Source organism: Melospiza melodia, chromosome 9 (assembly GCF_035770615.1).
Source record: "Melospiza melodia melodia isolate bMelMel2 chromosome 9, bMelMel2.pri, whole genome shotgun sequence".
Classification (NCBI taxonomy): Eukaryota; Metazoa; Chordata; class Aves; order Passeriformes; family Passerellidae; genus Melospiza; species Melospiza melodia.
The window spans coordinates 21,406,081-21,522,985 of record NC_086202.1 but is presented as its reverse complement, the minus strand read 5'-3'; the positions used below and the strand labels follow the sequence as shown (position 1 = coordinate 21,522,985).

Genomic DNA, 116,905 nt, shown 5'->3' with positions numbered 1-116,905 from the left:
AGCTCTTTGTGCCTGTAACCCTGCCCTCAGGTACCAGCAGCTGCTGCGCAGCTCAGCCCATGGGCCAAGGCAGGCCTGTACCCATTCCCACCCAAGGAAGCACAGCCTCACTCTGCAGTGTGGCCACCACGTGCCCCAGACCCACCAGACCAGGCACATGTGACACTCCATGATTTTGATTCAGGAAATCCCAGACAGACACATGAGGGCAATCTCATTTCATCAACAAGAAGCACAATCAGCTTAACACAGCAGGTTTGTAGGGCAGTAGGCTCGTGCTCTCTGGAGCCCTGCTCTCTCTGCTCACCAGTGAATTATGCTTTGCCAGACCAGAGAGGGGCCCAGCACAAGCACCTCACACGCGCTCCTCTGGCACCGGGGTGTGTTGTGAGCTCGGAGGGGCTGTGCCCACGAGAAGCTGCTGCTAATGACTGTGCTGGGACTCCACGTACACCTCTGCCACAGCTGCCCACACACAAAAGGAAGGGTTAGGAAATGGGATTCTCAGCCAGATTGTTTTGAGAAAGAGAAGGTGTTTTAGTTAGGTTGTGCTGTTTTGGCAGACAGGCTATCAAAACTGCTACATCAGTGCTCACCCATGAACTCACCTTATCATGGGCATGTTGAAACTAAACCAAGGGAGTTTCAAGCTATTTAAGTTAACTGCAAACAATTTCAACACAAGCTCACAAACTCTAAATGCAGAGAGGACTTGTGCTACAAAGCATTAAAACTCACCCAAAAGCCTACCAGTCTTGCACCAGGACTGAATGCTGCAGCAGATTTCCTAAGGTACTTCAAAAGACTAACACAAAAGTAAAATATTTTCTCAAACACAGTGGAAGAAGATCAGACTTCTAAGACAGCAATATTAGCCCACATCAACAGTAAATTAGCACATGAAGACTATTTGTGAATTGCAGTTCTCTTAAAAACATTTCATAAAACATTGATTCCTGAAACAGACACACGCACTTACCTAGTGCCGTCTCACTCAGGGCAACTTCTGCAGCTGACAGCATAGAAGGCTTGCCACATCCAGGGAATGTCTGTCAAAGCTGGTTTGTTCAGCCCAACAAATGAACATCTCAGGTATGATGACAGCAAGAGCTGCTACATACTCCATCACAATGGGCAGGATTCTGTCAGGGCTAAGAGACACACAGTGCACCCCACCACCAAGAGAAAGCAAAAAAACTTCCCTGCCCTACTCCCCAGAGCACATGCTGACAATTAGAGAAATGAAAACACCTGTCAATTTGGCCTGGGGCCAGGCTCAGCCCCAGGGCAGCTGGCAATACACCCATTTCTCTGACTCCCCAGGAGCTGAGTGGTTCAACACAACTGGCTAAGAGATGTTTGTGTGCTCTGCTTGGAAGGGAAACAAAGCCCCAAAGACCAACAAGGGTCCCCAAAGAGAACAAGGTGAGGCATCAGCCAGGAAGAGGCTGTGGGAAGCCTGGGGCAGCATCACGGATACACTAGTCTTCTGGTTTTATCCAGGAAAGACAAATTTTGTATGTTCATTAACAAAACAGCCCAAACAAAAATTGTGTCTGCTCCCCATCCTCATCTGAAACATTTTGCACAGCAGCTTTCTAACAGCCTCTCTGTGTGAAGGGGATGGTGGCACTGTCACTCCTCACAGCAGTGCTAACCACTTCTGCCCCATGGCACCAGCAGCTCAAACAGCAGACTGCTGTTTCACCACAGCATCACAGAATCACCAAATCAACTAGGCTGGAAAAGATATCTGAGATCGTTGAATCCAACCTGTGACCAAACACCCCTATGTCAACAAGACCACAGCACCGAGTGCCATGTCCAGTCTTTTCATAAACATCTCCTAGGACAGACCCTCCCTGAGCAGTCCATTCCAATATTTAATCATCTTTTCTGTAAAGAAATTCCCCCTAATGTCTTAGCTAAACCTTCCATAGTGCAGCTTGAGGCTATGTTGTCTCATTCTGTCACCAGTTGCCTGGGAGAAGAGGCTGACCCCAGCCTGGCTACACCCTCCTTTCAGGTGGTTGTAGATAGTGATAGGGTCACCTCTGAGCCTCCTTTTCTCCAGGCTAAACAACCCCAGCTCCGTCAGCTGCTCCTCATAGGACTTACCCTGTAGCCCTTTCACCAGCTCTGCTGCCCTTCCCTGGATGTGCTGCAGCACCTCACTGTTCCTCCTGAGCTGAGGGGCCCAGAACCAGACGCAGTGCTCAAGGTGTGGCCTCACCAGTGCCCAGAGGGACAATCACTTCCCTAATTCTTCTGATCATATCATTTCTCATACAAGCCAGGATGCCACTGGCATTCTTGGCCACCTGGGCACAATGCTGGCCACGTCCACATGGGACAGGCCCTTAGCAGACTTGCTGGGCTCTCTTCCCTGTCCCCATGCTCCAGTGGGTTGATTGACACTTGAATTGCAATTAAATAAATTGCAATTAATAAATTACAATTAATTGTGATGGGGGAAGAGTTTGTGAGTAACGCACACTGTAGCAGTGTGAGGTCCCTGGGCTGTGGCCATGAGCCTGCACTTCTAACATGTCCTGTGGCCACCACAGCATTGGTCCAGCCCCACCACACTGCCTGATGCCACCAGCCATGGGAATATCACCGGTCAGCAATGTTTTGAATCTTTCCCCTTTGCCTGCTGGGTTTTGGCAGCTGGTGTGCCCTGTCCTCCTGCCAGCAAGTGTTTCTTATAGGCAAGGGTGGCCAGAACATCTCTTTGCAAGTCAAGGTATCTTAAGCCATTTGGGGATTTCTTCTAGAAAAGTACAGTCACGTCAGGGGCTGAGCAGCAATCGGGAAGACAACTTGTTGCGTTAATGAATTGCGTTTAGACGGGAGTGGAGGCTCCCAGGAGCCAGCAGGCCGTGAGAACAGCACTGGCTGCTCCCTCAGAGCCCAGGGGCGCTGCCCAGCTCTCAGCCGCAGGGATAGAGCATCCCGAGTGCCGGCGTAGGCGGGGCCTTTCCTCCTCTAATTCTGTTTCTTCGTCTCAGGATGACCGGGCTCGCTGCCATCACCATTTCCCACTGCCTCGCTCGGTCGGTGGGCCGGGGACGGCGCCCGCAGGAGCGGCTCCTGCTGAGGGCGCAGCGGCGGCGTCAGGGGGCACCGGCGGCCGCCAGGTGGCGCCCGCAGCCCGCGGCGGACTCGGGGGGCGGCAGCGGCCCGGGCGGCTCGGGGCGATCGCCCCCATCCGTCACCGCCGGAGCCGCGGCACGGACTGCCGGATCGCGGGGAGCAGCGAGTGGCAACAAAGCTCGCTCGGGAGCTGCCGGGAAAATATCCCGGACGGTGCAGGAGAGCTCAAACACATCCCTCCCCACACCGCAGCCAAGCCCCCAACCACAGCATAGCGAAATTTGGCATTTCTTAAACGAAGGAGGCGCGTGTGCGTACTAAAGAGTCATTGAAAACCGTATTTTCAACAATGCCACCACAGACCGCTAAGAATCCGAGGGCAAAGCTGACTGGTTCCTTGTGGGCCCCCACCCCAGCTCTCCCCTCCGTGCCGGCTCGCAGGCGGAGCTCGGTAACTCGGGCTGAAGCACAGCCCGAATGGACATTTCTGTAATGGCCATTTAGTGGTTTCATGCTCATAGGAACACAAGCAAAGTAAACAAAAGTGAGTGTTAAGAATGCCAAACCCTTAAACAGCATCATTGCTTCAGCATTAGGATCTTCTCCCATGGATCCAGGACAAAGAATATCCCACAAAAAACCCACAAAACATTTCTGGTATGTGCACTACTGTTAACCAGCAAGCGTACTGCAAGTTCTGCTGCGGTATTCGGCTCAGCAGAAAATCCTCATTTAAAAAGATCTGAAGCAAAGGTCAAATATTTGGAGCTGAAACAGTCCAGGCTTGCCATCTTCAAATGTCTGTCAGCACTTTTCCCAGCATCAGCAGATACATGAGGGTAGATATGAACCAAATCTCAGTATGTAACACCTCACATTCTAATAGCATTTTCATAAGTTTTAATTAATATTCTCAGAAATTGCTTTGCAAAAAAAAGTTTTCCTCTATTTACATAAGCATTTGTATCAAATTGCAGCTGAAGTAAAAGACGCTGCACGTTATGCTCAGAAAAATCCACTTGTTTATTGCTTCCCATTTGATCCAGCAGCATGTGGAAAGAAGGACCCAAAGCACAACTAAAAGGCAGGCCGAGAAACAATAATGAGAAACAAAATATCACTGAATTCAATGAATGCACACTACACTAATGGATATAATCTATGCTTTTATTACTATTCCAGATTGGGAACAGAAACATTCCACTGCAAGTGGAAACTGACAAACACAACAAACCCAGTTACAATAAACCTAGCCTTTTCATGCTATGTAACCCAACCCGCCTTTTCTCTGGCTTTCCCTTCCTGTCAGCTGGTTCCCAGGAAGCATTTCTACCTGCCACTAAGACCCTACTACTACAGGTGTGAGCCACTTTTATTACTGCCTCGCCTTGCATAGAATTGCTTCTGTCTTTGCTCACTGGTTTGATAACGAAACAAGAACCTTTGGTAGAAGTAGGGCTGAATCATCCGCACATAAGCTGGCTCGTTTGCCCGGTTCTACTTCCCCTAGAAGAGCAGCCACCAGGAGTTAACTGTGTATTCGTGCCCGGCTGACGGCCTGCTGCAGCAATGAGCTCAACACCAGAACAGGACATTAGAGGGCAGCAAGCACCCTTACTGCTGCCTCGCTTTATCCAGCGCCAAAGGAAAGGTAAAAACCCGTCACAACGCTTGGGGGCAAAATGTTTCCCTGCCCATTCCAAAATAGTTCAAAATTTCCTGATTTTGAACAACTGCAGTGTGCAAGAGGCAGATTTAGGAATATACCACACCCAGTTGAACCACGTGAAGAGTGCAAGGTTAAATGAACCAACCTGGAGAATTTCTACAGCACAAGAAGAGCATAAACATTCAGGACATTCAGACAGTAACTCGTGAAATCCAGGGCATCACAATCTCACATGAAAGGATTTTTATTTATGAAAGCGTAATTAAGTCTCCTTGCAATGTACACAGACACCCCCTACCCCAGCTGTACCAGGCAGGAATGCAACGCTACAATTTACACAAACAAGATGCAGAACGATGCTCTGGTCATTGGTGATCTCAAGTTGTGGGGGGTTTTATTCAGAACACCTGAGGAAAGGCTGTCTGGCACTGAAAGTTATCGTTAAGGCTTTTACATATTTTAATAAAATGGAGCTATATAAACTACCAACATTCCTTACCACAGAACTCCAATTACATCACAAGTTTCTGTAACAGTTGAAAAGTTATTTTGAAAGCCATTTTCAATAAGCCTTACTTGAGAGATATTAAGAATAAGACACTGAACTTCATTTTAATGTTAAAAGTAGTGATTTATGACAGAGTATTTTAGAAAAACTCACATTTTCACAGTTCTTTAAACTACTGCAGAGCCCTTTTACTTCTCTGGCTGCCTATCAGCACTGTAACAACTACAACTACCTAAAGTTTAAAGGCTGAGGGCTAGTTAAGTCATGCACATTTACAAAGAGTAAAATGAATAGGTTCAAGTTTTCCATTACTAATTTTAAAGAGTCGAAGGGAAACTCAGCAAGATGTGCTTTTATATCACTTACCCATTTTGTGACCTCAGGAAAAAAATATCTAGATGAGTAGATAGTGAAGAAAAAGGTTATAATGTTTGCTTCTAAAATAAAAAAAAATCCCAAAACCACTACCACCAAAAACAAAAGTCAATTACAGCCCCCTCAAAAGATGATAGAAACAAGACATCATTCATAACCAAAATAAACAATCCATTATTTGTCTGGGTGCTGCAGCTGGACAATGTATAGAGGCACACAACATTTCGGGAAGATTTTTTGGTTTTGGTAGGTTGTTTTGGTTTATTTTGGGAATGTTTTGGTGGTTTAGTTTGGTTTTTTTAAGCCTTTTTTTTTGGTGATTTTTGAAGAAGCCCAGTCTTTGTGAGGCACCAAAGATGGTTATACTGAAAAGAAAACACATACAAAAATTCACTGTCTGTCAGCATGGTTTCTAGCTTTTAAGTGGTCTAGCACATAAAACCACCTCAAAATAAAAATATGCACAACATGCAATAACAGCAACATATTGCACCTTACATGCTTCTTCCACCCTAAATAGTGGAAATGCAACTCAGACAAGGGCATTTAGTGACAACAGCAGTAAAGGTACCCCACAACACAAATGCTTTATTATCACGTAAGAAAACTAGTCAAACACACCAGCAAGCCCGCTCAAGAGCCTGAGCTGGAGGCTTAAGCTCTACTCTGTCTTCTGCAAAGAAGGTGGCTCAGCTACTCCACAGCTAAAGCCTAAACACAGGCAGCTTACAACAGAGCGCTGCATGGGAGAATTTCAGTCTGAGGGCAACAACACAGGATGGAACAAGACCTCCAGCAAACCACTGATACTTCTGTAGACACGAATTTTAATCCAGTATCAACTGGTAACACTTTCAAACCAGAGAGAGCTTCCTCATCATGAGCCAGCCACCTGCACTACAAAGGGAGCTGCTGTGAACCACTGACTGCAAGACTAAGTATCAAGGGACTCTTCGCAGCTATGAGAGTATCTTGAGTAGGTTCCAGGCATTCCCCCAGCTCAGTAAATTCCAACTCTTAAATGTAAGCAGCGCAACTACACGTATTTAATATACTACACATTAAAAGCATTCACAGCTAGTTCAACCTTCAGGGATGTCAGGTCTGCAGACTAAATATCCCTCATGCTTATATTCTCTTTATTACTATTCTAGAAAAATGTTAAAGTTTTCCCATTATTCTTCAAGTTTCTGGACTTAAAATGGGTATCTGCCAAGATTTATTAAAGGGAAAGCAAGATCAGATGCATTTTCCTCTGTGTCCATTTAAAATTGTCTTTATTTCAGTCATTTTAAGCAGAAACCTCTCACAGCAGTTGGGATAAGCAGGCTGTTATACCATTACACTGTTACATTCAATTGCAGAGATACATCTCACTTCATACAAATATAAGCAAAAGGTGTGTTTGTGGTGAGGTTTTTCAAGGAACATTTCTTAAATGTCTCAGTGTGCCAAGTACACCGATCTGCGCTTCTTGCATCAGAAGCCCAACTAGGAACACAGCACATCTCGCTCGTGGATCACAGGGGGAATAAACCATTGTGTCATGACAAACCTTACCTGACAGAAAAGCACATTCAATTTGCTTGAGGAATCCAACTGTTCACCTGTATTCAGTATTGTCATGGATGGGGGTCCTTAATTGCACGAAGGTACAGAGCACTACTTCTTGGATTACTTAAAGTTAAAACTTAACTGAGCACTACCCTCGCATCTTCACTCTTAAAATATCTGAGGCACAAGTATGTGTGTGTACTTGTTTTATTCATAATTTGTCTTGGGATACCAAATGTATTTCTAGTTCAGGTCATTCAACAAAATTATTGACCTCATTTCAAAACATCCAGTGATCCATTTTTCATTCAATGGCAATATCGAATGTTAAAAGGAACATAAAAACAAACATGCACACAATTGTACAGTTTTCATAAATGTCTATTTCATTATTTGTGGGTAGCGCATTAAACAGTTAAATACATTTAAATAATGTTTAAGTGACTGCACTAATGCAGAATTTTAACTAGATGGGTAACCAATTTAACTAGAAACCAGCTAACAAGTAACTGTCTAAATACTTCAAATACAGCTCTTGTTCTAGGTCATCCTTCCTGGGAAAAAGCCTGCTGGTCACATTGGAAATACATTTTAAGGCCAAATTCTTCTGATATCCCTTCTCTGCAGCAGTTTCTTCACCTTTTTAAGCCTCCAGTTCCAGGCCAAGACCAAGTTTATGGCCACCAGCATTGATGCTCTTTCCATCTATCAGGGCAGACAGTGTAAGCTTCACACCTGTAAGATTTTTAAGAAGCATGTTTACAACACAGAAGCTTTCATGCAACTTAACCTCTGTCATCGCAAGTCCCAGCTGTAGCTCTCTTTTTATACAACTACTTTCCTCTATTTTTAGAGAATACATCCATGAAATCTACTGAAAATTAGTCCCATGATTTTTGTAAAGTTATAACGTCAATATACGAAGTCTCTAATTGCTAAATACGCAAGAGCTCTCCTTTCCTGCATTAAGACATGCAAAGGAGGAAGAAATCTGTGCACAGACACTCCTACTATAGACAGATGGAATGAAACTAGATTTTTTCAAATAAGGAACTAACCAATGGCAACACAGCCTTAACTGTTGCTTTCATACCTAAGTGGAACAAGTTAAGGTCTGGAGGGGTTGTTTACTAAATATGAAGAGTATGAAGTGTGAAGTTTTGACAATTACTCATAATTTGAAGACCTGCTATCATTCAACACAGTATGATTGGACAAAGCAGTGCCAAAAAAGAAGACATGCTTTGTCTAGCCTAAAGCTAAGCTGTCAAACATAATACAGTCCACTCCTGCACAGATCAGTGAGGAATGTATTAATACCATTAGATAAAATAGTTTGTCTTGCTTAGATAATGGTTTGATGTATGACTGAAGCTACTGTAAAATATCTACTTGGCGTTCAAAGGAAAAAATATTCTGAAGGAAAAAAAATGCATATAAATGCAGAGACCTCTATTTTTTTTAGGATGCACAGAAGATATACATATGACATAATTCACATGACAGCTCTTACCTGGCCTCAGGGTCTGGGTATAACCCACTCCAATTAGACTAGAATTATTCACCTTCGCCTAAAAAAAAAAAAAAGGCAACTGAAATGCTGAAACTGATTAGTTATTTGTTACCATTTAGAATAACTATGGCAACACTGACTGCTGTTATCAGTTTAACCAAATGTTATCTGTTCTTTCAGTTCACCTGTGTTTCCTGAATTCTCTCCTTCCAGCTATGCCCTCATCCTTCAACTTACAGCTGAAGCAGTAACATAATTTGAAGCAATAACATATTTAAGAGCAGAAGGAATGTAAGGGCAGGAAGAACTGTTACTGAAACATAGTTTCATAGGTGAACTTCACCACTTCCCCTTTTTCAGAAGGCCAGAGACATTTATCACCAGTCTCCTAAAAAATGCCACATCAGAGGACTCCTCCATGTCCATATTACACAGGAATTAGTATCTTGTCAGTCACACAGCAAACATTGGGTAGTATAATCATAAACAATATATACAAAATTATTTATCTCACTTTGCATCACTTCCCCTACAAAATGATTCCAACTTTGTAACATAAAGGAAACCTTGCTGCTTATCAACTTTTAACCAGTATTGCCAGAGTTTTTACAGAATGTGACAGAGCTCCCCAAAAACTGGTTTAAAAAAATTGTGTAAACTTACAGAACCAGACACAAACATTTTTTTTTTAATTGTGTTCTTCTAAACTGTGTTTTTCATTTTATAAATACATTAGGATCTCCAACATAAGCACATGTGACAGTCAGATTCTATGAAACTTTGCTGTAAGCAACATGACAGAATTTAAATACTGCTGGTTTAATTATAATTGCCTGGACTGTAAGAGTAATTCCTACAAGACCTCCCAGCCTATTCTGTACTAATAACACGGGGATTCACAGCAACTGAAAATACACTGTACTATGCACAACCCTTCAGGTTACAGCTGTACTTACTGAAAGAGAAGCAGTGGGATCCAACTTGTACTTAGCTGCAAAGCCAAAGCGAGTGCTGTTGCTACCTGCTGTCCAAGCCAGGTTTATAGCAGTTTCAAGAGACTCACTCACTTTTTGGTAAATTGACCCACCAAATTCGGAACCATCATTGCTGCATAAATGAAGAGAAAAGTTAGTTTTCCATTTGCATAATCCACTCCAGAAGTAGTAAAAAAAAAAAGAGATTTACAAAAAAGATTTTTATTCAAATAAGAATTTGAAAATTTGAGTTATTTCAGATTTTTTGAAAAGAGAAGGGGAGATGAACAAAGGCTTCAGGGCAAAATTAAACTACAGTAATTCATGGAAATAAAAAGGTATTTTAGAGTGCTACAGCTAATTCTCATGTTAATTGCCAAGCAAAGTCCTTGAACAAAATTCTAGATCAAATCCTTACAAACTGACCAATATGTGTTAATGGTTACAAAATGGGCCTTCTGCACTTACGATTATTGAATATGTGAAGCTCCTAGAGAACTGAATGACCTTTCAAAACCCTGTCACAACGTTTTACATTAGCAAACTGAAATGGAATTCTTACAGCTCAGACTCTAAAGTATTTTATAGTTTTCTGCTATACTCCTCAATTTCCCTGAATTCAGAGAGACACAATAATCCCCGTGCTTTCCCAAAAGCAAAACTTCTAACTAACTAAACACACTAGAACTCCACCAATTTTATTTACTTGGATTGAAAACATCCTGTTTTTCAGTAAGTCTTGATCAGATTGCTCTGGAGTAAGATCTAAAGGCAGCAAGTCTGAAGAAAGATGTCTTACACTTGTTTACACTGTTTCATGTAAGATGAACCTCCACAAGCAAGATGAACCTCCACAAAAAGCCAGAAGCAATGCTCTAGTCTTGCTCTAAAACTACTACAGCATTAATGCAACATTAATTACTACCTCTAACAAATGTACTGCCCTTAAATTGTAAACTGATACTATTCAATATAATGGGATAGCCAGAAAAAGCACTATGATCAGTTCTGCATAACTGAAGCACTGCACTTCCATTCTGCATATACTCAAGTATCTGTACCACATATGCTGCAAGTGCTGACCAGTCCCTTGGGTTTCATTTTGAAAGAGAGATACAAAATATCATTTACATTAATTTTGAGTTTCCTATTGAAGAATGCACTCCATTAATGGCCTTGTAAGCACCTCTTGATATTTCAAGCATTTGTATTTTGACTAGAAGTTAAAGAAAGCCTGCTTCTGGGAAGCTGGAGAAGTTTTCAGTACTTACACATTAGTGTGCAGTTGGAAGTCTCCAGTCTTGTAACCCACAGAGAAATTATTTCTTGTCAATTTTGATTTGGCAGTATCAAAAGTCATCTGATAACCAGCAAGCCAGCCTTCATAACCAAAGACAGCTGAACCATGGACTGCAGGCCCAGCAAAATCAAAGTCAACATCACAGCCAAGGTTTATGCATTCACGTTTATATGCTGACTTAATTTTACCACTTTTCTTTCTGAAACAGAGAGAAGAGTTATGTTAAGCATACGTGATCTTCCTCAATGATCAGTAAGATTCATGCCCTATGACTCTACACAACCTATCTACAAGTCTTGCACATGCATCCCCTGGACTAGGCAAAAGTAGAGCCAGCCAATTCAGACCTGCCAGGGCTATGGCAAGCAGGCATTTTCTGATGAGTGCAGCAACAGTTTCATGTTTCCTGCAATCTTCCAGTATTTCTATCCCACATAATAAGCAAAGTTATGAAATGTGCAATACTAACCCCACAGTGATGTCATGGTAAAGAGCAGAAGCCTTTAGCATTGTGATTTGCTATGCTGGATCAATAGCAAACCATACAAAAAGCTCTGTCAACACCACAGACCAGATCAATGGACCATGGGTGCTGCAAGTAAGGTAAAAATGTTAACAATTCTTACCCCGTATTTGGTGAGAAAGTTGTATCAAATGTCACCTTCAAGCCTTTGGCAAGCTAATTGAAGGGGGAAGAAGATAAGATAAAGCTATAAATTCAGTTCTTACACAGAGGTAAAACCAATAAATATTTTCCTAATCTATTACCTGATCTTCAATTGCAATTTCTGTTCCCAGAGTGTTATCTGTGTTCCATTTTTCTGTAAAAGTCAGACCATACTCAGCCCACTTGTATTTGGTCTCCAAGCTTCCATTCACTTTTCCAGTGTCTGTGTTCGATGAACCAGATGTTGTGAATTCCTAAAAAGCACAGAAGATACTATGTAATGCTTTCAGGATCACATGTGTTTCCTTCAGCAAGCACCAAGATCTTATTACATGGAAAAAATTTAAAATCACTAGACAACTTGCAGGGGAGAAGGGAGACTAGCACAGCCAAGAAGAATTAATGACTCATGCCCACATGGAGGACTCTCCACAATCCCCATCTCAACTGCAGTGTTCCTGCCACTATTACAAAATGTACAGGTGGCAAATTAACTCCAAAGCAAGACAGTTGCCACCACAAGGACTCTCCTCTAAAGCAGCAACAAGTTCTTGAAATGTAAGGTTCAGTCTGATACTCCCAGTGAGCAACTTAAAAATCAAACCAAGAGCCAAGAACATATTAGGCACGTATTACAACTCCAGTAAAATTCTTTAAGATAACATAAGTATTTTTTGATTTTGACATACACATATGTATTTTGTGATTTAGTGTATTTTTTACATTTTACAGTGTGCAACTGTAAAAGGTCACAGAATGGCATCATTTTTCAAACTGGGGGTGGGATGGGTGGTTTGGTTTTTTGTTTGGGTTGGGGTTTTAACTGTTTTTTAAAGAGTTCTTAGTCTGCCCAATGCACCAGCCTTTCACACTAGCCATAGGCACAGCTACTCTTTTCTCTGTTTCTACTACACCTATAAAATTCCTATTGCCCTGGCACCTTGGTTCAATGACACACAGAAATAATGTTTCAAGCGGGAGCTTAGCAAACAGGCTGGGTTTATAGTATGGTATGATCTGACCTGAAATTCTTCAAACTAACTTAGAAATCAACAGTATCACTCACATTTCTTTATTAAAGGAAGTAAACGCTGATGTCTCTCACTATTTGGATTCTCACAAAGAACAGAATGAATAGTTTCTGTGTACCACTATCCAAAATCTGAAGGTAATTAGAAGTGAAAGCCAGGTTCGCAAATATCTTTTAAAGAGTTCTTTCCAGTGAAGTATTATTGCCCTTATGATTTAAGAAGTCAATTATTTCAACTTTTTAAAACATATAAATAAACATTTTTATCTCTGTCTTCCTCCATACACTATTTTCAAACAAACTTTCACACTCACCTTCCCCAGAAGGAAACAGATTTGAAATTGCAAGTCCTTAGGCACTCTTAGTAAAAGCTCCAGGAGCACAAAACAGACATGACTGAGACTGTTCATTAATGGTGGCTGATCAAATCTGATCATGTCCAAGACATTTATCTGTATGATGTTAGTGACACCATACACAGTTGCATAATTCTAGCAGGTCTGTTTCTTGGCAAGGGATGGGAACTACACAAATACCTTCAGCTTTAACTTCTTGCTTTGTGCTATTCCTACTGCACAGGGTCTATGTGGCTGTAACCATTGGGGCAATAGCTTCAGGAGAAACCAATGATTATATTATCTTCTTATCTCTGCTTTAAAACATCTGTAGTACATATATGGCAGCAGTTTCTCCTCCTGGGAAGGATGGCTTGTAACTGATATGGGATTCACTTTAGGGCTTGGATTTTTCAGAGAGTTTTTTTACCAGCATAAATGGTAGTCCTCCAAAGAAACAAGCTACAGTAAGAACAACAACCTCTGTAATAGTAAGGGCTCTTGCAAACTGTGTTTCGGTTGGCATACAGACTTCTAGAAAAAACAGAGCATACAACCCCATGAACCTTGTTTCTAACAGTAAGTTACAGTACTCAGGCTCCAGTTATGGAGAGAAAAAAAGAACTACCATTGTATTTTGCAAAGTCTGCTATAGAAATAGATAAAAGTCACAGGGAGCACTGCTTGCATGGTAAGACATCTTGCATGGAACACTACTGCAGCGCTTAAGTACCTAGAAGAGCCAAAGATTCAACATTCTTATTCAATGCCAACTACTTCATACAAAAACCAAGATGCCAGAATTTTCCACCAAACAGTACCAAAGGTACTTCAGAAAAAATCTGTATACTATAACTGGTATATTAAAATCCTTTATTTGTTTACCTTCACATGTAAGACCAGGGATAATTAATAAGTCCTTTTATTATAAGATTACTAAACAAGGTAATATTCCTGATACATTCAGAACTTTAAGGGCTTCTGATATTATTTAACACCAGATATTTATCATTCATATAGCCTATAAAATACTTAACAGTATCTGAAATGTGCCCCTTTTAACTAAGTATCAGAACATAGCTAGAAAAATATATAATGAATAAAAGTTACTTAAACTCACCACTCCACTTGCAGATTTTGTTTTCACATCCAGTTTCACCAACCCAAAGCCTTAATAAACAGAAGTCAAAGTTACATGATTAACTAAGGCCCTGCACATTTTTGAACAAGCTGGTCTTTCAGGCTCAGCAGTGTCCTACATAAATATGTATAAACAGCTATAGACTGACTTCAGCATACAGATGCCACAGCAGGTAAAGGAGGCCTCTCCAAAATAAGGCAGGGAAGTGCCTCTCAGTTCTGCATGAGTATATTTATCTACCAAATGATGCTTCTAAAAGGAAATACATTTTCTGTCCCTGGAATGGAACAGTTTTTATATAATAGTCAATGCCTTTTAAAGAGCTATCCCAACCCATAAACCACCTCTTTCTGCACAAAGACAAAATATGTCAAAGTAAAAAACTGTAAAGCAAAGTCACTGGGAAATACACAACCAATGGAATATAAGCAGGTTTTGTGAGAGTGTCAATTCACATTGCTATCCAGAGAGGCAAGCAACAGTCTTAGTAAAAAACCCCCACATTTCCAAAGACCAGAAAGAAAGAGCACTGTAACAAAGAATGATTTAACTATGCAGCTATCTGGTATTAAAGCATTTTAAGATGTGGAAGGATTCTTTATCCCAATAGCCATTCCTCTTTCTAGTCCAAAAAAGGCTACATTAGACTGGTATATAACCCTTTCTATATCAACAAATGTTGTGGCACAGACAGAGCAGTAAACAAAGTGCTGCTAAGTTAAACTACACTTGCTGCTGGCATTCTTGCATACTTGTACACCTCTGACATTTATGTGGCTCAAGCAGTGAGACTTAACAGCCTTCACATCAAAACAAGCCACAAAAAGCCTTCAACGATCAGTTTGTTGGTGGTAAAGATAAAAAACACAGCACACCTTCCTCCTCCCCAAGAACACTGGCATTTGATCATTAATTTTTCCATACAGACTTAAAAAGGCAATTCACTGTTGCACTTCAAACACCACTTATAAAAGGTATTATTCTTACCATATCCTTTATTGAAGATATCTCTGGCAGGTTTGCCAAGGTCTACATATGCTGGAGGAATCGCCATTGGAGCTGAAAGGTAAAGGGTTAATTAATAATGAACCTTCTGCCATTGCACACATGAAAAAATGCTACCACAATTCTTTCAAGACAATCTTTAAGGCAGATTCTGCTACATAAAAACAATTAATAATTACATATTTAAAATTAATAGATACAATACTACAGTATTCTGTGAAATGCAGGTTTTCACTGAAGGTCACTGTGAACACGAGATGTTTTCTCGGCTTATGCAGAGAAGAGGCACGGCAGAGAAAAGACATTACAAGACCGTCCAGCTCTTAACTTTTCAGGTAGATTTATCCATACATCTTTCATTACCAGGAATTAATTAATAACTCACATTTCCAGAGTTGGCATCGCCACTGCCAAAAACATGGACACTAGAAATCTAAAAACCTGTAATGCACAGTTATTCCCTGAAGTTCCACAAAGTAAAAGTTGACACATGCTTATGAAAACTACCTCAAAGTACTCACAAGGTTTTAGTTTTGAAAATGTAAAGAGAGATCTCTTTATCTGCTCTCCAACATCATTTTTGCCCCATATTTTACATAAAAGACATACAATTTTAAAAGAAAGATCTAATACCATTAACCAGCAATCAACCTAATAACATACAAGAGTTTAAGCTTGGGAAGTTGTCCTGTTAGTTTAAAACATCCAAGTAGGAGAAGTGTGGGGTCTGGGAGAAGACATCTCCTTACAAGCGCCTTTCTCAGACAGGGAGCCTCTGGCAGCGCTGCTGTTGAAGAACCTGCCAGTGCAGATGAGTTGTGGCCCCACGGACAGACAGCAGGCTAAGGTCCCGGGGAGGCCCCTATCGCTCTTCTCCCTGGGAACACGCACTCTTATCTGCCCTTCCTTCAAACACTGTTCTCCCATGATTTCAATAGCAAGAGGCTGCTGTTAAAGAGGCCCTGTATTTTAAAGTTGTGAAATATAGCAAACAGAGTATATTAATAACTCCCCCCAAACTGTGGAAGAGGGGAAAATGAAACTAACTAGACAAGGCCATGAAAAGGCTAAACAAATGCAAACAAAAAAATCTTATCCTCTCAAACTGATTGGTCACATTGGTTTAGCTGAGAGACTCAGATTAACATAATTGACTTTTTATCTTCCTTTAGTGTGGTGGATTGATTTTTTTTCTTTTTAAGTAAATGAAAAAACTATCTTTAGAACTTGAAAAATAACAACTGCAGTGTTCTCACATGTTAACTTCCAAACCCTAATTACATCTACCATATGCGGCCAAATTGTATAAAAAAAAACCAAAACCAAAAAAAAACAAAAACAAACAAACAAAAAAAACCACCCAAAAAAAAAAAAAACAAACACCAAAAAAAAAAAAAAAAAAACCAAAAAAAAAAACAAAAAACAAAAAACCCAACAAACTACTTTAGCAATCAACGGGAAGGCAGCAGAAGACTGTTCCTTATTTTTCTACAATTCATAATGCAGATTTCCAGACTACCCTACTTCAGCTCCCTATTGCCCTAAGGGGATAATTTCAGCTTCCTCTAAGAAACAATATTTACACTCAGTTTCACACACATACACACAAATTCAGAAAAACTTCTTTAGCAAAGATGTCTAAACTCTACAACCAAGTCACTGTATCAAGACATCTATCACTTGCTCAAGAACAAGTCTGGTTTCCACGGAGTTAAACTAAACATTTTTTTAAAGAGACATGAAAATGGCTTAAAGCATCTGACGCATAAAGAAGCTTAGCCCAAGTTCAAGTTTATAGAAGAACAGACCCTGATCCCAGTGACAAGCCACTGAATGGTTCCTATTATTTATTCCACAGAAAGCAGCAGCTGATAGACCAATTACAAGGGAGTGTGACAACTCTGGCCTGCAGAGTTCTGCTGTACAGCACCCCAACAATTCAGCAGTTGAACATCTTACACAGAAGGTTTAGCTACACATTTCCTCTAATGAGTGCATATCACCTCTAACTAGCATTGCCAGAAAAATAATGATTTCTAGTTTTGGAGTTTTATATTAGCCTTTACCACAGGCATGCTTTTACAGTATAAATAAACGAGCTTTTCCCTTTTGTTTTCATTGTTTCCAAGCTGACTAGACAACCAGTACAGATAAGAGATTTATGCTAAGCAGAAATGTCCTGAGAAGGTAACAAACTTGTATCTGCATCAAAATTTAGAGGATTATTACAGTAAAAAGGATGCTACTGTTTTATCTGGCCTAGTTAAGCATCCTTACCACTTCAGGGAAACCAACTAGTATTTGTCAGACATTCCAGTCTACAGATACAAGCTGTGTGATAAAATGTTGAAAAGGAGTACAACTGTCACTCTGCTGTTCTAATAATATACTGTAATACTGACAGGGATGGATGAGGACAAAACAGGAAACCAAGAGTTAATTTTGGATATACTAAATGCCTGATAAACCAGTGGCACCGTCAGAACACTCATTAAATGATAACAGGGCCATAAAAAAATCAGTCCTGTGTCCTTCAATGTTAGACAGGTTCGCAAATTCTTAAAATGACAAATAATTTTTTCCAACCCTATTTTGAAGCATCTTTCACTTAAAAACTACTAATTAGAAGTCACTAAACAATTAGCATCATTTAGCAACTACAGGTTTGCTTTACAAACTGTAAAATAATAGACCTGAAGTACAGAATATACTTGAGCCAAGTGAGAGCTCCACCCTAATCTTTGTTTCATGCCACCATGATGAAAAAATTTTAATTAATCTGTTACTCGGGAGACACAACCATGCTTTCTTCTGCGATAAAAAGAAAAAATAAGTCACCCCAAGAACAGAAAAATGCATTAACGTTATTGGAATTACTACATCAGAGTTCTCCTCGGAGGCAGTATTTCAAAACTCTCACAGTCGTCAATTAAAAAATGCCACAGGCCTCTATTAGGATTTCTAACACTTTTAAGATCTCAAGATATTCAAGATCAAACTAGAAATCATATCAGCCTATAATAGATTTTTTTAAAAATCTGTGCTCACGTAATTTAGAAAAGCAACAACTACGCCAAAATTATCCCAGTATCTCAATAAACAGCAGCAGAAAAATTAAGGTTACTTAAAAATTAATTTGTTAAAATATACCGGACACACGGTGACCTTCAGGCTTACACTGATAGTGCAGAGAGCTTTAAAAAAAGCCACCTCCTTACCCTTGTATTAACCGTCTCTCTATTCACAGACCGGAGGTGGACACGCAAGTCTAATATCGGCCAGGCCAATGCAGAAACTTAAAGGACAAGATGTGGAAATGGACTACGGGCTCAGGAAGCGAGGCGGAGGGAGTAAGGCAGCGCCTCCCGGAGGGGAATGGCAGCGAGGGGCGAGCGGGATGCGGCCGCAGCGCGGGCCGGGCCGAGCGGCGGCCCCAGGCCGGGCGCCAGGCGCGCCGCCCGCCCCGCCGCAAGGTGAACCGACCCGCTCGGCGCGGCCATCTTGGGCATCCCGGCCTGACCCGCCCGCCCCGCCGCGCCTCGCGCAACCGAGCCCGGCCGCGGGGACAGCGGCCACGGAGAGCCCCCCGCCCGCCCCGCGAACCCGGGAGCGCTGGGACGAGCCCTCGGCCCCGCAACCCCCGGCCTACGAGGCCCCGGACCCGCTCGCCGCCAGGCGAGCCCCGCCCGCCCCTCCCCCCTCCCCCGTTGCCCCGCGGGGCCGGTAGCGGCCGGGGCCGGCACCTGCTTGTGCTGGTTGTGGCCGGTCGTCGGGGCAGGTGGGCTCGGGCCGGTCACGGGGGGGTGCAGTGGTGCGGCAGACCGCGCTGCTGCAGCTTTGGGCACTGGAGGGCGAAGTGAAGGAGACACCAGTCCGCCCGCCCGCCGCTGGCGTCCCGCAGGACCCCGGGCTGCCCGGGCCGCCCATCCTGCCGCCTGTCCCGCCCGCCGCGCCACACTACCACCGGCCCCGCGGCAGCCGCCGCCGCCCGCGGCCTAGAGCTCGGGGGGCCGCGGGCGGCGCCGCAGCCCCGAACCTAAAGCCGGACCGCGGCGCCGCGGCCCGGCAGGCGCTCGGCCGGGCAGCCCCGGCGGCGGCAGGGGCCTGCGGGAAGGCGGGCCGTGCGAAGGGGCGAGGCCGGGCGGGGCCGGTGCGCTCGGGCGGGCGGAGCGGCTGGAGCCGCCCGCGGGGCAGGAGGAGCTCCGCAGCGGCCGCAGCGGCCGCGCCCGGGATCCTTCCGCCCCGGGGCCTGCTGGGCAACGTTCTTCTCTCCTTGGAGACGGGCGGCCGCCGGCCGTACAAACAACAGCAGCCGCGCGCCGCTGCCCTTCCTGAGAGGCTACCGGTCACCCTCTCGGGGCCCACCCGCCTCCCGGCCTGGCACACGGACTGCAGCCGCCCTTCAGCCGCGGAGAGCCGGGGCCTTTGCGCTGGTGGCGCTTGCCGGGCACAGCCCCTGCTCCTCGTTACACTCCCCAGGAGCCCTTTCCTGCTCCAGGGAACAGCGGCCGCGGAGCTCGGGGCTATGACGCAGTGCCCGGCATCGCTCCGTAGGGCTGCTGGCCTATGCTGCCCCACTGAGCACAGCACAGCTCACACGCTCCGCTGCTGCCCCTAGGCCGCAGACACACAGGGACATCTGCAGGATGGCTGTCCCATTGCTGCTCTGGCAGTTCTAGCCCATCTAATCAGGTTTCGTGCCTCCTGCAGACAAGTTACCACAGACTTTCCAAATGCCTAAGCTCCGTTTTTACCTCTTCCAGTGACCACCCACAGACGCCCCCCCCCCTCCATAAGAGCACAGCATGTCTCAGGCCAAGAGAAGCAATGACCCTCAAAGCTTTCCTAGGTAGTGCTGTCTGACCATAAATCATAGCTGGAAACCACAGGCACACGACTATTGTGCAGCAGCTACTGCAGAGCTCTGCAGGAGGAATCACCGAGTCACCAATGCAGACCATTGCAAGGCCAAGGAACCGCACAACAGCCATTTCTAAAATTCATATTCTTCTCTCCTTGCTTGGATTATGACATGATCTCAAATTCCTCAAGAAAGTGAAATTCATTTACAAATAAAAAATATATATTTGTGTGATATGAAAAATACATAATAACACAATTCATTTCCCAGAACACATGGTACAACAGTAATTATCCAGGATATTAAGAGCAGATTAGCAGCAAGGCCCAACATAATGCCAGTCAGCACCTTCTTGCTATAGCAAAAGATAAGCAGCAGATTTTCTTTGTGTGTGTGCAAGTCCATTGCTTTCACACCAAAAGACCCAAGAGATGTTTCATTCTGACAGTTTTAAGTAACACAGTTTGGCATTGCACTGATAAATTCGTGTTGATGAATCAAGAAGGAAAACCACATACCAAGAAATAACAGTAGGAAAAGAAACCCAGTGTGTCTTACTGTACATGGAAACATACATTAGGAATAAACAGAGATCTAATTAAGTAAAAATAGATTGTGGAATAGGTTGCTCATTATTTAAAGACATGCATTTATTATTCATACCAGTACTATAAATCCATTCTGGATAAAAGTTCAGTTGCTTATAGGACACATCAGCATTCTGCTTCCCCCCCCCCCCCCCCAATTTAAAGATTAATATTTTAGTAATGGTTTGGCTTTATTTTTAGCAATCTAGGAAAGCAATTACTGCCCTGCCCTGAGAAAAAAATCAATGAATCACTTGCTTTGTGAGACAAGGCAAAAGCAATAATCTGAGACAGACAACAGCACACAAACTCCTCTGCATTCCGGGGTTCTGTAGCAACAGCCTCTGCCTGCCAGTGTTTGTTACTCACTCTTGCCCTGCCCCTGCCTTGTACAACCATGCCTTATTCTTCTCAGCATATCTGCTAAAGCTCAGAGCACCAAAAAGGCACAGCTTCAGGCCTGCAATAGCAAGCCTTCTGAATTACTCTGGACCTTCCTTCTTAGGAATCCCCTCATACCATTTAGTGCACACACTCCTATGTAGGTGCACTTCCTGTGAATGGGCTGGTTTTCTGTTGAAATTCAGCAGCTCTCAGGTTTAGGGGCCAGTTGCAGTTGAACTGTTACCATTTTGTGTGAATACAGCCATATTTGTGTATAACTGACACCAGATCACCTGTTTTACTGGCACCACTTGGAGAAAAACAACCCACAGGTCACTGCAAGTTTACTGCCATTTGAACACAAACTCTGCTTCTCTCTCCACAGTTTATAATCACAATTACCACAGTAGTGTGTGTGAGCAACAAAAAGAGAACAAGTGCCTACAGTACATCCCAGTGTCCAGCACACAGTTCAGATAACTTACATTCACTTCTGACAGGAGCCTGAAGTCATTGTTTGCTCTCCCCTCCGGATGCAGATCTCCAGTTGATGATTCAGTGGAGAAGCCTTAATAAAGGTCTAGCAATGAACAGCTGCCTCATTCTGAAACAAGCTTCTTTAGGGCATATAGCATACAGTTTCATATTATGAAACTGTAACCAGCAGGGAAAGGGTGGAAAACAGTTGAAGCTACCAAGAAACAAATTCAGAACAAACAAAGCCAAGGGTTTTTTCTACGATGGGAGGGGATTGACTGGATGCCTTAATATTGGGCTGAAATTCTTTTTGTAAAACTATGGTGAAGGTGTATTTGATATATCAAACTCTGTTTTTTTTCCCTGTAGTTCACAGAATGCATTGGGTAGATGCAGTGTTCTGACTACAGCCATGAGCAGAACCATCAGTGTTGAAATAAGCAGATGTTGCAGTAGCTGTGATCCAATGAAAAGTTTAAACAGAGAGAAATGAGAAACCTTTCCCTAGGAACAGAGGAAGAAAATCTCTGTTCCCAGAGATGGATTAAAAGAACTTTTGTTTTTATGCTAGAACAGCTCATCCTTAAAAATAGCACCCCAATAAGCTGACATGGCCCATGAATGCAGCTGTGGGAAGGCTGCAAAAAAGATGGGAGGGGCTTCAGGATTGCAGATTTCCCGGCGGCTGCTATTCATGGAAATTAAAAGCCAGGAGAGAACTGTTTACTGTGGAGGAGTCTCCATAGCATTGCAAGAGAGACTCCCCTCTCTAAGAGAACTGAAGACTATTTTAGAGGTTATAAACTGACTGAAAGTCCCAGGTTTTTTCTCTTCATGTTGCCAGCAGGAAAGAAAAGAGGGTGTGGAGGGAGGGGAATTGTTCTGAAGGTTTATTCTGATTTTCTTATAATTTTTCTTTTCATTTTGTTAATAAATTTTTCTTTATACCCTTTAAAGTTTTGAGCCTGTTTTGCCCTCCTCCTCCTAATACATATCTCAGAGCAGGAAATGAGTAAATAATTTCTAGTGCATGGGCATTTAGCCAGAATTAGACCCATTACAGAAAGTAAACAGAAACCAAATTTGAGAAAGTCAACAAGGGAGCCCGCTTGTTTGCAATACCTACTAAGACTAATGGAGACACAGAGCACCTTACAACTACATAACTAATGAAAGGTGATTGTCCAGAGCTCTACAAGCTAAGCAAACTAAAAATCCAATCCTACCTGTGGTGACACTGTGGCCTTTGGAGATTCTGCACACTCTTCTAGTACATGTTCAATACTAAAGCATCTTATTCCCAAATAAATAATAAGAAGGATGTGGAAAAGGTTCTGTTGAAGAGCAAGAAGAAACTGAAATATAAAACAACCCCATGCAGAAGAGCCTGTACTTACTCATTCTTCTGAATTTTGATTGATAATAATATTTTCCTTAAATTTTCTTTTTCTTGCCGTTTTCATTGCCTTCTTGTTTTTGGGGCTTTTTTATCTTCAAGGAATAAGACATTTTTGATATTCCTGATAGATTTACAAACCATCAGGTGTCCTGACACCCAGAAATAAGTTAATTAATAGGCTTACATTCCTTGCAGGAGATAAATTCAAGAAAGGGTGGGGCAATCACACAATTAGATGCTGAGCTCTAAGCAAAACACAACAATTAATGCAAAGCACATTGAGAAGCTCAAAGAGATATGCCCAGATATGATGGCATAAGCGTTCCAAATCACTTATGCTAAACAATAGGTTGGAGAGATTGGTGCAACAGTTCTCACCTGAAATAAATATGAGACCAGTTACCCAGCTACTGTGTTGTTGACATTCCTGCTCATGGTGAAGGCTGTAGCAGTTACTGTGTCAAATGGATGCATGGCACTTAGTTTTAGAGGTTACAAATTTTTCTGTTGTAAGAAATTGACTGAGGATTATTACAGGTCTTAGAAAACCCAGGACACTTTACACCAAAGGAATTAACGCTGCAGAGCAAAGGGCCTCCAAGACTGTATTTGCCTTGCTGAAAAGAATTAGGTTGCCTCCAGGACACTGCTTTTCTCCTTGTATAGCTTGACCCAGTGAGGGACACAGGTGCACAAGATGTTGAGCAATGTTTTTATGGCCTTGTCTCTCACTGAAGCCACTCCAGGGTTAAACCTAAATGTTGTAAATAACAACTTGGTGGAAACAAAGCAAAGCTGAGCCATGGAGGAGGAACATGCACGGGACTGTGCGCAAGAGTTTTGTTCTGTGTTCAGAAGGGGGCTTGGAGAGGGGGAGTAGAGAACAGGCAAATCCTTCTCCAAAGAAAAAAAGTGCAATCCTGGCTTCACAACCTTTCACATTATTTACAGGGTGTCCTTATTGTGCTCAGAATATTCTGATGATGGTTATTATTGTAAACTGCTCTGATGTACAGCTCTAAACCTGAGAATATCTCTACAGTAACAGCACGTCGGCCATTTGCTTTGGAAGGACTAAGTTTCCCTCTTTAAAAAACTAACAATGCTAAAATCCTAATAATATTTGCTGTCATACCAATCTGCACTTCAATCAATTTCTCCATGCAAGCAGGTCTTTCTTAAGGTCACCTCTCTTTCTAAGGTGCCTGTTTGTGGCAGGCTTTACAAGCACAGCAGGTGACGGCAGGCCATGTGCAACAGCCAGGCTGGGGGGCTCAGGCTGCTGGAACCTGAGCTCCTGCCCCAGATGGGCTCCAGGGACTTCGAGGAAGCTCCAGCCGGGCCAGGCTGCCTGAGCTGAGACACGGATCGTGCCTTGGCTCCGGAGGCCGAAAGGCTCCATCGCCTCTGGCTGGGGGCAGGAAGATCCATGGGTCAGAGGGGAAAGCAGGAGGTTCTTGGAAGCAGATGTGCTGTGGGAAGGATGCTGGTGCTGTGGGACAGGACGAGGCTGAGCCGGCCGGCGGGTCCCGCAGCTGCGGCGGCTGTCGCGCTCGGCTTTGGGTGCGGTGCCCGGGACCGGCCGTGAGCCGATCCACGGCCTTAAGGAGCGCGGCGTGGCCCCGGTTTTATCCTGCGGGAATGCAGGGTGAAGGGCCGGCCGAACGCCGCCGCTCTGTGCTGCAGCCCCGGCAGGGCCGGCGCTTCTCCGAGTGCTTCATTGCCCGTCACTCCCTGACATTCCCCGTCATTGCCCGGGCGCTGCCTTGCGGGAGCGCGGCAGCAGCAGCGGAGCGCAGGCGTTCCCGGCCGGCTGCGCCACCGAGACGGTGCTGGGGGTGCCGAGAGCCAGCCTGGGCTCTGGAAGGGGAGACAGCGACACGGCGGCAGCTCGGGCTCACGGCACCGCCCTTCTAAAGCGGACTGACGGGCCGCAGCACACCGAGTGTTCTGGCAATCCCGGACAGCGCCCGCGGGGCTGACGGAAAACCCATTGGTCTGGGATCGGCTGCGCTTTGCCCGGAGCAAGCTGACATGCTGCTTACCTGCGAGGGGAGGCTTGTCGTGATAGGACAAACCTACAAGAAGTCATTTATCTACAGCTGTATTCTGACAGCAGTAATGCAAAGAAATATAAAAGTAGCGAATTTATTACTTTTTCTGCCTGCATGATTTTCTTGAAAAACTGTGTAGTCCACACCCTTCCACGGCATGTGGAACGTAAGCAAACTTTGCCAGCAATTGTGATTCATCCAGTCCTTTAATGGTTGCATTTTCATTTGAATATGAGATAATAGAACACACACCCTCACACACACACACACATACACACACACACACACACACACACACACACACACACATACACACACACACACATAAAAAAAAAAGGACCTGTGGCAGATTTTTCCTCTTTCACAGAAATTTGAGTGTATATGTACAGTCATGTTCTAGTTAGTGTCCAGGTGCTCAGTGCTGGACTCAACGCAGCACAGCCCATGACAGTGGTTCTTATAATTAGATCCACCTAATCACCACCAGTAAATGTCTTATTTTAGTAATACCTTATTTCATTGATTCATTTTTATTTAATCACATTAGAGATTCTAGTCCAGAAATTTGTGTAAGTCAGAACATATTTTCTGAAGTTTTAATTAAACTGTTCAGTGCTTTATAAGGAAAAATGCTGTTTGCCCAATTGAAATAGTTCTTAAAATGATTTGAGACAGCTCTGTGTATTTCATGTTGAGGTGGGTATTTCAGATATCACATGAAAAAATTGCCCTTTTGCTGTCTAGTAAAATTCACCCACTCAACCTATAAACTTGAGGAGGATCTCCCCTGGTACAGTCTGGCAATTGATTTCTGTTGAGGGTGTACTGATGGAGGCACACACTTAATCTCTGCTCTTAATGTAATTGGTCTCAGCCATCTCCCCAGAGCACCTGTGCACAGTGCATCCCACAGCTGAAACAGTGAAATGAGATTTCTCATTTAACCCTGCATTGTAAATTTGGCTGTGGTGCTGAGCAGAAAGGACAGTCCCTACATGTAACTACTCAGGAGCATAAGAACTCTAAATGCCTTCTCTGTTCAGGAGGAAAAAGAAAAGGGGTCAAAATCCAAAGGCAGAAGCATGAGTAAGTACAAATACAAGGGAATTATGAACTGTGACAGGACTAAGGGCAAAGGTGTCTGCTGACAAGAATGAAGAAATCAGGGCTTTACTACAGGTTTACCTCAAGCAATTAATTTCACTTCTCTTTAAGAATCTTTGTCCTTCTGCAAAAAGGGAGTAATGGCATTGACCTCTTTTGTACAGCCCAGCACAAAGTGAACATTGAAAAAATTGTCCTGCTTTCCAACCCTTACATAACTGCAACTTTTATTTTTTAAGGTCACATTGAAAAACTTGCCTACCCAGGTGTAAGACTATCACAGCATGTAATAGAAAGACAGATAAGATATTGCTTAAAAATATACACACACTAAATTCCTCCACATTCAAAGGAAACAAGAGAGGTACAACAATATGACATATCACAGTCTAAAGAGGCCATATTATTTGTATACAGCCAAACCACCAGGAGAAATCATGTACCATTCTAAAATAAAACTAAACCACTTCCTAGTGTCCCTTTCCTGTTTGGAAGGAAGACATGTCTAGGCAGACCTATTTCACACCCTCAGAACACATTCACCACATTTTTACAATTCAGACTTTTCAAAAATTTCTCCTACACTATGGTTTGGAGAGACATTTGTCTGATGCTGCTGCCTACCAGTAGAAGTAGCTATTGCTAAAAATTGCTGCCTTTCAGATACAATATGCTGCAGGGACTTGAAAAGCCTGTGCTGTGGAAAATGGATAGTGTGATGTTACAGATGGGCTCACAGGTGCAAGCTGTGGAAAATTTCAGTGTCACTCACTTCATCTGTGTCACTTACAATCAGAACCCAGGACAGATCTTTAGGACAAAGCTCTACAAGCAATGATCCACAAAATACATATTTCTCAAAAATGTCACTGAGGGCTGTCAACCAAACAGGACATGGGCCAATGATTCAATTAACCCAGCAACAGATTAAGGAAGTAATAAACATTAAGAGGCTAGCCAGGACATATATAGAGAAATAGCACGTGGTTCGTTGATCATAAGGAGTGATCATAAGGAAGGAATCCTTTCAGAGAGAGAAGTGAGCCTTTGCTCTGTTTTTGTCATGTAGAGATAAAGTCTTCTGGTAGGATGTTTTCAGATCCAGGATGAAAGTTTCCACGCAACTCACACAATTCAAACAGAAAATATAACCTTAAGAAATAGAATATAGCAAAGAACTACAATTCAATTGAATAAATTATTATATACATTTTAACTTCACATTTCCAGCTGCATTTTGATTGAAACTTAGGTACACACTGCGTGTTAAGTTCACGAATGTAGTAAAAATATATATTTTGAAACAAGTTGAACATTTTTTTCTGAAATAGCTTCCAACATTTTAGAAAATTACCAAACATATTGTAAACCCTGCTGTTCTGCAGTGGTTGTCTACAAATGTATTTTCCATGTGAACATCAATAGCTTGGTTGTGCTTCCTAAGTGACACTGACATTGGAATATTACAGTCATCCAGCACATCCAAGGGTCTCCTTGTGTGAATCCATGCATTTTTGTTTGACAGGGCCCATGAAACTGAGAAATAGAAATGGTTTTGGTATGCTTCAGTAAATGGATATTTGACTTCGTGCATTTCAGGAGTTGAGAAACTTAGAAACTTTTCTCTCTATTGTCTTATTTGCACTAAATACTAAATGTCTTATTTGCACTAAAGACCTGACTTCTCAGGTCTTCAGTCCCATGTGCCAAACTGATTTAAGCTATCCCACCTCAGGTATCTTTGTGAAAAAAAAAAAAAAAAATTACTTCAATACTTCTATTCTTCTTGCAGACAGGCTTGGAGATTCAACCAACCCACAGAAATTGTAATTCTGAGTCAGGCTTCAGGTGTTGGGCTTTCTTGATAATACAGCTTCTCCCTATTTCTCCTGGCAAGAGGGACAAAATTTGTAACTTTTTATGACTGTAATAGAAAGCTACTAATTAGAAAAACCTAGATAGATTAATTATTTCAGAGAAAAAAAAAGGAAAAAAAGATCTTGCTGTACCAAGGTTCCAAGTAATAGAAGAAATAGAAATTCAGCTATGCAGGGAGTCTCATGGTTGGTGTTGGCAATTCTGTATTTCCAGTATCATTAAATCAGCAGCTACCCAAAAGTCATCCTTCAATGTGTTAGATCCATCCACCAAGATTAGACATTCATAGGAGAAGACTGTAATGAGATCAGAAGATAATAATATAAGATTTATTATACAGAATACTAAAATAGAAGCTAGAGAATGACAAAGATAAAGCTTGTGAAATGCTTTACATGGAGATCTTGGTTCTGTTTAGACACAGGAAACAGCTCTGTCAAGCAGCAGCCAAACATGCCTCAGCTTAGTGGCATCATCATCCAGAGTCCTGCCATCACTGAAAATTCACCCAGCAGCAGTAAATGAAATATCTACACTTTGCAAGTGTAAATAAAGAGGGTTTTTTCAAACACTTTCAAGCCAGTAAGGGCCGAAGAATCTACCCTTTGAAAATCAAACCCTGTGATATACAATATTTCTGACAATTTCTCAGGTTATGAAAAAGAAGCAACAAAAACAAAACCAAAAATCCTAAAATAAAGATGGCTTTTGCATTAATCAAATGCAGTTCCAGGCTGTATATCCACAAGCCCAGCCCAGGATGACTGATTCAGATACAGTGAACTTCTGCACTTTGTGCCATTATATAGCTGCAAACATTTGCTCAGCACTATAGCATAAGATTAGCTGCACTAAGTGCCAAATATAACATGAGTCATGTTGTGTAGGACTTCATCCTGGGGTGTCTCAGCTGAGCTGGGGTCATGCCCAGGAGGGGCACATTCTGTTCCAGGCTTTCAGCCTCCAGCACCATTTTCAATGTAGTTGGCAGCTTTCTTCTGACACAAGTTGCAGTTACAGTGGTGTGAAGTGTTGCTGTGGATGCTTTCTGATACATCTGCCTTCCTGTGCAGCATCCAACCTGCCAACCAATGCACAGCCTTGTCTTCTCCATGCCTCTGCAGCTGGCACTGCCTGCAGCTCCCATCCCATCAGGCTCTGTCAGCTGGCTTAGACTGCCCCGTGCATGGGGCCAAGAACAATTGCACAAACATTGTTTTTCTCTCTCTCTTAGTTTTTTGGGTTTGATTTTTTTGGAGGAGTAGAGGGGGAGGAGGCTGGGTTTTGTTTTGGGGTTTTTTGTTTGTGATTTTTTTTTAGTTTTACTCAGCTCCTCATTCCAGGCAGCTTTATTAGAAATGTGTTTATTTTCTTTTGTTGTAGTCCTGATTTCTTACAGCTCAGGGAATTTATGTATAGGAGATTTATTTGAAGATATTCTCACTCTTTTAAATAAGCTCTCTGAGAAGCCAGGGCAGTATAATGGGCTTGTCTGATTAAGCCCACTGCAATATTTGGCATGCCTGGGACCTGCTGTGCTTTCATTTTCCACGAGGATGAATCTCAGATGTGCTTTGAAATCCTCAGAGCAGGATACAGAATCTCAGATGTGCTTTGAAATCCTCAGAGCAGGATACAGATGTTCAAGTGACAAAAGCCAGTGCTCAGAAATCCTACTGCACAAGGATACTTCTTTTGGCAGGATCCTGGCACTCAAGCTGTTATTCTGACCTGCTGGCCGTCTGCTTTCCATTAATCACTTCTGGCAGAAGAAAAGGCCTTCCAAAAATCTTTCACCTTTGGCCTATACTGAGGCAGCAAACAGGATGCAGCAGCACACAAGGTTTGTGCCAGACAGATCCTCAGCCTGAGAGCACAGTTCTGAGGTTTTGCCATGAGATTCCCCACAGGTCTGTCCTGGAAGACTCAGCAATCTTATCAGCCACACCCCATCTTAGGTTTCTTTATCTAAATAGGGTGGTAGTCCTCAGTTACCCTGCCTGTGTTTGTAGCAAGCTGACAAGTTAGTTCATGCCTAGCACAGATCCTGCAGGACAACGTCCCAGGGAAGATGATTAGAAGATGGATAATGCCATACAAGCTTTTTCTTAAGGCTTTTGTGACTGAGGGAAGAAAAGGAGGGAAGGGAATCAAGAAAATATGGATCTGAATCCCAGTCAACTTCAGCCTTTTCTTTTCTGCACTTGGGAACATTAATATACAAAAATCTTTAGAGAAAACGGAACTCTTCTTAGTGATCTAAAACAGAAAAATCCTTTCAAGAACACCACATATTACTAACCATTAAGATAAAATATTTAAGAAAGTCAGCACTCTTGATTAAAGACCCCAAAATACCTTTATTTTACTCCTGATAAATGTCTTCAGAAGCACTGAATGAATTGATATATCTGTCACTCCACCCTCAGTTAAGCTCCCTCATTTCTTACAAAGGGAAGTAAGAATTCCTCCTTTCTAAGCCAGCAACTTTTTTACCTGTCTGAGAATGAATTCTCACAGTTCTACAGTGGTCAGACTGGCGTTTGAGATACCGAGGACCTGCATCCCAAGCACCTACTGCCCCCAGGATTCCAATGGGTTTATACTCCCACATCTTGCACAGCTGGGTCTGGTGACCAGTGCATCTTAAGAGCTGAAACAAGAATAACAATGATAATGGTATGTGCATTTAGCCTTATGTGGGGGATTTCTTCCGATTAACTCAAAGAGCAGAGACAGGTCCTTAATCTTTGTGCAGCTCTAGGTGTAAATTCTTCCTACATCTGACATGGCAGCATTGGATTAGCTGGAACTGAACTTTGAACATCTGGGCAGAATGTGAATAAAGGTAATCTCAGGCTATGGTCTTCCTCTGGATGACATGCTCACCACACCATGCGCTGCTGTGGCTTCCCGTGGTGCTGCAGTGTCTGTTCTGTCATTTAGTGCCAGCTCTCCCATGCCATAAGAAAAGCAGAGCAGGGACTTGTATTTATAAATAGTATATGGAACACCAAGGGCAAATCAACAGCCATCAGATGATAAAGTCCACATCCCCCTGGAAAGCAAAAGTGAAAATGACACAGGCTGTGAACTATCTGTGAGCCACCCTAGCCAGGGCAGGTGCATTTGCATGTGGTAGAGATAATGCCTGAGGAGGAGCCTGCCTGTGGATTTGGCTGTTACTGTCCTGTAGGAGGCTGTTCCTGGAAGATGATAAAAGAATTCTGGGATATAAACCCCATTGCTGGTCAATGTGCACACATCAGTACAGCCCTGACTCAGTCATGCCCTCACACCAGCCTGTCCCTGCAGCCTGAATCCCAGCCCAAATCATCAACACAGCATTTCTGCAGTGCTGGGATGAGATAGCACCTGAGTGGTGGTATTCCAGGTTCCAGCTTGGCAGAAGCACACACCAGCCTTTAACTAAAGCTCTGGTTTTCAGTTGTGGCAACCCACAGCTTGGGGAAACAGCCTGATTAAGAGAAAACCAGAACAACCAAACAGAAGGGCACCTTTGGGTAGGAGTCATCTCCAGAGCAGAGAGACCCTCAGCAAGGGCCACCTTCAGCAGAGCCTGCTGCAAACCTCCCTCCTTTCTCCTCTGCTTTCTCCTCATGATCATCCCATAGAGCCTGCAGGAGAGCAGGTGCTTTTCTAGGAATTTCCAGCCTCCTGACTGACAGCCTGCACCTGTGCCATGCAGGGCTGTTACATTCCCTGGCATTAGCCAGGGGGCTATTTTTAATTGGCAGGACAGAAACAAGAGGTAGAGCCTTTGGCCAAGTGTTGCAACCCTGTTACTCACAGATTGAATCACTTTTTGGCACCCTCATTAAAGCACTTGCTAACACACTTTGCTGTCTTTTGAGGAGCACTGGTACTGAGCAGTGCCCCACAGCACCCTGTAGTGCTGTTTGCTGGTGTGGGAGCGGCACAGCTTCAAATCACTCAGCAGGACACTGAGCTAAGGCACCATCCTCCACAGCCTGGTCAGTGTCTCACAAAAGAAGGCAGAGCTTGCCAAGATACACTGGGACTCACTGGGAAGCAAAATAAGGACTGCAAGAACCCAGGCCCAGTCTGGGCACTGACTACAGCTTGGCTGGAGCCTGAAGCAAAAGAACGTTTGGGGTTTTACAGAAATGAAGTTTGTGCTTTATGTTTTTATTGCTGCCTTCTCTCTCCATAACTTGGGCTCATTTGTAGGTCAAACTGCCACTTGGAGCAAACGAAATTCAGGTGTGCCTCTGAAAGGCCCTTTGGAGCCCAGTGCTGCCACAATCCTGCTCCTCCAGCACAGCAGGATGTGCTCCCTTTACCTTCTGCCATAACACGAAATGCAGCTTGGGTCCTAGCTTGGAGCACGAGAGGATGGACTCAACATCACTCATTGTACTTCTGGCAGAATCATGCACAGAAGTTCTTATGATGTGTCACAGGACAGCCTGTAAACAACAGTCACATCAGGTTATTGTTCTGTACTGATTCAGTATTACAAACTTCCCTGCAGTACTAAAAAAACCACTAAGGAACCTTTTTTGAAGTGCCATTAGGATACAGAAGTCTTATCTACTTAACTTTGCCAAAAATACCCCACAAACCCCTAACATCACAAAATAATTTGAATCCAAAAACTCTGGAAGGGGCCTTTGTGATGAGACTTTTAATGAAGTTGTAAATACCGCAAAATTGCAGGGTCATGTTATCAGCCCCTTTCTGGAGCTTCTATTCACACATCAGAGATCCCTTAGTGGACAGCACCTCTTGAATATTTTTTGTACCCCACACGAGCTTCATTGTCCACTCTCCTTCACAATATTCATGAATTGTTATTTCCTACATTGCCTAAAGACCCTTCTTCAGTGTTACCCTAAGAAAAGCAAACTTGCTGCCTGCTGTTTTCTCTTCTTCCTTCCTTCTGCCTCTTTCTTTTTAGGGCTGTTAACCTCCAATTAGAGTACTTGAGAATCTGTCAGTGATCAAGAGACAGACTCATATAGCAGAGTGAGGGGATAAAAAAGTGATTTTTAAAAAATATTTAAATTGAATGATGAATCTTTGTTTGAAAAGCATTGCCTCTTTCAAATTGATCTTGCATTCTGTGGCATTAGAACTTGAAAAGAGCCTTTTGATAAACTAATGACACTATTAGAAAAAAAAACAGAACTGTTACCAAATTGGCTGTCAATATTTTGCCCACATCAAATAATTTCTATGAACAGTCCAGTGAGTACCTATCCTATCCTAGTATCAGACTTCAGTACAATTTTGACAGCAACAGGAATTTAGTATTTGGCAGCTGTTTCCCTGTTCCAGGAAAAACCTGCAATTTTACCAGAATCTCTCACAGATCAGTGCCAAAAGAAAAAGCAAACCCCTTACAGGTAGCTGAAAACTTAAGACCACAGCTGCAAACCTACAATCTCTGCATCACCCAGAACAGTTACTTCTCCAGTAATGATTTGAAGTATATACACATACTTATAACAAATTCCCACAGCATGTGCCAATTATATTTTGTCAGCATGACTTACTTCCATACTGAAGCAAAACCTGATAACACCACCACACCTGTGCTCAGGAATACTTTCACAGTCACAGTGCTAACAATGAGCCATCATTTTGCATATAAAATACATCAAGCATTTGTCATCTTTCAAATATTTTATTTTAGTATTTTTAAATATGTTTAACACAACAAAGATATAAAACAATATATTAATTCAATCTGAGTTTAGAATCAAAACAATATTTACTTATTTACAGTATTCTACACTTCACTGGCATACCTTCTAGCCATTAGATAACACTATTTTCTCAGTCAGGACAAAACTGAAGTAACAGATCCATGTGAAAAGCCAGGCTTCTACAGCCTTATTAAGTACCATGTAGAATGCAGTTTGTGGTTTCTCAAATTTGACAAAATTTCTTCTTTTTTGACAAAAGTGAATTGAAAGAGCAAAACTAAGTTACAGTTAGTCTTTCTAACTACACAGGGCCAATAAGTCAGGTTACTGTCCTCCACATTTATCACCTTAAGTTCTCACACACTTATTACAAACTGGCTTTTAAAATGTGCATGTCACTGAATTATGTACATAATACTCACTGCAAATTTGTTAGGACATGAATGGTAAGTCTGCAGGATACTGCTATATGGAAGATTCAGTGTTCAATAGGTTCAATACTGTAGTTTTTGAGGAGTTGTAAGGGTTTTTTTGTGGTTTTCTTCATATAATGAACAAGACATCAGTATGTTCACTCCATAGAACTTTTTTCCCCCAGGAATATGGTTTCAATTAGAACAGTGACAAGGTCAAAGATAAATCAGAAATATTTTGTATTTTATAACTTTATAAACCAGTGGTCTATCAATTAACCCTTATTGTTGAAGTCTAATGCACAAAATAATTCAGAGGGTAAGCTGTCTCACTGCTAGGACTTCTGTCAAATATACTTCTCTCTTGGAAAGACTATGCTGGTATCTGCAGTCACAGGCCAGATTTCTAAAAAGGTTATAAAAAAGAATCTGTACTGTCTGTAGATCACTGCACATCCTCCCTAACTCTTCAGTAGGAACTACATGGACAGGATGTAAAACTACCACAGTTGGTTTACATTCCTTTTGTAACACTCTAGGTCCATAAAATCTACTGTTTAGGTTTTTTGTTGTTGGTTTGTTTTTGGTTTTTTTTCCCATGACTGATGTTTAAAAACCAAAAGGGCTTTCATACATCAGAAAACTAGCTAAACAGCAATGGACAAGTCTAGCACTAAGCATGCAGGCAATGGTTAAAAAGCAAGGAGGTATTAACTGCTGCAAAACACTTTTACTGGTGTCTGAGCCCAACTCCTTCCTCTTTACTCTCTTTTTGGCACTACACAAGATACAGCTGTACAGAAAAGATTATAGGAACCTGTGCTTTTATCCTCCTTAGAGGGTTTCAGTAATTCTAAATGACATTATTTAACATGCTTGTATCAAAAATAACTTTTTGCCCCCAAATAATTTAACTGACCATTACTACTTAAAGCAGTTAATTATCAAGGTTTTATTCATTCTTTTGGTTTTTGACAGTTTCTTCTTTCAGAACCCAGTTATGTAGAAATTTCTTTGAAATTGGAATGTTTTCTTCTCCAGTAGATAGGAGGGGAGACATCAGAGAAAATCAAAAAGAAAGTGACATTACCTATTCCCATTACTGTAGGAGGATACCACACAGTATGCACTGGGCCTTATCCAAAAAATGTTTAAACTAAAATGGTAACACTCACTGAAGTCAAGAGTATTTAGTAATTTGCTTGAAGTTAAGCATACAAGTCAAGCAGTGCACTTATGGGATCCAATTGTTGCTAGTCTTGGACATTTAAATACTTCAGGCCTATCTACATTTCTGTAGTGACATTTTGTGTGTTACCACGTTTGCCACTGGACATGCAGATAAATTGCATATATGGAAGCTTTCTATAGCATTGTTCAAGATCAGCTGGAGAACCTTGCTTAAAGATCCTTTCATAAGTTTTTGTCAGTGTAATCAGAATTTGTTAAAAACCACATCTATGAAGGTCTAATTCTGTTCAGGTGTAATGTCATAAACCCACTTTAGGGATCTTTCAGAAATGAAAAATTAAAGGCAAAAGGTTTAGGAAAGCTATTATAAGAAACTGTGTCATAAGGTACAAACAAATCAAAGAAAAAGGATGGGGGAAGAGCCTGTGTGTCTATCATTTGCAGGTATGTGCATAAATATCCCCAAACTTATTAGGAAGAGCTCAACCCTATTGCAAAGTCTCAAATATTACTAAATTTGCTAAGCTAGCAAAAAAAGGTGACCCTCCCCTTCTTTTGTATATATGGTTACTAATTTCAGACTTTGCTACTTGATTTATTTGTGCACTCTGTAGTACTAATGTTGTTGAGACACTTGCACTTGCTGGCATTACACAGTAATTAATTCATTATTCTGGGTTCAGATTATGTGGGCACTCACACAGACCACAGAAGACAACTTAGCACAAAAGAGGTGCAACATGTTAAAGGAGAGCAGTGGTGGCATGTGAACATAAAGGAAGACATCCCTGAACATACTAAGCAATAAATCCAAGGCCCAAGGTGCTCTGCTGCCTTTACTTTGAAATGCTTGTCAGCAACAGAAGCAGCAAAATGCTTTTAAAACACTGACTCACAAGGAGGTACAAAATGTTAAACCTATCAGTTACCTGCAACTTGTTTCCATCTAATTAACAATAAAGCTTACATTCCCAACCTTACAGACCGACCTCTGCCCTCTTGCAAGCAAGATCACATTTTTCTGTCTTCTATCACCTTCAAGCTTTCCTCTTGCGTGTTTACAGACAGACACAATGAACTTCCAAAACAGCAGAGGACAATTACCCTGACAATGTTTCAATCCACTCCATTGCTAACAAAACCAACCATTTTATATTAGTTATCCTGCACTTAGGTATCTAGCATCAAGGGAAACAGCACAAAAAGACAAGCTTCTTTTAAAAAACATGATAGACAAGGCTGATTTAAAACAGAATTTACTTAAAGGAATTTGAAAATTAAATTAGAACAAAGAATCCTTACGTTTCAATGTATATGAACTTCATTACAAAAAGAAAAATTGAAATGATAGCTTTACTTTCTGTAAACATTGTTACACTGGGCTGTACTTGAAAATTCTCCTGCATGTGTAAGTTGCAGAATAGTATTTCAGTTTAGATGCAGTTATGCCAGTTACTACTCAAATGGTTATTTTCAGAATCAACTGCTTTGCAAGTTTAATTGCATGCCTCTCCATATAACTCAGATTACAATCTTGCACATCCTGAGATGTTTCCTAGAGTTTAGAAAAAGAGTACTCATAACTGTGTGCATTGCAAAGGCAAATATAAGTTAACAAATAGAGCTCTTTCATTATAAAGTCTCAAGAGGAATGTTCAAATTGCCTTTCTGAAATCAGAAAGTTAAGAGCAGCAAATGGCAAGTCTTTAAATATTTCAGAATATTTTCTCCTTTTTTTTAAAGTGTAAGCATATTCCCCCAATTTGGATGGCAAAAGCCATCAGGTTATGGTAGATTGAACAATATATTATTAAATCTGCAATTTTGCTAAAAAATTGGAATGTTATAAATATAAAAATCTCTGTAATAGTACAGTGTACATGTGCTCATTACAGTTGACAGAGATACTCCAAGATGCATAATTTTTCTGTGGAATAGGAGCTAAATTAAGTTACAAAAATAATATATACCATGAAGATTGTAAGGTAGTCAAGTTATTACAATCAAGGTATATAAAAGGAACACAATACAGCAAGGAGTAGCCCACAGTAGGTTACAAGCCTCCAAACACAAAACCTTGCAAATTCCAAATGGATTCATTTCTGTGCACACACAAGTACAAAGTGCCCATTAAGTCAGCTTGTACCAGGCTGGGAATTATTTGTGTAACTTTCTAAAGCTGACTTACACTACATTTGCGCATTTGAACTTGCAATAATAAAATTAAAATGTCTATGCCATTTTTATGATTTTGTACCTATCAGTTTTCATTTAGCACAAATGTAATTTCAAGGCTCTACAGACAACATTAGTATTGTCCCCTTACAATGCACTGCCCAAGAGACCAGCAACCCTTGTGTGACCCTGCTCATGCATTATGGACTGAGTGTTGCTTTGAGGTTTTGGGGGATGCTTTGTTGTGGGCTGTGGTTTAGTTTTTTTCAACAAGCAAAACTCAACTGTTTATGGTATCTTTCAGGGTAGTAAATGAGCAACTTAAATTAAGAAGCCTCTTTTCATAGTTGTTAGAAAAACATATACTGTGTGTTTATATATATAACCAAACATACTGTGCATATATATATCCAGAGATAGTCACCATATTGTTGACACCAGAGTGCTAAAACATACATCAACATGAGCACTATTTCCAATACTCACTATTATTACTATTCCTGAAAGAGTTACTACATGCATTTCCCCATCCATTTACAGGACAGTAAGATACACGAAGACAACTGTTCTTTTTTCCCAACATTAACGAACTGCTCCTGAAAAGCATGCATGAGTTTGGGTATAAAGCAATTAGACCACACAAAAGTTACTTTGCGGCTTTAAACTCACTAAAGTTAAGTTTACTTCCAGTGGATGTTCCACTTACTGTAACTCATTTAAACACAAAAGGGAAAACTTTCAAGTGCTAGAACAACCATACAGACAACTGATAGACTAGACTAAATAAGTTCTCATTTAAAAAAATATCATCACTGCACAGCCACAAGGCAGACTTTCTTTTTTGGCAACCTGTATGCAGACCATTTATACTGTCAAGACTTGTAATTTAACAGTTAAGAGAACCTCTCAGCATGGAACTATACTGTTTTCTTCATTATGACACAGACCTCCTCAATTTTTAAATATACACAGTTTGTTTTAAAAATTACATGTACGACTGCTTTCAAAGAAAGGCTTTATAAAGTTTTAAATTTTTTGTCAGTATATGTAAAGGCTGGCACTCGGGTAACAAAGATTATCTGGACCTGTAAAGGGTGTGTTATATTCAGGTTAATGTTCCATAAACATTCACACAGAACCTTGCCAAGGGTAACAGTATTCTGGTTTATATTCATGCTTCACTAATAGCATTTACCCATCCCTGTATTGTTTTCTGTTTTCACAAGGAGAAAACAAAACACATCCCTATAAAGTATGGAAACCCCATTTTATGGCTAAGAATCCAAGAAACAAGGCAAGGAGGAGACCATGGAGTGAAAAATGTTACTTGACTTGCCCCTTGTAGCTAGCCTTGTAGGACCTTAGTCATAATGCTTCATAAAAGTCTGAACTGATCCACACAGTCTTCAACCAATTAATCTTTTTAGTATAGTAGGTTTTGAAAAGGGCCAGCAATACTCATTGGGAACAGTACCATTAACATTGCATTCAAAAAAAGAAAACATAGGAAACCATATCCTTGCCCTCCTACTCTGATGATATGCTCTAGTATTAGCCAACGTATGGTAATACAAAAAGAGCCTTGTCGTGATGTAAAAGGCAATGAAGACATCTATAGAATAATGTTCATGTGCAGCCAAAATGAAGAAGATTCCAAAGAGATTCAGGACCCAGGACAAGGTGTGCAAGAAGTTCCAGCTCCTTGGCGTATCTAGGAGAAAACAGAAAGTGATTAACCTTGACTGCCTCAAAATGCAGGCCCAGACATTCCAAACTTTTATACAGATTTTTCATCCACAAATGAGATTAAGTTATTCTCTTCATTCAAAAATGTTGTATACAGGTCCAATAAATCCAACAAAAGCAACCACAAAAGTTATATATGTCTATAAGTTCATGACTTCATTTACAAATGCATTTCTGGATTAACAAGAGCATCCTTAAATGGTTTAGCACTCTGCAAATCAGAATTCTTTGTTCAACCAACTTTTTAATAAAAATCATGTCTTTCCTATGTTACAAGGAGGAAGATGTAATGAAAGCTACATTACTGTGATTGCAGTCATTACATCATAGCTGAACTTGAACGAATTATCTTTGCTTGCTGTAACATGTATCAGATCCCTGTTGGTGTTTACAGAAGGGTACTGCTGTTTCTTATATTCTCACTTGCCATGGGGCTTGGTGCTTGGCTTTATGGATTATACTAAATGTACAGAAAACTCGCCAGATTTTGGCTGTCAGGAGTCAGTGGCAGGTACCTAGGGAAGGGAAGAGTAACAGACACCCCTAAGTATCTTCCCAAGTATTCTCCCAGCAGCAAGCCAGGAAGCCTTTCTAATTTCTTGGCTCACATGTCCATTGAAAAGTGCCTTATTCATTCCCCCATGGAAGGAGGTGGTGTTCCTTTCCTCACTGTTACTTGGCTGTCACAAACTTGAGAAAGAGCAGAGCAATCTGAATTTGTATTTGTTTGCTTAAATGTTACACTTTGACCTTTTTGAGAAGGTCAAGGAGCAGATATTCTTAATACTTAAGGACATTCAAATGTTTACACTCTCACACCTCTGTACATACTTCTTAGGGACATTGGAGTATTGACACTCTGTACTCACATTCTGTGACAAAGAAGTTGAGCATGGTCAGGACGACAGTGTGACCACTGAACATGTAATCTCCACATGTATGCACTCCAGTCAGAGTCATTCCAAAGCCACTCCAAATTGCAAATGCCCGCTGGAGTTTGGCCCAAACATTGCCATACAACTGCAAAACAGTGATATTAACCTTTACTAAGTTCCAACTCCACGGCCCAAACAGTAGATCTCTAAAGTGAGCTCTACTGCACTATGTTTGTTTAATACTATTTATCAGGTTGTGTCTTTTATTAAAATGCAGGCTACACATCTTTGGATTTCACTGTGGCAATGAGTCACATTAGTAACTGCAATTACTAATTGCATTCATCATACCTCTTATGAATACTGGAATTTAGAGCAAGTATTTTGTTGCAAGTGATTTACCCACAGAGCCTGCCACCTTTTTTTGAACGTGTTCAGTCTCCCAAATGTATCATTATCAAGCTTTCCATTTGTTCAGCTCAAACCTCTCCTAACTAAAAGTTAGGAAGAAACCATAAAATCCCATGTTCTAAGAATATCCCTTCTGAGAAGGGGTGAAATAGTAGTAGTTTGTTGGGTTTTTTTCCAAAACCATGCAACAAACAACACAGAGAAACAATTACTTCCCTTTCAGTCTTTCTTTATGAATTTAGTAGCTTAAGTGCACACACCTCTTTGAATTTCTCTGTTTTACAGTGTGAAACATTCTGAACACCTTTCCCCAAATAGCCATATACTCTCCAGAGTGGCAAGTGCTTCTAGGATCCCTAGGGATGTTTGCCTGCCTATGGCAATAAATGCAAGGACAAGGAAACAGGAGAGAAATATGATGTTCTTAAAAAACATACATCTAACACTATGGTTGCAACAAGCTCATTCATGTCTTAAGTATTTTTTTACAAAAAGAAACAGGAAAAATAATGTAAAACACTTGAAGTTTTTACCTTTCCAGTACACTGCAAGTGCTGTCCTGGCACGGAGAGTGAGGTAACAAACATTGTAATGCAGCGTAATAGAAACACTGTCCCCATGAGGCTGCACAGCCTGCGCAGCAGAATGGATCTGGGAAAAGTACACAGGAACTGAGATCAGGGAAGTTATGATAGAAACATTTCACCTCACCCCAACTTAATCCCATTAAGTCCTGACATCATCACTGAAAGTTTCACAACAATTTCTTTTTTCCAATGAAGTAGTACTGTAAAAATAAGGTTCCACATGGCAGGGTGAGACATTGTAGCAAGCTTACTGTCACTAAAAGGTACAGCTCCACTCTGCAGCTACTCCCGTGCTAGCTTTGGCACTCATACCTTCTGTTGGCAAACTGGTAAAATCAATGAACCAGTGAAAATTTAACTTAAGATACACATGCACACAAAAGCATTTTCTATCCCTCTGTGAAAGCAAATTGCCAGGCTGGCTCAGACATCCTGTGGTAATTCATTCCTGTGGCACTTTCTTATATACAAAGCTGTTATAGCATGAGTGTATATACTGACAACTCTCTGAAATACCTATGTTCTGAAGGAAATTACTTATAAATATGGTAGAAAAGTGAATTCAGATTACTCCTTTGAAAGATTCACAAGCCATCAATCTTGATGAAATCCTCCCTAATCCATTTTAATAGAGACATACTAGGAGTTGACAAGATTCTTACAGAATGGAACTTCTTAAACAATCATAATAAATTCTTGTTATGGTCTTTTCTCTGCATGAAAGGAGCAGTTAATTTGGATTTTGTAAAATCTACCTGTGTTTGTGAAGCAGAAGAACCAAGAGCCAAATGTAGCAAAGAATTACACCACATACTTCAGTCATAGCAAAAGCCCATGGTATCCTAGGGACGCTAAAACAAAAAGACAAAGCAGAAAGTTAATACAAAGGCTTAATTTTTTTCCTAGTCTTGGTATTGAAAATATGAGGGCATGTGAGGTTCTAACCTCAAAACTTATTTGCATTCATCTCACAACAGTATAAGCTACAGTAAAAAATACTTTTGTTAGACTGAATGAAATATAGAATTTGAAATATATTCAGTTATGTTATCTCCTTCCTAATAATGTGCTTTCAGTTTCCACAGATTTCACTAAGGGAAAATCTCTAGTATGCTCTCTTAATTCACATGTGACATACTAACAGGATGTGTTCCTCCACTATTGTTTCACAACAACCTTTTTCATTCAGACAAAAACTTGCATCATGTCAATTATGCTGCTTATGCTTGCAAGAATGCCATGTCAATGCAATGAATTAGATGCTGCAAGGCCAAAAATATTAAACACAGCAATGAAGCAGAACTGCACAGAAAAGTATCAGGGAAAATAAAAATTGTTTTCAAAACTTCAGTAATAATCACTATATTAAAACATTTCAGCCTTCCCTGTCAAAAGACCTTGCACTCATAAGGCACCAGTAACAATTTCCACTATTCAGTTGCCAAAATACAGATCTACAGATTTCAAGAGGCTGCTCCTTGTACTTTTGTGCTCCCCCTGATACAAAGGGGTAGCAAAGCACCACTCAAACATGAGCTTTGTAGTAATCCTCTGTCACTGTTCTGTGAGCTGCTGCTTTCTGGCCTCCCCCATCCTCCTGCACACTGAATACCCAGGGAGCACCCTGGGAACAAAATCCAATAATGCCACAGCTCCTGTTCTCTCCGCCCTCTTCCACTCTGCTGGATGTGGTCTGTCCTTCATGAGTTATATATACATTTATGGAGGATTCTGCACTCTTACTCAAAAGATTCGAGTCTTACTGACTTCTTGAAAGCCATAAATGAAAATGGAAATTACTGGCAAGAACAGGAATATCACAAAGGCTGAACTTTATAACAGTTTAGCTCATCTTTTAAAACTCCCTGGGCAGTTAAGTTCTCCATGGTGCAAGTGCTCTTTCTCAAAGGGAACATTTATTCTCTATTAAACCTGTTGTCAATGACTAGAGTTCGACCTTTGCCATTTTGTCTCTTCTTTGCCTAAAGTGAAATATTTTCTTTAAAAAAATGAGCAGGTACTGCATAAGTCACAACAGTGGTTTAATAACCTGTTAAAAGAGATGCTGGTCTTTTCATTCAACTTGAGTTTCCCTAGACCATCTTCAGCAAGCTGACAGTGGGAAGACAGTAAAAATACAGTACCAATGCTGTTCCCTTTTAGTTTTCTTGCTCACTCACAGATCAAAACATTCCTTCATCCGAAGTTTTTTTTTTTATATCAAGACACAAGCTTCATGGCAGAAACTGGATTTCAGAAAATGCATATGGCTGCATATCTATGCCAGCTGACCATCACACTTTTTACCAGAATACAAGGATGGACAAATTTCTGTGTTGTAATGAGTTTAAGATGTAAAACCAAATATAAACTAGATAGAACAACAGCTCAATTTATTTTCCCCTAAACCCAAATTTCTGCATCTACCTGATCCACACTTCTTTTAGCAGAAGGACTTACTAGACTTTTATTACTATTTTGCAGAGGCATTTCTAGAGCACATGAAACTTTCTTCTAGAGCATATGATGAAAACAGATAAAAGACAGCCTGTATTTTAACCATCACATTACTATTGTGTTTAGAAAGAAAATGTCTTACCTATCTAGAAATATGTCCGGCAGAGGTGGATATGTTTGCATGTCAGGTACTCGCTCGTGTACTATCACCATGACAAATGATGTAAAGCCAAACACTATGAAGACATACACACAACTCAAAACAGTCTTCCAGTACTCTGGGTCCAGTCTTCGTGTGGCATGTTTGTTTTTTCCGTTTGCATATTGATACTGATCACCATTCAAGTCAGTCATTGGTCCATCATAGTCCCGAGGTACCTCACCATTACAAAACCAATCTCCCCCCTGTAGTGAACCAGCTGGGCACACCGTGCCAGCATGACCATCGCTGGTGTAACCCAGCTCTTCCAGGACATCAACGTGCTGCTTCTGCAGTTTGCGTATGGACAACATCAGCCTCTTGATATCCCCCAAGATTTTGATTTCCAGAGGAGGAGATCGCAAGTCATACTCAGTAAGTGTCAGCAGGGTAATTCCATCCAGCCTGTGTCTGTTGCACAAAAGATCCACGTACTCACAGAAGCCTTCCTCCTTCAGCCACCTGGCCACGTTCTTGGTGGTCCAGCGCCGAATGCAGAGCTGGGAACTGCCCGCCATCCTGCCCCTGATCCGCCACTCGCGCTCACCTGCTGCACAGCCAAGAGACAGAGACACAACACCAGAGGGTTCAACACACACCACTGAATGCCAGTGTCTCTTGTGCCATTTCAGATGCTCAATTAGCCCAAGACATTTTACATAAGAGATAGCTAAAAAACAGACCTAATTTCTAAGGCAAGTATTACAAAAATGCCTTTTTTTTGTTCAAGAAAAACTAAATTAAGATTATCTCATTTGCTCCTAAATAGAAACCTAAAGTTTCCAAGAAGCAGAATATTTCCTAGACGTATCCAGTATACTGTTCTAATTTTGTTGCAAATAAATAAATAAATCCTGCTTTGTTAATTACATTAGGCAATGAAAATCAAATACTACTCTTTAAATACCAGCTTAATCATTAGACTTTTCCACTGTTTGCAGTTCATCAACTACACGAGGAAGTACAGCCAGCAAACACACAAAACTGAATTAAAGCTGAAATAATACATTTCAATACAGTCCAATATATCCCACTGTTTTAAAATACGACTGAAGCTTTGATGACATGACATTCCCCCACTCCTTCCAAGTAAACCTAAGTCTAGATATCTGCAACAGCATTGAACTGAAGTATGCTAGTTGTATGATGATAGTACAACCATCCTATTTCTTTGTTTGATCTCAATAATTAAGATAGATACTTACTGAATTGTGAATCCTTTAAAATGCTCAGATTTCAAAAATAGCATTACTAGAAATGAAGTACTGGTTTAAGCTTCAAAGCATTTTTTAAATGGATGTGGTAATACATAGCATAGTAACACACAAAAAACAGAAGAGAGATATTCTCTTCATACAGATTTCTCAATAATTGTGTTCCTGACTCTAGAATATTGCATGAAGGAAGGAGAGTCAGCTCAGCAACATTTTAGTCACATGGTGGTGACAAGTCACCAGAAAAACAACCAAGAAAAAAGTTAACCACAGGACATTATGTGGAACACGACAGAACTCTGAAAGGTTACCAGTGAAGTAAAAGTACTAAAGTGTTTATGCAATATTGAAGACCCACAGCAGTAGAGAATGGATTTGTGCATAATTTATATTTGGTGGCTCATGTACAGCTACCATCTAAGAAACAGCTACAATTTCACAGCTCTTTTGTACTCGAAAAAACAGTCTAATTAACTAAAATGCTTCAATCATGCCAACCAAATCTCAGAAAATACAAGGCACTACAATACACTACTGCCACATACATCATTCAAGGCTTTCAGAATGAAAGCAAAGAAACAGTGTATTTAATCTATTATTTAGCTGCTGTCTATAGTAAACGGGTACTCAAATCCATCATGAATATTCACCACAGTTCTGCAACGTTTTCAGGGGCACAGCTCCTCCAAAAACAGAATGTCTTTCCTTTTCACTTCTTTTTTTTTAAGGAGGTACAGTACCTATTGTGCTCTTAATATAATTACTGGATGCAACTTTTTCTTCTGGCTTTCATCTAACAGAACCACAAAGTATTTTATACTATGTCAGAAAAGATTCAATTTGCCAAATGAGATTTCCCAGCAGTGCAAAAGCAATATTTTAGAAGAAAAATGAGCACACAAATCACACTTACCCTTCTAAAATAATTAAGGGCATAATGCATCTGAAGATATTCTCTCAGGAATATATGAAAACTTGTATATGAAAAGTATATGAAAAACTTGTACTTAATTAATTGCTAAAATTTCTCAATACCTCATATACAGTCAATAAGTATATAAGCTTTAACACCTTGATTTAAACAGTTGCCCAAAATTAAAAAAAAACCAAACTACTAGAATATCTGCATATGCTATATGCTTCCTTCTCCATATGAAAGGGTGTTTTCTCATTTTTATGTTATTGTGCTATTTCTGAAAGTGTAGCTCAAAAATAACTCTAATAATCATTTTGGTCACACAGCTAATGAAATAAATTTTGATATTTAATTTCATTAAATGTCCTGGCTCACTCCCCCTGCAGTGGGATGGGTGGGGGGAGAACTGTAAAAAGGCAAACCCAAGCGGTTGAGGTAGGAACAGTTTAATAATGGTAATAAAGTAAAATACAGTAATAATTACAGTGAAAATAACAAAAAGAGAGAAGAACAACACCCAAGAAAGACAAGTGATGCACATTACAACTGCTCAGCACCTGCTGACCTTTGTCCAGCCAGTTTCCCAGCAGTGGTTGGCCCCTCTGGGCCAATCTTCCCCCTCCATTTATATACCAAGCAGGGCATTCCATGGTATGGAATGTTCCTTGGGCCAGGTTCAGGTCAGCTGTCCTGGCTGTGTCTCTACCACCTTCTTCTGCCCCTCCTCACTGGCAGAACAGGGGAAAATCAAAAACTCCTTGACTTAGGGTCAGCACCACTGAGCAACATCTAAAACATGAGTGTATTGTCAACATTGTTCTTACACTAATCCAAAACATCCAGTAAAAATAAACAAACTTGAGTTGCCAAACTGAACTTCCAGCTTTCTTTACTCAGAAAAACAGATTACGTACAGAAAAGAAAATAAGTTGTTAATCACAGTGAGTTTTATAACATAGTAATCATCATGGGTTTTCTAAAAGCAGTGAATGTAAACTCACCACACAAACACACTCAACTTACTCATACTGTCTTCTAACCAAAGCAGCTTCTGAGGACAAAGGCAGGAAACTGTCCCTAACCTAAGAGAATTCTATCCACTTGTTACAAGTCAAGTAGCCTAACAGCAGCCTAGTCTTCCTTCATCTGGCATTGCTGGAATAAAAATCAACCCTTATCAAAGGTGTAATAAAAGTAACCTTACAACATTGAATCAGCACACCCATCAAAGGTCACTATGGGCTGGCCTGGGAGAAAGTCTACATTAACCTCAAGATGCAACTTGGACCTGCTCTGTTTTTAAACACTGTCAATAAAAGTACACTTAACCAACTGGAAAAGACAAAGAAATGACCACAAAACACAAATTTAAAATATTGCACAGAGCAGGTAGCTAATTTCATCTCAACAGCAACAGGAAAACTCATTTTTCAATGACAAAGCAACTTTTTAAATCCTGAAACTGCCTTCCCTTTCAGACTACTCAATTGGTGACACTTGTGTGGTTTAAAGGGTAAAAGGCACTCTCCCTAATAATTGGAACACCTGGAATATAGTACAGAACCCTGTGTGAAACTGCTCCTGCTCCTTTTTGAAGCTGAAGAATGCTGCATAACTTTTACACCACTAGACTGCTATGTAAGAATAATGCAGCAGAGGCCAAGTCCCCTAGATAACTGCAGCTCTCTTCTGAAAGGAAACAGCTCTGGAAACTACTTTGCCTTCCATATTACTAGTTTTATCACTGAACCAAATAATGGGTAACATTACTTAATGATGAATAACACACATGAGTAACACAAAGCAAGCACAGACCCAAGCGTCAGAGGGTAAAATAGACTTTTCCCCTGACATCAGCAATGTCTGTAGCTAGTTAGTGGATTATTTTCCTGGTACTGTGACTTAACACTTAGCAAGCCTGTCAACAGGATGTGTTGTGTGTCCCATTTTCTTGCACCAGCCTTTCAATTAACAGCATGAGCACAATGCATATGAACTGCATATGTATAAACATTTACTTTTTTAAAAGAAAAACATACTTTGTAAGCCATAAACATTCCTACAATTTGGCTGTGGCATCTTATTTCTTAAGATTCTTAACCCTCTGAGGGGCTGACTATACCCTAGCTGACAGCAAAATTTCCTAGATGTGTATCTAGAGAAAATTAACCTCCCTTAACATGATTGCCCATGATTCTATCATGTTCCCATCTACTGAACTGCTGCCAGTCAACCATTAATTCCCTAACTTTCCTAGCTTACAGACTTTGAGACTGTATATTGAGGTAAAAACGTGGAAAGTTGAATCTGCTTATCACTACTCTAGCCAAGGAAAAGCAGCATTAATATCACAGTAACATTAGGCTGCAAACTTGATTAGAGCAGTCATAGCTGAAGGGTTAAACAACCTAGTTAGGTCTGCAGCAGTTAGCAGAGTGCTGACTGGTTTTGTTTATTCTAGACACATATGCAAAATCTCTACTGGCACCATGACTGCTTTACCACCTGCCCTCAGGTACATGGGAGAGCCTTGCCCCTTGATTTTTTCCCCTTGGATTCATTTCCCACCATCCTGGAGAGCAATTTTAGGAAGGATGCTGAACAACTACCAGATCTCAAGTGATTTAACCTACATTTCTGTGTGAAGGTTTCAAGCTGCAGTTTGAAAACAGGCCATCCCAACTCGGCCCCCCTTCACTGGGTCTGCTGGCCTAGGAGCACATCCCACACCTCAGGGGAGAGGCTGTTCCCTGCACAGGCTGCCACTTCACCCATGTTGGTGGCCTTGGTTCCCCAGCACAAAAAAGCTACACAAAAACATGTGCTGAGCCAGCCTGCAATAATAAGGCTACTGTCACACACCAACTTAGCAATGCTGTGCTGGAAAAAGAACACACAGCACTGCCTTGTTATGCAGCACAAGGCTCAGCTACTCTGCTGACTCTGACTTACATGAGAAGCTTGTCACCTGCTCTTCCTGGAAACTCTAAATTCTTCAGTGCTTATTTAAAGCAAATAGCACCAAAGATTTCACTGCCATATAGCATACAGTGGCTTAGTCCTTACTTCCTAAATGCCACCAGATACATATAATACAGGAGATGTCTTGTAAGCAGAAGGACAGAAAGAACACATGCAAAAACAATACATGATTTTTCAAGTTTTCAAATACAATGGCTACCATACTACATATAAAATTGATCAAACACAGCACAATGCCCACCATGAGACAACATATGGTATTTTCCTGAAGCAAGAATACAATCATTTCAAATGCATAAATATTGCTGTAAAACTTGCATTGAGTTTTAAATAGTGACTTTGGTATCATAAGTGAGATGATCAGCAGTAGCTTAACTGTACTCAGAGGTCTTAGTGCTATGTATGAAGGTAAGATAAGAAAGCTCAAAGTAACACTAGCTTAGTCTTAGGTTTTAAGCCATCAAGGAAGATGAGCTTTTTGAGAATTATTTATTGAAGTGCAGCTTGTGGATCAAATATTAGCTGTATATTCTTAGCAGAGTCTTTCTGTTGAGACACCTCCATGCAATAATGACAGCAGCTACTACAGAAAGTCCTGAAAGTTAAACATGTTTGTCTTAAGAAGCACCAAGTATAGTTATATATTGCATCAAAATGAACAGAATACAAGCTGCTCCCTGACTCTCACACCTCATTAAGCCAAACAGGTTGTGTTATACTCAAGTGAATACTAAGAGCAGCTCAGCTCCTAATCTACTAACCAGCTAACAAAACAAATTTTTATACTACTGCCATAATTCAAGGCACACACAAGTGATTTTTAAACAACTGATCAAGTACTCCACCACTTATCTTAGGATGTGGTACATTCACAGTACTTCACTACTATTTGACTAAGTTCTTGAACATTTTACATGCTAAATATCAAGTGTCAAATATTTTTCTTCTGATTTCAAGTAGTGTATCCCTTCTGTGACAGAACGTTGGCTGCTCTTTATCCCCATACAACTTAGGAGTAACAACTCAAGTTTCTTTCTCCCCTTTTCTTTCCACACCCTCATCTTACAATGGAGATAGGAGAAGACATGAACAAACTCTCCATCCAAATGAATACCAGAACAATATCTGAAGTGAAACTATGTTTCCTCTTACTCTCCACAAGTATTTACAATCTGATCTTTCTGGTCTAGTGAAAATCTAATAGCCTTCCTCATTTTAGATGCATTGAAGTAGGGAAGAAATAAAAATACTTCTAAAAGGCATGTGATTATCAAACAAACATAGACAGTGTAATATGGTTAGTGGACCTCACCCAGCTAAGTGGGCTGCAAAAGCACGCTCTGTAGAAAGAAAAGCGATACTACAGAACTCAAAAGATTACGGTTCCTAGACCAACCTGTATTTTAATAGTATCTACTAAAATAAACCCCCAACCAGCCAGCAAAAACACCACCATATAGAAGAGCAAACAAGGTAATTTAAAATTCTTGTGCTTTACAAATGTACAGGACATTTCCTTCACATCTAAGCAGTACTTACACAACAAAACCTTACAAAACCTTACAAAATTCCTTTCACCTGGTATAAAAATCACTTCACACTACTCCTACAGGTTAGTTCCACCTTTCTTCTACATCACATAAAGCAAAAGGAAGAAAAAGACACAGCCATTTCCTTACCTCTGATATTAAGCTAGAAGCACCCCCTACCAAAGAGGAGGGGCACTTAAATGCCAGGAAATGTCTTCTGAGCTCTTGCCACTCCAGAGCACAGCATGATCAGCTGCTCTGTGGAGGTGGCACAGACGCCGTGTCCAGCTGCAAAAGGGAGCTCTGTGGAGACACAGCAGACATTACCAAGTTGAATCTTGTCATCAAGTCATCTTACAACACAGAATGAGCACTGCACATCAAAATTTTTTATAATATTAATTTTGCAAACTGAAGCCTCAAATACAAAACCATGAGACCACTTCAACTTATTCCAAACGTTAACATTAACACTACCTTTCATTTGCCTCTTCCATTAACTTAGGCAGACGGAAAAAGCTACCTTTTTGAAGTGTTGGGGTTTTTACTAGCAATCAGCATAACTAAGTGAATAAGGCCACATAATGCATCAGTAATATAGATTTAAGAGACTGAGTGGGTAACAGTTCCAGCAGTTTCAACTTCTTTATGCTCAGGCCCTGAACTTGCACAAACACTCTCCCCACAGGCAGATCCCACCATTTAACCCTGAAACTCGAAGAGGACACATGCAAACCCGTAACAGCACTGTTCCATGCTGCCTTGTTAATAATCAAATCCTACACACTCAACAGCATTTTTATTCAAAACTGAACATTTTGTCCTCATAAAACACACCAATTTTATTTTAAAAAGTAACAAGAATATCTATTTTGACCGGTACAACCGTTTCGTTATCTGACTGTAAGACTGACACAAAGCATCTTTTCCAGGAACGATCTGTTCGCTGCGGAGGCTGACGCGGGATCACAAACCGCACGGGTCCCCTCTGCCCCCAGGCCCCACAACAAACCGCACAAGGCCCCTCTGTCCCGGCCCCCGCTCGGTGCCGTCCCACACCTTCACACGCCTCTCCTAACGAGGCCGGCAAAGCTCCCCGAGAGCGGCACAGCCGGGCTCAAGGGCTGACCCCTCCAGCGCGAAGCCCGCCGGCGACACGGCCCCAGCGCGCAGCTGGTGCTCCCGGGCCGGGCGCTCACGCTCGCAGCGATGTGCCGGGCCGGGCGGGCGCGCTAACCACGGCGGAGCGGATTTTAGCGCGGACACACAGCACGGACACGGCTCGTCCGCCCCCCGGCAGGCGAAGCTGCTCTCCTCCCGCACAGCCTCTACGGCGGGGCAGTCCTTTCGCCCGAGACCCGCGGGGCCCGCCCGCACCCCTGGGGTTGACGCCGCAGCGGGGGCAGCGATGGGGACCCGGTGGGCTCCCGCCTGCGGGGCGGCCCCGCGGGAAGGAAGGAAGGATGGAAGGGTCCCCGCTCCGGGCCTCCCGGGAAGGGCCCCGCGGCTCGCCCCGCCTCACCTGCCGCCGAGTGGCGGGGCCGCCGCGCCGGCCCTGGGCGCTGCGGCAGCGGCTCCTCCGCGCCCTGCCGGTGCCTCTGCCCGTGCCTCTCCTCGGCAGCGGCGGCGGCCACCGCCACCCCCCATCCCCCGTCCGGAAGCGGCGCCGGCAGCGCCGGCAGGCGGCGGCGGAAGGGGCGGGACGGGACGGAAGGACAGGGCCCCTGCCAGGAGGGGCTTCGAGCCGTGCTAGAGGTTTGGAATCGGTGGGTCGGCAAATATTCCCATCTTTCAACTCAAAGCATACGCAAGGACAGAATAACAGAGGAAACTTGTAGGGCCTTCGTACTGTCAGCCTCATAGCAGGCAGTCATTACAAAACATTTCAGTTGCACCATTGCTCTTTACTGATGTCTGTATAAAAAGAATAAAACTGGCTGTCAGCACTTGGCCGGCAGCGCTCAGTCATTGCGCGGGGATCCAAAGCACAGATGTGAGCAGCGCACATGATTTAGGAAAGCTTCAGCATGGCACCGTAACTTTGGGAACTCCATAGCCTACAAACAGCACAGGTGGAGGGGATAGAAGGAGACAGACAAACGAGAAGCAAATTGCTCCAGAAATAAATTTATTTTGGATACCCACTGTCTGGGGTAGATGCCAGCCCTTTGCAACTGTTTGAGTAACAGTCAGAATTTGTTTTGTTGATGATGTAATTACTATGAGGTCCAAAACAATCTTAAGTTGTAGCTTCAGTTGAAATAAAAAGGAGGTGCCAGTGTATCCATGAAGTTAATGACACGGCCTTTTTGCCTTTTCAGAGAAAGTGGCCGCTGGATCCTTGTTCTAAAAATAAAGAAAAAAATGTATTGCAAAGTTTATAGCTGCTAATAGTGAAACAAGAAAATTTGCATTTCAAAATTCTTCAAAGCTAAGTCAAGTTGTCGAGTCATCAAGCAATCCTATGCAAATATGCACTCTTGTGCTATCTCAATTGTAATGGACTGTCTATCTGCCTGATATTCAGAAGAGAAACTGTGAAGAAGATCTCAAGGCGTGAGAACATCTGCTCCTTTCCACAAGCCTTGGTTCAAAGATGCTTATCTCTATGCAGTCTGTTCTGTCCCGCTTTTTTTTTTTACACTAAATGATCTGTAGTTTCCCAAAATGAGTTGCTGAAGTTGGAGGGTGTGTTCCTCCGTTTTTGCCAGTTTAGCAGCATCTGCAAACAATGTAGGAATCAAGCGCAATTTCAGTCCTCACAATGTTAACGCACTAAATGAAAAACTGACGAATCTGAATCCACCAGTGACAAACACAAACATGTAAATCTGAAAAAAATCAAATGGACCTTGTCTTCCTGTTTATAATGGATCAATTAATAAAGCTGGTTGAAAATTGAAGTAATTTTGCTTACTCCAGTAATTTTTCTTACTTACACATATTTATATTTAAAAACCCCTAGCATGTATCTGACAAGGAAAACAAAATTACAGGAGGGCAAGGCAAGTAAATTAAATGAGATTTTGTGCTTCTCTATTTATGTGCATTCTCTACTGTTTTTTACATGAATTCCTCTCCACCAACTGCCAGTCAATCACAACTTTTTGCACACTTCCAAGTGCCAAGTTGGTACAGTCTACAATACATGTCTGCATTTGCTTCTCTCTGAACAACTGGTTTAAACCAAAAATGTAAAAATAAGCACAAACTAAAATTAAAAATTGCTGCAAAAACAGGCTACGGAGCTGTCTTATCATAGAATAGGTCACTGTGACAGCCTTAAGCACGTGCCCTGAAGCTAGCTCACCATTTGAGATCTCATTCTTTTCAGGAGAGGTACCAGGAAACTGCTGCTTTGTTCACAGTGCTATGCCTTTGTTGTTTTATTTTACATATAAACATGCACTAGGGTCTACCAGCTCACCAGATTCCAGGAAGGAAACAAAAATGGAAGCAGAAGTTTCCTAACCCTGCTTCCCTGTGCTGTGGCAAAACCAGCAATCCACCTAAATGTTACATTCCAAATTCTGTCTCCAGACTTTAAAAGTCTGGGTTGGAAAATGAGCTGGATTCAGACATGCATGTTACTCCAGGACTATCTGAAGTTTACAGGTCCTAAGGTGTGTTATTCCAGCAACAGATTTCCATGCAGGGACCCCCTGGCCAAGAGCTGCATCCAGAGCAAAGGTGAAGCAGACAGACAGACAGACAGACAGACATATAGAGAGGAGAGCAGTCCAGGCCTGGCTGTGGAGGCTGCTGGGCTGGTTTGCAGAAGCGATTTGCCCAGTGACAGGACAAGGAGCAATGGCCATAAGCAAAGGCACAAGAAGTTCCACCTCAGTGTGAGGAAGAGCTTCTTTATGCGGAGGTTGGAAGAGCACTGGAACAGGCTGCCCAGCGAGAGCATGGACTCTCCTCTGGACACATTCCAAACACACCTGAATGGTTCCAGTGTCACCTGCTCTAGGTGACCCTGCCTTGGCAGAGAGGTTGGACTGGATGATCTCCACAGATCCCTTCCAACTCTAATTAATCTCTGATTCTGTGAGCCTCAGCACTGGAAAAAGGCTTGATGGTCAGTTTCTATCTCAAGTTATCACTGCTAATGGCATTTTTCTGCTCTAATTTCATCATCTAGGAAATATTTTGAAAATTACTAAATAAGATCGCAAAGAAAAGTAAAGAACATAATTTAAAACTTGTAACACTTAGATATGTAGTAGGTGCTTAGTTGTTGCACTTCAAAACTGAAAACTACTTCTCCTTGCTAACATTTGATGCTCTTTAAAAGGGTGAATTATCTAAATAGTTGGTGCTTTATTTAACAGAAATTTCCAATAAGCCTCATTCTGTCACTTTGACTTATGCCACTTCATGCCATGTGACATGAAGGCATTGATGTAAGTTTGACAGGCAGTGCCAGTGCTGACAAGTCAGTTTGAGAATTTATGACAAATTATATGCTACAGATATTTTTAAAACAACTGTGGATTGCCAAGGAAAAAAAGAATGTTAAATGTGTAATAACACTGATGTATCTTTAGATTGAAAACAATTTATTCAATTCAAATGGTTATATTGATTTAATGTTCAGGCTGACAATGCAATAAAAGAAAGGAAATTTATATTGAAAATTCCCAACTAGCTTAGGTTACAATATATTATAGAGCAAAGGAAAATTAGATGTGTTAATGTAATGGGCTTTTTTTCTTTTTTAAAACATTGTCATTAAGTAATATTGTTAGCATATAATAATTTGAAATAATCTATCTCAAATGTTAAGGACCTACGCAGAAAAAAAAAAGGGCGTCTGCTGAACAGAGAATTAATTGCTTATGAAAATTCTTGTTCAGCAAAGAATACAACATGGCAAGGGGGGTATCTTTCACTAGAAGTGCTAGTTGATTTAAATAATGTTTTTTCCTTTTTCTGGGGTGGGGTTATTGGTAATCTCATTTTTCTACAGATCAAGTCCTGCCTTATAATTTCTTCACAATCTCTGTACTTCAGTTGAAGCATACTTAGGTCAGTCGTGTGAACTTTCACACATCTGTTTTATCTTCAAATGTCTTAATTGTGTAATGGAAGAATAAGAGATTGAATGCCTAAGGACTAACCAAAGTAGGGAACCATAATCATTTTTCTAAGACAGAAAACATGCTTATTAGAAGAGAATAATAAAGGAAAGAAGAAAAATAATAAACTCCATGTCCTCAGCAGACAAAATTGTTCCATGTGTGAAAAGCTTTGTTGTGGATCACCAGAAAATGTGTCGCACTTACTCACTTAGTGTAGCTCAAAATGTACCAGAGTTCAAATACTTCTATTCTTCTTCAGTAGTTAACCATCCTAAAAATCAATCTTGAAAACAGGCTAATGAGTGAAATGAGAAAAACCCTTTTGCAGCTGGAGATACTGAATCTATAAAATCCTATCTAACTGAACTGTCATGCTGTAACATTTTCACTATAAAAACTGCCTTCTTTTAGGGTATGTGAAAGGTGTCTGGTTTTGCCTCTTTTTTTTCAGTAGAGAGATGGCATGGCATCAGTTAGAACTGGTATGAGTATTTCCAAGGGAAGAAACAGAAGACCCACCATGAATTTCCTGTTTCCAACTGCTGCACAATTTCCTGGCAATGCCATGTGCTACTAGAGCACCCCATGGCAATTTACACTGCTGCCACCTAATACATTATTAGCCAGGGACTGTTTGATTTAGATTATTGTACCAAGTGCTACCTTCTAAGCAATCACAAAGGCACAGTCTGGTTACAATGATGTCTGTTGCATGTTCCAAGATTAGGCATGCATTAATTTCAGCTAAAATAGCAGCTGTTTAATGTTCATATATAATTGCACACAAATGTTTGGTTTAGAGTTGCCCAGCATTCAAACAGCCAGATGCACCACCAAATGATTGGAATCTCAAAAAGTATTTCCTGCACAGAGTGCTAAATTTGCCTCCATTCAGTGTGGCCATATATCAGTCTGTTGCTTTCTACATCCTTTCTTAGTAGATGTTGAAAGGGCCAGAAAAGAAGCACAGATGTAGAGGCAAATCCATCTGAAAGCCAGGTCTCTGCCTCCTGTCTGTTTCAAAGGCAACTCCTGGCTAAAAAAGTTCAGTGGCTTTACCAAAGCCACATTTGCAGACTGTTAAATGTTTAGATGTTAGATATAGAATGGCAAAGTTTTGAAATAGATGGATGTTATGCATACAAATGTTCGAGGCACAACAGACTTGGGGATTACTTTTCTGGAGTTTCTGCTTTTCTGTCACCTTTCATAGCACAGATGAACTTTGAGTTCTTAGTCATTGCAACTGGTGAATTCTTAGTCATTGCAGTTGGTGGAGAGACCAATAAAAGTTTTACAGCTGAAAAGGGCTAGACCTAGCCATGAGTTTCGTCTTTTTCACAGAACTTGATTAGCAACAAATGGGCTGGGGTTACATTTATAAAAAACTGATAGTAAAGCCTCACCTTGAGTCTCCACCCAGAAACCTGAGAAAAGTAAACTAAATTGAACAGCTTAACCTGCTCAGTCAGTTAATTTTCCTGATTCACGGGCACTCATCAATCAGCTTAAAGCACAGTATTTTACTGAAACATCTACAAACCCAAGAACAAAACAGAAAAACAAGGTCATGTATTAAGGGCATATACATAGTGCTTGAAATTGAACTTTACCCATTTTTCCAGTCCTCTCCTCTGCTGGGTCTGCCAGCTGGTTGCCTGACCCACAGCAGAGCCTGGCTGCCTGTCCCACTATGCTCTCTAAATAAGCACTGCAGCACTGGTACTTGTAGTTTCCCTCATTATTTTAGGTCAGAACATATATGGCAGTAGGGAGTAAGAAGTCTCTTTGTATACCAGAAGCTTTTAAACAGTTTCTTCCCTAAATACCACAGAGTATAAGTAATTTCTGTTTCATGAAATATTTTATACAAAGTCTCTTTTCCCTTGCTGCATGTGATTTTTTCCTCTGATGCTGGAAACTATTGCATTGTATTATGATGATATCTCATCTCTTAATTAGTCCAGATTTTAATACATAAATCCATTCCATACATACATTCCATTCCAGCTTGAAATGTCCATGATATATCTCTTGATAAAATAAAGCAAATCCATCATAGTATGTCAATGCATATGGAATGAAGGTGGCTCAGACCTGACCTCGAATTCCTTCTATTCATGACCTTTTTTTCTACAGGGGAAACTCTTAGCAATAAGCTTCTCCTCTTGGGTCACCTTCTCTCCTGGACTGCCAGGTTTACAGAGGAAAAGCATCACCATTTTTTTTTGTTCTACCTTGTAGCTCCACTAACAATTTTTCAGCCCCTGCTAGGAGTCATCCTGCAGAAGCATAGGCACTGCTGTACTTGAAAAGACCCACTAATACTACAATTTCATATATACCGGGTCTGCAATTTATGGCTCACCAGACTTTCCTATATAAACTAACTCAGTGGCTTACAAGTTTCACCTGATAACCATTACACTGCTGGCTTTTGTTCTCTTTTCAACAGAAGAGGGAGGTATCATGCAATGTGTGGCAGGTGTACTGTATTAACCCAGTGAAGGACTGCAATAGAAAATATTAAAATTAAGTACAGTTATGTCAGATAATTTCACTTTGTGAAAAAACAGTAGCTTCAAGAAATAAATTTCCCTTGATTATCAGTGGCATCATCATCATCATCATCCACTTGGTATTTAACCTCCTGGTGAAATACCTGCTGGTGTATTTCTGACCCTTTCACCTCTAAATGACGGACAATTGTTACTGGGACGGGTTGCTATTTTTCCTGTATCAGGTTTTAATTGCTAGTGATGAGTGCCCAGATCTCGGTGGCTGTGTGGAGACACGGCTGGGGACAGTCACACAGGGTTAGTGCGTGTCCTTGTGGAGACACGGCTGGGGACAGTCACACAGGGTTAGTGCGTGTCCTGGGGGCAGGGGCTGTGCCACACGGGCAAGGCTGCTGCGTGGCAGAACGGTGCGGCTCTGGAGACGAGCCCAGAGAGGCAGGCTGGACCCAGCAATGCCCAGTTTGGTACCCGCATGTGTTTGCAGCGGCTGGGGCAGGGCAGAGGCGAGCGGCCAGCCCCGGGACAGGCATGCCTGGCTGCCCGCACCTGCCGCAGCCCGTCTCGCAGCCCCCGGCACCGAGCGGGGCTGGCAGCGCCCCTGTGCCGCCTGTGCCCTTGCTCCGGCCGGCGGGAGGGAGCGGCGTCTCGCCCGGATCTCAGCATGGCTGGCGCAGGGGCGCCGGACAGCCCGGACCCTGAAGGCGCTGGGACACGCCCGGAGGATGTCCCCTCCCTCAAGGAAATAGAGCAGCTCCTGAACACTGGGCGGCCCTCTTGCAATCACGTTGATGAAGTATGGCCTAATCTCTTCCTAGGGGACCTGTAAGTACAGCTTTATGGACACACCTCTGCCATACCTTCTGTTAGTGTGCCTCATGGGTGCGGCTTTAGACAGCTCATAGTTTTGTTAATTGTTGTCGTTTACGCTGCAGACAGCACGATTTCCGAGATAAAATTATGACTGAGCTGGTATTCCCTTCTCCATTAGCCCTTAGAATCGATGCATAGGCTGGTCCTCCAGCAGTGGTTTGGGAGATGCAATCTCAGTGCTTCTGCTCTGTGAATATCACTGCACCCATCTTGATTTGTCTTTGTCTTTTCCTTAGAGTAACAGCAAACAATAGATTTGTTTTGTGGAAGATGGGTGTGACCCATGTTTTAAATGCTGCCCATGGCACATCATACAGCCACGGAGGCCAGGACTTTTATGGAGCAACCATTGATTATTATGGTGTACCAGCCCATGACCTGCCAAGCTTTGATATCAGCCAGTTCTTTTTCTCTGCTGCACAATTTATCCACAATGCCTTGAACACACCAGGAGGTATGGAATGATTGTTGGTCACATTTTGATGCATGTCAGCAGCCTCATGTAACAGGTCAGCTCCACAAAGCTCAGTGGTGGACAAGTCACTGCATGGTGTCCTACCAGGTGCTGGTCACCTGTACGGTGGGTGGCAGGAGAAGGCAGTGCTGTGTATGTGGGTATAGCTCTGACTAGATCCCAAAGAACTGATGTGACAAAACAGATGAACTGTGCAGGAGAGAGCCTGGGGGGCAGAGGGAGAATAATTTGGAAGGTAAAGCTCATTCGAAAGTGGAGAAGCAAAAACATGCATTGGAAATGGACACCCTCTTTTGAGACTGTCTTATTGCAAGAACAAATGAATAAAAAGACTAATGTCCTGATTTCTGCAATCACCTGTATAAAGAGGTTCCTAGGTTGCAGATGAGTCTCTTGTGTGAACAGAGCCTGCAAGGCTGGGCCTCCAAGAAGCAGATTTTAGTATTCTTCCTTGCATAAGCCAGCCTGCTGAAACTAATGGGTCTTCTTTTCCTCATGGTCCAAACAGAACAGCTTCATTACTCTGAGAGAGTTTTCTTTGATTTACTAGTATTTCTGAAATCAGTTTGGGGTCTCATGGCATTTCTCATACAAGTGACTGTAACAATGGCAAATTAGACTTAACTAATTAGCAGTTCATGTGATTTATCAGAAGAGAAAAACATTTAAATTAAACTTCATCCACTGTATTGCTTCTCTTGATGGTTGCATTCTTTTTTTTTACTAGCCAAAATATTGGTACACTGTGCAGTTGGAGTAAGCAGATCAGCTTCTCTAGTCCTAGCATATCTCATGATAAATCACCACCTCCCGTTAGTTGAAGCCATCAAGACAGTGAAGGAGCATCGATGGATTTCACCCAACCGTGGTTTTCTGAAGCACCTGCAAAACCTGGATGCTCAGCTACGGCAGAGGAAGGACTGGAACAAAGGAAGGACTGCTGAACAGGCAACCCCATCTACATTCACTTGACTGAGTTTCACCCTTCAGAACAGAGGTGCACATTACAAAAATGAAGACAATTATGCATAGACATAATTGGCCAAGAGAACAATAAATGGATTAATTCTGATATCTCAGTTCCTCCAAAACCAGCACAGCCAGCAGCAGCACCATTACCACTGCACAGGGTGGAACTGCTGTGCCTTGAGTGGTGCTACTGGATGAATCTGCTGGAGTGGTTAAGACAGACCAAGTTTGTCCTTGGTTTCTGCTCATGCCAGAGGCAAGTTCAATATTTGCATCTAGCTGTAAAGGATGTTTGAGTCCCCTTTATTTGGGAGTGTAACATAATAATCTTTCTTAGTTTGGTTACAATTCTCAAATGCACGTTCTCCTGAGAAAAAAATAGTGTTTCAGTTTCAGGCCTGATGATGTGACAAGGACAGTTTATTAAGAGCCCAGGCACTCCTACAGAAACTTTCCTCTATTTCTGGTCTGCTAAATATTATGGTGTGTCAGCCACAAGACTCACACCATCAGAATAAATGTTTGTGATACTTCTGCAGCCTAGGTCAGCAAACCCCACGAGTCTTTTCTTGTTAAATATGTTTTCAAAAAGATAATGTATATCATGTAGTATATTGAGGATGTTAAAAAGACTATGTCATGTCTTCAAAGCATTTTGTAAGTTGGACTCCTCAGTTGTCTTGCACTCCAAATTATCCCAAATCAGTTCTGTGTCAGTGGCTTTGGATCACCTGTGGTTTAATATCAGGTAGACATTTAGCTTACATCAGTGGCTTGGCCTAATTGATACAAATTAGTTTTAAGATGTTTTGAGGATGTCAGTTTTCCTGTCACCAGTTAATCAGTACTTAAACCAATGTGATTTTTAATACAGCAACAGCATTTGAAATTCATGCTACCACTCTGCCTTAAAATTAGCTTGTTACCTTGTGGTGAACCATGAAGTGATGATCAAATTTGGTTTTGCCCTTTGCTGCTGGTTGGATTTATTGATTAGTTGACCTTAAAAGATTTCCTGACAGATTAAGTAAATACATTCCTGCTTGCTTGTTTGCATTTGAAGCATCAGTTCTGATAATTTTATTCTCTGCTGTAAGAGACTTGCAAGGTTATTAGAAGACTAATATAATGGTGACTTGGGAGCTGAACCTCTTCCTTTTCCTTATTCATTCTTTCAGAGGTTATAACATGAATGCTGATTCTGCCTAGCATTTAGGGGAATGTAGAAATCCCTCCCTATTTCACTGTACACAAGTGCTTTGCAAAATAAGCACATTTAAGATCCTTTCAGACATCAGTTTGACTGTTGAGATTTTCCTAAATGTTGCAAAAGAGCTCCACTGATCAGTGAAAGATCAAATAGGAAATCACATTTTAAAACCTAACAGTGCTAGGACAATCTTTATACCTCACAAAGCAGCAGAGCAGTGGAGGAGGAGCTTTGTTTGCTTTGAAGTTCGCCATAAAAATTAATAGGTATTTATATGAGTTAATATTTCATTATAATTTATACATCATTCACATTACAGTAGGTTTTAGTCTGGAAACCTTTTGAAGACACAGCATTGAAAAATCTGAAATTCATGTGAGTGAAATAATGCATCTTAATGGCTTTAGGCTGGGCAAAATTAGACATATGTGAGCAAGATTAATGGAATCCTCCCATCAGGATAATGTTTTGCATGCCTCTGAGCATCTGTCCTACAAAGCCACAGCTGTGAAAGCTGCTCCTGTTGTAAATTAGTACCTGCTCTTGAAGATACTGCTGATCCTGGGAGAGTATTGTTTCACCAGGGCAGGGAAGGGAACAACAGAGTGAAGCTGAGCCAGTTGGGCATCCATGCCACCAATGGCATGGTAGTGATCTTGTAAGCATGACTTACTTCAGTGGAAGGAATGAATTAGGTAGAAACTTTTTCCAAGGGCATTGTCAAATCACAGAAGTGCTTTTAATCTGTGGAGTCAGTGTTGCTTATATTTCCTGCCTGCCTTTATTGTGTCTTTATATACAGATTTACTTTGAGTGCACATTTGTGCAGGGGGAAAACTTCCAGTCAACATAAGCAAAAGCAGAAGAATAGTCCTGTAACTTCTTAAAACAGAAAGCATTGTCTGCTGCAATGTGCTAAGAGGAAAAGGGACCTCCTCACCTGTCAATTACACTATCCATAATTCACATCATGATGTGACATGACATTAGTACTTCACTGCTTTCCACTATCAGCATGAAAACTTGTATTTTGAATGTTAGTTTGGCAAGTTATATTAAGGAACCAAAATGAAGGAAAAATACTGCCTCCCCAGTGGCACTTCATTCAGAAAATACACATTTGTCAAGAGGGTCTACACAACCTGGGAGAAGGTGCAAGTGAGAGGAACTGTCCCCACTACAGCTCTGGCAGACTTAAATCTGCTTACAGCAATCACAAAACCAGTGTCACCTGAAGGGACCCATGTAGAGTTCCAGTGAAAACATCTCTTCCTTTTATTTTCCAGTACAAGAACTGAGGGCATCAGATGAAGTCAGTAGAAATCAGGTCTGAAAGAAAGGGAGGGGTTTACATGAGCTGTGTAACATTTGCCACAGGGTGCTGCAGAGAGTAAAAGCCTATAGACATTGAAGTGGAAATGTTTGAGGGACAGAAACCCATTCAGGGTTACCAAATACTTAGAAACTCCATCCAGATCAGCAAGCTTATAAACTGCAGCTGGAAGCTGGGAGAGTGTTATTATTATTAAATACACAAATATAATTCATGCTTGTGTGTTCTTACATTCACTTTCAGCCACAGTCAAGCACAAGACAGTGGGCTTGGTGAACCTTGGGTAAGGCCCAGGACCAGTGTTCTCATGGTGTTTATTTTGAACTTGCCCTCGAGCTGTGCTGTCCCCTCTTTCCTGGTAGCTTATTATTAGAACTGGGTCACATGAGGCACTTGGGACTGCGTCTCGGTTGCACTGACATTTCTTTCACAGGGAAAGCTCTGTGCTGGCAGGAACAGCACCATAGCTTATGTGAGGATGGGAGTAGCATTTTTTTGCATAAGATTCACTTAAAGCAGAAGGTTCATTTTTCTGGCTGTTCCCCATTGCATCAGGGACGTAGTGCTGAGCTAATCCAGGGAGGCGTCAAGGCGCGAGCTGTATTTAGAGTCAGCCACCTGCTTGGGAACATCAAGCTGCAGAAAGAGCCTGCTTCAGCAAAACCTTCCCTGTGCATTCCACAGCAGCGGCTGCCAGCAGGCCCTCCCTGCGCTGCCTGACTCTGCATGAGGCCTCCAAAGGGGTCAGCACCTGAAGACAGACCCTGTCAGCCCAGGAGTGTCTGAGCCTGGCACTCCCTCTGCCCAGGAACTGCCAGATATTTTGGACAGCTGCAAGGTGGAATTAAATCACGTGGGTGAAGAGTGGCCTAATCTCTACATAGGCAATATGTAAGTGTTATTTGAGGCTGAGCTGTTCTGAAGGGCTGGGGAATACAGTGCTCATTAACATATGCTGTCCAACTTTATATAATTAGCATTGGTAAACTTCATTGCCGTAAAATAGACAAGATTAGCACAGAAGAAAGCAAAAGGACTATCCATTAAAGAAAGAACCTACTGCACAGAAAAACAATTTAAAAGAGAATTTGACTCTTTTTATTGCTTTGTATTAATTTATAATTGTGCAACATATGGATTTTATAAATGCTACAGCATTTACCATACAAAGCACAAGACAGGCTCATGGTCCTAAGCAGCCTTAAAATTGAACAATTGGTTTTTACCTTTTTTGGTGTAATTTTAACTAGAATGGAAATTTTCACATTAAAAAGTATTCTGATTTTGGCTGTTTATATGACAACTTGATTTGCAGTTGAAATTTTGACAAATCTGTGGATATTCTGAATGCCAGCAGACTTCACTATTTCTGAAAACTGTGCAGATGGGTGTTTCACTCTGAGGACAGAGAAAGCATGCAGTCATCTGCACTCAACAGGCCTAGTGCCCAGTGTTATGCCAAAACAAGGGTTTTTTCACCATCATCAGGTTGCAAACTTGTTGAAATATCTAGAAATTACAATAATTCCTACAGGAGAGAAACAGTGGATACTAAAATCCCTGCTGATTGCCCACTGATTACAGCTAAAGTTGTCATTCTTTTAGCCATGAAAAAGCAAAGCCAAAAAATGAGCTAGGTGACACGGGGGGAATAATCTGCATTTACAAAACTTGGTTTTACAGATGGCTGCCTGCTTCCCCATGTGCCTGGCTGGAGCGTGGCAGCCGGCAGGTGGCCCTGTGCCCTGCGGCTGGGGACAGCCAGCAGCTCGGGGCCCTGGCCGGAGCCTGGCTGTGCTCGGGCAGAAGCCACAACCATGGGCAGCTGAACTCCTGCCTCGGCCAGGAGAGTGCGAAACCGACCCTTGCCTTTCCGGTTAAACCTTGTAACTACACTTGGAAATTAACTCTCTTACTTCTTAGAGCCATGTGCAGAAACAGGGATTTGTAGAATTGAGCCTGACAGGTACTACAGGCAAAGATTTAAGACAAACATCACTGAAATGGTGTTCTCTTAACAGCAACATTTGATTTTAGACAGCCTTTTATGGGCAGTCTCAAGACCTCCTTTAAATGCCTGTGAATATACATGTTCCAAACTACGCTCGAATGTTTCTTTCAATCACATTCTGTCTTGTAGGGGGAAAGAAATGGTTGAGAATATAATGACAAAATATGTAGATAACAACAGTGTGTATGTGTAGTAAGGAAAAGATGAACTTTGAGAACATTCAGCTAACAGAAATAAAAATGTAAACAGGTTTCTTTGTTAATGGAACAGCTGATCACTAATATCAGCTTAAATACAAGTTACAGACTCCAAACAGTGAAACTGGAAGGTGATCGAGTACTACAGATGGAATTTTCTTCATTGTGCCAACATCAATAAAACAAATAGGAACAACACCTGAGAATGAGGTTTCATGGGCTCTTCATGAGATAGGAATGGAGAGAGTATGTGCATTTAGGGCCCAACCCAGTACTCAGTGAAGTTAATAAACAATGGATGTTTCTGTTACTGAGCAAACCCATGCCAGCATCAGGACTTGTGCCAGAGCTAAAATAACCCAGAGCAGTACCATACACTGTCACTTCTTGTTTCTGTGGAACCATTTATGTGCAGTTTCTGAGCAGCTACTTGGAAATCAAAGATCAATCTAGAATTAATGCTGTATTTTATAAGAAATATTTCTCCATATGCCTTTATCAGAAATCTGATGTTCAGCATCTTTAAACAAGTTAAATATATCATAAAATAAAGTAAGGATGGCTGACTTAACATGATGACTTTCATCCTGGAGGACTTTGAAGTTGTCAACAAACTGATTATTAAATATTTGTCTGGCTATCAGCCATTGCTGATATACAAGGCCAAGGCCAAGACCCGTTGGGTTTAAAGGTACAATGTTTTCTGAAGTGCTGTATAAGCAGCTGAGGGCACAATATGTAAAATATCCTGCAGAAGTCAAACTTTATGCTGATCTTAAGCAGGTAGGTATATTAACTGGAGTTTAACAGGATCAGCAAAACTAATATCACTTCAGCAAAGAAACATTGTACAGTTAGAAGCTATGCTAAAACCTTAGTGTGTTCAACATACATATTTCAAGTCCAGTTATAGAGCTACCTCCTGAGGTGAATTTGTGTAGGTTGTTTGGAATAGCAGTCCTCAATGAGATTGTGGCCAACTGAAGTCAGTAAAACTTGTTAAACTTACTTCTTTTCAGAAGTGAAATAACTTGGAATTCTGCATTTCCAGATATGAGTATATACAGAAATTGCAACCTTGTATCATTCTTCTACTACTTTACTTTTTCTTACATTTCTCAAAGGGGAAAAAATGTCTCAGAGTGTGGTGGACACTGGGCTCTACAGACAGGAATGCATTACAAGGCAACAAGATAACCTGAGCTACTTGTTATCATGAGCTTTCATAGTGGACACAATGGACTTTGACCTTGTTGCACATTTCTGTACATTCTGTGTGCATTAACAAGGGCAAATGGCGAATCCCCATCCCAAAGGTAAACTGCTGCTCTTACACAGCACTCGCATTAAGCAATCACAAATTACTTTAGCAGCATTAACTAAATGTCACTCAACCACTCAGGTAAGCCTAATTATCCACTTACAGACATTGTCTTCATTGGCATGTGGGAAAACAGCAGGATCCAGAGAGATTAGGAGTGACCAACAAAACCATATCCACAACAGTGGCAAGGATCACACATAGAGACTAGTAATCATCAGAATGTATCATCTGTCACAGGAGAGAAAAAAGAAAAGCAATTATAAAAGGGAAGACAGTTTTGAGCTCTCAGTCAGAAATCACAATTTTTTTTTCAGTTTTTCTGTATTGATTTGTCAGAATGCACAACAAAAATAACTAAAAATAGTTATTTTCTCATTTGAGAAATAGCCAAAAGCTGCAAAGAGCTATTGCAGAGACATGCCAGTTGGCCATTTACAAAGCCTAATGCCATGTGTTTTCCTCTGTTTCTGGACTCAGATCTCTAGTAACAAAAAGCAGTTCTTGATTTATGAAAGGGCTGTATGTAATACCCTGGAGGCTACTTTATCTCAGCTGCTGTAAATTGGATCTCTCAGAGATGAGATGAGATGCAAGCAAAAGTACAAACTTAGGCAATCTGTGACCATAGCACTGTTCTGTGCAGCCTGGAACAGCACTATGTGTATTCCTTTGTGTTCTGAAAGGAAAAATTTTTATTTGCTGTATTCTTAGAAAAAGCAGATCTGCTTCCTTTATGCTGGCTTACCTTATGCTATTCTGCCACTTTCCTCTAGGCAATGCTATCCAAAGAGTTACCCAGTCATGTGCAATTCCATCAAGTTGCAGGGTTTACATACTGAACTCAGATACAGTATGCACCTACGTAAACTCTAAACTCATGAAATTAAAAGAACACAAAGCAACAAAGAGAAATGTCAGACAAACAATCTGAATATGAGATAAAGATGAAAGGAACATTACCTAAAGCTTTAACATCAAATCTATTTTTCCTCTCTGTTTAGGGTATAGAATGTTTCTGAATTTTGCATGCTCATTTCATTCCTCAATCTGTTTGTCAAATGAGGGCAGCAAATGTGCTAGGTACTCCTCTGGGATACATTCCTTATTTGCTGTCCATTCTGCTCATTAAAACTCTCAAAACTCAACTCCAAGAGAAAATAGGCCCCTGTTTAAAATTAAAGCTCTTAAGTATATCCCTGGACACAAAAAGATGCTAACCTGTTTTGCTGATTTGGATCAGCAGATGAAAAGGGGAAAATATTACCCAACCTGCACAAGTCACCCAGATGGGAGACAGTTTTCTACACTGGTGACAATAGATGCTCAATGGCTGAGGACTCTCCAGAGGTAACTTCTTCCTGCCATGCCCTCTGCCCAGCTCTGTCCCAGCTTTATGGACCTGAGAATTATTGCAAATACAAAAAATTTTCAGCCATAAATTAGACATTTCTCACATGCTCAAAATTTCCCATTCCCACCAAAATTCTTATTACTTGAACATTGCTGTGCCTTTAGCACTAGTGAACATGGAAAGAGACAAGTTATTTAATTTTAATGGAATATTTCATAAATGAACTGCTCTTTAAAGCCTATTCTGCTGGCTCAGAAGGCAGATTTCTCTCAGTACCCTGTCTTATGTCAATGTCTTGCCAAGGAGAGGGGACTGTAAAGAAAAAATTGAAACTTTTTTGAACTGTTGAAATGACTACCCAAATTGGCATGCTAAGATAGACCACCCCAGGGTAGTTCTCATCTTAGAGCATTTGTTTGGAAAATAAATTGTAGTTTTACTCTGAAGTCCTAAATATGCAGAGGTAAAATACCTGAGGAAAGTTGCTGGTGGCAATTCAGCATCTCAGCAGAATTGCCACCAGAGTTCTCTTGCCACATGCATGCATTTCTGGAGAAGGCAATGCAGTGCTGCATCAGAACACCAAAGCTGGGGCCACACCAGCCCTTGTGGACACTCCCACCCCAAGCCAGCAGTGTAACCCGGGGGTGAGTTTGCCCTCCTGTTTCCAAAAGGAGACGTGTGCCAAGGACAGTATGGCCTAAGAGGCACGCACGGCTGGCAGGCTCTCAAGTGTCAAAACAGAGCCAGCGCTGCCGGCCGCACAGATCCTGCGCTTCACAGCCACACACAGACAAGGAAAACAATCCCGTTGTTGGGTGGAAAAAGCAGCTTCCCAGGATTGCTCTGACCATGGTGTGATTGTGATCAATCCACATTGGCAAGTTCCACCTTTCCACATGTGTTTCACCTCCTGCAGGCTGCCTGCGGAGAGCAGCCCAGGCAGGCTGATGCATGCTTGTTATTGCCGGCGTAAATATCTCTGCCTTGTGCTATTGTGGCACAAAGCAGCTGGACCATTTGAAAATCATTTAAAAAACACTATAAAATTAGGGCTCCAGTGCTCTTATTTTATGGCTTTCACGAGCAGCCATTGCCTAGAGAGAAATTATCCTCTTTATTTTCAAGGCTAAAGGTTCTTTTAACATTCATCAAAATCAAAGTGCACCCTTGGTAACACATAGAGCTGTTACTTATTTAGTACTGACTCTACTTTCTGCATAATATCACATTTGAGATCTCAGTTCTTCATATACAACTCATTTCATTGTGTCTGCTGTTGTTTTCACCAAGTGAATTTGCACAGTTTCAAGAGAGGCTGGATGATGCCCTGAAACATATTCTTTCCATAATTCTTTTTTTTTTTAATGGTTAGAACAACAGCCTGGAGTGTTTTTGTTTCTGATCTTTCTATAAAAATGTCCAATTACCTTTAAGCAATGGATTTGCACAGACCAATTAAGCACTGTAAGTGAAAGATTTTCAAGGGCAGAAATAATACTTAGGTGCATAACCTGATAGACTCACTTTAAAACATCTCTTCCCTGTGTATATTAAAAATCTGCCGTTAATAATTTTATTTTTTTCCATTCTTGTTTTCACAGACAGTTTCTTTACCAAACTGAAGAAAACGGTGAGTGAACCAAAACAGCATGAAAAAATGCAAACAGTACAAAAAGAAAGCCATTTTTTTAGAAAAAACCCCACAGCTGTATCAACCATACTTACAGCTCATCTCTGAAGGGCTTAGGAAGAGACACTGCATGAAAGCATCCATTGGCCACAGAGGTGGCAAGTGGGAATGGTAAGGCCCTGCACATGCTCTGTGCTGCAGCTCAAAAGACCCACTGTGTGCCCTCTGTTATTTGACCTGTCTTACATATCTGTAAGAGACCGGTCACCTTATTATCCAGACATCAAATACAGACTGAAGATAAACATTTACAAAGTCATAACCTTAGCTCTGTTCTCATGGTTCCCTCTTTGGCCAGGATTTTGTCTCTATGTTCTCTGGGGACAGCAGGCTCATTCCTGTGAAAAAGGCAGCACTCTTTCAGATCCCTGCAAGGGGTGTGGTGGTGCTGATAGATCCTGCTGTGAAAGCATGTGCAGCCACACAGAGCAGCTGGAAAGCCAAGATGCACCATCCTGCCTGCAGGGGATGTAACCAGGCAGAAGGCAAGGCTGCCTGTGTGCAAGGGGAGCTCCATCCCCATACCAGCACCTCTGAGAGCAGAGGGAGTTTGAGTTTTTAATGGCAGAGATTTTGCCTGTCATCACCCAGTCTGTGATCCATCAAGGGAGTGGTTAATCTAATAGAGGGATGGGATGAAGTTGCTTGGTAATCACTATTGCTTCTGACCCTAGAAAGGCAGAAAATGGGAGAGGCATGACAGACATCTTTATGGAAGAAGGAGGTGGGACAGACATTAAGTCAGGATAAGAAAAGCACCTCAGCTCTGTGACACATTTTTCTGTTCCAACAGTCAGCAGCCACCTTCCTATGCCTGACAGTCTCAGAAATAGAGAGAAGGGCCCAATTAAGCTCACACAGCTATGGGCCCCTGCTTTTCGGAACAGATTAGATTTTTGGGTTAAGACTGACCCATCCAATCTCAGCCCTTACTTGTGGCAATAGTGAAAAGTTGCAGGAGAAGAGCAGAGGTCAGTGTAGCCTCTCAAGACCTGATCCAGCACCATGAGTGAGATGATGTCACCTGTGCAGGGGGTCCCTCCCTTTGGACCTGACATGTACATGTGTTTGTTCCTTCTCAGGCATATACACCTTGCTCAACAGAACAAAAATTAAAAACTTAGACAGAGTTTTTACCTGGTAGAATAGAATTGAAAATCCCTTAACCCATTAGAATAGAAATAGGAAATCCCTTCTACCCAGTGATTTCAAATTCCTGGACAGCCCTTACTTTGTGGATAAACTACCTGAGGTGAATAGTTTCTCAGTATTATTTTCTCTATAAAAGATAGCAAATTGACACTTGCAGTCAATGCTTTAGTGCTGAAAGGGGAGAATTTTCCTTTCAAGCACTGAAGGGGAGCAGGTGTCTAGAGAGTGTTGTTTTCTCCATACACACATATCTCCTAACACCTCCATCTCTAAAGTCTTGCTCACCTCCCATCCAGAGCAGGATTAAGCATGCCCTGGAGCTGTTTTGACCTAGATAATCAGTTGCTGAAAGCCTGGCAAAAGGACCCAGGTTGTAGGATGTCATGCATGAGCTAAATTCAAAGTAATTTTGTGCTCAGTTTAAACTATTCATTTCAAGGAAGGCTTAATTTACCTTTAAATAACAGGTGGGACCCCATAACTCAGAGGTGGGCAGCCAAAGGGCAAAAGAAGGCTCCTGGATTCTGGCAGTGTTCTTGTGGTGTTGCCAGCAGCTGCAGACCTTCCATCATTTGTTTTCCTCACAAAATGAAGCTGCTAATCGCAGAATCAAGCTGAGACCAAAGTAATTTTATGAAAAGAAGAAACACAAGAGAGAATATCTTAAAAATCCAAGTAGGATCAGAACCTGGAAAGGTGTGAAGGCATTAGGATCTGTTTTAGCATGGGACAAGGGTGTTCCTGCCCAGGTGATGGGCACCTGTATTATCAGTTCCTTTTCCATCATCATCTCAGCAGTTGAAAGTTGCTGTAGGCATTTTGCTTTTGCTTCTTCACTTTTGCTGCCTTGTCATTCTCCTCCATGTTTTCACTGTGAAATGAACCTTGGTTCATAATGACAAATGTATTGCCAGCCTGGGAGGCAGATTCTGGATGTTTCGTGCCCATTTTATAGAATTCAGTATTTAGTAATGAGTAGTGTAGACACAGCATTCATAAGACAAGTGGGAAGAGCCAATTCAGGTTGGGCCTGAAGGACTGGCTCCATCAGGCCAGAGCAGAGTCTAGAGAAAGCCAGCATAAGAAACAGGACATCTGTGTATCCTCCAGCTTTTGGCTTTCAACAGATTAGTTATTTCTTAAACCTCTTGATACTTTAAATTATTACTGACTGAATAAAAGAACTGGTCCTAGCACAAAAGTTCCTAATTTACCTTATGGCCCCAACAAGCCCCTTGCCTCCATCATTCCAAGGAAAGATGAAGGTTGTGGGGGAAAAAAAGGAAAGGAGGAATGAAGGCTGGGTGAGAAAAAAAGGTGAATGGATAGCTGAGGAGCAGGCTGGATGGGTGAGGAGGAAGGCTGGATGGATGAGGAGGAAGGCTGGGTGGGCGAGGAATAGGCTGGGTGGGCGAGGAGCAAGCTGGTGCTGGATGAGCCTCTGGGGAGGCCACTGCCACAGGGCAGCACAGCTGCCATGACCCATGAGCTTTGTCCCCTCACCAGACAAACTGCAAGGGCACTGCTGAATGTCCTCCATGTCTCAGTGAGGGAGGGCCAGGCCGGTGAGGCCAGGCCAGGCCAGGCCATGCGGGGAGCAGCAGCATGGCAGGGCCAGGACCAGGACCAGGGCCAGGGCCCACCAGGCCTACACAGTGCTGCCTTGCACAATTAACTTCTACCAGTTCACGAGCTCCAGGTGAACAATAATCTTTGTGAGTTTTCCACAGCTTTCTTTTATCTGTCAGAAGAATGGAGGGGAACCACCACACTGGCTGCTGAGGAGGAATGCCTCTGGGTAACTCCAAACCCCCAGCCAGTCTGGTTGTACTTTCCAAACCAATTTCTGTTCTTGTAGAGGGTTTATTTCCCTTAAGAAAAGTATTTGAAGTGAAAGCAGCTGGGGAGAGAGCATGAACAGCACAGACTCTTCCCTTCCAGCCCTCTTCCAAAGCCCCAGCAGCTCCTGTGACACCTATACTGACATTAAGTAAGTCAGGATAAGAAAAGCTCCTCACCCATTGCATTGAAGGGTCGGTTTTCCCAGGAGAACAGGCAGGAGGGACACGGATTTGACCACAGTGCCCAGCTCAGCAACCCAGTGCCACAGCCTGTTAGCACCCAGGCGTGCCCTCCTGCCCAGCTGCTGTCCCTCGTGTCTCCCACTGTTCCCAAAAGCCAGAGCAGTGTCCTCTAGCTGGGCTCTTTTCCTACTATGGCTGGAGGAACAGGAAATGGGAAGAGAACCGTATTTGGAAGAAGACAGTACAAAAGACTAAAGCAATCACCCTGCTTTTTACTTTAGGTGAGTGCATTATGTCTTGGACTGGTTTGTACAACAGATTTTGCCAGCAGAACAAAACCAGGCCAAACTGAACAGTGTACAGGAAAAAATGAGCACTGCCACAGGCTTTTCTTATACACAGAATCTACATAGGAAAGGATATGGTGTAGATCTTTTGATGTATACACTCAGGTCAATACCAACCTAATTAATTCCGTACATTTCACATTTTTCTTCCATCCAACGTGCAGTTTCTTGCAAGTTCTCCCTTTAAATGCCAGTCAGGAGTGTATTCCGTTCTGTGAGGCCCATCTCTGTGTATTTTTCAATCTCCCAACATTGTTTTTTCCTGCCATCTTGTGGCAGCAGGAAAAATCACAGCGTTTCACAGGCCGCAGCGCTGCCCACTGGCCTAAGAAAAGGGTTGTCAGTATAACAGCCTAATCTAGAATTAGATTAGTTGGCATCACTGCAAAAAAATACAGCTCCTCTTGCATATATGGAAGCTTGACTAATTTTTCCAGCTCCGCTAGTTGATCTTGTAGCAGGGTTTCTTTGGTTATCCCAGAGCAAAGTGTCTGTTTTGTAGACCTTTGTGTTTTCTGCTGCCTATAAAGAGCAAAGGAGAGTTGCATAACAGGTGAGACTTAATTATGTTATGACAAGACTTCATCAAGTGAACCCTAAATATTTTGAAAAGGCTCCTTTTGCCAGTGTTGCTCTCAGGTCTTCATAGCTCCTTAACAAAGCCATCTTTGTTTCCTATCAAACCATAGGAAAATCTTGTCTGATAGGCATGTAAAGCTTTTCCTTTTACTGCAACCAGTATTGCTGTCTGGTCTCTCACTGTAAACACCACAAAACCTGCCCAAACATCCTGCATTATTTCCTTAATTCTAAACCAAAACATTTTCATTTTTTGTTAAAAATGCATGTAAGATTTATATAAGACTGAATCTAGGTTCCTGGGTTTTTCCCTCTTTTCCTGCAATTGCACAGAGGATTTTTGAAAATGAATACTTGTGATCTCAACTGTCCTGCCACAATAGCTCTTCCCAGACAGATGAGGTAAAAATATGAAAATTATATATGATATTTTTTAAAAATTCAAAAAGAAAAAAATGCCAGAATTTTCCTTTAAAATAAATGCAAAATTCAGGGTCAGTAAAAAAAACTAGTCACTACTTACTAAGAAAATTTCCAGCCTGCAAAGAGAGTGTTAATAAAAGCTGTTCAAAGCTTTGTTCATTTACACTGGCACCCGCAAAAACGACTGCTTGGATTGCAGGCTCAGGAGAGAAAGGATGTCAGTGCTATTTATAGCTCACAGGTGACTCCCATTGCCATTGCACCTGAGAATGTCGCAGTCCTTAGTGCATTCCTGCTCCCAGCAGCTTTCTCAGGCAGGGGACAGCCTTCCCAAGGCTGTGCTGAAGGCACAGATGTTTGCTCTGGGAAAATGGACCGTTCTGTTTGGGTGTTCCCAAAGTGTCTGCTGTAAACCACCTGCAGCAGGCACAGCCTCCAGCAAGGACAACCTCCTTCCTTCTAGCTCTGCTCAGCTCTCCCTCTTGGGAGCCCTGAGGCTGCTGCTTTGCTGGAGGCTCTTCTCCCCTCCATCTCCTACCTGCCAGCCTTGCCATCCACCTACATTCCACACCTAGGGCATGAAACAGAATCAGAAAAACAACAGCATAAAACCTGGCTGGATATAGTGAAACCTAGCAATAAAATGAAAACACTCTCCAAAAATTTGCTGGGACAAACCAAGCCTTGCTTCTGCCCTGCCTGACCAACTGCAAGGCTTGCATAGCTTCAGTCTCAGGAGTGGGGCAGCACCGTGCTGCCTGCTTCTCACAGAGGTATTGCAGCAGGGCCAGGCAGGGAAACTCCTTCCCAGTGACCCTGGGCCTGGGAGCTTCAGGGAGCAGAGCACATCCCCACTGCCCTCAGCCTTCATCCTTCACAGCCTGGAGAGGCAGCTGCACACCCTGCTTTGCCCACAGCCCCTGTGAGGCAGCTCCTACTTCACTCTGATTTACCTGGCACCCTGGTACCAGGGAGGTGCAACAGAAAAACCACTCACTTGTATTTCTTCAAATTTAAGATAAGAAATGAGGAGCATATACTCATTAGACAGATAATCAAAAGCAGCAAGAGACAGGAAATCCCAGTTCTGTGTCTTAATGTCTCCTTTTAGTTATTGTCATGTGCTCATCAGTGGTCAATTCCTTTGTGACATACAATCAGTCTTCTTAAAAGATGACTTAATCAAAATCAAATAATGTTTTTAAAGTCAGCACTTGAAAAAAAAAATCAAAAGAAAAACATTCCCCTCTGCCCCAACAGAGCTGAGAATGTCACTGGAAAGCTCTATGATATGCCTGAAAAACTCAAGTGCCAAAATAGATCTACTGCAGAGTTTTGAAGTTTGCTCTTGATTCCATAGCAAAGAATTTGTACAGCTTTGTCAGCCTTAGAAAAAGGTGCCTTTTTTGTATGTACCCTTTCAAGAAAGGCAAAGCAAGGAGAGCACTTCTCTACTTATGTTAAAAGTGCAGGGAGAGACAGCTCAAAGCTACCCTGCCAAACGACTGAGGAATATCAAAACCCTTTTCTCATGTCTTCAAATATTCTGAAATCTTGCAAACCTGACAGAGTTGTCAATTTTGTATTGATAACATCAGTCATATAAAAATCATTTGAGGAGTAAATCAAGGAGAAGAAAAAAACCCGTTTAATCCACAGTCACACAAATCCATACTGCCTGCAGAAGTCGAAGTGCTTTGGAGGCCCTTTTAATAGCAATATATTAACATCCTTGTTTGTCTTTCCTGAAGCTTGCAAGACATTATTTCCCCACATGCCTCTCTCAGCCTGGCCTCTTTGACACCATTTTTATCAGAACTGACCATAACTTACACCTATCGACAGCCTGTGACGCCAGTGAAGTCTTGGCACAGCACTGGCTGTGACAGCACTCACTGAACTGTTATCAATATCAAGGTCATTTTGTTTTTCTTGCTCTCATTGCAGCTGCAGCTTCTCTGCCCTCAGGGCACGAGCTGCCCAAGAAAGCTTTCTAAGCTCCTCAGAAGCCACAGCCTCTCTGCTCCATTACTGGTGTTATGTAAGATTAGAGTGAAGTTTCTACTATTAGAAGCAGTTAGCTGCATGGTGATTGTGTGCTCCCCTGACTACAGCATCCAGCACAGTTATGGCTGCTGGCAGCAGGACTTAAGATTAGACAATTTTAATTCAGGGAGAAGCATTAGCACAGTTGCATAAAAAAAAAAAAAAAAAAAAAAAAAAAAAAAAAAAAAAAAAAAAAAAAAATCAGTAGTTTTGGGGGGCTTGAATTCCAAGCTGTACTCTGGACAGAAATGTCCCAGAGGAGAAATAAAGGGGAAAGCACCACCCTAGGCCCGAAGATATCCACGGGCACTCGGAAATTGTGCAAGGAGCCTGTGGAGGGCAGCACTGTCTTGCTGGGGATGGTTCATTCCATAGCTTAGAGATGCCAGCTGCTAAGGTAATACTTCTTTTTTTATCTCTTTTGAATCTGAAAGCTGCAGATGTAAAAGCTGGCATCATGCCACAGCCATGACCTGTCACTGCCAGCAGGACCCCCCATTTTTCCAACCAGTGCCTCCATTTTTAAGCCATCCTTTCCTGCAGCCTTAGCCACGTCCATAGGCAAGTGCTCCTTCCTAGGCTGCGTGACTCAGATAGGAGGGTTGGGGGAGGTGGGAGAGGGCAACACAAAGGTTCTCCCCCTTGGAATTACAATTTTGGGAAAATACGTGCAGGTCTATTACACTGCAAAAAAGAGGAAATGCTCTCCAGGAGCACTTCTGTAAGGTAGCACCCCTTCCCAAAAACTAGCAAGGTGCAGGTGAAGCTCACCCCACTGAGCTCAGCAAGCGTGCCCCTCCCGGGGGCTTGCCCTGTCCAAGGACAATAGTGGCAGTGTGACCTGGGGTGGGGCTGCTGGGGGGCCTCACTGGGGCTCCCTGCCTCACTCAGGGGCCCTTCTGAGCTGGGATGCTTGGGCTCCACCTCCACCTACATGCCTGCATCTAGCCATGCACCCCCTTGTCTTCCCACTTCATCTGGGACCTGCTTCACCTCCAGGAGCTCTTCTGGCTATCCAAACCCTCTCTGAGGCTGATTCCTAGCACCTGCCCTGCCCTGTGATCACTCCCTCTACTGAAATGGCCTTGTGCATTCCTGCTTTCCCCAGGTGGAGGCAGCTCCTGTGGAGCACAGCCCCTGCAGCACCATGGGCAGCCCTACACAGGAACAGCAGGGCTCACAGAGGAAGGAGCCTTTAGCTTTCCAGCCCAGCTCAGACTCCTTGCAAGCAGAAGTTGGTACCTTCCAGCTCAGTTTGGAGAAGTGAGAGGGCCCCATCATAAATACACAAGGCCGGATGTGAATGGAGATGTCAGGAGGGAGACCGAGCGGTGACGAGGTGTGAAGACTCAGATTTTCTCCCACCCTGTAAAACACGGTTGCCAGTGTAGGGTGAGGGGCATCTGCAATGTGAGCTGGGCTGGGCTGAGGGGGAAGTCATGGAGGAGGCTTGGAGGGCTGCTCCTGCTCTTTCCTGACACTGCGGTTAAAGGGCAGGCTGTGTTTTCCAGAGCCGTCCATCTGGCATCTCTCCCAGGTAGTAAATTCTCTTAAAACCTGAACCAAACAGAGCTTTAATTGTACATTCTGCTTTTCTCTTCACTCCAAAATAATGGCAATAGCATTTATATAGTGCTGCATTGAACATGAACCTGCACAGAGGCTGAGGGACCAATTCTACTTTCCATTATTCAGGGGCACTGCCTCTGGTGAGGCAGATCAGAGTTTGAACACTGAGCTGGAGCAATGAACTTCTACTATTCCCTGCTGTTTGACTGTGGGCAAAATAAAAGGCCATAATATATGATGCAGTCAGCCAAGAAAGCAATATTGCTCTGCCATGTGCACAGTCTACACCAAGACAAGTCCAGGATCTCATTTCTAAATTCCCATAGGTACCTCATTTAAACCATCAGCCATAACCTGCTTCTCATTTTCAATACCACTTGGTATTAGAGCTGCAGTGAACTGCTGGTGAGAGATTCTAATTCCTGCAAACAAGCCCCTGTAGGCTTGCAAGGAAAACAGAGAGTTCCCCTCTTGGTTGCCTGCTAGGTTCCCATCTGGCTGTTTTAACTTTGCTATTGCTTTTAAATGTGCCTGTTTCTGCACACCAAGCTTTCAGCTCTACCTCAAGAGACTCCTGGGCTCTCTTAGCGTCAGATCCTGACCAAAGTGTAGAGACACAGACTGGGTCTTCTTAACAAAAAGGAAGATCATATTTCATGTTACAGTATCTAAAAGATTAATTCCACTAACATGATCATTTCCTCATGAAACACGCTTCTTTCCATCTGGAATTTTCCATCAGGAGGACAAAGAACCATAGTGTTAAACACTACCTGAGAGAAAAGAGCAAGGAGTGTAAAAGAAGAGTGCAGAGATGCTTGCTGAGAAAAAAGAGAAGAAAAAACAGAGTAGATGGCATTTTCAAATGCATCGAGAGGCTGGTTTTTAATTTTTTTCCCTTCCACATGAATTATATTGTGACCCCATGCTTTGGAATTTTGAACCATTTAGTTTGTCAGGGTTTTGATACAGGGAATTTAGGATATTTGGCTGCAGGAGCTTTCTGTATCATGTTATTGTTAGGTAGTGTTTGTGCTATTGTAGTATCCAGAGGCCTTGCTGTGCCTGAGGCTCTCAATAATCTCATGTAAGGACTTGTTACTGTCCCCATCTGGGCTATCAGCATAACCACAGGCAGAGCTGTGTCAGCCAGGAAGGTGCTAGCAAAAGGGAAGGAGGAAAGATGATTTGGGTCCAACTAATGTCCTATCAGACTCCTCTTGGGACTTCAGACATTCATTTAATCTCTCTGCATCTCAGTTCCATCTTGAGGAGACAAGGGAACAACCATGGCAAAATGGCAGGGACTTACAGAAGTGAAAATTTGGGCTAGGCAAATAGGTGGCTATACAGTCTGTGTTCATTGTTAGTGAAATAAAACATATTTTTCTCAACCAGGAGCAAGCCATTTCATCTTGTTTAATGTTTTAAAATACTTTATGCAATGCAGGAGAACAAATTGCAAAACAAAGTAACTGAATAGAAAAATGGAAATGGTAATTTTTTTTTGAAATAGCAAAATTAACTATTTAATATCTGCAATATTTGAGTGTTTGCATTTTTACCCCCAAAACTTTGCTGAGTTTTTTTCCACTAGAATCTTCTAATGCAATGCAAATCTATTAAGTGCTTTAGCCAATTCAAGTCACTGGGGGGTTTATGTGGGTTTTCTTTTTTCTTTTTTTTTTTCCAGAGATGTTCAATAGTTCAATAGAAAAGGGCAATCATTTCCACCATAGAGAAAGGAAGGAAAAAAAATAAACCAAACCAATAAACGAAAAAACAAACCAAAAAGCTTTGCAGACTGTAGTATTCTAGTGGCTAGACAATACTGGGGAGATACAAATCTCCACTAGGTTGTTGTAGACAAGGTCCTGGCATGACTGAGTCCCTCAGGAGCTGCCCCAGCTGCATGCAGACAGCATGGAGTCATCCACAGCCTTTCCTGGGTGCTCCCTGCAGCCAGGCAATGTCCCCCACGGCCACCTCCAGCCTGGGCTTCCAGGGCAACTACTGGACCACTGGGGAAACCCAGGCCCCACAGGCCAGACAGGGGTCAAAGCTGGCCCTGGCCATTTGGGCTGTACCCCAGTGCTCCAGGTGGGTGGGAAATGATGCAAAATGGCAAGACAGTTTTAAAGCTTGTGTGCTACCTTGTATTCTGTGGATTGCCATTAAAGTCTCTGTCCAGTCTCTAAAGTCTCCCATAGGTTGAATTGTTTTGTTTCTGTTTCTGTTGTTTTACTTTTAAGCAGAAAAAAATAGGAAAGAAAGATAGAATGATAAGAAAGAGAGATAAGAAAGATGAAAGAAGGAAGGAAAGAAGGAAAGAGAAAAAGCAAGAAAGAGAAAAAAGAGAGAAAGAAAGAGAAAGAGAGAAAGAAAAAGAGAGAGAAAAAGAGAGAGAAAAAGAAAGAAAGAAAAAGAAAGAAAGAAAGAAAGAAAGAAAGAAAGAAAGAAAGAAAGAAAGAAAGAAAGAAAGAAAGAAAGAAAGAAAGAAAGAAAGAAAGAAAGAAAGAAAGAAAGAAAGAGAAAGAAAGAAAGAAAGAAAGAAAGAAAGAAAGAAAGAAAGAAAGAAAGAAAGAAAGAAAGAAAGAAAGAAAGAAAGAAAGAAAGAAAGAAAGAAAGAAAGAAAGAAAGAAAGAAAGAAAGAAAGAAAGAAAGAAAGAAAGAAAGAAAGAAAGAAAGAAAGAAAGAAAGAAAGAAAGAAAGAAAGAAAGAAAGAAAGAAAGAAAGAGAAAGAAAGAAAGAAAGAGAGAGAGAGAAAAAGGCTAATGAGATGGCTACAGTTTAAAAGAAAAGTAATCCTATCCAACTTGCATGGTTTAGATCTCTGCAGAAAATGTTAGTGGCCTTGTAAGACAGAATTTTTCCCTCTTGTACAGGGATTCCTGCCCTCCTACTGTCACTGTTTTCAACTAGAGCAGCTTCTGGGAGCCACCCAGAGGGAGAAGCTTAGAGAAATGTAATCAGTGGCAGCACTTTTGCTACCTCTGCAGTATCTTAAAGTAGAAGGTGGGGGAAAACCTTCACCAAAGTCCCTGGCCTTCAATTAAAAAATTCATATTGCTTTCCTCATTAGTGCAATCATGTGCTATAGCTATTTCCAGGCTTACCCTGAAGGCCCTGCAGAGCACTCCAATTTCAGGCAGTGCAGCGCAGGTGGGAGCTGTGCTCTTGGGAGGAGCCGTGCTTGTGATGACACAAGGAGCTCACTTGTCTGACATCAGGCATGTGAATAAAACAATGCTGGTACACCTTTTGGAAAGAGGATTGCTCTATGAAATGGAGCTCTGTTGCAAAGCATTTCCCTGGCTGCAAAGGCCAGAGTCATCTGTGAAGTGTCACTAGCACCAAAATGACTCAATTTTGGGAGAACCTCTTCAAAGTCAGGTCTTGAACAGGTGGCCACACAATCTAATTATCTTTGCTCATCATCTCCATTACTGTAACTAGCTGAGAGGCTACAATAGAAGTTTAAAGCAGCAGGGTCTAAGAGAAATGAAAGTTTGGTATCTATCTGCTCCACAACTTCAGCCCTTAAGCATTTGCAGCAACTCAGAGTCAGCCACACTCCTCGAAAGTGAGCCCATGGTCCTATTAATCTCCTGATGTAGAAGCTGTATTATCTTATTCTTGATTTTCTTTAACTGCTTCAGCTTAATGTTCTGTGTTGGTGGAAGTACAAACAGGTCATCATGAAGATGCTAGCAGTAGCTCTTGAGCACAGTGCATGACTTTCACAAGGCAGTAAAACTTGTAGGGCAATGCACACTATCTCTTTCTGTGCTATTCTTCATGCTAATCTGGGCTAGGATTGCACAACATACTCCTTTACCAAAGCTCTTGATCTTATATTATCTGCCCTGAAAAATTAATAGGATTTTATCTCTATATTTCTCTCTACCTCCCTGTAGTTCTTCCTCCATCATTAAAAGTAAAACCAGTCTTCTTTTTTCTATGTCTCCCATCATCTTTATTGTGCTTTTCATATCTTGCTTATTAAGTAGTTACCCTAGGGAGACCTCTTTCTTATTGGAACATACAAAAAGCTATAACTGCACTTAACATTTGTAGGGAGGAGGAGGGAGGAAGGGGCAAAGGAAGCAAATTTAGACTGAGGACTCAGAAATATATGTGTATGTTCAGTAATATGCCTCACATCAACTCCACTTCCTTTTCTGTAAGCAAAAATATATTCTCCCTTGTTTTCTGCTTATTCCCCAAATCAGCTTACACTGTTAAAAATAATGTACATGGACAAAGTTGTTGTTTTAGGAGCAACATCTGTATGGCTGCTGCTGCTGTGGGGCAGGGGAAGACCAGATGACTTCTGAAGGTCCATCTACGCTTGTTTTCTAAAATTGCTGAGAAAATAAACCCAAACTTTAGATTTAGGCATTCAGGCATTAGAGTGAAAGCTGATGCCATATCAGAATAAACACCATTTACCCTACTTTGGGAAGAGTTCTAGTGTGCCTTCCTCATTGATTATGACTTGAGTAAGAACAAGCAACCAAATAAAGCTCATGAATAGTTTCAGGGGGCAAGAACGGCAATTCAGGATAATGAGGCCCAGGCAGGAGAAATGTTTCTAAAGTCTCAAAGGAGGGACTGCTTGGATATCTTGCTCTTGACTGAGCTTTGCTTCCAGCTGAACCATCTGACCTGGGCTTGCTGGGTCTAAACCAGCAAACAGCATTGCAAAAGGGTTGCCCATATTCCACAGCATGATTTGTGAGGGTTCAGAGGTCTGTGATCTCAGAGACCTGTGAAGGAGCCCTAGATGGATTCTCAACAGGACAACAATGCCAGAACTTTTAGCTCTATAATTTCAAAAATACTATTTTTTTCTCACATCCTGGGTAAGTATCCTGCCCCTCAGACAAGAAAAATGGCCCCTCTCTGGAGGGAAGTAGCTATCACATTATTTATACAAAGTGGAACAGCTCCCAGAGGAGAGATTGAGATAGACAGGCACAAGAATACCAGCATAGCTGAGTGTCCAGGGATATTCAACTGAGAGAGAAAAAACTAGTTCAAATCCTCTCAATTTCTCTTTCTACGTACAGACATATACAATACATATATGTTTATAGATGCATGTGAAAATCCTTTCCTATGTATACATGTATGTATGTGTGTAGGTGTGTTTAAATGCATCACTAGAAATGAAATAATATTGTATGTACATATTGTTTCTATGTGTGTACACATGCACCATACAGATGGTGCTCAATACACATCATAAGATTTTCACTGTGGCCCTAGAAACTTTGTAAGTCAATTAACTGATACATTCAAAAACTTCCAGTTTTAACTAATCAGAATCAAGTGTATACAAATACTCTGGTAGCACTTTAACAAAAAGAGAAATGTTACCTGTGCCTACAAGATTCATCCAGTCTGCATTCAGGTGGTGCAGATGTTCTTTACCAATAGTGTTACTGGACAAGAAATTAAATCACATTATCTTATGCTGCTCTCTCAGGGGAAAAATTACATGTCTGTAGAGTCCTACCCCTGAGTCAGTCCTGCTCTCTGGATGCTTTTAGCAACACCTGCCGGCCCTGCTGCACACACTAGTTCTAATAATGTAATCCTATTTGGAGGGTAATGAACAGGTCTACTTTCTAGGGAATAGTATTTCTGTATGAAAATTTCCTTTCAATTCATTTCAGAAAACCTGTCTCTGATACAGCCTGAGTGCATGCAAAGGACCAGCAGGATGCTTCGCACCAGAGACTCTTCACCTCTGACTAGGAGCCCTGCCTACGAAACACCGTCACTAACAGATCTCCAGCAGCTCCTGTGGCTCAGAGGAGGCTCTGACAATCATGTGGACCAAGTCTGGCCAAATATCTACGTGGGAGATGCGTAAGAACATATGGTCCTATTGTAAACTGTTATCAGTCCCTGGGAGGAGGAGGAGGAAAGGGCATGGTACTACTGGGGAGCAGCTTTTGGGTCTTCAGGAATGTTTTTGTGATACAGGCTTCCAAACTGATGATGTAAAGAGCTTGGATGTCAAGAAACATATAACATGCAAAATGGTGACTTACTCCTAGCATGTCTGATTTGGTTTTTTATATTTTTTGAGCCACCATGAATTTAGCAGGGTAAAAATTATTTGTATTCTAGACTAAAGTCTTCAAAAACCTATGCCAAATTGATGTCAATTCTGAGATGCCTTATGTGGCCTGGAAATTGTGGACTCTAAGGCAGCAGATAAGAGGCCAGTAGACCTAACACTCAGATAGGGGTAGCAAGATTAAAACCCAGAAGGAGGAGTACCCAAATGAATTGTGCAATAGTGATCTTGACATTCCAAATCCAAGCTTTCTTTCCAAGATGATAAAACTGAAAATATCAATTAATTGATATTAAAACATTAATTTCATACAAATACCTTATTCTTGTGACCAATAATATTTATTGCTATTTCCTTCCAATTGGATTACTGCAGATTACCTAGATCATTAGCTCATTTTCCCCAGCTCCTCCTCCTCATGAATATATCAGTTAAGGTTCAGAATCCTGTTGAATGGCTATAGTCCTAGTTTATGGTGGGAGGTGGGGTTCACCTAGCTGGTGAACACAATGCATCCACTTCATGTCCAAACCAGGAACAAGATGTTGCTGCATCAGTGCATACTCTCACTCTTGAGACGAGGTACACTGCAATGAGAGATTAGCTCTAAAAATTCCTAAACAAATATTTAAGGAAAATCTTGATGACTTCATACAGTAAGCCATGTTCCCAGGGATTATCTGCTGGGAAGCATTTGCTTAACTAACAGTAACCCAGTGGCAAGTCTGTGCTCCCGCTGTTCTCCACCCCTCCATATGACTGACATTCATGTGCAAAGCACTATGATCTTCTTGAGATTTGCTCCTCTGTGAGCAGGGTGCAGTTCCTGCATCCTTCCATAGTGGGAGCAGGCACTAACTTTAAACCATGCTATTTTTGCAGAATGTTAGGAGCGTTGCCAATGTGCCCTTCATGTCTTTCAACAGGTGGGCTGCTAGGAGCAAAGCTACACTTCAAAGCCTCAAAATTACTCATATCCTTAATGCAGCAGATGGACCATATAACATTGACACGGGAGCCAAATATTATGCAGATCTGCAAATAGAGTACTATGGAATAGAAGCATTTGATGATCCTGCCTTCGATTTAAGTGTCTTCTTCTATGATGCTGCCAATTTCATACGCAAGGCCCTAAACTCTTCAGGAGGTAAGAGAGAAGCAAAGATAAACTTTGAGGGGAAATTTCGACACAAGCCAAATGACTTTTCATTGCAGTAACAGGCACCAACAGAGCTCACAATCAGCATATGGTTCAAGGCAGCACAGACAGAGCCACTGAGCAGAGGATGGAGAAGGGTGTCTGTGCCATGTGCTGCAGGGAAGGTGGCTCTGCCAGGTCCCCAGGAGCTGCAGAAGACTGCCTGCCCCCAGCCCAGCCTGGTGGAAAGAAGGGCAAGCTCTGAGACTGGAGTGTAGAGGGAAGGGCAGAGGTTATGGCACTGCAGATGCTGTGCCATGGGCCCATCCTGTAGGGATCAGCAGGATCTGTGTGCTCCCACACGTCCCTCCCACCCCTTGTACACTGCCAGGGGCTCCAGCTGGGGATCCTGCCCTGCATGCTGCTCCTGCTCCCTGGGGGAGCTATGGCACTTCAGTGCTGGCTCGAATGCTTCACACGCTCAAGTACTTCACAGAATTGCAGCTTTATTCAGCCTGTCTATTAAGCTAGAGAAGCAGCAGAAGTTAATGAACTAAGTCAAAAACTACGAGCCTGACCTGCAGCCTGCTGAATTTTTGTCAGCAGAGTTTGGATTAGGGCCTAGTTATCATAATTTCCATTTGTTCCAGAGTTTGCTCTGACTCTGACTGGCTGCAGGATCTGCTGCTTTCACTGGAGTGCTTTATTAAATCCTCAGTTATAGCTCACACTGGGCTGCTGAGATACAGTAAATTACAACTCCATTTTTACAGGCAGACTATCCCACAGAGTTTGTGGGACTTGCCAGTGATCACAGTCAGGGCTGGGCCAAAGTTTTCTGCCAAAACTTTTTTTTTTTTCACAGAAAACTATACTAACAAGTTTAGTCACAGAAACCTTCTCCTTCCACAGAAAATTTCAACTATTTCACTCTTAGGCCTAAATTAGATGCAGGAGGTTAGTATGAAATACCAGCTTGCCTGAGAGGTGATCTTCGTGAAAGCATGAAGATCCACTAATTGTCACCATTGTTTTCTTTACTTGTTTCTACTGCTTTTTTTCTCCTCTCTTTGTCTTATCCACTTTAGAAATGATAAAGCACACTCACCTTGCTGTGCCTTTTTGTTTGTGCAGGTAAGGTGTTCGTTCATTGTGCCATGGGAGTGAGCCGCTCAGCAACTTTAGTGCTTGCCTTTCTAATGATCCATGAAAACATGACACTCGTGGATGCCCTGAAGACAGTGAGCACTCACAGAAACATCTGCCCAAATATGGGGTTCCTCAGCCAGCTCCGGGACTTGGACATTAAACTGAATGAAGAGAGGAAAAAAACCAAAGCATCTGCCACCACCGGCCCCTAATAGAATATTGCTGAAAGAAAGAGGACAAAATCGTGCCTGCATCTCCTCTAGATGAACTGCATTTATAAATTTAGGACACAAGTTTATGGGACACCAGGATGCATGCTATTAATAAAAGTAGATTTTGCTTGATCTTTCCATTTTGCAAAGCCTTCCTAAATTTATATTTATGATTGGTTGTATACTCTATCCTTCACTCTCCACCTTAAAACATTGCAGTCTGCTAGCTTAAAAGGAAAAAAAAAAAAAAAGAAAAAGAAAGAAAAAAGAGAAAGAGATCAGGTTCCACTTCAGAAATAGCTGTGTTTCAGCAACTAGTGGAGCTCATATCACTTTATGAAGTGTTAGGCTATTTGAGGTGAAAGATGCCATATTATTTATGCTACAGTAATGCTTAGAAGTTTTCTTATGAACCTGCCCCCCACCCCTTCACTCCCTGTATCTCAGAGGGTTTGTATTTTGAGACTTGAATCTGGCACTGGTTAGTTCTTGCTTTTACAATTAGTAGAGCTCCTGAGTTGGGGTAAGAGGTTGTTTAAAGGCAGAGCAGCTGGGAAACAACGTAAGCCACTCTAAGAAATTATTCCAGGTATCTCTACAGGCCTTTCCTTTTGGCTGTTCATTAGAGCTTTTTTCCTCCATGTAAATACATTTCCTTGAGGGGGCATTCAAATATTGTTCATCTTACATACTAAAAATCATCCAGGAAATGCTGCAGAAAATGCTTCTAAAGAAGAAGGTGGGTTACCAGCTAAGGCTGGTTCAGGAAAATATTTGACAAAGTTCAATGTATCCCAAATTTGTCTGGTAGTTCAAAATTACAAAACTTGGGATTTGCTTTCTCAAAAATAAAAGGTTATTAACATTGCAACATCGTATTCTGTGGCAGTTGCTTTTGTGAGGTGGACTGAAGTGAAAATTGAAGACACACAGGAATGGCAAGGGAGGTGTTGACAGGCATCAGGCTTTCATCTTTGTGTCTCTGGGCCACCATAAGAGCACTCAATAGCTACTGTCATCTGATGGATCAGTGCTGCCTGGAAACTATGTGAAGCACATCTGGCTTTTGGTTCCCAGCGGACAAGCATTTGCAGCACAAAGCCAGCTCCAAAGCCAGCTGGGAATGGCAGTTTGTATTCCTAGTACCAAACTCGGGAATGCAGAGGCTTGAAAACAACCCCATTATGTGAGCTGGCTACTCAAAAACAGCACAGCAGCAAGGGAAAACATTCCTTGACATTTCCAGCATTGTCTACAAGGCTAATTTCTGCCTTCAGGAAAAACAACTCAGCACCTTTTATAATGCTCTTAGGTGATACCTACATCTTCTCTGTAGGCTAGACTAGAGGAGTCAGAGCACAAAGCAGAGTATTTGGCACTGAGGATCTGACCATCATACCAAGGATGTCTCAGGGGACTTTACTTTGGACTAACCCTGTAGATTGGACATCCCTGAGCAGCAGTAGAGCAGTACAGGAACATTTCTTTGCTTTAGTTCCCTGCATAAGGAAACCATCTTATAAGCTCTAGGGCTGCTCTACAAAGGCAACAAACCCTCAGTAAGTAGGAATAGCCAAATTAAAAGTATGCTCCAGACCCAAATCAAAATTTAATACGAATGTTTCCGTTACCAATTAAATCTCATAAAGTGATTCAAACTTAGAGAACAAGTCAGGAAAAACCCCCAGTGTATATGTCTATAGAGATGCCTCCAGCCTCAAGCAGAACTATATTTTCTTATCCTTTCCCCTCTCAGAAGCAGGAATCAACCAGCCATTTTTGGGATGGAGCAAAGGGCAGAGCTCAGGAGTCAGTGAGGATATACTAAAACAGGGGCATATTAAACACATTTCACAGGATACAAACTTACCGTGCTTTTACTGACTGGAACAACTGGAAATCTGGAGCTTACTCTGATGGTAAAAATACTATAAACACAGCAAAGTAACAGACAGAATGCAACTTCTCAGGCGGCATTGCCTTGCGGGCGGTTTTTCTCCCAAAGGTATGCTTCGCATCCCATCCCATATCATCCCACATCCCATCCCGCATCCCACTCCCCATCCCATCCTATATCATCCCAATCCCATCCCGCATCCCACTCCCCATCCCATCCCATATCATCCCAATCCCATCCCGCATCCCACTCCCCATCCCATCCCATATCATCCCAATCCCATCCCACATCCCACTCCCCATCCCATCCCGCATCCCACTCCCCATCCCATCCCATATCATCCCAATCCCATCCCGCATCCCACTCCCCATCCCATCCCATATCATCCCAATCCCATCCCGCATCCCACTCCCCATCCCATCCCATCCCATCCCATATCATCCCAATCCCATCCCGCATCCCTCTCCACATCGCATCGCATCCCATCCACGCCCGCGGCTCCGGCTGCCGCCGCCAGGTGGCGCGGTCGGCCCGGCGCGCCCCCGGTCGGTCGGCTCGTGCCGGGAGGGTTCCGGCGGGGCCGCGCCGAGCGGCGGGCGCTGCCACCCATCCCCGGACCCGCCTTGGCCGCTCTGTTCCGAATTCGGGTCAAATCCCGGGGAAAGCGGGGCAGGCGATGCGGGGCCTGTGCTCGGGAACGCGCTCGCCCTGTCTCGGCGCGGGCGGCCCGCGCCGCCTGGCAGGCTCGGGCACGGCAGGGACGGACCCGCTGCCCCCCACACGGGCTAAGGCCGGCCATCCTCTCACGGCTCACAGCCGGGCTGGGCAGCAGCTGCCCCGCAAGGAGCAGCCGGGGCACCGCGCGCTGGCGGGGCAGCCCTCGGGCTCCGTGTCCCGGCAGCGGCCGCGCCCCCGGCCGGTCAGAGCCGCTGGCACCGCCTGAGCCCCGGCGTCCTCCACAGCCCTGCCCCGCAGCTGCCTCACCCCGGCTGCTGCTGCAGGTCCAAACAGGGTAGCGGAGCACGGGTTACAATTAACAGAATTAAAAATAGGCCTGAATAAACTGAACACCCAGAGAGGCTAGAAATTTGCTGTGCAGGTGGCACGTTAGGAGCAAAGTGAGTGGTATTATTCAAACAAAGGTAATCCAAGACACCGCAGCGCGGGAGCTTCGACTACCTGTAAGGCAAGTACCTTTAATCTTGTTTGCAAACCAGCCCCGGTGCGGGCAGCGCCGGCGCCGAGCAGTGCGAGCCCCCGAGCAGCTCCGCCAGCAGCGACCCCCGGCAGGGCCAGCCCGGAGCTGGGCCCTCGTGCTCAGCAACTCCAATATTTGTGAAATTCCAGTTTGCTTTCCAGCTGCACTTACGGGCTGAGGATCTCTCTCTGAAAAAGATGCTAAAAAAAAAAAAAAAAGCCCACTTTATTTAAATACCAATCTGGCTTGTGTTTAAATTTCTTACAGATCTATCTTTAAGATAATAGCCATGAAACACTGGATGTGGGTTTTCTTCCTCTCAGCTGATGTTCACAAGTCGATCCTGGGAAAGGAGAGACTGTCCAGCCAGTTACACTGGAGAAAATGTGAAACAGACTATGAATAAAATGCTGTGCAGTTCAAAAACAAAACCTGGGAGAAACAAAATGAAAGAGTAAGCAGTTTGGAGGGGGTGGGTGTATTTTTTTTAATACTAACTCTTTATAGTTTGGGCTATTTATGGATTATTTATAACTAGGATCGAATTTTCAGACAGAAATGGGATTTTTAATATCAGCAGTCTTCCTCAGAAAATTTTTATTGAGGAAACATGCTTGTTTGGCTGTGGAAGCCATTGTGATGACTGGAGTAAAAGACTACAGAAGGAGAAGACTGGGTTAAATCAATTCCTTCTAAATACCTACCAGAAGACTTGCTGTCTGTATAGGGAGCTGGAGACTGAATTGTACCAGGGTAAAAAGGATAGCATGGCTATTTATAGTGCTGCCTTCAACACCATAGGAATTCAAAGGAAAACTCCAACTCAGCACACAGTCCTCTCATCATCTTCTTCTGTCAAGATTAAATGGGGCCCGAGATAATTTCCCCTACAAATCCTTTCTGGGAAGGATCTGTTCCTTTGTGCAACAAGGAACTACCATGGTACAAATCACTCCAGAGGCCAAGTCCTCCTCACCCAGCCAAATGCCACCACTTTCCTTTTGGTAGTCTGAGGAAGAGGAGAAAAAGACCCTTAGAAGCCTCAGCACTTAAACAGGAAAGACCAAAACATTTTGCCTGCTGTGCATCCTTTCTCCCTGTACTGCCCCCTGCCCTGCTCACACCGGGTGCTCTGGGGGACTTGCAAACAGAAGGGCAAATGTAGCTCCAGCACAATCCCAGTGCCAGGCAGCAAAGAGAGGAACAGGAGCACAGTACTGGCACACAGTCATGGTCATTCTGGTGTCGCTTCAGAGGAGGCCCTTACCCTGAGTGCCCCTCTTGCCTCTGCAGAACCATCCATCTCTGGGGAGGAATGGGCTCCAGTAGGTGTGTGGGGCACCTATTTATCAGTAGAAATTAGCTCTAATATTGAGAGTACAAATGAAAGCAGCTTTGGAAAGGGTATTAGCAGAAACCTGACTGCCACTCTAAAAAAAAGATACACTCCTGGAGTTCCTTAGCTCCACTCTTCTTTTAGCATCATGGTGCCTTAGATCTTTCCTTCTCATCTTCCACCTTCCAGTTTCTTTTTAATAAGAGCTACTTTTTCATTCTTCACAAAGTGCTACATACTCTCAATGCTCCTCTTTTGTAATTCTGTTACCAAGCTGTCTGCTAGGTGGGGAGCAGAAGGTGCAGGACTTGGTGCTGCCTTTGAGGTACAGGTAATTATTATGTGCATCTGTTATTGTGGTTGCTGCCTCAACAGGTGGAAAACATGCTGTTCTCTGATAGATTTGCAGCACTCCATGCTCCTGCCTTGTCTTTTCTCTAAAGCCAGTCGTGTGGTGTTCCTAAAATAATAAACACAGCCTCACTGCTGCCACAAAAACCCCTGGTAAATATATTTTTATGGGAATGAAGTATTAAAGGATTTGAACACTTACTCACTGAAAGCAAAATATGAGCAGTAAGGTTGGGTAAAGATTCAAAGGCTGGTTTGCTTCCTTTCCCTGGGGCACATCAAGGCTGTACTGTTTGCACTTCAGAGATGGATAGTGGGGAATTACTTAACCTGAAATGATGGAAACAATTCAGACTAGAATAATACAGCATAAGAGTTTCTCATATTACATCTATTCCCCATACTGCTGGCTATACTCTGCCTTCAGATTCACGTGCACAACTCTCATTGGAATCTGGAGGAACTGTATTTGAAGCCAAAATGTATTTCATTGTCTTTCTGAAGTCTCTCTGCAGCTTAGTGGCTAAATTCTGAGCTCAAGAGCTGGGAACAAAGCTTGTCTAAACATTTCCCAGTGTCTGTCTCTGTGAGATTCCCATCTGTTGTGTTTTATTTTGAATTTCATCTTCCTACTTTCCTAAAAACACAAAGCAGAAACACACATTTCCTCTACCCTGGAGTGCAGGAGTCACCTAATTTCCCAGCAGGTTCTCTTAACAACATACAGTGAATCCAAGTTTGTCTAAAAATGCTACAAGCCCTTTGTGGAGAAGAAAGGGAGGAGACCAGAAATGTGGGCCAAGTTTCTGAGTGTTGTGAAAAGCCCCTGCCCCCCAAAGGGACTCCATTTCCTGTTTCCCCTCTCCCAAAAATGTCACCTGGGCTTGGGTTTTGTTAAAAGAAATATACATTGCTCAAGTCCAGGATCTGGGTCTTTGGTTTGTGCTTCCTGCTGACACTGCAGAGACTACAAGAGCCATGAAAGCTGAGTCTGACTTTGGGGATTCACATTTGCAATAGCAGAACAAATTAAATGGAGAGCATGTTAAGTGAGTTGGGAGATTGTTGTTGACCAACAAATCTTCATTAAGTTCCCACACCAAGCTGTGCTGCACCTCTAATGAAACTGATCATTGTTTTTCCTTCTATGTTTCAACTATTTTGCCACCAGGTTTGAGAGAAATTCAGACTTGCTTAAGGTTTAATTAGAAATAAAACACAATATGAATCCATCTTGCTCCATACATGCACCCAGTTTGGAACGGTTGGTGCATCTTTCAAATAGGCCAAGTTTCATTCTGTTCCCCACCTGTACTTACTGCCTTTTTTATTTACTGCCAGTGACTCATGGAGACTTTGTTCACTGGTTTATGGTGACTTTCTGGATCACTGGTTTGCATCACCAGATGTTTCAGCTCAGGAGTTGCCAGCATGAACCCCAAGAGTTCATATGACTTGCACCTCCCAAGAGCTAAGCCTGTGCCCAGAATAACAAGCTTTCATGGGATTACAGCAAAGTCCTGTTCTGATGATTTTTGTGACTGAAGGGAGGCTACCATAGCTGGGCCTCTGAGAGCTTTCCCTGCAGGCCATTAGAGAAATCTGGCTCCATAGGTATAACTCAGATACCAAGTTACTCTGCTGTATGGCTTTAAAAACACTCTGTCCAGTTTAGGAGAGAGGTTTAAGGGAAAAATACAAAGTGAACAGGAGGAAGTACTCAGCAGTACTGAGAATGACACAGCCTAAGCAGAGCAGGATCCTCTGCTCCAGATTGTTTTTGCCATGAGGGAAGAAACAATTACTGTCTCTTTTAAGTATAACATAAGAAACAAAATGTACATGCAAATATAGTATAAATGGGGAAGTTAGCCTTCAGTATTATCCTTTGACAGATACCCTTCATGGTGGCCAAACTACTTGTTGGCCATGGAGCTTGGCCATGCCCCATACCACACTGTCCTCTGAGTCAGATAACACTCAAAAAATTTAGATGGCCCTCAACTTTTTCCATACATAAAAGAACACATCAATTATTTGGATCTATGCAGTAGCACCCCAACACACAAACTTATGGGTTTCCAGCACTTGGGCACTGCAGCCTCCCCTTCACAAAGGTTCCTGTTGTGTCCCAGCTTGCACTGAAGAGTGCAACCACAACAGCTGCCTTTTAATAGGATTTGATTTCTTTTTTTGGGGGGGGTTTGTTTTGTTTTTTTTTTTTTTTTTGTTTTTTTTTTTTGTTTTTGTTTTTGTTTTTGTTTTTGTTTTTGTTTTGTTTTTGGTTTTGTATTAGAAATTACCTGTTTGCTATTCTATGGAAGAAAATATGTTCTGTTTTTGTAGTGGGTGATCTTTGACATATTTTTAACTGCTAGTTTGTTTTAGAAAAATGGTAAGAGTTAACCTGGAGGACAAATTATCAGAAATACCTATAATCCCAAGAGCTAACACAATTGCTGGGAAATTCTAGACCTCAAATCAGCTCTGCTACAGAATATGATGAATTTCTATTTTTTCCCCTCCACAGACTTAGTAGCAAGATTTTACAATAAGAAGAAAGCAATTTGCTTAGCTGACTTGGGATTTAATCTTCCCTTGCATCTCTTAGACTATACACACATAAGCAAGCAAGTTTCAGCTGTGTTCAGTCCCACTCTGACCTCTGTACTAACTTGATTTACTGGTTTTAGTTCTCAAATAGTGTATTACGTTATAACTAAAAGGATCTGATTAGAGCTAGCCAGTATTTTAATGATTTATGAGAGGCATCTGCGACTGCATGGGTAGCATATACATTGTGTCACTGCTGTAGGAGGAATTTGCATTGATCATACCAGCATGCTCCAAGACAAGAGCGTGTCAAATTCCTATCAGCCTGAGTTCACAAACTGCATCTGACAGGTGGCCAAGCTTGCACTGGGACTGACCATAGTTCTCATGGTGGGAATAAAACAAACCAGCTGGATTGTTTCTAGCCATTGCATTATGAGCAGATTTCCATTCCTTTCTGTTGTTCTGTCTTGCAGTGCTTAAGAAGGTGTTTATCCTTCCCAGTTTTGTAGCCAGAAACCTGGGCCACAGGAACTTGCAATCAGCTCTGTCTGTGGTTTATCCTTCTGCCAGAAGACACTGGTGTGAAATATAGGCTACTGGAACTAACCTTCCAGACCTCTCCACGTCTTGCCATGGCTATCAAATTGCTAGCAAGTCTCAGATCAGAGAGGCTGGGGTGTGAGAAAGATCAAGAAACAATTAAACAGCACAGTTGCTTTAAAGCCATAATGTCCCTGCATTTAATAAGAGATTATACTATTTTTTTTTAAATAACTGTAATAAAAAGACTTTGCAAACACAGAAAGAATTGTTTTAGGAGCACAGTGATAAAAGGTTCTTATTCTTGGTTTGACTTTATGTGTTCTGAATTCTCTTTTGAGTATTGAAGTCAATATCTGCCCAAGCATTCCTAAAATCCTTGTACCCAAGAGCATGGAAGTCCAACCTTGATGGTTACTCACCTCCGGTTGTAAGCTGCCTTTTGCTCACTTGTGGTGAGTAAAGGCTTTTGACTCATGTTAAACCCAACAGCAACTCTTCACTCAGGTGCCACTCTGCCCTTCAGCTGCCTCCAGTTCAGACCTGGGGAGAGATACAGAAAAATCATCAAGCTTAACTTCACCATCTGCCCCTGTGCAGTGGAAACAGCCCTGTTCCTCACAGGATCACTGAAGTAACATATATGAAAGGCATTCCAGTGCCCAAGAAACACCAGGGAATCTTGGCTGTCTGCCTCCTGCTGTTTCCCATCTTACTCCCTAGCAGGTTACTCAACCCTCCTGCTATGCCAGTGTAGGGAGTAAGTGTCTGCTCTCTCCTCTGAGTTGGGTAGCATAGAGCTGTCTTTGTGGTGCTGGTAGAGACCACAGGACAAGAACAAAGAGCAGTGAAACTTCTAATGCCCTCAAACAGAAGAGACACAAGAAAAAAAAAAAAAAAAAAAAAAAAAAAAAAAGAAAGAAAAAGCAGCAATATATTGTTTTTAAGATAGAAGAACATACCAGAGCTAGTCACAGGGGAGAAAGGCTTTGCATTGTGCCATCCTTTTGGTTAGATCCTTGGGGCAGAAACCATTTGTAATGGGATTCTTTGAATTCTGAAGCCTGATGTTTTCAGTTCTGGGCTGGAGGACACTGCTGTATTAGTTATTGTTAACAGCAGCCTCATTCACCTTCAGATGTGGGCTGCTAAACTCTCTTGGGCCACAGGATGATGACCTAAGGGACTGCATTCCAACTGGGTTTTGTGCAAGGCACAGCACAGGAAATCCTTGGCGTTTAAACCTTGCCAAAGCAGGAAAGAAACATGATTTCAGGTCATATAGAAGGTGACCTGGGAAAATTAGATGAGGCTAGATTAAGAATATGCAACATGGAGTAAATCTGAGGAATGAAACCATAGCTGAGAGACTGGAAACAACACCCAAATGACACTTTGTCCTTCTTTGAGCAAGCTGGATGCAGGACGCCCAGCAACCCACCTGGCTTTTCTCACATTGTGTTCAGTTGGACATGTGCTGTCCAGATCAACACCCCTTACACAGCAGACTGTATACAGAACAGTGTAGGACTTGGGCTCTGTGGTAGTTGCAATTTCAGCCCCAACAGCCATGGAGATGGAGCAGAGCTTGGGCTACAGGAGGAACAGGCTCTGTCTCCCACACAGTGACAGTGTGAGGCTGAAGAGCATCACAAAGGTGAGTCTCCAGGCCACCAGGTCTGCATCAGAGAACAGATTCAGCACATTTCAGGCCATCTGTGAATAAATCCAAGCTTGTATGTCTCCCCAGGGTCATGCTGTACTAACGTCATCCAGTAACGAAAGCAACACACGCTCCCTGCAAGTGCAGGCAGCAAATACTGGTAGAGCATTGCTACAAGCTATGAGAAAGCAGCTAGGATTTATGTTGTTCAGGAGGAGTGAGAACTTTGGAGTAGTTGTACCAAAAATCCAGTGTCAGCCAGACAACCCAGCTGGTTCTGACTGGCAGCTCCAAGAGAAAAAGCGGCACATGTTGCTCCTTATTTAGAGCAACCTGCATCAACTTGCCAGCCTGTCTTTCAGAAATGTTTCTTCCTTCAACTTTTCAGTAAGCTTCTGAGGGTGCTTTTAGGAGGAAGAACAGAGCAGAGAATACCAGTTTTCACCCCCAACACGTTATTGCTGGAGGCAAGAGAGATACAGTGATGTAACAATTCTTGAGCCCAGAAGAGCCAGCCTTAACACAGAACAACTAAATTTTAGGTAAGCTTGTTTTCAAGTGTAAGCATAGTGATATCAAGAGTGTTTCATAGCATGTCTAAGAACTGTTTAGTGCTATAATGCTATAGATTGGGATTTCTGTTTTCTTAAGAAGTAGTGAAAAATGTCAGTATTGAATGGAGGAAGGAGTCAGAGACTGTCAGAACTGACAGTGAAGTCTGATGGCTGAAGTCCATTGCAGGAGAAGACACCAGCAAAAATATTTGAGTAGGAGCAGTAGCCTGGCTGGGAGCTATAGAGACTCTCAAATGTGGGCATGGTGCTGCAGTCATAAATAGCACGGAGATGTGGGAGATGCATTTTGGACCAGCTGCTGTCTTTGGGTCATATGAAGTGTGTCTGCTGGTCTGCCAGATCAGGTTGGGTTAACAGGGTAAGGATGCAGTTGGCAGCTGAGAGCAGAGGTACCAATGGGCTCCAGAGGGCCTGGTCTTGCAGCTGAACTGTGCTCACAGCCAAAAGTCACATCTTTGCTGGGCCTAGGGCTGGAAGGGAACCAACTTTGCTTTACTTGCTGTTGCTTGCCAATAGCCAAGTTCAGGTCCTTAGAGCTCTACAGTGCTCTTGCTCCAGCTGAAGACTTCATGAACACCTAGTGCTGGGAGCAACACAACTCCCTGTACAGCCTTAAACTCTCTGTTTCCCTGAATATGCAATGACATCATTACCACCTGAGGGCCCAAACTCTGCTCTTGGCAGGTAAAAGCCTTTTGGGTAACCTAACATTGGGGTTCTTGCTCTCAATGCATATTTATGTAATGATTGCTGGATGGCTGTAATTAAATGACTGTAAAGCACTACCTAAAATGCACCAGTAATAAATTCTTAATAGCTGATGCTGTAGCAAGCAGTTACACAAAAGAATATATCGTAACATGGAGATTGTTAACAGTGTCTGGGCCTGTTTAGTGCTCAGCTTTAAATAGTTACAATGCACACCATTAAAGAGCATGTAAAATTTGTAACTAGTAAATAAAAAGTCCAATTCAGAAACAAAATATACCCAAGCTTCAGTGGTGAAGAGGGCACAGAAGAGCTTGGGGTGGATAAACTACCTCTTACCTCTACAATCCTTGTGGTGGTGCTACCTATCAGCCATGGTTTCTGTAAAGCATACTTCATGCACATTCCTCTGCCTGGCAGAGATTCTGTCCATGCCTCTGTCCTGACTCATAAACATGGTTAGGATCCCACTTACAATACAAATGTGTGATCAGGTACAGCAACCCATGGTTTTGCGTTTTGTGAGGAAAGGATGGGTCAGGGGAAATTAATTTTTTTGCTCATATTTTTCACTTCTCTTATCCACTCAAAGCTGCTGTGAGGGCAATAACTCTACAGAGTTGGTTTCCCATGGCTAAAGAATAAAATAAACATACCTTCAAGACCCAGAAGAGTTAACAAAATCAGCAGGTGGCCAGGTTTTGCACATTTGGTACAACATTGCTGCACATCAAAGGATGGCTCAGTTTGTCTAGCCACTGTCAGGAGCTGCACACATGGCTGGTAAATACAAATGTACTAACCAGCTGATGACAAGAGAATATTTTATACTACAGTCACAAAAAAAAAAAAACCAACTCCAAGGCCACCCTGCCTTGGAGCCTGCATGCTAATGTACATCCTGAAACAGTCAAGACTATTAAGTTTGAGAACTACAGCCTGGGCCACAGCCATGCTATGAAAAAATTAGACATTTTTGAGGCTTCTGAGGCCTGACAATCCATAACATCAGTGGAAACAGTGGTAAATTCAACATATTTGAGAATCAGGATGGGTTGATTAAATTGTTCCTTACATTCGAGTTGTGCTTTGTATCAAAAATGTAGCTGCTGATTTCCCTGGATGGCACACAGAGAAAATTTTCCTTTGACAGTGGGGAAGCATCATAATTCCTCTAAAGTTAGGACAGAAAATGTTCACTAATGCAGTACTGAGAGGAAGAAAAGTCAAATGTTTTTGCCTTCTGCTGCCCAAAGCTGTCCAGACTAAATTTCTTTCTGTAAAGAAAAATTTAGTCCACTCCTCAGCATAGGCCCTGTGTGAGCTAAGGAGAGCAAGTCCACCTAATGGATTTTGCCTCATCCCACCAAGTGGGTGCATTGCTCTAAATGCATAGCTGGGTTACACTTATGGGTCTGGAAGCCTCCACTAAATTTGGAAGTGCTGTTCAGATTACATCCTCCAGCTGCTGAAGAGATTTTGTTACAAACAGTTGGCTACTCAAATACCTTGTGCCTCCCTAGACACTGCCTCTGTCTCAGCTTTCAAGTCCAGCCAGCCCTACCTCAGTCATTGCAGTTTGATTCATGCCATCTATATCTCGTAGTGCTCCTAGCAATTGATAAATTATGACTCCAGTGAGACTATTGGGTTAAACGCTAAGGAAGAAAGAATGATGACAGTAATACTTGTCATTTGTGTGGCCATGTAGCAACACAAAACCTCTCTCAAACATAGGTTAGCTTGGAGGAGCCTTTCCAGGGGATAGGCTTTCTGAGAAATGTTTATGGCTTTTGAATACATGATAGACATGAACTTGACATGACCTACTTGGCCAAGCCCTGAGCTTCAGCCTGGTCTTTTACCACACAAATCAGTGTATTCGAAGTATAGCCAGACTGATATCTTCACTGGGATGGCAAGGTTATAGCACATAGCAGCTTGAGAAAAGACAGGATGGAGGCTGCTTTGTCCTCAGGATTTAAAGACTTGGAAAGATTTTTACTTATTTCATAAGAAAATGGCTAAGTTCTACCCATACAGAAAAGACAACATAGGCCATGGGATGATTAAAATATTTGACACTTGATTGAAATGAGCACATTAACATTTTTTTAGTATACACACATCTCTCCTTTATTTTGGCATTGGAAAATGCAAGTTAAAGCAGAGGTTGTAAAGGCTTTTTACTAAATATCCAAGACACAAGAGTTGCTTTTTCCTCCTGACTTACCACAGCATCATGCTGCAGGATTTTCTGCTGCTTCGTCTCAGCCTTCATAGTATCCTCTCAACTTGATCTTGTATCAAGGTAATGTTAAATTGTCAAATTACACTGACTTTTCATTTTTTTATTTAATTAAATATCATGGAATTGGAGAAATTGGATAAAAAGTGGCATATGTTTCCAAGGACTGAGACACCTGTAAAGAAACCTGAAGTCTCTAAAGGCCCTCTCCCCAGCATGGCACTGAATAGCACCAATTCTGTTACAGATAAAGCTGCAGTCAGTGAATTAACTGAAACCCAACCAAAGGTGTATGCAGTCCGTAGAGGCATTCCCTACTGGGCAGATGGGAATCCTAGTCAGGAAGGAGATGTTATCTGGGGCCTCTCACAGGACCACTTTCCTTTCTTCCTGGGATAGTTGATATATAAGGAACCATTGATCTGGTTGCTCTCATCACCCAACTGCAGCAAAGCCACTAACACCCATCAGTCCAGGGAGGTGGCTGCAGGGGCAGGCAGGGATGGTGGCACAAACAGCCTGTGTCACACTCTGGGTCACTCTGCATCATCAGAGTGACCTGCTTGCAATAGGCCTCTGGTTGCAATCCTCCTGCTAGTTGTAATTAAGGAATCCTATTGCATAGTACACATACAATTACAGTTGCAGTACCTGCTAATTCAAAATTGATATAAAATAATTCCAAAATTTCTCCTATGTAATTGAATAATTGCCACAATACAACTCCAATAGAGTAAAGATCAGGAATGTTTCATGTCATCATCATCCAGAAACCAGCATTTTAAAACTGTATTGCCTGTTAATACAACACACATCGTGGAAACAGATCCACTACAAAAAGTCAGTATAGAGAAAGTGAGCTGAGAATCATTAAAAACATATTTTTTAAACTAACAGCCATCACATTATTACAAATAACCTTTTTCCTTTCACACTAATTTTTTTAATCTATCCATGTTCGTTATAAAGCATTACACATTATATAGCATTGTTTTCCTTAAACATGTGCATTTCAGTAATGACACTTGCATGTATAAATTTAGTGAGTTAAGATGATAGATTGATGCCAGAACTGAGTAGTCATTTATTCAGAAAAAAAAAAGTTTTTCTGTCTGTAAATTTTCTATGTAAAGCCATTCTTTTTTCAGTGCATTCAATATTCACCGTATTAGTTGAATAGTCCTACTGAGGCCTCTCTGATTTTGAATAATTCACAGCCTGTTAGTTACAGTTATTTCACATTTGAAATTTGAACTCTAGTCCTTCCTTTTTATTGGATGTAGACTTTACACAAACTGATGCTATTCTTCAGTTTAAAAAAAATGTGACCAGAATGAAAATGAAATAAGTTACAAGTTATGAAATAAGTTGTGCTCCCTTTTAGAAACAAAACAAAACAGTCTTTGAAGCAGCCCTTTTCCTTAGGTGCACTATATGTCACAGTTATCTGCCCAGCTCCTGTGAGGCTTAGGAAAGCAAGGCTGACAGCAGCCTTCAGTCCTCTGAGGTAATAGGAAAATCAGAGTATTTATACAGTGGAGAGGGCAAGGGAGAAGGATAACAGGCAGTACTGAATAAGAAAAAATCAAAACAGTTTAAAGCAACTTTACAGGGAGTGAGAAGTGGCCTAGAGTGGCCATTAGACACACTGCAAGGAATTAGGTACATCAAAAAAGGGGAACATTTGCTGCAGATATTATGAGGTGGGAAGGATTGGAGAAAGTTGTTATTCTTGAAAATACTTAATGAACTGGCAGATGGCCCTGTGATCAGGGCACAGGAAATCCAAGCCCCATTTCTGCTGCAGATCTCCTGTGTGGGATCAGAGAGGTGTCCAAGATCACCAGCAGGAGCCAGGCAGAGCTGGCACAGGGGACACTGGGGTGGCCAGTGTCAATGCAGCAATCAAAATCAATGGCAAATGCCTGTTCCAGTAGGGAATTCCTCCATGCCCCCTCTTGCATAAAGCCATCCAAAATGGACAAGAACATCTGCTTTTGTTTTCCCAGTAAAAGCTGACACTGGAGGAGATATGCACATTTGGGAGGGGAGCACATTCCACGGTGGAGCTCTTTGTAATGCTCTTGTAACAATGCAAGACCATTCTGGGAACATCACTTGGTGAAAGCTTACTGTACCCAAGAGGCCAGAGCTGCCATGGAGGTGGCAGGACAAGGTGTACTGAAATGACAGAGGGCTCCTCTTGACAGCTGGGTGGCAAGGCAGATCACCTCATGCATGGCAGAAGGGTGACTTGTAGGGACAATTCTGTGGCCTGACACTTCCCTCCTTCTTTTCTATGGATATTTCAGGGAATTAGTTGCTTCATTTGCCCTTCAGCAAGGCACATATTAATATGAAGGTGCAATGAGCTCCCACAGCAGACTAGTCTTCAGAGCCTCTTGCTCAGTCTTTGTGCATGCAAAATAAAATTACACCAAAATGTGAACTTAGGGCTAGAGAAAATACCTGGGTGGGAAACTAGGAGAACATTTCACCACAGTGTGTGTTTGAAAAGAAATGGCCAATGAAGGTGCTTGAACTTAAATACAACCTATTCATTAACAATAGATAGGTTCAGCAGAAAGATGCAAGATTTCAGGTTTGCTGTCCTGGACTGTTTTACGCAAAACCACCCCTCAAATCATTTATGTAGAAGACATGCTTCAGGCAGTACCAGAGCAAGGCTTTGACTCACTTACTACAACTTCACCCATGTCCTAGACAGGTGTTTCTATTCCAAGGCTTATGAGTTGACAGACTTCCTACTATCTCTGTAATACAGATATTTGGGTCATTTTTAGAACATACAAGAAAAGAAGTATAATATTTTCTTAGAACAGAACCCTGGGAAAAATGTAATTTCTATTACCCTCTTAAAAAATCCTCCCAACAGTTCAAATCTACAGCTAACACTGTAGAGGAACCACTATTTCAAAAGAAATGTACCATATGGAAACAGAGTAATTCCAAAGATAAAGTGATGCCTAAAAAAAAGTGTTTCTCCTTGTAACTGAAGTACTTGCTTCAAGATTAGAAATGGGATAGTTCTTGGAGGGAGCAGAGAGGAGAGTAATGCAAATTAAAACAACTTACTAAAAAAAATTAGTCCATGCTCGTATAAATGCTCAGCTGGAATCACTGTAACTCATCCACATTTTTCTAACATGAACATTTCTCATGAGGACAACCAGTATGGCCCGTAAATACCATTGGAAAGAACCAAACTACTTCTTACAGAGTTTTTCCCATTGAAGTTGACAATTAATTAACCAGTGAATAAGATTTTGCATGACCGATTCTACTCAGTCCAGATCAGTTTGTTGAGCAAATCAGAAGACAAATCAGATTAAGTATATATAAGAAAGCCCTAGTTACCTGGTTAAAGGAAAACCTCAGCATACCAGGTTAATTCTTTGTTTCTACACCCTTTGAGTAGATACATTTAAACAAGACATTTTCCATAGCATTACCTCTTTCCATGTGAAAGCAGAAGCCTTGTGCTGGCACATCAAGGGCTGGGCTTTTTCTCTGTGCTAATAATAGCATTTAGAATTCCAGAACAGTAGTAGGAACTTCCCCATTTCCTATAAAGAAAATAGTCTTTAAAAATATAATGAAGTTTAAATAAACTTTTTGACAAGGTAAGAGGAAGAAAGGAACCTGTCAGAAATATCTCTGGCTGGTGGTGAATATCTTCTCTCACCTTTCAGGATGGCCTGGGACTCCTTGTGCAGCCAGGACTTACGGCGGCCTAGGATAAGAAGTGCCTCAAGCGGGATGCCCGACAGCGGGAGCAGCACTGGGACACCGTCCCTGGAGGAGCTGCGGCGCCTGCTCTGCACACGCACACACCCCACAGGGCACGTGGATGAAGTCTGGCCAAACCTTTATGTGGGAGACCTGTAAGAGACAGGAAGGGCTGAAGGTTATTGCAACTCTTCCCCCAAATCTTCCACTCTTTATTTAAAAACAGAGAGCTAGGCAGTAATCTGGGACCTCTCACAACAGATCTGAGTGTTGAACAAGATTGAACTATGCATAGGATGCTGTAGAATAGAGAAAATGCATCCCAGCTGACTAAATATCTCCTGCCTCCTGGTTTCTCCTCCTGCATTAGTGCAGGAGTGACACACTGCAGCAGCCCACTGGAGCTGTGGCATTGCTACTTCAGGCAGTCATGCCAAAGCTGGGTGAAACAGGATCGAGCTCATTTTTCTCCTCCTCACTTTGCCAGATGGCATCAGTCCTCTGAACTGATGAATACTCAGCAGAGGTGACTTGGTGAGAAAGTCTTTGAAATCAGAAAACCCTTAGCTTGTGCAGAAATATCTCCACCACCACCTTTCATCAGCTGAGAACCATCTAAACATATGTTTGGGAAAAAACTGAGGGAAATCTAAGAGTTAGTTTCTTAACAAGTTATTTCTGTCTTAAAGCATTCTGATGAACACTTTGAACCTGATCAACCTGTCAATAAAATAGCCATTACCACTTGCTGCAGTTGTAACAAACTCCCCATCAGCAGCATGTTCTTCCCTGCGTGGCACTGCAGCAGGCAAATCTAATTCCCCATCTTTCCTCCAGGTACGTTGCTCGCGACAAGGCGCAGCTGAGCCGCCTGGGCATCTCCCACGTGGTGAACGCCGCTGCCGGGAGGTTCCGCATCAACACCGGGCCCAAGTTCTACAGCGACCTGCCTGTGCATTACTACGCAGTAGAAGCAGAGGACAACCCCAACTTTGATCTCAGCATTCACTTCTATCCAGTTGCTCACTACATCAGAGAAGCACTGAATTCCCCAAGAGGTAGCTAGACCATCTGTGCATGTTGCATATTTTCCGCATAGTAGATAAGCAGGGAAAGGTATTAAATATTATTTAACATAGACCAACTCAACTGCATGTGGGTAAGAATGGAGACACCAAACAAAGAAGCATCCTACCTGCCTCCTCAACTCCTACTGGTAGTTCTGTTTCACTGAAATAGGGAAGGATGCACTAAACAGGCTTTTAAAGGGGTTCTCCCTATGCCTAGTGTTATTCATCAGCAAAAGACAAAACAGCAAGTGTCCTTCATTACTTACAGTGACACACTGCCCTGGGAAGAAGCACATTATTTGATATTTTCAAATTAGTGATGGGATTTAAAAAAAGACAAGGGCAAGTGTAATATTTGAGTATGAAGATTCAACTACAATGCTACAATCTGTGCAAGTCCTACAAACAATAGGGAAGAACTTACAAGAAAGCAATTCTATAGAGGGAGCAAGCCACATCACCAGCCTAGAATAATGTCATGCTGTTGCTAGAAAATAGGAAGACAACCCACTAAAGCCTTAGATTCACTAAATACGTGCCAGGTGCAACACCAGAGGCTTGGGGCCAATGGGAGATCATTATTATTAAGGGCAAGCCTTCACAAAAGCAAGTCATCGCTGTGCCATAAAACTGTACAGATACTACTCAAAAGTAAGTGATTTAATAACAGTTGCACACTCAGTAAAACTGTTTGCTTGCATCATGGTGAGCTTTAATTGCAATCAGGTTCCTAAAGTACTAACTACCCAGCTTAATTGTATGCATTGGTAGATCTGATCCACACCCTACTAGCCACGAAGGGGAGGCACAGTAACTGCAAACAGTGTACATTCATGCTAGGTACCTGTGCATTTCCTGCTCTTTGGAGGGCTTGCTCTGTTCTGTTAGAAAATATTTGCCCTTGTGCAACTTAGGGCTACATTTGGGGAATTTGGATTTTCACCCATTTTTATTACAGCATACGCTATTTGCAATTGAAGTCATTATTGGCAGTGCTCCAGAGAAAGGTAAGATCCAAAATCTATTCATGTGTGTAAAAGCAAAGTTCCAAGTCAATTGACTAAAGACAGAAAACAGCAGATGAATTGTAGAAGCCACAATAGCAAACAAAACTAGTGCTTTGCAAAATGCATGCCGAAATACTAAGTTATGAATGCAGAACAAGTTACAGCTCAAGGCATATTTGTCCCTGCTCCCATGCTTTTAGTATTGTTTTACTGAACTCCATATGGAAGTAGAGTTCTGGGAATGGAGACAAGGTGAAATTTAATCATACGCTGTCCAGCTGTTGCTGACATTCATCATTGTGAGGAAAGAGCAACAGTTTAGAAAATATATAAACAAGATGTTCTGGAAGCATAATTTTCTGAGGTACAGAAATTTAGCAGCTAAATACCCATGACCTGTGCAGGGATGAGACAGGGAGAGGATTGTTATTCACATCATTTAGAAGAAGAAAAAAAGTGGTGTTTATTATAAGCAGTGAAACTGAGCAACAAAACAAAATATACCAGGTGACAAGAGGCCTGTCCATATTAAATACAGGATGTTACAAGGTACTACTGCTTGGTTGAGAAGTCATTTAAGACTGCTGCTTAACTGTTACAAGCAAATTCAACACCAATTTTTTTCTTTAACACAAATATATTACCCTTTTTACCTAAGAGGACGAGTCAAAGTTAAGACTGTATGAGGCACAAATGTATTTAAAACTAAGAAGCAAGTACTCATTAGAATTAGATAACAACTGTTATTTCCATCATGCTTGAAAAAGAAATCTGATGCTTTATACCACAAGTCCAGAAAACAGCATAGACAGATTTATTCCAGATTCCTACCTTAGCTGAACAGAATATTATCTTTGATGATGTTAGGAGTTAATTTTTAAGGCAGTTTCTTAAAACGGAGGTGTCAGAGTGTGAGCAAAAGGAAGCAGAGGCTTGCTCCTACTTGGGAGCTGTTCCTGTCATAGTGGTCAGTGGCTGCATTGCACCCTGACTTCCTTCATAGTCTTTGTTGCAGAAATTAGACAACATGTGCACTACTATTGCAGCCATGCCACATCAGCATTATTTTATGATCCCTACTTCCTTGACTGCCTTTCCTTCAGCACAGCCTGGCAGTCTCTTTGCCATGTAACAGAGCTGTTTGGGAAGGCTCAGACGAGAGCGAACAGATCCACAATCTGTCCCCTTTCCTACAAGGAAAAATATGGACTTGGGAAAGTATTAGCCTTCTCCCTCATGGTCAGCCTCAAAGGACAACACCTTGAATATCAATCTTGACCCTTTGAGTGGCCACCTGTGCAATTTGCATTTCTCTGGAGTGCAGCTAAACCTGAAGTAAATCAGTGGGGCTTTGTGAAGTCTAACAGAAGGAGGAAGGAAAGAGAACTTGATGAAAGCATGTCATGAAAATGATTAAACTAAGACTGTGCTGAGAGAAAGATTCCCAAGTAGAGAGCTTTGCCTTTTATTGACCTCTGAACATGTTTTAAACAATCAGGTTAAAACCACCCATTAAAATCTTGAAATGGCAGACTCTCAAAGTCATTTCCCTTCCTCCATTTCAGTAGAGCAAATGAAAAGCTAGGCTCCCTCTCCTGTCACCTTCTTGTTGTGGGAGTTATGAAAGCTGCTTAACTTTGGAGAAAAGGGTCTTGCTTGCCTCCACTGTGTGTGCATTACATACATCAGTCTGACCTCCCACTCTGCAGCAGATGACAGCTCTTACCTGCTCTGACTTGCCACTATTTAAAGCTCTCTGTAGGCTTCTTGCTATTTTCAGCTGTGACAAAACAGATACTGGATTAATCAGGAAATAGGCAGTGGATCTGCACCTGGCTAAAATCTAACAGGAGATGAGAAAATAGTAGAACAAGCCTCTAGGGCCCATTAGCCCAACTGAGCTCTCCTGCTGAGCAGAATACTTCAGCGGGATCCAATGGAGTGAAGGCAGCTGGGACATTGACTATGGGTGACAGATCTGGAGCCTCATCTTAAGCCAAATTGAATCCATCCTGCAAGAAAACAAGGGCTAGTTTAGGACATTTAGCTCATTTAATGATGATTAGTAAAAGGACAATAAGTTATTATGTGTTTTAATGACTGATCTTGTTCAACAACATTGAATTTCCTAACTTGAATTTGGCCAACAAAGTTGAATGTGCAAACTTTATCCCTAGTGCAAGCCCTTTGATGTTAGTAGAGTTACAGCAGGCATGAGCTGGATAGAATATCCATAATCCGCTGTTAAAAACCAAGTATTATTGTTCTGCACAAATCCCAGACAGATGACAGTTATTGTCTGCCTCTGCAAAAAGTAGCTTGAGATGTGTGGTGCAAAATTTCAAATAAGGACTGCAAGATTTAATAATGCCAGAAGCTAAGTGCCCCTACTTCTCCTCAGTTAATCCCATTATTCCTAAGGGATCCTGTTTCATGCTCAGAGAGGAGGTTGCAACATGGTCCCCTAATGTGGGACCAGTCCAACTTCTTTTTGCACTGTATGTTAAATCAGATGGGGGTAGGGAAGACAGAGTTGGAAGCTGACAGCTCATGGCAGGGATTCTGTGGTGTGGGAGATGTGGTTATAACCTCCTTGCCTACAAAACGGCAAGGGAGCTCTGTGAGCGCTGCTCCCCGTGGCTGTGCTCCAGCAGCCACCAGCAATCCCAGCCTGAGTGCTGGGACCTCTCAGCTGCCTCCTGTGTGGGGCCAATGGAAAGGCTGGAATCACCAACGCAGCCAGCCCACGAGGGAACGGCTGGAATCACCCACCACAGCCAGCCCATGAGGGAACAGCTGGAATCACCCACCACAGCCAGCCCAAGATAGAAGGGCTGGAATCACCCACCACAGCCAGCCCATGAGGGAACGGCTGGAATCACCAATGCAGCCAGCCCAAGATGGAAGGGCTGGAATCACCCACCACAGCCAGCCCACGATGGAACGGCTGGAATCACCCACCACAGCCAGCCCACGATGGAACGGCTGGAATCACCAATGCAGCCAGCCCAAGATGGAAGGGCTGGAATCACCCACCACAGCCAGCCCAAGATGGAAGGGCTGGAATCACCCACCACAGCCAGCCCATGAGGGAATGGCTGGAATCACCCACCACAGCCAGCCCACGGTGGAAGGGCTGGAATCACCCACCACAGCCAGCCCATGAGGGAATGGCTGGAATCACCCACCACAGCCAGCCCACGGTGGAAGAGCTGGAATCACCCACCACAGCCAGCCCATGAGGGAATGGCTGGAATCACCCACCACAGCCAGCCCAAGATGGAAGGGCTGGAATCACCCACCACAGCCAGCCCACGGTGGAAGGGCTGGAATCACCCACCACAGCCAGCCCATGAGGGAATGGCTGGAATCACCCACCACAGCCAGCCAATGGAGCAGACTGCCTCAGGCGCTGGTCACATGCAGGATGCCACCAGGGGTTCAGAGTGTCACTTCACCCGTTTGCAGCCACTGCTAAGAGACGAGGGTCTGACCCTGTAAACAGAACCAAATAGCAACACAGCTTTTGTTTCCTTACTCAAGTTTAACATTCAATTTGTTTGCTAAAAATAATCACAGTAAATTCAAATCTGCTTTCATTAGAGCAATTTTACATTAATTAAATCATTTCACATGACTGATTTATCTGCAACAAACAAGTCATTTTATTGTCAGTGTACCAGCATTTATCATAGCCCTTGTTTCACTATGCACAGAGGTTAACAATGTTGGAATACATATTGCACTTGTAAAAGAGATAATCTACCTAATCCTCATGGGAACAGGTGATTAGAGAACCATGCAGATTAGGACCAAGGTCAGTACTTGGGGCTTGTCCAGGTTTTTGCTGAGACACCTTCTAAAGCACTTTGCTGATAGAAGAGAACTCTTCTGAAGTGCAGATAAGCCAGAGAAACAGGGAAGAAAAATCAGTGCATTCTTTTTGGACACAGTCTTCTCTTAGACACAGACACAAAACAATAGAGAGCCAGCCTGTACAAGCAGGAGTCTGGCATTTGTTCTGCTTTCTGTGCCTCCATCAAAAACACAACAGGCAATATTTAACAGCAGCATTTATACCTGTGCTCAGTTTGGTCTTCAGTTCAAGACTGCTAGTAGGGCAGAACATTTTCAAAGGCAGAAGCCTTCATACAGGTGAGGGGGGAAGGACTCAAACAATTTTACAAAAACTAGATTCAGAACATCAAGTCTCCCATCCCCCATCCAGTTTATGCACAAATTTAGATTTAATTTCAAAACATATAGTGATGCAAAATCAAATCTAACATCAAAGCCAGTTCTTTCTGGTATTTTTTTCTCTTTTTTTCCCTTATAATGCAGTTCAAGCCATAAATTCTTTTTCTTTTAGTTTGAGAGTGCTGGTAGCTTAGAAGTTTTCAGACAAAGACAAAAAAAAAAAAAAAACCAAAACAAAAAACCCCAAAAAAAACCAACCAAAAAAAACCCCCCAAAAAAACCAAACAACCCAACCAAATGAAAAAGAGTCGTTCTCATTCTGAGAAAAATTTCAGAACATTTTGTTTCTTGGCTTCTGTTATTTGGGGTGCACATTTTGGGTGAATATCTGGATTTCCCATTCCTGCCAACACACTGCATTTAGGCCTCCCGCAAACTACTGAGGTAAAGATTTTTCAAAAATCTCGTGGCCTAGCCCTTTTTGCAGTATTCTTCAAAGTGAAATTGTCCTCCTGATTCCTTTATGCTCCTCTGAAAATCTCAGACCAGGGTTACTTGGATCCCAAGTGCCTCCTCTGGGGAAGATAATGCAGCATACATACCCTACATGGCTGGTGGAAAGGCTAATGGAAGTACAGCACATTGAATAAGAAGTCTGATGGAAGTTCAAACTAGCATTATCTTTTAGCAGGGGTGCAAAACATTTCTCCATATGCCCATAAAAAGCAGGACTTTACTTCCAAGAATTTACATGAAGTTATTGGAATTGACAGACATAAGCAATTTAACTTGAAGAAGGGCATCAGTATCTCAGTAAATTCTATGAAACTGCATCTGGATGAGAAAACAGAAATAGAAATTCTGCAAACTGGCCTTACATTGGAAAACCTCTTCCTTCCCCCAAAGGTTTTGGTGCCTGGTCCAAGTCTGCTGTCACCAGAGCTGTTTTTGCCACTTCCTTGGAGACTATATTTGTCCCTTTATTTCTACCGAAGACGTGTCTATCTTTAGAGCTGTGCTCAGATTTCTCATGCCAGGATAATGAGAGGTGGCTGTGTCACATACATTGTGGAATTCAACACTTCTCTCAACCTGCTGGCCAGAGCAGCTTTTCACAACACATGCTCACCCTCTCTGAGCATGTGGCTGTGCCATCATCATTAGTCAGAAGTAGAATGGTTGCTAAATACATACTGTGTCATAAACAAAATGGGATTTAAGATTAAAAGCTGTGCACAAAGTACCCAGAATTAACACCTAGGGCGATGGGGGCAATCAGTCCGAGGGTTTTGTCCGGATCTAGGCTCATCATCCAACAAGGATATTTTTGTCTTTCTCCCTAGTAATAGAGAGATTAAGATGCTGTAAGCACAAACAAAAAAAGGAACTCGCCATGAAAAGCTGTCTGTTCTCTCTACCTCTCCTTACATTTTGTGGAGAAGCAGCATCTGAGATAATCTATTCCATGTCCAGAGGAAAAAAGTAACATGGGATTGTCGTCGCTGATTTTTCATCTTTTCTGGATATAAACTGTACAGCCACTAAATTGCATTTTGTACAGCTATACAATGAATCAACAAGAGACTACTTAAAAAAGTAGAAAATACCTTCTTTCAAACTTGTGAAGAATTCCAGTGAAGAAATGTTCAGAAGTTTCCATGCTAAAAAGACATTTTCTTCAGCTGCTTTAATGGGAGGTTGTCCATTTGGTAGTCAGAAGTTAATATCTGCTTCTAATCACTTGTTACTCTACTAATGCTGAGTTGCTGGGTCACAGTCTCTGTGAGAAAAATAGACCTGATTGCAGCAAAGGATAAGAGAACTTGAAAATGTTTAGGCATGGTTATAATTGAGTAGAACAGTTATACAGCAATTGAGTTTCACTCTCAATTAAAAATTTGTCATTTATCTTACCATGTTTGTGAAAGTTGAAGCATTTTACAATATTTACAGGATGCAAATTTTCAGGTTTTGGAATGAGATCTTTGTTTATATCTAGAGGGAAAGGACCACAAACCTGAATTCTTCCATCTGAGGGCAAAATTTTCCTTTAATTAAAAAACTTTCTTTAATTTCAAATAAGACCATTTAAAAAATATTCATCTCCTTCCAATGGATCAAAGTCACACATTAGAAACCTAGGAGGCAGTTGCAATACAGAATTGAGGTTCTTAGGCTGCTTCCATTCATGATCACAGCAGGAAAACCAAAAGCAGAGCAGGGGGAAGGAGGGAGTTACCCTGCTGGATCTCTGGAAGGTGTTCCCTGAGGCTCACTTATAGCAACAGAGGAAGGATTCATCATGTTACTCTTAATGAACTCCTAATGAAGATGCACACCTTGTACTGAAATCTCTGGAAAACTAAAAACATTTCATACACTGTCTTCCTATGGTCACTTAATAAACAGAGGGAAATAGAGGCGCTAGGGAAGGACAGTGATTAGTATGGGGTAGGCTATAGAAATAAAAATGCATAAGTGAGCTGGTGCAAATGCCATATACAAACAGCTGTTCTTAATGATAATGCCTATTTTCTTCACACTCTTGCAAAAAAGCCTGAGCAGCAGTCAGCACCCTCAGAAAGCATTTCTGCCCTAAGCAAGAAGAAAGAAGAATTTGTGGAAAACCAGGAGTGTTGCTGTAACAGCACTGAGCAATCCTGAGCATTGCACTTCTGAAATCCCAAGTTTCCAGGCCCTCTAGTAGTAAGTAACCTGCCAAGGCTGCTTCCCACAGCACGGCCATCAAGCGTGAAGTCATGAAACTTTGCCAGCAAGTACATCGCTCCCAAAACCACACATGAGCAAGCAGGGACACAACGGATGGCAGGCTGGGCAGGAGGGATAAGGGTGTGCTGTCAGGCTGACAGCTAACCTCAAACAAGCAACCATGGATCCTGGAACACAATTAGGAATTTTCTGTCCGCAGTCAGTAAAAACCCATGTTCCCCAACCAGGGGAACTGTGCCAGGGCTGCACTATAAGGCTGTACACACCTGCTTGCCCATCTCTAATACCAGCTTCCATCGCTGCTCCAGCACAATAACCCCCACCATGAGGCCTGCTGGCATAATTGCAACTGTCTCTCCTTTTCCTAGGCAAAGTTCTGGTTCACTGTGCAATGGGAATCAGTCGGTCTGCAACTCTGGTCCTGGCTTTCCTAATGATCTGTGAAGGTCTGTCCCTCACCGCCGCCATTCAGACTGTGCGCTCCCACAGAGGCATCTGCCCCAACTCCGGCTTCCTCCAGCAGCTTCGGGACTTGGACCTCCGGTTAGGGAGGGGCTCAGGCAGAGGAGCAGAGGCCTGCTAGTGCCAAGAAGCAGCTTTGTCTCCTGGCACCAGCCCAAGAGATGCTGCCCTCTCTGAAGAGTGCAAGGATGCTGTCAGGACTGCTCTGTAGCTGCATGGAGAAACTCTGGGGAAAGGCCGAGCATGAGCAAACTCTTAGGAACTGTCAGGCATGTATTTTTTGCATAAGCACACTAATTGGAAAGCAAATGGAATAAAGAAAGATTCAAGCTGGCAGTTTTGCTCACCTGGGCCTGTTTATTTAACTACCTGTTGGGCAGGGCACAGGGAGCAGCTGGGTTTTCATATAGAATTAAAAGTCAGCACAGTCAACTTGAAAAAATACTTCTTACTTGCTTATAATTGCATTTATTTGGCAAGAGGGAAAATGACTAAACTAGTAAAATAAAAGGAAAGCATAAGGCTTTTAAGCAAATCTTTAACATTTCACATCCAGCTGGCTTAGGGTGAGACTGCAGGTTTTGCAAGCTGACATGGTCCTTTGGTCTGACGCGATGACACTAGTCAGGATCCAATTCAGACCATGGGCTCCCTCTGCTACTAGCCACAGAGGCTTTTGCTGGACCTTCACAAGTCCTTTTTGCTTCAAATCTGTGGCAAATACTCAGAACTTAAGGACCATGAAATCCTCAGGAGCCAACTCGAGCTCTGAAGCAGACGCTGCACCCTGGGGCCCAGCTGTCGACAGCCTCTCTGCTGGTCAGAGAGAGGAAGGTGTCCCCTTGCACGCATGGAGCAAGGAGCACGCCCAGGGCACACTGCCCACTGGCACACTGCAGGGCAGCACAGTGCCAGACAAATATCCTCCTCTGTGCTTGCAACCCGACACTTGAAATCACATTCCCCAGATTTCCCTGTTTTAATGGAAAGTCAGAACCTAGTGTCGTCATGTCAGAGCAAAAATGAGCAATGCCTCTAACAAATCCAAAGCAGCAGCTCTGCATTTCAATTACTCTTTTACGCCCAATTGGCCACATTTAATCTTGTGAAGAACTCGAAGCAGATATTTGCTTCAGTGCAATTACAGCCACATACAGAACATTGGCAAATGCAAACAATATAGAATTTCCACTTGACGGCAGATTAATTTGGTGTGATGTTTTCCCTCGAGAAGTCTTAAAGGCTCTCAGTTCTGAAAGTACCCTGCAGTTTGTATTTATAGCACCATGGATGTTGAACAGAAAGAGGGAAGCATATACTTCTTCTGAACTGAAGTTTCTTTTACCTCCATACATTAAAAATATTAACTGAGCATAGCACACCTTCGCTGCATTTCTCATAATGCAATATGGAAACATGATTTCCCTGCAGAGTCTATAGAGGAATTCAGGTGGTATTTCCACTTTCATAAACATATTAAGCAAAGCATAGCAACGCTACAGACTAATTTCCTCTCAGGGAACAAAGGCACAGGTCTTCCCTCCAGAAAGGGTCCCATCCTTTGAGACTGGAGTAAGCAGTCAGAAGCAAGGTCATAGCTAATGATGGAAAAAATCAGGTTATAGTTTTCACAGGCCGCTTATTGCCTGCCACAGCAAGGAGATTAGATTTCAGTACACACGATGACTGAACCACTCATGGCACTTGGGTCTCTTCCACCTTGGTCTGTCTGGGGATTCTTTTTTATTGCAGACCATGCTGAAGCTGTTTTCTGAGTGGTGCTTTCAGTTGCCTTACTAACCACTCCCTTCAAGCCTCTGTAACTCGACCCATGCCAATCCCTTTATTAAAGCACAAGGGGTGTATGCAACACAACAGTCCAAAATCCCCATGCATTAAGCCCATCAGGACAGGTCATAATTTCCAGTGCATTGCACATCTGGAAACATATGTGGCTGCAGGGCAGAACTTAAATGAACAACTTGTGAGATTGACTGAGCCTAAAGTTACCCCAGATGAGGCCTGCTGGCCATTGCATGACTATTTTAGCCAGCCAGGGCAGGCTATAGATTTCCCTGCCACCCATGACTTGCAGCTGGGATCAGTACATCTGTCTGGAGCTACAGTGTGCCAGGTAAGCTAGGGCTCTGGCAGAGCAGGGCTTCTGGCTCTTGTCACCATTACAGGTGTACAGTAGAAGCTTCCTCTTCAATATGGGGAAAAACCCAACCAAACAATAAAAACAAGAGGACCAAAAAACTCAAGACCAAAGAGAATAATCCAATCCCAGAACAAAAAAAATTCTTTTCTAGATGTGCCTGAGCTATTCTGAGTGCTTTGCATAGCTGTGAAGTATAGACAGTGAGAGGCAGGTCCCCCATCTCCTTCCAGGTTCTCCACCTTTCAGGAGACAATGTTCCTGAGCCCACCATTAGCTCCCTCTCTGTGAGGGTGGCAGCACCATGGAGTGGCCTAGCAGGGACACAGGGGCAGGGTCTGTATTGATGACAATTGAGTCCTAACCTCTGACCCACATGTCCTGCACACTGAGGTTTATTGCCTCTGTGCTTAGTTAAACAAAAGCCTCTTAAAATTGCAGCTGAAATCAAGGCAGAATGAAAACAATATTGTTGCAGATGCATCTTGTGGTATAATTTCAAGACCCAGAGTTGTAAACCACCAGCTCAGCCTGAGAACTGAGGAAAAACTTCCTTCCCCCACAGCCACCCATGCTAGCATGAGGTGTTGAGTCCTGGCTGCAGCTGCCCATTGCAGTGCTGTCCAGTCAGCTGGAAGGAGCCCCACTCAGCCCTGCAGGTTTGGTGCCTCAGTAGCACTTGCCCAGTGCCCTGGTAAAACATTTCCGGCCCAAGCCACATCAGTTGAGGCCACAGGCAGGGTGGACACAATTGGAACAGCAGAGATGTTAATGGGCAGTGGCAGTGACACTGCTACCATTTCCATGAACACCCGTACCTGGTGCAGAGCAAATGCTCAGGTTTATTTATGAACACCTGCCCATTCTGTCCTTGTGAAGGAGAAGCCTTGAGCATTTTGGTGGAGTTGGTATGCCTCCCTCACAAAACCTCTGCCAGGAAGGATAGGTGCCTTAGCCCCCTTTTGCAGACAGGACACCTGAAGTTTGCCTGAGCTGCAGCAGGATGTTTGGGGAAAAGCACAAGAGGATTGCTCCCCAGCCTCCAGAACTGGCACAAAAGCATGAGAGGAATTTTCTCACTTGAGGTATCTTGCCTTCACTAACTTTTCCTCTCAGACTTGCAGCAGTGATACAGAGACAATTGCCATGGGCATGTCTGCACTGTGTTATTTATCCTTTGGATTTGTGCTTAGGGTTTTATTTGTAAAAGGAAAATGAGGCCATAAATCTGCTGTGCAAGGAGCCAAGGGAAGAGAGGACAGAAATTTTCAACAAGTTTCATGCAAAGAGATGGTGCCAAGGACAGGTTTCCTATTGAAAGAAATGCCAGCTGGGATATTGTCCAGGTACTCACCATGTGTAGTGGCAACAGCCGAGAGTGTCAGCCTTTTTCTCGCAGGTGCATCCATTCATTCCTCCTTGCACAGGTAGCTTTGGAGTTGCTGCAGCAAGGATGGCTCTCCTATGGGAGCATCTTGATCCTTAGCTTTTGCTTTCACCACACACAGGACAGCTCTTTGAGTACAGCACCCTAAATAACCCCCATGGCTGTAAACAAGGGTGGAGGGGAGCAGTGTCGAGCAGACCCCAGTTCTGCATTACACTGCCCTGTTCCAAGTTAGCCCATGGCTCCAATTCCACTTTAACCTTGGCACTGCCCACCAAGCCCAGGCAACATTCTCCTGCATTGCCCTGATGCCTAGACCAGATCTGCCCAGCTGCTGCCAGCCCCACCAGAATTGCAAAGCACTGTCAAACCCACTTGTGAGACTTGATCCTCCTCCCATTGTCTTTTGTCCTGTATTTTTCTGATAACAATGCGATGCGTTACTGTGGCAAGGGGCTTCAAAACAGCTTGTGCTTTGCAAATTTACTTCGTAGTCTAAGGTTCAAACGGTATGTGCAGTTTCTGAAGCCAAGACAAACAGGAATCTAGGGCCTATGGGACTTTGAACATTTAAGTTTTCTTTAGGCTACAATTATTTTGCTTAGAACCTAGACCCTTGATCTGTTGCAGGAGGCTGCAGTTTAATAGAGTCAAACAGTTTGCTCTTTGCAATGTACTATTTGCAGTAAAAGTATCATTGAGTTACGCTGCTCCCCCTCACCACTGCCTCCTGACACCTCAACTGTTTATATACAGAAAGCACTCTCAGGAAGCACTCCTAAAAATACCCAGCAATGTTAGCTGAGGATTTGGCTTTGTCTCTCCTCCGCCTGCTTCTGCCTCCATAACATCCTTCCGTCATCTTGATGCTCAACAGCCCCAGCTGTTCAAGAAAACTTTTCCCTGCCTCATTCTCTAAAACTTGTCCTTTTTCTTCCTCCTCTGCCAGTAGCTATTCTCCAACCTGCCTCAGAGCAGCTTCTGTGATATTGCCCTATCTTGTCTTA

The 116,905-nt window shown here is 42.5% G+C and overlaps 4 protein-coding genes across 9 annotated transcripts; 2 read left to right on the top strand and 2 right to left on the bottom strand.

Annotated features, from left to right (window-relative positions):
* Positions 1-6,908: 6,908 nt before the first annotated feature.
* On the bottom strand, positions 6,909-19,078 carry VDAC2 (voltage dependent anion channel 2). The gene is made up of 9 exons (XM_063163841.1): positions 18,911-19,078; positions 15,150-15,221; positions 14,142-14,191; positions 11,758-11,910; positions 11,616-11,668; positions 10,961-11,188; positions 9,672-9,822; positions 8,716-8,773; positions 6,909-7,937 (listed from the first exon to the last, which is right to left on the bottom strand). The coding sequence occupies exons 2-9, from the start codon at positions 15,214-15,216 to the stop codon at positions 7,846-7,848; spliced, it is 852 nt and encodes a 283-aa protein (XP_063019911.1). The 5' UTR covers positions 15,217-15,221; positions 18,911-19,078; the 3' UTR covers positions 6,909-7,845.
* Positions 19,079-38,489: 19,411 nt separating this feature from the next.
* SAMD8 (sterile alpha motif domain containing 8) lies at positions 38,490-85,951 on the bottom strand. 3 transcript variants are annotated; one of them, XM_063163832.1, is made up of 13 exons: positions 85,813-85,951; positions 72,976-73,380; positions 70,942-71,101; positions 67,561-67,690; positions 67,037-67,160; positions 66,392-66,519; positions 62,658-62,755; positions 50,450-50,602; positions 43,602-44,208; positions 41,758-41,853; positions 40,949-41,066; positions 39,999-40,149; positions 38,490-39,094 (listed from the first exon to the last, which is right to left on the bottom strand). In XM_063163832.1, the coding sequence occupies exons 9-13, from the start codon at positions 44,174-44,176 to the stop codon at positions 38,790-38,792; spliced, it is 1,245 nt and encodes a 414-aa protein (XP_063019902.1). In that variant the 5' UTR covers positions 44,177-44,208; positions 50,450-50,602; positions 62,658-62,755; positions 66,392-66,519; positions 67,037-67,160; positions 67,561-67,690; positions 70,942-71,101; positions 72,976-73,380; positions 85,813-85,951; the 3' UTR covers positions 38,490-38,789. The 3 variants fall into 3 exon arrangements, with proteins under 3 accessions (XP_063019902.1, XP_063019903.1, XP_063019905.1); XM_063163833.1 differs by lacking the exons at positions 67,037-67,160; positions 67,561-67,690; positions 70,942-71,101; positions 72,976-73,380 and having other exon boundaries at positions 85,813-85,935; XM_063163835.1 differs by lacking the exons at positions 62,658-62,755; positions 66,392-66,519; positions 67,037-67,160; ... (2 more) ...; positions 72,976-73,380; positions 85,813-85,951 and adding an exon at positions 51,822-51,908.
* Positions 58,522-86,940, top strand: LOC134422075 (dual specificity protein phosphatase 13B-like). 4 transcript variants are annotated; one of them, XM_063163836.1, is made up of 5 exons: positions 58,522-58,724; positions 69,247-69,275; positions 83,157-83,352; positions 84,493-84,713; positions 85,839-86,940. In XM_063163836.1, the coding sequence occupies exons 1-5, from the start codon at positions 58,564-58,566 to the stop codon at positions 86,063-86,065; spliced, it is 834 nt and encodes a 277-aa protein (XP_063019906.1). In that variant the 5' UTR covers positions 58,522-58,563; the 3' UTR covers positions 86,066-86,940. The 4 variants fall into 4 exon arrangements, with proteins under 4 accessions (XP_063019906.1, XP_063019908.1, XP_063019907.1 ...); XM_063163838.1 differs by lacking the exon at positions 58,522-58,724 and adding an exon at positions 60,225-63,650 and having other exon boundaries at positions 83,177-83,352; XM_063163837.1 differs by lacking the exon at positions 58,522-58,724 and adding an exon at positions 60,225-63,650.
* A 1,956-nt stretch (positions 86,941-88,896) lies between these two features.
* Positions 88,897-112,689, top strand: LOC134422076 (dual specificity protein phosphatase 13B-like). The gene is made up of 4 exons (XM_063163840.1): positions 88,897-89,141; positions 102,844-103,042; positions 103,725-103,945; positions 112,260-112,689. Exons 2-4 carry the CDS (start codon positions 102,852-102,854, stop codon positions 112,472-112,474), a joined length of 627 nt encoding a protein of 208 aa, XP_063019910.1. The 5' UTR covers positions 88,897-89,141; positions 102,844-102,851; the 3' UTR covers positions 112,475-112,689.
* Positions 112,690-116,905: the final 4,216 nt, after the last annotated feature.

What these genes read in the sequence shown, in the direction of transcription:
- VDAC2 (XM_063163841.1), bottom strand. Translation starts at nt 15,216, where the DNA reads ATGGCGATTCCTCCAGCATATGTAGACCTTGGCAAACCTGCCAGAGAT. An exon ending in TTCCAACTGCACACTAATGT is followed by an intron (nt 9,823 to 10,960) that starts GTAAGTACTGAA and finishes TCATTTATGCAG; the next exon opens with CAATGATGGTTCCGAATTTG. An exon ending in ATCCCACTGCTTCTCTTTCA is followed by an intron (nt 8,774 to 9,671) that starts GTAAGTACAGCT and finishes TTTTTTTTTTAG; the next exon opens with GCGAAGGTGAATAATTCTAG.
- SAMD8 (XM_063163832.1), bottom strand. Translation starts at nt 44,176, where the DNA reads ATGGCGGGCAGTTCCCAGCTCTGCATTCGGCGCTGGACCACCAAGAAC. An exon ending in CCGGACATATTTCTAGATAG is followed by an intron (nt 41,854 to 43,601) that starts GTAAGACATTTT and finishes TTTTTGTTTTAG; the next exon opens with CGTCCCTAGGATACCATGGG. An exon ending in CAACTTCTTTGTCACAGAAT is followed by an intron (nt 39,095 to 39,998) that starts GTGAGTACAGAG and finishes GTTTTCTCCTAG; the next exon opens with ATACGCCAAGGAGCTGGAAC.
- LOC134422075 (XM_063163836.1), top strand. Translation starts at nt 58,564, where the DNA reads ATGGCTGGCGCAGGGGCGCCGGACAGCCCGGACCCTGAAGGCGCTGGG. An exon ending in AATCTCTTCCTAGGGGACCT is followed by an intron (nt 58,725 to 69,246) that starts GTAAGTACAGCT and finishes TTGTTTTCACAG; the next exon opens with ACAGTTTCTTTACCAAACTG. An exon ending in AATATCTACGTGGGAGATGC is followed by an intron (nt 83,353 to 84,492) that starts GTAAGAACATAT and finishes GTCTTTCAACAG; the next exon opens with GTGGGCTGCTAGGAGCAAAG.
- LOC134422076 (XM_063163840.1), top strand. Translation starts at nt 102,852, where the DNA reads ATGGCCTGGGACTCCTTGTGCAGCCAGGACTTACGGCGGCCTAGGATA. An exon ending in AACCTTTATGTGGGAGACCT is followed by an intron (nt 103,043 to 103,724) that starts GTAAGAGACAGG and finishes TCTTTCCTCCAG; the next exon opens with GTACGTTGCTCGCGACAAGG. An exon ending in AGCACTGAATTCCCCAAGAG is followed by an intron (nt 103,946 to 112,259) that starts GTAGCTAGACCA and finishes TCCTTTTCCTAG; the next exon opens with GCAAAGTTCTGGTTCACTGT.